This window comes from Hemibagrus wyckioides, linkage group LG12, assembly GCF_019097595.1.
Source record: "Hemibagrus wyckioides isolate EC202008001 linkage group LG12, SWU_Hwy_1.0, whole genome shotgun sequence".
In the NCBI taxonomy this organism is placed as follows: domain Eukaryota; kingdom Metazoa; phylum Chordata; class Actinopteri; order Siluriformes; family Bagridae; genus Hemibagrus; species Hemibagrus wyckioides.
Genome location: NC_080721.1, coordinates 11665144 through 11809322, shown reverse-complemented (window position 1 = coordinate 11809322; position 144179 = coordinate 11665144). Strand labels below are relative to the sequence as shown.

At 40.1% G+C, this 144179-nt stretch overlaps 7 protein-coding genes across 8 annotated transcripts; all 7 read right to left on the bottom strand.

The window, feature by feature from the left end:
- Window positions 1-3099: 3099 nt before the first annotated feature.
- On the bottom strand, window positions 3100-12744 carry LOC131362825 (CD209 antigen-like protein C). The gene is made up of 5 exons (XM_058405119.1): window positions 9492-12744; window positions 5995-6204; window positions 5068-5189; window positions 4597-4700; window positions 3100-4494 (listed from the first exon to the last, which is right to left on the bottom strand). The coding sequence occupies exons 1-5, from the start codon at window positions 9598-9600 to the stop codon at window positions 4341-4343; spliced, it is 699 nt and encodes a 232-aa protein (XP_058261102.1). The 5' UTR covers window positions 9601-12744; the 3' UTR covers window positions 3100-4340.
- Window positions 12745-15230: 2486 nt separating this feature from the next.
- On the bottom strand, window positions 15231-20985 carry LOC131362830 (hepatic lectin-like). 2 transcript variants are annotated; one of them, XM_058405124.1, is made up of 5 exons: window positions 20685-20985; window positions 19113-19295; window positions 16258-16379; window positions 16072-16175; window positions 15231-15983 (listed from the first exon to the last, which is right to left on the bottom strand). In XM_058405124.1, the coding sequence occupies exons 1-5, from the start codon at window positions 20767-20769 to the stop codon at window positions 15830-15832; spliced, it is 648 nt and encodes a 215-aa protein (XP_058261107.1). In that variant the 5' UTR covers window positions 20770-20985; the 3' UTR covers window positions 15231-15829. The 2 variants fall into 2 exon arrangements, with proteins under 2 accessions (XP_058261107.1, XP_058261108.1); XM_058405125.1 differs by having other exon boundaries at window positions 15233-15983; window positions 19113-19196; window positions 20685-20983.
- A 2599-nt stretch (window positions 20986-23584) lies between these two features.
- On the bottom strand, window positions 23585-42627 carry LOC131362453 (uncharacterized). Its single transcript, XM_058404459.1, has 10 exons — window positions 42349-42627; window positions 38398-39027; window positions 33670-33791; window positions 33485-33588; window positions 33258-33399; window positions 29004-29151; window positions 25869-26120; window positions 24950-25071; window positions 24107-24210; window positions 23585-24012 (listed from the first exon to the last, which is right to left on the bottom strand). The coding sequence occupies exons 1-10, from the start codon at window positions 42455-42457 to the stop codon at window positions 23859-23861; spliced, it is 1887 nt and encodes a 628-aa protein (XP_058260442.1). The 5' UTR covers window positions 42458-42627; the 3' UTR covers window positions 23585-23858.
- Window positions 42628-47558: 4931 nt separating this feature from the next.
- LOC131362828 (CD209 antigen-like protein C) lies at window positions 47559-52879 on the bottom strand. The gene is made up of 5 exons (XM_058405121.1): window positions 52651-52879; window positions 50757-50945; window positions 48494-48615; window positions 48308-48411; window positions 47559-48223 (listed from the first exon to the last, which is right to left on the bottom strand). Exons 1-5 carry the CDS (start codon window positions 52751-52753, stop codon window positions 48073-48075), a joined length of 669 nt encoding a protein of 222 aa, XP_058261104.1. The 5' UTR covers window positions 52754-52879; the 3' UTR covers window positions 47559-48072.
- Window positions 52880-56102: 3223 nt separating this feature from the next.
- On the bottom strand, window positions 56103-61816 carry LOC131362829 (CD209 antigen-like protein C). Its single transcript, XM_058405122.1, has 5 exons — window positions 61525-61816; window positions 60235-60414; window positions 57127-57248; window positions 56939-57042; window positions 56103-56854 (listed from the first exon to the last, which is right to left on the bottom strand). The coding sequence occupies exons 1-5, from the start codon at window positions 61628-61630 to the stop codon at window positions 56701-56703; spliced, it is 666 nt and encodes a 221-aa protein (XP_058261105.1). The 5' UTR covers window positions 61631-61816; the 3' UTR covers window positions 56103-56700.
- Window positions 61817-69469: 7653 nt separating this feature from the next.
- Window positions 69470-79064, bottom strand: LOC131362501 (CD209 antigen-like protein C). Its single transcript, XM_058404516.1, has 5 exons — window positions 78784-79064; window positions 74697-74915; window positions 71348-71469; window positions 71162-71265; window positions 69470-71061 (listed from the first exon to the last, which is right to left on the bottom strand). Exons 1-5 carry the CDS (start codon window positions 78887-78889, stop codon window positions 70911-70913), a joined length of 702 nt encoding a protein of 233 aa, XP_058260499.1. The 5' UTR covers window positions 78890-79064; the 3' UTR covers window positions 69470-70910.
- A 1648-nt stretch (window positions 79065-80712) lies between these two features.
- Window positions 80713-122816, bottom strand: zfpm2b (zinc finger protein, FOG family member 2b). Its single transcript, XM_058404531.1, has 8 exons — window positions 122583-122816; window positions 113879-114031; window positions 110050-110151; window positions 103757-103881; window positions 101454-101550; window positions 85385-85537; window positions 84777-85001; window positions 80713-84033 (listed from the first exon to the last, which is right to left on the bottom strand). The coding sequence occupies exons 1-8, from the start codon at window positions 122644-122646 to the stop codon at window positions 81848-81850; spliced, it is 3105 nt and encodes a 1034-aa protein (XP_058260514.1). The 5' UTR covers window positions 122647-122816; the 3' UTR covers window positions 80713-81847.
- Window positions 122817-144179: the final 21363 nt, after the last annotated feature.

Sequence of the window (144179 nt, the reverse complement as noted above, 5' to 3'; positions counted from 1 at the left end):
ACCAGGACCTCCCTCAGGTGGTAAAGGTCTATCCAGTTGGAGGAGTGCACAATGACATTATCAAAGTTGATGACTGTATAGAGGGTATGGGGACATAACACAAAGTCTATTCGCTGCTAGCCATGCTGAAGGTGGCCTTTTCTCTAGCATCAGGAGTGAGGGCCCCTTGCCAGTAACCTTTTGTGAGGTCCAGGTTGGAGATAAAACAGGCTCTCCTGAGCTGCTCTACTAAATCATCCACCCAGGGGAAAGGGGTAGCTGTCGAATACTGAAACCTGGTTAAGACTCCGGAAGTCATTTAAAGGCGAAGCCTCCCAACAGGCTTTGGTGAAACCACGATGGAGCTAGACCAGTGGCTTGATGACTCCTCGATTACACCATCTTGGAGCATTCAACTAACTTCTGCCTCAATAGCCTGACAGTGTGCTTCAGATACCCTGTACGGCTACTGTTTGACCACCACTCCTGGGGGGAGGGTTGGGCTTGATCTCATGGTGGACAAAGTGGGCAAGGCCAGGCGAATTGGGCAGATTATACGTCTGTTGTTGGTCCCATTGAGCTGCCTTCATGTGTGGCCAAACGACATGGGTGACTGTCAATCCGCTCCTGCGTTTCTTGGATGTAGCCCACCAGGGAGTGGTATAGTGAGGGCTGTTCCTTCCATGCTTCACGGGCCATGTACAGCAGCCCTAGAGGTCAGAAGAGTAAGTGTCAGTAGAGTCAGAAGAGTAAGTGAGCAGGAGAGACTGCACCTGCTGTGCCCAGTTCAGCATCAATGTACTTATGCCCATTGCTAGAGCACATGGTGTAAGACCTCTTCCCTTTTCATCTGCTTTGGCAGTCACAACAAATGCAACCTGGTCTCCAAGCAGCACCTTGTGCTGGTAATCTTCTACAAGGCAAAATGTGTGGCTTTGCCTCTAAGGATTAAGGCTTACTCTTCTAGGCGTATCACCTTGTCCAGCACTCTGGCTTGGGGTTTTTCTCCTCCAGGGTATTTGTGCTTCAGTGGGTTGGTTCTCTCCGCACATCCATATCCGGTTTTATAACCTGGACCTGGACTAATTGATAGCAAAGTTATAATGTAGCATTACTGCCTGACAGCTTCAGACACCCTGCTTCAATCTGTGTGGTGTTTCTGTGCAGGTTCTCCCTTTGTGGGATCCCTCTGGGTTCTTCGGTTTCCTCCTGCCTTCCCAAACATGCGGATTTGCGACACCAGACATGGATGTGGACGAATGTAGCTTTCATTTAGTTGAATTTAACTTAATTTAATTAAAAACTTGTTTCTTGTTAGAGAAAAGCCTCCTGGAAGTTAAGTGTCTCATCTCAAGAAGCTGATTGGCCCGATGTCAGGAACTTTAAAAAGTTTATTAGAAATATTGTTAAGAATTTTTAAAAGTTGATCAGTTTAAATACTTTTTCGTAAAGGGTTTCCACTTTCCACTCTCAATATAATACAAACACATTAGGTCCACATGTTTTCTAGCTTTGGGTGAATTTAATTTAATTCTTAAGTAATCAAAAGAAGCTCAAGAATAACTTGGCTTACTTGGTAGATTGAGATTTCTAGAAAATTAACTACATTTTTATCAGTGATGATTTGAGAACACATGAGATTTTTCATGTTTTCTCACCTTCAGGCTTTTGAGTTTACTTATTTATTTATTTATTTATTTTAGAAAACTAGTACTTGCTTTAGGGAATTCAACTGAACTTGTGAATACAACATCTTAATCAACTCTTTTCCCCAGTATGCTGGTGTTCCAGTCTGCTGGTGGAACAAAAATGGACTTAAAAATAAAAATGAATCAGGACTCAGGACTGGATTTCAGTGTGAGACATGTGTTTTTCCCATCTGTTGGATAGCCTTACACAGAATTTTAGTGGTTAAAGATAACTGCTTAAAATTTTAGCTGCTTATTAACGAGCACTTGGGGTGTCACAGAGACCAGAAATGGGTTTGATCTACTTTGATAATAGAAACATTCACATGAAAAAACAAATTCTTTTTGTGCTAATTTTCTATGAATATATTGCCCCTAGTACGCTAGGGAAAAACTAGCACACTGTTTTAGAGATGGGAATAGAGTATTTTCTAGTGCCAAATTTGACCAGAGATTTCTTTCTTTTCTTTTTTTTAGGTTTAAGCTAAGCAAAACTAAACATGCAGGCTATACTCTTAGAACAATATTTGCTTTTATGGTTTATGAGATCATCAGTAGTAGGACTGTAATATATAATTATTATAAGTATATATTATTGAATGTGTTTATTTCATATTGCAGAGCAACTAGATGTGCAGAGTGTGTGTGAGAGAGAGATTCAGGGAAAGATAAAAAAAGACACTGAAAGCCTTGATAATCCATTTGATTATTTTGCCCATCCTCAGTCCAAGGATTATGATTTATTTACTAGTGCTAATCACTTATATTATATAATATTTATTCTTACTGGTCTCTACATATGCCATTGAATGAACATTGTTATCCGTTATTTACACTGCTTTTGTTAAATTTGTGTTTGTGATACGTTTGATTTACTGTACTTGATCATTGGAAATACATACAATTTATATTTCAACATTTGAATGTGTATCTGTGTAAAACTATAAGCCAATTTTATATTTGTCTGTGGTGTAGTAGTATAGATGGTGTATTCCTAGTGAGTTTCTGAGGGTTCATTTAAGCCTATTTATTCATTTATAATTGGTCTGGTAGTCTACCTGTTTCATCAGCTAATAGGGTTAGCCTACAAGATTAGCAGTCTGGTGGATTACATGAATAGGGTGGCAGTGACGACAGCAGCAAAGGTGGAGTCAAATTCCCGGCCTGAATTATTGTCCCAGTCCGCCACTGGCTGAGTGTCTACTTTCATATGAGCTTCATATTAACTACCACTGTGGAGTGGGACATGACAAAGACATGCAATGCTGAACACGTAACAATAACTCTGAGAACAATAACTCTGGCCTCGAGAAAGAGTTTAAAAGCAAATGATCTAGTTAGAGCCAATGTCGTAACTCAGTAATATCAATTCATCATTTATTGAGAAAACCAAACAAAATTAGATAGATAGATAGATAGATAGATAGATAGATAGATAGATAGATAGATAGATAGATATGACTTGTCACTGCATAATACAGTAATACCTTGACTTACAAGTTTAATTGGTTCTGTGACCAAGCTCGTAACTCAGTTTGCTTGTATATCAAATTAAATTTCTCCATTAAAATGAATTGAAATGCTATTAATCCATTCCAGCCCCCCAAAAACCACACCAATTTTTTTTGTTACGTGTTTTTAAATAAGAAAAAATGTACTTTATAAATAACAAATAATGTATAAACAAATAATAATACATAATAAAAGAGAATGTAAAGAAATAAACTGGTTTTATTAAGTGTATTTATGTTGAAGATCAGACGAAGATGCTAGCGGAGGTGAAGGAAATTGGTGGAGGAGGTTGGCGGAGTTTTTAATTTTGTGCTGTATCGCTTAACTTACTCGCTACATACTTAATGCTACAATTAATTGCTAAGTTTAACTTACACACTATGCTACACTTTATCGCTAAACTTAATTGCTACTTTTTACATTTTTTTTACTTCACTTAATCTTCTTATTCACTGACTTTTGCCTTTTTCGCCACACTTTCCTCGCTTTCACTTGCAGGGCGTTTCAATAAAAACCTGTCCAAGGAGGTTTGTTTCTTCCTCCCTTTCAGATTGTTTGGAAAATGAGTGAGGAAGTGTCGTTACACAGTGCCAACACACGACCTGGAGAGATAACCACGTGAACTGACCGCTCGCTGGGCTACCTACTGACTCAGATCTCAGCTCGCATCTTAAAGCAAAAAATCGACTGAGCGACGGCTCGTATCTCGGAAAATTCGTAAGTTGATTCACTCGTAAGTCAAGGTTTCACTGTACATAGCAACAAGTGCAAATAGTTGAAACTAAAAAAGCACTGAAATTTAAAGTTATGCATGATGATGACACAGGATATAGCTGGGGAATAATTTTGACGTTAAAATTAAAAATTGTAGTTGGATTTGCAGTGTGTTTGAAAAACATGGTTGCCAGGTCTCAGAGAAACGTCCATCCCAACTACATCTGGCACAATTACATAGGTCTTGTGCAAAAAGGCCTGAAGCTAGCCTAATACGTAAAAAGAGAGACTGACTTTTTCAATTTCAGATTATTTCCTTTAAAAAAACATCACTGCTTTGCAACATTTTTACAAAACTAGCTGATTTTGGTTTAAAACCATGGCCTTGACCCTGGATAAGATTAACAAAATACATATGATATTTTTTAGTTAAAAGAGATTTCTGCTCTAATCATTTGCCTTCTTTTCACAAATTGCATTTAATTCAGTTTCACAGGGATAATCAGCCCATGTCGTAACTTCAGCTTTAGCATAGTTGCTGCCAGTTGCAGCGCAGTCCTCCTTTTGCTCATAGTTATTTGGTTCTCCTTGCCACCAGAACCTGGAAACATGCAGAACATCAGAACATCATTTTTACTTTAAAGGTACAGTAGAGCTGAGAATAAGATCTGATAAAGAATAAAACAAGATGGTGAGCATTTACCCCGTGGTTATATTTGTACCATCCACCCACGTCCACTTCCCCTCTTCAGCACTGTCACTGAGACCAATCCAAGCCTCACCAATAACCATCTGACTGAGGTACTCCTGTAACAGCAACAGTACGAAAATCTTTTCTTGTTTGCACATTCCATTTTGTTTGGTTGCACATGTTTTTTTGGCTCTATGTGTCCTGTCTTGTGTTTTTTGTACTTTCTGTTTCTGCACTGTCTTGTCTTTGCACTGTTTGCACTTAGTTGCACTTTATGTAGCTTGGACAAACTTCTGTCCTTAGCTCTGCGTTGTTTCTGTTTTGTAATTATATGTTGCATGTAGTCTATGTAGCACCAGGGTCCTGGAGAAATGTTGTTTCATTTAACTATGTACTGTGTCAGATGTGGTTGACTGGATGATACGTAAGGAATTAAACTGATGACAAAAAGTTGGAATATCACTAAAAGACAAGAATAATGACCTGTTCTTTTTGGTTGTTGATGATCACAAGGTCGGCTCCTCTTGATCTGCATTCCCGTCTTGCCTCGTTCCAGCCCATGCGCTTTGTGGTGAAGTATCTCAGACGCTGCTGGATGGTATAATCTGCAGAGGGCAATAGTACAATTATAGACAGAAACAAGGCTCATTTTTTCATTTTCCCTGTTGTCTAGGGGTGTTTTTAGAGAGCTTTGCATCTGTCATTTGTTTTAAAAAGGGGAACTTAATTGTTACAACATTGCATTTTTTTCTTGGCTCAGTTCACATTAAATGGGCAGTTAAATGCGTTATTTTCACTCAAGTCACAGGTCAGTAAACTGGCCTCTCACTGGTCAGAGTTCTGCTCATAGTGATCCTCCATCATCCATCAGCCAGTGTGCTGTGGCAATGATAGATGATTAATGCTAGCCCAGTCATCGACTGAACGGAATGAATTCAGCTAGATTTCCTGGTCTATTTTGGTGCTTCACATGCTGTTTAGATTGAAGTCCACTCACAGTGATCCATTTTGTCATCAGTCTCTGTAAAGCTCAATGTGTCACTCAAAATAGATACTGAATTTGTTTTCTGGACAGAGCCTAACGAGCCAACAATAAACTAATTTAAAACATTATGAAACGTTACGAAAAATGTTCCTTTGGCTGCTGTTTGGTCAACATTTGCAAGGTTAGGACGAAAAGATCAACTTTGTATCCAGAGTTCCAACACAGATACAGAAAAATCTGCTTCCTGGCTAAATCAGGAAATGCATCAAAAAATGTACAAACAAATGGGAGGCAAGACTGGGTAAAACTCCTGAACAAAAAGAGTAAAAATCACACAGTAATCAAGAGAAAACAAGGAACAGATCAGGAAAACAAACCAAAGACATGACCAGGGTGTAGACTTGGGTGAACATGTGACTACTTACTCAACATCTTCTGCAGTTTATCTCTCTCAGCATGAAGCTGGTCTCTCCTTGAGGTCATGCTGTCATAACTGAACTGCAACCGGTCTCTTTCCTCGGTCATGTTGTTGAGTTTTATTGATTGCAGTATAGCGACGATCAGCAGGAGAACACACAGCAGCGCTGCACACACTGCCATCAACCTGGAACATCTGCTCCATGCTGTATCACCTCCTACAGTAATATTTGACACAGAAACAGCACTTTTAGACACGTGACCACATATAAAATGTCCCAGAGAAGACAGGAGGTCCCGGGTGAGATGAGAATTAAATCACTAATGAGACCCTGTACAAGCTTTTATATTTCCTCAACATCTCTCTTTAAGTGTAACAATTTTATTTCTATAGAGCTTTTAACAATGGATGTCACAAAGCAGCTTTACAGAAATATTAAAATTCAGAATAAAACTTTACAAGTTTACAATTTTTATTTTTAAATTTATCCCTAATTAATGATGGTGGTGAAGGAAAAACTCCCTGAGATGATATGAGGAAAAACCTTCAGAAGAACCAGACCCAAAAAGGAACCCAACCTCATCTGGGTGACACTGATTCTACAATGATAAGAAGAAGATGAAGGACGAGTCACAGACTTTGGTGTCACTCAGATGACCAGAGCAGTTTTTGTGCTCAAACCACAAAAGACGGCTCACCACCCTCGAACACCTCTGTCAGCCCTGTCTCACAACCACCCCCTCACCCATCACCCCCTCACCCATCACCCCGTCACCCATCACCCCGTCACCCATCACCCCGTCACCCATCACCTCGTCACCCATCACCTCGTCACCCATCACCCCATCACCCATCACCTCGTCACCCATCACCCTGTCACCCATCACCCTGTCACCCATCACCTCGTCACCCATCACCCATCACCTCGTCACCCATCACCCCTTCACCCATCACCTCGTCACCCAGCACCTCGTCACCCATCACCTCCTCACCCATCCCCCGTTCACCCATCACCCCATCACCTCGTCACCCATCACCTCGTCACCCATCACCCCGTCACCCATCACCCCGTCACCCATCACCTCGTCACCCATCACCCCGTCACCCATCACCCCGTCACCCGTCACCCCGTCACCCATCACCCGTCACCCATCACCCATCACCTCGTCACCCATCACCCATCACCCCGTCACCCATCACCCCGTCACCCATCACCCATCACCCCGTCACCCGTCACCCCGTCACCCATCACCCCGTCACCCATCACCCCGTCACCCATCACCTCGTCACCCATCACCTCGTCACCCATCACCCCATCACCTCGTCACCCATCACCTCGTCACCCGTCGCCCTGTCACCCGTCACCCTGTCACCCATCACCCCGTCACCCGTCACCCCGTCACCCATCACCCCGTCACCCATCACCCATCACCCTGTCACCCATCACCCCGTCACCCATCACCCCGTCACCCATCACCCCGTCACCCATCACCTCGTCACCCATCACCTCGTCACCCATCACCCCTTCACCCATCACCCCATCACCTCGTCACCCATCACCTCGTCACCCATCACCCCTTCACCCATCACCCCATCACCTCGTCACCCATCACCTCGTCACCCATCACCCCGTCACCCATCACCCTGTCACCCATCACCTCGTCACCCATCACCTCGTCACCCATCACCCCGTCACCCGTCACCCCGTCACCCCGTCACCCATCACCCCGTCACCCATCACCCATCACCCTGTCACCCATCACCCCGTCACCCATCACCCCGTCACCCATCACCCTGTCACCCATCACCCCGTCACCCATCACCCCGTCACCCATCACCTCGTCACCCATCACCCCTTCACCCATCACCCCATCACCTCGTCACCCATCACCTCGTCACCCATCACCCCGTCACCCATCACCCATCACCCATCACCTCGTCACCCATCACCTCGTCACCCGTCACCCATCACCCTGTCACCCATCACCCATCACCTCGTCACCCATCACCCATCACCCCGTCACCCATCACCCCGTCACCCATCACCCCGTCACCCATCACCCCGTCACCCATCACCCCGTCACCCTGTCACCCATCACCCCGTCACCCTCATTTTACCTCTCACACATATGCACACTCTGTGCTTATATGATAAAAGTATATAATAATTTAACATTATATGACAGCATTAATCTTCAACTTAAACTATACTTGTAGTTTTAAACATTTAATAACTGCTGGCAATAGTATGTTATTTTTTTATTTATTTTATTTATTCTATTATATTTATTTTGTATTTTCCACAGAGCTGAATGTCATATGATGACTGCTGTATGAAATAAAGTAGACATCAATTCTATTTGTTTGTGTTGAAGTTGTCTGTTTTTTCATGTTTATTTTAAACAGGAAGCACACACTGACACTTTAATTCAGTGTGTTAAAATCCATGCTGCCTTTACTGTCCAGTGTTAAACAGCCTTTAACTGCCCTTGGACCTGACGTAGACCCAAACTTCTCATATGAATTGAGAGTGAATTTTGGGGCATGCTGTTACAGGAAACTGATCCACACTGAGGTGGTATACCACAGCGGATTTGACCGATTAATTCCAGATTAAAACTACAGAAGAAACGACTTTCTCTTTTTGGTTTGTTGTGACTGATGTGGAACACGTTACAAATTGTATTGCAGATGCTCCAAATAATCGAATTGCAGATGCTCCATGTAATCGAAGACTACTCTCCCTTTATGGGTGTCTGAGTTCAGAATTAATGTGTTAGGTTTTGGTCTGCCTTTTTGTTTTATTTTCAGTCTATCTTCATAACTACAAGCAAAAACACTTGAGGAGAGTGGTAGCAGTGTGTTGGCCATCCTGTGCCAAAAAAGATGACCACATGAATGGTACAAAGAAGGGAAATGGTTTAGAACCACAGTATCTGTCATGCAGATGAGGCTGAAGCTGATTTTCTTCCTTATATGAAGGTGAAGGTTAAGCATAATAAAAAAAACACTTTGTTTTCCTGTTATAGCATCTCTCTCTCTTTTCTTTAAGATCTCAATTGAAGCAAATAAAACCAAAAAAAGGAGCTTTTGAGACTTTGTAATAAAATCATGCATTTTTACTGTGAACAATCATGTTTCATATCGTCTTTCATCATAACACTATGAAAAATGGCATTGAGGAGTGATCAAGTCACCTGCACATGATGATTATGAAATTTCTTTTCTAAACTCCAAAACCTGGAAAACACTAAAACTGAAGTTTTGTGTTGAGGTCTTTAACCTGACACTCCTTCAATAAATGTTAACTAAACATCTCCTTACAAACAACTTCACCACATAAATGATGATTAGGTTTTTCTATAGTATACAAATCCACATCTTCTGACCAATCAGGATGGAGAATTCAACAGTGCCGTGCTGTATATGTAATAAAACCTATCATCATTTCATGACATTCATAAGCACAGCCGTGTCATATATATGTGTGTGTGTATACTGCACCTGAGCATTGAGGATCCTGCTTGTCTACGTTCCTGGTATTCCGGGGTTTCTCCCAATTTGCGTATTCGCATTCTGGTGAACCATCATCTCTTGAACGCATATTACGCATATCTAAACTCCTGTCTGTTCTGATCTCTGAGGTAATCCTGGGTTACAAGTGTGTGTTCTCCTATATATAAATATTCTCCTATAGACCTGGTAGAATTTAAAATTACAGCAGTCTTGAAGTCTACACTACATTATACAACTATCATGTAGATAGCATGAGTATGTGTGTGTGTGTGTGTGTGTGTGTGTGCGTGTGTGTGTGTCTGTGTGTGTGTGTGTGCGTCAGTGATATATTTAAGCGGATGGAGGAAGTGCAACTTGGGTGTAGATATCACACTAATCTAACACTGTGGTGTGTGTCATGTTGTCTCTGCTGGCTGCACAGGTGTCATTATTGAGGTTATTAGTGTGCAGACTGCAGGATGTCTGGAAAATTCTCCAGACATAGAGGAAATTAACACTTTCTTTTGAGCAAAATGCAGCTTGATTTACTAACTAAACTTCCTCTAGAGGATTAGCATTTCTTTGTAAATGCACACAGAGTCGTCTCTTCCAACTTTGGCAAACCTTAGTTGCATGTGTGTGATGTATGTGTGATGTATTTGTAATGTGTGTGATGTATTTGTAATGTATGTGATGTATGTGTGATGTATGTGATGTATGTGTGATGTGCTCGATTCATTTCCTTGATTTGCTACTGTTTATATTTTTGAGCGATTTCAAATATTCCATTTATATCTAAAATATTAGAAAAGGTGGTGTCAGCTAAAATATGATCCTTCTAACAGGAAAACAACATCTTTGAAGAATTTCAGTCAGGTTTTAGGCCCCATCATAGTACAGAAACTGCACTAGTTAAAATCACAAATTACTTGTTTTTAGCTTCGGCCCAAGGCTGCATCTCCATTTTAGTCCTGCTTGATCTTATGGTTTATGGATCTTATGAATGGTTTAGAGCCTACCTGTCTGATCGATACTATTTTGTAGATGTAAATGGAGAACTGTCCAGTGTAATGCATGCTTCGCTTGGATAACATCATTAGAAGACATGGGATTAGTTTCCATTGTTATGCCGATGATACCCAGTTATATGTCTCATCAAAACCAGAGGAAATCTAAATTGTCCAGATTAACTGAGTGTGTCAAAGATATAAAAGATTGGATGACCGATAATTTTCTATTACTAAATTCTGGTAAGACAGAGTTATTACTTATTGGTCCAAAAACCAGTACACAGAAGCTCTCACAATTCAGCTTGCATTTAGAAGGATGTACTATTACTACTAGCTCAACAGTGAAAGACCTGGATGTAATATTAGACAGCAACTTGTGCTTTGATAATCATATTTCCAATATCACAAAAACAGCCTTCTTCCACCTTAGAAATATTGCCAAGCTTAGGAACATTTTATCTGTATCTGATGCAGAAAAGCTAGTTCATGCATTCCTGACCTCCAGACTGGACTATTGTAATGCATTACTAGGTGGTTGTCCTGCATCTTCAATAAACAAGCTACAGTTGGTCCAGAATGCAGCCGCCAGAGTTCTTACCAGATCAAGAAAATTTGATCATATAACGTCAATATTATCATCCCTGCACTGGCTACCTGTTAAACTTAGAATTGATTATAAACTAGCACTACTCACATACAAGGCTCTAAATGGTTTAGCTCCCACGTATCTAGCCAATCCAAATTGATTATATGCAATTTATATAAACTTTAATTATTTTTAGATTGACCTTACGCTCTCTCTCGAACATGTCAGATAAACCTGTTATGGTGTTCTCGTCCCTAAGCCCAAGGATTCTGGATCTTCATCAACATGTTTTTTCGGTCTCAGTGGAGCCAGCGCCATAATATGCTATATTATGCGAGCTTGTGCCCTTATGTTGTTTACGCCAAAGCCAGACCATAGGCGCCAGAAAGTTCAAATAATTCTAACTAACGATGACTCAGATGGTTTTGCTCATCTCTCTTTTTTGCATCTATTTGCTATAAGTTTAGCTGTTGACTAATGATTATGAAAGGTGCTTAATACTGAAAGCATTATTAGATAATCAGATAACCCGTAGATTAGATACGATAATTAGACAGACAACATTGTTTATGGAAATGATCGAAGCAACTTAGTTATATTACCTTAAAATCATCACTTGATTAAGCATACCTGAGTAAGTTTAATGATTAAACACTTTGTCTCGATTTACCTAGCAATGTCTCTTTGTTAGTTTTAATGATTAAAACTGAATTAGATTTGTCTTAAAGACTAAAGGAAAGAAATCAAGTTGATAAGTTGATTAAGGTAAATTTTAACCTACCCTTACTGATTCAGATGTACTTAATGATTAGACGCATGGAAAGCAAATGTTTCAAAAAATTTTCCCACACATGTCCAACTTCGCCTATGTTAAAAAAGAAAGTGGCAACGGAGGAGAGCAGCGAGCTTTTATGAGAGAAAGACTTTGAGATGTTCTATAAGACCTGGGAGAAGTTCGATCCAGAGGCTTTGCAGTTCATGCTGTCCGATTCTTCAGACACACTAAAAGATCCACTGAAGATCCCCAAGCCCAACATGGTTAATCTGATCGCCATGGACCTGCCAGTTGTACTTGAAGGAGTCCATTGTCTAGCGAGAACTTGCCAGTTTTCTGGTTACATGTTCATCAGAGTGTTTTCATTTCCAATGTTTGGTCATTTCTTCCAAATGATCATGTCCTGGATACAAAGGGCATGTGAGCGTGACACATTTTATAGCTCACTACAAAGAAGTTAAGAACTGAAATCAGTGAAGAAGCCAGTTGCATGAATACTTTAAAAAGGTAGCATAAAAAAGTATGAATGTAGCATGGGACTTTTAGATACTTTTGATACAAGACTAAATTAATTTTTAGCTAACATAGTGCAGAAGGGGATGAACATGTTTCTTTCCTCCTGCTTCCCTTAAAATGCTTCCAGTCTCTTTATTCTAATCTCTCCTTTCTGTTGTTTTTATAATACCAGGCTACAGAGCAGCAGGATTTCTGATAGCTATATTCCTTCCTAGTCAAGCAAGAGACTCGGTTTTCCTCCTTCCTCCTGTCTTCCATCAAGGCTATCATTTCCCCAGTAAGCTCTGAATGAACAGACAGAAGCCAATAAGTACAAAAAGACAACACAAAAACAGGACACTTAGCGCCGAAAAAGAAAAAGAACATGTGCAATGACATGTGAAATGGAATGAAATAAAATGAAATGATGTACAGCTTTCAGAAACAGTAGAAAAACCAGGTAACTAATGACATATATGATTGTAAAATATATATATATATACTGTATATATAGCGCCCTGACAACACGTAGTGTGCAAAAATACAGTAGCAGTGGTTGAGTTAGTGCAAATAGAAATAAACATAAATAAACATAAATATAGCAGCGGAATGAAATGTTAACAGGGTTGAGGTAGTGCAATAAGCAGTGAACAATAAAGTTATGTGTGTGTGTCCACACAGGTGAGAGAGTGTGTGTGTGTGTGTGTGTGTGTATGTGTGTGTGAGAGAGAGAGACAGAGAGTTTTGTACAATTCAGTCCTGGGTGTGTGTGTGTGTGTGTGTGTGAGAGAGAGAGAGAGAGAGAGAGAGAGAGAGAGAGAGTTTAGTACAGTTCAGTCCTGGGTGTGTGTGTGTGTGTGTGTGAGAGAGAGAGAGAGAGAGTTTAGTACAGTTCAGTCCTGGGTGTGTGTGTGTGTGTGTGAGAGAGAGAGAGAGAGAGAGAAAGTTTAGTACAGTTCAGTCCTGGGTGTTGAGGAGCCTGATGGCTTGAGGAAAGAAACTGTTACACAGACTGGTTGTGAGGGCCCGAATGCTCCGGTATCTCTTTCCAGATGGCAGAAGGGTGAAGAGTGTGTGTGAGGGGTGTGTGGGATCATCCACAATGCTGTTTGCAGCATGTAGTGTAAATGTCTGTGATAGAGGAGAGAGAGACTCTTTTCAGCTGTCCTCACTATCCACTGAAGGGTCTTGCGGTCCTAGATGGCGCAATTCCCAAACCAGGCAGTGATGCAGCTGCTCAGGACGCTTTCGATGGACCCTCTGCAGAACACAGTCAGGATGTGGGGAGGGAGATGGCTTTTCCTCAGCTTCCTCAGGAAGTAGAGGTGCTGCTGGGCTTTCTTGGTGATGGAGCTGGTGTTGAGTGACCAGGTGAAGTTCTCCTCCATATGGACACCAAGGAATTTGGTGCTCTTGATGATCTCCACTGAGGATCAGTCAATGAACAGCGGAGAATGGTCACTCTGTGCTCTCCTGAAGTCAGCAACCATCTCTTTAGTCTTGTCAATGTTCAGGGACAGGTTGTCGGCTTGCACCAGGCTGTTAGATGTTGCACCTCCTCTCTGTATGCTGACTCGTCGTTCTTGCTGATGAGACCCACCACGGTCGTGTCATCGGCGAACTTGACGATGTGGTTGGAGCTGTGCATTGCTGCACAGTCGTGAGTCAGCAGAGTGAACAGCAATGGACTGAGCAAACATCCATGAGGAGCTCCAGTGTTCAGAGTGGTGGTGCTGCAGATGCTGTTCCTGATCCGGACTGACTGAGGTCTCCCAGTCAGGAAATCCAGGATCCAGTTGCAGAGGTAGGTGTTCAGGCCCAGCAGACTCAGCTTCTCAATCAGCTGCTGAGGGATGATTGTGTTGAATGCTGAACTGAAGTCTATGAACAGCATTCGTACATACGAGTCCCTACAGCTTACAGTCCAGGTGTGTGAGGGCCAGATGGAGGGTTGTGGTGATGGCATTGTCTGTGGAGCGGTTAGGATGATACGCAAACTGCAAGGGGTCCAGTGAGGGTGGTAGCTGTGACTTGATGTGCCTCATGACAAGCCTCTTGAAACATTTCATCACGATTGGTGCGAGTGCGACGGGACGATAATCATTGAGGCAGGAAACCGTAGACTTCTTAGGTACAGGGACGATGGTCGCTATCTTGAGGGACATCAGGACGATGGAGCTGATCAGGGAGATGTTGAAGATGTCAGTGAAGATCTGCTAGCTGCTCTGCACACTGCCTGAGCACTTTGCCAGGAATGTTGTCTGGTCCAGCAGGCTTCTGTGGGTTAACTCTGCATAGAGTTCTCTTCACGTCAGCCGTGGTGAGACAGAGCACCTGGTCCTCTGGAAGAGGGGTGGTCTTCCTCGCTGTTCCTCGCGATCCAGCGTGTTCGCCCCTCTCGTCGCAAAGTCCACATGCTGATGGAATTTAGGGAGCACTGTTCTGAGATTTGCATGATTGAAATCTCTGGCGATAATAAACAGTCCGTTGGGGTGAGCATTCTGCAGCTCGCTAATAGCTCCGTAGAGCTCACATAGAGCCTTAGAGAGCATTAGTGCTGATGGGAATGTACACTCCGATAATGAAAGCGGTAGTGAATTCCCGGGGTAAAAAATTCTCTGTGTAAAAAAAGAAGTCTGTCTACTTCTCTCTTTTTTTTTTATCTTTACCATTCTTAACTCACATAAGAGAGCTCCCTCTAAAGGCGTACTCAAAACACCACATTCACCTTCAGGCTTTTGAGTTAAACTGCTGTAGACTTCATTTTCTTCCTTACAGAGAATTTGAATGGTTAAAGATGACACGAATTTGAACTGCTTATGAACAAGCACTTGGAGCATCAGAGAGAGCAGAAAAGGGTTTGATATCAACATTTACTTTGAAAACAGAAACGTGGGGGAAAAACACAAACTGTTTTTGTTCAAGTTTTCTATGAATATATTGCCCCTAGTAGGCTAGGAAAAACATAAATACTTATGAAACACTATTATGAACACTATAAATTTCAAAGTGCTGAGTGTATACTTTCAAATAAGCTTCATATTAACCACCACTGTGGAGGGGGACATGACAAAGACATTCAATGCTGAACATAGAGACAACCAAACAGGAGCAAGCTCAATTTTTTGGCTCCTGGGAAAAAGTTTTTAAGCAGATTATCCAATTAAAGCCAATGTCTCAATTTACATGAGCCTAACCTGTGAAAAGAGAGACTGGCTTTTCCTTTTTCTTTTTCTTTTTTTTTACAGCAATATACCATTTTATGTTTTACTGGTATGGGCATTATCCCTTTTTTCTTTTCCTTTCTTTTCCTTTTGTTTGCAGAATTTAATTATACTGATTTCAGATTATTTCCTTTTAAAAAAATCATCACTCCCCTGCAACATTTTTACAAAACTAGCTGAATTTGGCTTAAAGCCATGGCTTTGTTGAAACAGATTCACAAAATACAGATTTTTTCAAGTTAAAACAGATTTCTGCTCTAATCATTTGCCTTCTTTTCACAAATCGCACGCAATTCAGTTTCACAGGAATAATCAGCCCATGTCGAAATTATAGCTCTAGCAAATTTGCTGCCAGTTGCAGCGCAGTCCTCATTTCCATCGAAGTCATTAGGTTCTCCTTCCCACCAAAACCTGGAAAAATGCAGAGTCAGAACATCCTGTTTACTTCATATAGACATATAGTAAAGCTGAGAATAGGATCTGCATGGTGAGCATTTACCCTGTGGTCACTTCTGTACCATCCACCCACATCCACTTCCCCTCTTCAGCACTGTCACTCAGACCAATCCAAGCCTCACCAATAAACATCTGACTGATGGACTCCTGTAACAGCAACAGTACGATATGAATAGAATTAAACTGACATGGAAAAGTCTGTATATCAACAAAAGGCGAGAATGATGACCTGTTCTTCTCGGCTGTTGATGATCACAAGGTCGGCTCCTCTCAATCTGCATTCCTGTCTAGCCTTGTTCCAGCTCATGCGCTTTGTGACGAAATATCCCACATGATGCTGGATGGTATCATCTGCAGAGGGGTATATTTGCAGAGTCAGTGCATTTTTAGACAGAAACAAGCCACATTTGTCATTTCTCTTACAATACTTCTCACTTCTCTGTTGTCTAAGGGTATTTTTTACAGACCTGTAGATACTTTGTAAAGAAATTGGGAACTCAAATTGTTATAACATTGCATTTTCTCCTCAGCTCAGTTTGGTTTTATGCAGCAAAATGTGTTTATTTTTGCGTGTCACGGGACATGTCAGTCTTTTCAGCTTTCATAGTTTCGCTCATAATGCTCGTCTGTCATCAGTCAGCCAGCTTATTGTGGTTTTCTTTTTAGTCATTATAATTTATCAGTTTGAGCAAAAAACCAAAGTTTTCATCAAAACAACATTGTTTAAAATTGTAAAACTTGTTTAAAATTGAAAATTGTAAAAATTTGGGCAGATTATTTTTTTTTAACAATTATTTTGTGCAGATCTGAACACAATATTTATATAAATCTATACAAAACAAAACAAATCAATAGAGAGAATCCACCAGGTTCTGAAACAAACAAACACCCTAAATGAGCCATGTGTGTGAAAAGCTATGCATTTTTTTTCTTGTATTGTGTCCTTTACCTTATGGTTAAGGTTAAGGTAAAGGGCTTAAACTAGGACCACAAAACCATGAACAAACACAAGAAAACACAAGAAGTCTTGTACTTTACATTTAACAACACAAGTTCCCAAGAAGACTGTAGGGCAAAACTAAAAATGAGGGAGACAAAGCAATGATAGGTGATTAATGCTAGCCCAGTCATCGACTGAACAGATCAAATTCAGCTAGATTTCTTGGTCTATTTTTGTGCTGTTCTGATTTGAGTCCACTCACAGTGATCCATTTTGCCATCAGACTCGGTAAAGCTCACAGAATGACCCTGACTTTTTATGCTAAATTAGATTCATCTAGCTGTACAAACTATTGACACTCTATAATAAGAGGAGGCTGTTGGTGCGACATATGATTCATGTTTTGTTTAAACCATCAAGAATCATGCCAGTTTTTCTGCCATGTTTTTCATCTCCATTGGTCTTTACATGCTACATAATGTTATTGAAGCTACAGCTGTGTGTCTGAGGATGGAAAAGCCCTGGACTGCAGTGTGGAAATTGAGGATAAGCATCCATTTGACTTCATTTGACTCCATTTGACTTTATCTAACTCAATTTGACTCCATCTACCTCCATCTACCCCCAGCTAAAGAATCTACCTCCATCTACCCTCATCTACTCCTAGCTAAAACTCTCTACCTCCAACTACCCACAAATCTACCCAATATTACACCATCTAATTCCACATAATGCCATATAACACCATCTATACCAATGTACCATGATCTACAACTATCTACCTCTATCCGAAAAAGCATGCCGAGAATGATTCTACTAATTTGCTCACATTAACTGTATATAACAAACTTACATGACATGAACTAAAATTAACATACTCCGTTATTTATAACTTTTGTTTTTTTTACTTATAATTTTAAGCACAATATTGGCTCAGTACTTCCTCATTTAATTGGATAAGACTTTGACACATTAACGGTACTTTTCTCACAGACTCAGCAATGGTTTCTCATGATTAGTTCCTCATGATTAGTGTCTGTTTGTGTAAAATTCTTCTTCCTGGTCTTAGAAGTCAGAAGTGAATCTCTGCATTTCGCGGTTTCACTGCAACACTTGCAGACTATTTTAGCTCCTTATTAGTTGGCATTGGTGCTAGATTGCTATAACAGTGTGTTTCTCTTCATTGCGCCATAAACCCCTTGCACAAATGTGCTTATGCGGGTGTCTGTGGGGAACATGGGTATGAAGAAAGATGTAAGGTTCTTCAAAAAGAGCTACAACAAGATCTGATCTGAAAAATACCACTGATTTGTTAACAGATTAAATTTTCCTGTTTCTAGGAAATACTCTAGACTTTCAGTTCTGTACAGCATAAGTCATGTGAAACACAAGAGTGTGTGATCAGCATGGTTTTTTTAATGTAATGTATATAGGTATATATTTTAAGGTGTAGCATGTATATTTTAGGGGGTCACAACCCATACAGAAGAGACATAAAGAAAACTGAAACAGTGGGGTGACTGGGGCAGCAGTCTGATCACCATTTGTTCACCATTAAGTCAGCGGTGATTCAATTTACTCACAACTAAGTCAGCAATGGTTATATAAATAAAATATTAACTTCAGCTAGGGTGAGCTGACACTGACACAGTGTCAAATAAAGAGGGAACTAAACTCATTTCAGCAGCAACATACTAAACCTATTCCACTTTTAGAATAAACTTAATTTAAAATGGCATCAGCATTTGCAAGTTTATGAAAGACAATATCACCCCCACCAAATCTGGGCCAAAGTTGATGTGCCATTGTATAAAGAAGGAGCTTGAAGCATCACCCAAATTAGACACTGGATTTGTTATTTGGAGAGAGTCTAAACTAGCCAATGAACAAATTTAATACCTCATGAAAAGTGATGCTTTAGCTGCTGTTAGTTCAACATTTGCAAGGTTGGGAAGAAAAGATCAACCTTGTGTCCTGAGGTCCAACACAAACACAGAGAAATTTGTTTCTTGGGTAAGAATCTAAATCAGGGAAACTTTCTTTTTTTTTTTTAAGAAAGAAAATGAAATGCAATAGAAATTCTATGGATTACTGTCAGATTATTGTGTAATGGATTATCTTGGTATGGACATGTGACTACTTACCAAATATTTTCTGCATTTCATCTCTCTTAGCTTGAAGCTGGTCTCTTTCTTTGGTCATGTTGTTGAGTTTCACTGATAGCTGCACTATAACAATGATCAACAGGAGAACACATAGCAGCGATGCACACAATGCTATCAACTTGGAAACTCTGCAGCATGACATGTTGCATCCTACAGAGGGGTCTGACACAGACACAGCACTTTTAGACACATGAGCACATTTAATACGTTCCAGAGAAGACAGTAGGTCCGAGGTGAGATGAGACTAAAATCCCTAAGAAGATCCTGCACAAGCTTTGACGCTTTTAAACTTCCTCAACCTCTCCCTTTAAGTGTCTTATTTTTTATTTAATTCAACAAGCAGCTTTACAGAAATATAAAAATTCAGAATAAAAATAGCAAAGTTTCAAATTTTAATTTGTAAATTTAACATTTTGAACACGTCACCATTTTTTTTCTAGTAAATATATTTATAAAGGTGCTATTGACATGAAATTTTCACCAGATGTTGCTAACAACCCATACGATCCACGCATGCAAAGAAATCAAACCACCTCATTTTCAGCCTGTCCTAATTATTAAGAGCATCGAAAAAAGACTTGAGACACGTGTGTTGGCCATCTTGTGCCAAAAACAGCTAAGCTGCTGAAGATGGCCTCACATGAACAATTTAAAAAAAAACTACTGAAGATTATGGTACAGTTTACTGCAGAAACTATGATGGTGGCTTCTTGTTTCAAAGGGAAAGATTTCGAGAAGGGAAATGGTTTAGAACCACACTATTTGGTGTCACCCGGATGAGGCTGAGATCTTTGTACTAGCACTGCTTGACTGGTCCCACCATCTTTCAGGACAAGAGGTAGGTATATATCAAGATTTTGGCACTGAGAAGTCAATGACTCTCTTCAAACAACCGATGAAGACCTTCCTCTTCCTGAAGCACTTAAACTAGCTCTTATATAAAAATGTTACTTTTATGTATTTAGCAAAAAGCAAAAAAGTCTCTCCTCCCAACACAGTTTTTAGGTTGATGGTATCCTAGGTCTGTGATCTAGTGAACCAATATGGATGTATTCATTGATAAAGACTTTATAGCACTTTTGTACATCGCTCTGGATAAGTGTGTGAGCAAAATGGCAAAAATGTAAATGCAAATATTTTGAGTCTGTTTCCTTTGGTGAGACATAATTAAAGAATGACACTCTAGTTCCTGTTCTCACCTGTTATAGCATCTTTCTCTTTCTATTTAAATCTCAACTGAAGCTAATAAGGCCAAAAAAGAGCTTTTTACATTTTGTGATCAAATCATGCATTTTTACTGTGATCGATCATATTCATAAATTCTGGAAACAATCATATTTCGTATCATCTTCCATAATAAAGATGTGACAAATGGTATTGAGAAGTACTGCAGTTTTCCAAGCTCCAAAACCTGGAAAGCACTGAAACTCTTCTGAAGTTCTAATTGCTACAGAGCGCTTTAACTTCAGACTCCTTCCATGAATGTTGAACATGTCCTCACAAACAACTTCACCATATCAACGGTAATTATATTAAGTGTGTATACTGTACCTGATAGTTGAGGTTCCTGCTCGTTTACGTTAAAATTTGTGTGCTGGCATTCCGGGGAAACAGCATCTCTGGAACTGTCATGCATATTTATACTCCCGTCTGTTCTAATCTCTGCAGTAATCCTGTGTGTGAAATATTCTCCTAAAGATCTGGTAGGATTTGAAATTACAGTGGTATTTAAGTCTACAGTACATTATCCAGTTGTCACATTGCAGTGTGTGTGTGTGTGTGTGTGTGTGTGTGAGTTTTATATTTAAGCAGCTGATGGAGGAAGTGCAAATTGGGTGTTAGATATCAGACTAGTCTAACACTGTGTGGTGTGTTGTGTTGAGTCTGCCGGCTGAGTGTAATTAATGAGGATATGAGAGTCTCCATGAGGATGTCTCCAAAATTCTCCAGACACAGAGAAAAGTAGCACTTTCTTTTGAGCAAAATGCAGCTTGATTTACTTAGTGGCCTGGTATTGTGTTTGCATGCTTGCTTGCAGTGTCTGATGTACACTAATGCTCACAAATGTTATTTTGATATTCCTGCATCCGCAAAGCAAACAGCACTGTTAATGACCCCACACACCCCTCACACACACTCTTCACCCTTCTGCCATCCGGAAAAAAGGTACCGAAGCATTCAGACCGACACAGCAACAAGTTGTACAGTTTCTTCCCTGAGGCAATTAGGTGTCTCAAGGTGTCTGACCTAGGATGGACACACACACACACACGCACACACACACACACACACACACACACACCTGATCTTGTTTACATGCACACGTCACTTTAAATATTTTGAACTACAATTTATCTATTATAGCTTAAATAACTATTTCTGCTACTATCACTCACTGTCCCTACCCCTGTTTCTTTTCGCACTCACTGTCTAAAACGTTTTGCAGACAGTTGGCGTTATGTACTGTATCTCGTCATCCTCTGCACTTATGTTTTATATTTAGTTTAAAAAATTCTGCACCATAGAATTATAGTTTAGTTCTATGTTTGTCTGTGTAACCCTGTATTTTTGTTTTTTTCTGTGTAGCACCTCTGGTCCAGGAGGAACTTTCATTTTACCATGTACTACATCAGCTATATATGGTTGAAGTGACAATAAAGCTTCTTTGTCTTTGACTTTGACCTGGAGTAATGTGATGTAGATGCGCTTTTATGGTCCTGCTGGCGCACTCCACTTCCTCACATCTCCTACGGGAGCCGATAAATCGCAGTGATTTCACCAGCTTCAGACACACCTTCCACAAAAAAGCGTTTTCATAGCATCAGCCATGATGCAGCATTTCATTCCCTTCTCCAGGAAGCAAGTTACTTACATAACCTAGTGTAGCTTAATGTGTTAGGACAACCTCAGCACAGAGTGGATAAAGATCTGATGCTGTGACAAAAAAGAGCATGTATAAGTAACATAGTGTTTTTGGTTAAATGATAGAACAGTTATCATGTGGCATTACTGCCTCACAGCTCCAGACTCCCTGCTTCAATCTGTGTGGTGTTAATGTGCAGGTTCTACCTCTGTGGGTTCCGTCTAAGTTCTTTGGTTTCCTCCCTGCTTCCACAAACGTGTGGATTTGCTACACCAGACATGAACAAATGTAGCTTTCATTTATTTAACTTAATTTAATTAGGAACTTCTTGCTTGTTTGAGAAGTTTGAGAAAAGCTTCAAGAGCTTCAAAAGTCTCATGACACTGATTGAGTAGATGCCAGGAACATTCAAATCTTTGTTAGGAAAACTTTTTCAAATTTTTAAAAGTTTAGATTTTTCTTTGTCATTGCACATGTGTTATTTCATAGCGCTGTAAAATGGCTGTTATTAAGATTTATTTATTCTAAAATAAAATGGTGCAAATTAAGGCTTTCTAGAAGCAGGGGTGTACAATCTGGACATGATCAATGCAGATTTATTTATTTATTTATTTATTTATTTATTTATTTATTTATTTATTTATTTATTTACTATTATTTTCTATTTATTTTAGTTATATAGGTTTTTTTTATTATTATTTATTATTATTATTTACTCTTGAACTTTCCACTCTCAAAAACACATTAAATGAATTTATTTTAATTCAAAAAGTGATCAAAAGAAGCTCAAGAATAATTTGTTACTGGTAGATTGTGATTTCTACTAATTTAATTACATTTAATCAATGACAGACCCGCTGGTTATGCTACGCAGCTTCCATCGGTGAAGGATGTTCGGTCGCGATCTAATATAAAATAAAATCAGCAAAAAATCTTCATCATAATGTCTCTTTCAAAAAGAGGGACACTTGGTGCCCTTCGTGTGGCTGAAGAGTTAAACATGAGATTTTTAATGTTTTCTCACCTTCCGGCTTTTGAGTTCATTCATTCATTCATTCATTATAGACAACTAGTACTTGTTTTAGGGAATTCAACTGAACTTGAAGTCAATACAACATCTAAATTAACTCCTTTTCCCCAGTCTGCCAGTGAAACAAAAATGGACTTATATAAAATGAATCAGGACTCTGTTGGCTTTCAGTGTGAGACGTGTTTTTCTCTCTGTTGGATAAAACCTTACACAGATTTTAGTGGTTAAAGATAACGGCTTAAAATTTTAGCTGCTTATGAAAAAGCACTTGAGGTATCACAAAGAGCAGAAATTCGATTTGTGTGGAAAAACAAACTCTTTTTGTTCTAATTTTCTATGAATATATTGCCCCTAGTAGGCTAGGGAAACAGGACTACTTATGAAACACTACAAAAGTGCTGAGTGTCTACTTTCATATGAGCTTTATACCACTGTGGAGTGGGACATGACAAAAGACATACAATGTTGAACATGGACACAACAAAAACTCAACTTTTTGGCTTCTGAGAAAAAGAGTTTAAAAGCAGAATATCTAGATAGAGCCAATGTCGCAACTCATTAATATCAATTCATCATTTATTGAGAAAACCAAGCAAAATTAGGTAGGTAGACCAGAATGGTAGGTAGGCCATTATCTCCCTTTTCTTTCCCTTTCCTTTCATTTTGTTTGCAGTATTTGATTATATTGATTTCAGATTATTTCCTTTAAAAAAATCATCACTGCTCTGCAACATTTTTACTTTTTATGTTTTTACTAGCTGATTTTGGTTAAAATGAATAAGAAACAGATGAACAAAATACAGGTATTTTTGAGTTAAAAGAGATTTCTGCTCTAATCATTTGCCTTCTTTTCACAAATTGCATGTATTTCAGTTTCACAGGAATAATCAGCCCATGTCGTAACTTCAGCTTTAGCATATTTGCTGCCAGTTGCAGCGCAGTCCTCCCTTCTATCGTAGTCATTTGGTTCTCCTTGCCACCAGAACCTGGAAACATGCAGAGTCAGAACATCATGTTTACTTTAAACATACAGTAAAGCTGAGATCTGATAAAGAATAAAATAAGATGGTGAGCATTTACCCTGTGGTTATTTTTGTACCATCCACCCACGTCCACTTCCCCTCTTCAGCACTGTCACTGAGACCAATCCAAGCCTCACCAATAAACATCTTACTGAGGTTCTCCTGTAACAGCAACAGTACGAAAACCTTTTTTGGAGTTTGCACATTCCATTTTGTTTTGTTGCACATGTTTTTCGGTTCTATGTGTCCTGTCTTGCGTTGTTTTTTGTACTTCCTGTTTCTGCACTGTCTTGTCTTTGCACTTAGTTGAACTTCTGCACTTCCAACAACCACTGCCTTGCTAACGAAGCTGAGGGTAAAGGTGATGGACTGGTCAAGCATGTCTCCAGACCTAAACCCTATTGAGCATCTGTGGGGCATCCTCAAATGGAAGGTGGGGGAGCGCAAGGTCTCTAACATCCACCAGCTCTGTGATGTCATCATGGAGGAGTGGAAGAGGACTCCAGTGGCAACCTGTGAAGCTCTGGTGAACTCCATGCCCAAGAGGGTTAAGGCAGTGCTGGAGAATAATGGTGGCCACTTAGGGGTGTACTCACTTTTGTTGCCATCAGTTTAGACATTAATGGCTGTGTGTTGAGTTATTTTGAGGGGACAGCATATTTACACTGTTATACAGGCTGTAAACTCACTACTTTACATTGTAGCAGAGGGTCATTTCTTCAGTGTTGTCACATGAAAAGATATAATAAAATATTTACAAAAATGTCAGGGGTGTACTCACTTTTGTGAGATACTGTATATGTGGTTGAAATGACAATAAAAGCTTTTTGACTGGATGATACATAAGGAATTAAACTGATGACAAAAAGTTGGAATATCACTAAAAGACAAGAATAATGACCTGTTCTTTTTGGTTGTTGATGATCACAAGGTCGGCTCCTCTTGATCTGCATTCCCGTCTTGCCTCGTTCCAGCCCATGCGCTTTGTGGTGAAGTATCTCAGACGCTGCTGGATGGTATAATCTGCAGAGGGCAATAGTGCAATTATAGACAGCAACAAGACTCATTTTTTCATTTTCCCTGTTGTCTAGGGGTGTTTTTAGAGAGCTTTGCATCTGTCCTTTGTATAAAAAAGGGGAACTTAATTGTTACAACATTGCATTTTTTCTTGGCTCAGTTCACATTAAATGGGCAGTTAAATGCGTTATTTTCACTCAAGTCACAGGTCAGTAAACTGGCCTCTCACTGGTCAGAGTTCTGCTCATAGTGATCCTCCATCATCCATCAGCCAGTGTGCTGTGGCAATGATAGATGATTAATGCTAGCCCAGTCATCGACTGAACGGAATGAATTCAGCTAGATTTCCTGGTCTATTTTGGTGCTTCACATGCTGTTTAGATTGAAGTCCACTCACAGTGATCCATTTTGTCATCAGTCTCTGTAAAGCTCAATGTGTCACTCAAAATAGATACTGAATTTGTTTTCTGGACAGAGCCTAACGAGCCAACAATAAACTAATTTAAAACATTATGAAACGTTACGAAAAATGTTCCTTTGGCTGCTGTTTGGTCAACATTTGCAAGGTTAGGACGAAAAGATCAACTTTGTATCCAGAGTTCCAACACAGATACAGAAAAATCTGCTTCCTGGCTAAATCAGGAAATGCATCAAAAAAACAGATGGGAGGCAAGACTGGGTAAAACTCCTGAACAAAAAGAGTAAAAATCACACAGTAATCAAGAGAAAACAAGGAACAGATCAGGAAAACAAACCAAAGACATGAGCAGAGTGTGGACTTGGGTGGACATGTGACTACTTACTCAACATGTTTTCAAATTCATCTCTCTCAGCATGAAGCTGGTCTCTCTCCGAGGTCATGTTGTCATAACTGAACTGCAACCGGTCTCTTTCTCCGGTCATGTTGTCATAACTGATCTGCAACCGGTCTCTTTCCTCGGTCATGTTGTTGAGTTTTATTGATTGCAGTATAGCGACGCTCAGCAGGAGAACACACAGCAGCGCTGCACACACTGCCATCAACCTGGAACATCTGCTCCATGCTGTATCGCCTCCTACAGTAGGATTTGACACAGAAACAGCACTTTTAGACACATGAGCACATATAAAATGTCCCAGAGAAGACAGGAGGTCCCGGGTGAGATGAGAATTAAATCACTAATGAGACCCTGTACAAGCTTTTATATTTCCTCAACATCTCTCTTTAAGTATAACAATTTTATTTCTATAGAGCTTTTAACAATGGATGTCACAAAGCAGCTTTACAGAAATATTAAAATTCAGAATAAAACTTTTTAAAAGTTTACAATTTTTATTTTTAAATTTATCCCTAATTAATGATGGTGGTGAAGGAAAAACTCCCTGAGATGATATGAGGAAAAACCTTCAGAAGAACCAGACCCAAAAAGGAACCCAACCTCATCTGGGTGACACTGATTCTACAATGATAAGAAGAAGATGAAGGACGAGTCGCAGACTTTGGTGTCACTCAGATGACCAGAGCAGTTTTTGTGCTCAAACCACAAAAGACGGCTCACCACCCTCGAACACCTCTGTCAGCCCTGTCTCACAACCACCCCTTCACCCATCACCCCATCACCCATCACCTCGTCACCCATCACCTCGTCACCCATCACCTCGTCACCCATCACCCATCACCCATCACCCCGTCACCCATCACCCATCACCCATCACCTCGTCACCCATCACCCCGTCACCCATCACCCCGTCACCCATCACCCCGTCACCCATCACCCCGTCACCCATCACCTCGTCACCCATCACCCCGTCACCCATCACCCCGTCACCCATCACCCATCACCCCGTCACCCATCACCTCGTCACCCATCACCTCGTCACCCATCACCTCGTCACCCATCACCCCGTCACCCATCACCTCGTCACCCATCACACCGTCACCCATCACACCGTCACCCATCACCCTGTCACCCATCACCTCGTCACCCATCACCCTGTCACCCATCACCCTGTCACCCATCACCTCGTCACCCATCACCTCGTCACCCATCACCCCGTCACCCATCACCCCGTCACCCATCACCTCGTCACCCATCACCCTGTCACCCATCACCCCGTCACCCATCACCCCGTCACCCATCACCTCGTCACCCATCACCTCGTCACCCTGTCACCCTGTCACCCCGTCACCCATCACCCCGTCACCCATCACCCATCACCCCGTCACCCATCACCCCGTCACCCATCACCCTGTCACCCTCATTTTACCTCCCACACATATGCACTCTGTTAAAGATAAAAGTATATAATAATTTAACATTATATGACAGCATTAATCTTCAACTTAAACTATACTTGTAGTTTTAAACATTTAATAACTGCTGGCAATAGTATGTTATTTTTTAATTCATTTTATTTATTCTATTATATTTATGTATTTATTTTGTATTTTCCACTATGGTGGCTCAAGTGGTTAAGGCTCTGGGTCATTTACCAGAGGATTGGGGGTTCAAGCCCCAGTATCACCAAGTTGCCATGGTTGGGCCCTTGAGCAAGGCCATTAACCCTCTCTGCTCCAGGGGTGCTGTTTCATGGCTAACCCTGTGTTCTGACTCCAACCTCCAAGGATGGGATATGTGAAGAAAGAATTTCACTGTGCAGTAATGTATATGTGACAACTAAAGGCTGTTTCTTTTCTTTCTGTATGAAATAAAGTAGACATCAATTCTATTTGTTTGTGTTGAAGTTGTCTGTTTTTTCATGTTTATTTTAAACAGGAAGCACACACTGACACTTTAATTCAGTGTGTTAAAATCCATGCTGCCTTTACTGTCCAGTGTTAAACAGCCTTTAACTGCCCTTGGACCTGACGTAGACCCAAACTTCTCATATGAATTGAGAGTGAATTTTGGGGCATGCTGTTACAGGAAACTGATCCACACTGAGGTGGTATACCACAGCGGATTTGACCGATTAATTCCAGATTAAAACTACAGAAGAAACGACTTTCTCTTTTTGGTTTGTTGTGACTGATGTGGAACACGTTACAAATTGTATTGCAGATGCTCCAAATAATCGAATTGCAGATGCTCCATGTAATCGAAGACTACTCTCCCTTTATGGGTGTCTGAGTTCAGAATTAATGTGTTAGGTTTTGGTCTGCCTTTTTGTTTTATTTTCAGTCTATCTTCATAACTACAAGCAAAAACACTTGAGGAGAGTGGTAGCAGTGTGTTGGCCATCCTGTGCCAAAAAAAGATGACCACATGAATGGTACAAAGAAGGGAAATGGTTTAGAACCACAGTATCTGTCATGCAGATGAGGCTGAAGCTGATTTTCTTCCTTATATGAAGGTGAAGGTTAAGCATAATAAAAAAAACACTTTGTTTTCCTGTTATAGCATCTCTCTCTCTTTTCTTTAAGATCTCAATTGAAGCAAATAAAACCAAAAAAGGAGCTTTTGAGACTTTGTAATAAAATCATGCATTTTTACTGTGAACAATCATGTTTCATATCGTCTTTCATCATAACACTATGAAAAATGGCATTGAGGAGTGATCAAGTCACCTGCACATGATGATTATGAAATTTCTTTTCTAAACTCCAAAACCTGGAAAACACTAAAACTGAAGTTTTGTGTTGAGGTCTTTAACCTGACACTCCTTCAATAAATGTTTCTTTTCTTTCTGTAAGAAATAAAGTAGACATCAATTCTATTTGTTTGTGTTGAAGTTGTCTGTTTTTCCATGTTTATTTTAAAGAGGAATTCAATAAATGTTCAATAAATGTTAACTATTCTGATGATTAGGTTTTTCTATATAATACAAATCCACATCTTCTGACCAATCAGGATGGAGAATTCAACAGTGCCGTGCTGTATATGTAATAAAACCTATCATCATTTCATGACATTCATAAGCACAGCCGTATCATATATGTGTGTGTGTGTATACTGCACCTGAGCATTGAGGATCCTGCTTGTCTACGTTCCTGGTATTCCGGGGTTTCTCCCAATTTACGTATTCGCATTCTGTTGAACCATCATCTCTTGAACGCATATTACGCATATCTAAACTCCTGTCTGTTCTGATCTCTGAGGTAATCCTGGGTTACAAGTGTGTGTTCTCCTATATATAAATATTCTCCTATAGACCTGGTAGAATTTAAAATTACAGCGGTCTTGAAGTCTACACTACATTATACAACTATCATGTAGATAGCATGAGTGTGTGTGTGAGTGTGTGTGTGTGTGTGTGTGTGTGCGTCAGTGATATATTTAAGCGGAAGTGCAACTTGGGTGTAGATATCACACTAATCTAACACTGTGGTGTGTGTCATGTTGTCTCTGCTGGCTGTACAGGTATCATCAGTGAGGTTATTAGTGTGCAGACTGCAGGATGTCTGGAAAATTTTCCAGGCATAGAGGAAATTAACACTTTCTTTTGAGCAAAATGCAGCTTGATTTACTAACTAAACTTCCTCTAGAGGATTAGCATTTCTTTGTAAATGCTCTCTTCCAGCTTTGGCGAACTTTTGTTGCATGTGTGTGATGTATTTGTAATGTGTGTGATGTATTTGTAATGTGTGTGATGTATGTGTCATGTGTGTGATGTATGTGTCACGTGCTCAACACATTTCCTGTTCAGTTCCATCGCTACCTTGTACCAGCTTCCTGTTCCAGCCACAATTAATTGGCTGGTAAAGTACGAGTGGTGTGAAACCTCAAACTACACAACCCAGGAGTCCCTTTACCCAATGTTTACTAGGACCCATGGGAACTATTTCTAGTGTGAAAAGCCCTTAATCGTATCATTTTCTCATGCTGAACACTTTTCCCTGATTTGCGTTCTGATTAGCTGAGATGCTAAATCACTGACCAAATATTATATAAGATTAAATAAAGTGAATGTGAAAAAAACATATTATTTACATAAATGACAATTTTTGAAATTGTTAATTGCAAAACAAACAAACACAAATTTAACACCTGCCCTTCTGTTGTTTGGTTTTGCACATATATGTCACTGTGTACGTTTATTTTGCACTTTTAGATAGAAACGCCCCAACCCACATACTTCCTTTAACAGAAGAGAGAGTTTCATGTTTCCCCCAGCGATTTTTACACATTAAAGCTTTCATTAAATCAGGTTCATTAATATTGTTTGCATTTAAATATATAACACTTAAAGTCTTAAAGATTAAAGTCACTTTTCTTTCCTTCCTTCCTTCCTTCCCTTCATTCATTTCCTCCCCCCCGCCCCTAAACAAACAGAACAAATAACAAACATGAATCATACACTGAGTTACATATAACACAAAAACGACCTTAAACTCGTGCATGAACAAAAACACATTTAAATACCACTTTTGCCTGCTTGTGAACTAAGAGGGGGGTTTATGTCTTAAAGTTCCTTTCTTGGATGGCTTAGATACATAAAGAAACCCAACTTAATCCCTGTGATAACACCATCGCATCCTTTGCATGTTGATGGCAAATAGGAAGTGACATACATAACAAGGAGGAAATGAAATAAAACAAACAAAACTCTTTAGGAAGAATCAATCTTCTCAAATAAACAACAGTTGAGTGTAGAAGTCACAATAAGCATTATAAAAATCATCAGAATATAAAATTATACAAATTAAACTAATCAAAAGTTAGCAAAATGAGCGAGTGCTTATATACATGAGTGCCCTCTAGTGGGAATAGTTACAATTTACACTCATTAACAATGATCTGTGTTAATGAGTGAGTTTGTATTTAGTTAAACAAAGACGTCCTGTTTTCCAGATCTAAATCATTTGGCACAGATTTAACCAAAACATTAGCTTGATAACTTCTATAAAAGTACTAAAATGTCATGTAAACAGAGTTTTTTACTTATTTATCCTTTTAATATTTTTATACTAATAGCATGAGCATAGAGCTCACAAGAGTTGAGGTTCTGGGGTGCAGGGTTATGAGCCTCTACACGGCGACTCAGCTGATCCCATAGGTTTTCTATGGGATTCAGGTCTGGAGAAAGTGCAGGCCACTCCATCTGAGGTACCCCAGCCTCCAGCAGCCGTTCCCTAATGATGCGACCTCGATGAGCTGGAGCATTGTCGTCCATGAAGATGAAATTAGGTCTGTGTTGTTCATGCAGGGGCACAATGACTGGATTAATGATGTTATTCAGGTAGTATTGGCTTGTCAGTGTACCATTCACAAGATGTAGGGCAGTTCTGTATTGAGTAGACACACCTGCCCAGACTGTAACACCACAACAGTGGCTGATGCATAGCGCTCTCCTTGACGTCTCCAACATCGTCGGTGGTCATCATTTCTGCTCAACGTGAATCGACTTTCATCAGAGAACAGCACTGAGGCCCACTGGTCCCTCGTCCAGTGCAAATGCTCCCTGTGCCTGGTGGTGTGGTCAGGTACCCTTGCAGGTCTTCTAGCATGCAGACCACGCTGATGTAAACGGTTTCGAATGGTCTGACGTGACACTTGGGTGCCTCTCACCTCCCTTAAATGTGCCTGGAGTTGAGTGGCATTCATCATCCGGTTCCGCAGGGCACTGTTCACAATGAAGCGGTCATCAACGTGGGATGTGGCCAAAGGACATCAAAGTTATAGTGCATTTTAGGTGCATCCTGAAATTTCACCCGAAAGCCGAATATACCATTTTGTGAGTAGTGTATATTAAAAAATATTTTGTATTATTACCATTTATTTTGGTCATAGAGTTTTTTATTATTATTTGCTCATGAACTTTCCACTCTCAAAAACACATTAGGTCCACATGTATTTGAGTTGTCAGTTCTTGAGCTTTGGATGAATTTAAGTCAATTCAAGTGACCAGAAGAGGCTCAAGAATAACTTGGCTTACTGGTGGATTGTGATTTGGAGGATTTGGGCTTCACGGCTCCACAGATCCATCAGTGTAGGATGTTCAGTCACGATCTAATACGAAACAAAATCTTAATTCTAGTGTCACCTTTACAAAGAATTCATTTAGAAGTCTGGATCTGTGTGCTGAGAGGGATAGTGGATAAGTGCAGCTGCTTGACTGGAACTTGGAGAATTCATTTTAGAGAAGCAGAATGAACAGATCAGTAACAGGACACTTGGTGCCATCGTCTGGCTGAAGATTTAAACACAGGAGATTTTTCATGTTTTCCCACCTACAGGGTTTTGAGTTAATTATTGAGATTTATTTATTTATTTATTTATTTATTTATTTATGTGTTTAAGAAAACTAGTACCTGCTTTAGGGAATTCAACTAAACTTGTAGTCAATACAACATTTTAATTATCCCCCCCGTTCCCCAGTACACTGGTGTTCCAGTCTTTTGGTGGAATGAAAATGGACTTATATAAAAATTCATCAGGACTCTGTTGGCTTTCAGTGTGAGACATGTGTTTTTCCCTCTGTTGGATAACCTTACACAAAATTTTGAAACACTACAAATTGCTGAACTGTCTACTTTCATATGAGCTTCATATTAACCACCTCTGTGAAGGGGGACATGACAAAAACATACAGAGTTGAACATGGACACATTAAAAACTCAATTTTCTGGCTTCTGGGAAAAAGAGTTTAAAAGCAGATGATCCAGTTTGAGTCAATGACATAACTCAGTAATGTCAATTCATAATCTAGTGAGAAAACCAAGCAACAATGCACCTTTATTGTCATTGCAAAGTACAGGTGCATAGCAACAAATGTCTACCAGAAGTGCAAAAAGTAGAAATTAAAAAAGCACAGAAATGAAAAAAGTAATGCATGATGATGACACAGGAAATAGCTGGGGAATAAATTTGACTTGAATTGAATTTTGATTTTCAGTTTGGAGAACAGGGTTGACAAATCTCAGAGAAACGTCCATCCCAACTACATCTGGTACATTTACATAGCTCTATTTACAGACCTGAAGCTAGCCTAACGTGAAAAGAGAGACTAGCTTAATCAATTCACCATTTTACCATTTCATGTTATGGCCATTATCCCCTTTTTCTTCTTTTTTCGTTTCATTAGGTTTGCAGAATTTAACTTTATTGATTTTAGATTATTTCCTTTAAATAAATCATCACTGCCCTGCAACATGTTTACAAAACTAACTGAATTTATCTTAAAACCATGGCTTTGACCCTGGATAACAAACAGATGAACAAAATACAGATATTGTTTGAGTTAGAGGAAATTTCTGCTCTAATTCATTCTGCCTTCATTTCACAAATAGCACGCAATTCCATTTCACAGGGATAATCAGCCCATGCTGTAATTTTATCTTGAGTAAATTTGCTGCCAGTTGCAGCGCAGTCCTCCTTTTGCTCGTAGTTATTAGGTTCTCCTTGCCACCAGAATCTGGAAACATTTCAGAGTCAGAAAATCATGTTTACTTCAAATGTACAGTAAAGCTGAGAATAAGATCTGCATGGTGAGCATTTACCCTGTGGTCATGTTTGTATTGTCCACCCACATCCACTTCCCTTCTTCAGCACTGTCACTCAGACCAATCCAAGCCTCACCGGGAACTGTCAGACTGAGGAACTCCTGTAACAGCAACAGTGCAATATGTAGGGAACTAAATTGACATGGAAAATTCAGTATATCGCTAAAGACGAGAATGATGACCTGTTCTTCTCGGCTGTTGATGATCACAAGGTCGGCTCCTTTCGATCTGCATTCCTGTCTAGTCTTATTCCAGTCCATGCGCTTTGTGATGAAATATCTCAGACACTGCTGGAAGCCATAATCTGCAGAGGGGAATATTTGCAGATTCAGTGCATTTACAGACAGAAACAAGCCACATTTGTCATTCCTTTCACAAGGTTTCTGTTTTTTTATTAATATTTTGATGTTCTCTATTGTCTAAGGGTCTTTTACAGACCTGTAGGTCTGTATTTTGTAAAGAAATGGGGAACTCAAATTGTTATGACCTTGCATTTTCTCCTCAGCTCAGTTTGTTTCCATTTATTTTTTTCCATTTATCAATTTTTGCATGTCATAGTTCCTCTCATAGTGCTTGTTCATCATCAGTCAGCTTATTGTGGCTTTCTTTTTATTCATTATAATTTATTAGTTTGTAATCTAGCCATGGGGGTCACAGTCCAGTGACTTCTGTGCCGGTCCCAAGCCCGGATAAACAGAGAGTGCATCCGGCGTAAAACATTGCCAAATTTAACCATGTGAATCGTCAGTACTCTGAATTTCATACCGGATCGGTCGTGGCCCGGGTTAACAACGACCGCCATCGGCACCGTTGACCTACAGGGCGCTGGTGGAAATTGGGCTACTGTTGGTCGAAGAAGTACAGGAGGGAGGAGAGTGTGCAGACAGAGAGAGAAGAGGAAAGGTAAGAGTGTAGGACTGAGAATAGGAACTCTGAATGTTGGTATTAAGACAGGAAAAGGTAGAGAACTGACTGATATGATGGAGAGAAGGAAGGTGGATATACTGTGTGTACAGGAGACCAGGTGGAAGGGTAGCAACGCTCGTAGTATAGGAGCAGGATTCAAGCTGTTTTATTATGGTGTGGATAGTAAGAGAAACGGGGTAGGTGTAGTCCTGAAGGAGGAGTTTGTGAGGAATGTTCTGGAGGTGATGAGAGTGTCGGACAGGGTGATGAGTCTGAAGTTAGAGGTTGAAGGGGTGATGTTGAATGTTGTTAGTGGTTATGCCCCACAGGTAGGTTGTGAGTTAGAGGAGAAAGAGAGATTCTGGAGTGAATTAGATGAGGTGATAGAGAGTATTCCCAAGAGTCAGAGAGTGGTGATAGGAGCAGATTTTAATGGACATGTTGGTGAGGGGAACACAGGTGATGAGGAGGTGATGGGCAAGTTTGGAGTTAAGGAAAGGAACCTTGAAGGACAGATGGTAGTGGACTTTGCGAAGAGGATGGACATGGCTGTGGTTAACACTTATTTTCAGAAGAGGGAGGAGCATAGAGTGACTTACAAGAGTGGAGGTAGGAGCACACAGGTAGACTACATCCTATGTAGAAGAGGCAATCTGAAAGAGATTAGTGACTGTAAAGTGGTATTGGGAGAGAGTGTAGCCAGACAGCATAGGATGGTGGTGTGTAGGATGACTCTGATGGTCTGTAAGAAGAAGTCAAAGATAGAGATAGAGAAGAAAACCAAGTGGTGGAAGCTGAAAAAGGAGGAATGTTGTGAGGAATTTAGACAGAAGTTGAGGCAGGCTCTGGGTGGTCAGGTAGTGCTGCCAGATGACTGGGAAACTACAGCAGAAGTGATCAGGGAGACAGGAAGAAAAGTGCTGGGTGTGTCATCTGGAAGCAGGAAAGAAGATAAGGAGACTTGGTGGTGGAATGAGGAAGTTCACGCTAGTATTCAGAGGAAGAGGTTAGCCAAGAAGAAGTGGGACATGGACAGGACAGAAGAGAATAGACAGGAATACAAGGAGTTACAGTGCAGAGTGAAGAAGGAGGTGTCTAAGGCCAAGCAGAAGGCGCATGATGAGTTGTACACTAGGTTAGACACTAGAGATGGAGAGAAAGACTTGTACAGGTTAGACAGGCAGAGGGATCGAGATGGGAAGGATGTGCGGCAAGTTAGAGTTATTAAGGATAGAGATGGAAAGGTGCTCACAAGTGAGGAGAGTGTACAGAGGAGATGGAAGGAGTACTTTGAAGAGCTGATGAATGAGGAAAATGAGAGGGAAGAAAGAGTTGAAGGGGTAAACTCTGTGGAACAGAAAGTAGATAAGATTAGAAATGATGAAGTCATGAAGGCTTTGAAGAGGATGAAAAGTGGAAAGGCAGTTGGTCCTGACGACATCCCGGTGGAGGTCTGGAAGTGTCTAGGAGAGGCAGCAGTGGAGTTTTTAACTAGTCTGTTTAACAGGGTTTTAGAGAGTGAGAAGATGCCTGAGGAATGGAGATGTGTATTACTGCTGATCTTTAAGAATAAGGGTGATGTGCAGAGTTGCAGCAACTATAGGGGGATAAAGTTGATGAACCATACAATGAAGCTATGGGAAAGAGTGGTGGAAGCTAGGTTAAGGAAGGTAGTGGAAATTTGTGAGCAGCAGTATGACTTCATGCCCAGAAAGAGCACAACAGATGCAATTTTTGCTCTGAGAATGTTGATGGAGAAGTATAGGGATGGTCAGAGAGAGTTACACTGTGTGTTTGTAGACTTGGAGAAAGCGTATGACAGGGTGCCAAGAGAAGAGCTGTGGTACTGTATGAGGAAGTCAGGAGTAGCAGAGAAGTATGTCAGAGTGGTGCAGGACATGTATGAGAGGAGCAGGACAGTGGGGAGGTGTGCTGTAGGTCAGACAGCGGAGTTCAAAGTGGAGGTGGGACTGCATCAGGGATCGGCTCTGAGCCCCTTCCTGTTTGCTATAGTGATGTACCAGTTGTCAGAGGAGGTCAGACAGGAGTCTCCTTGGACAATGATGTTTGCAGATATCATTGTGATCTGTAGTGGGAGCAGGGAGCAGGTGGAGGAAAACCTGGAGAGGTGGAGGTTTGCACTGGAGAGAAGAGGAATGAAAGTCAGTCGTAGTAAGACTGAGTAGATGTGTGTGAATGAAAGGGAGGGAAGTGGAACAGTAAGATTACAGGGTGAAGAGGTGAAGAAGGTACAGGAGTTTAAGTACTTGGAGTCAACAGTCCAGAGTAATGGAGAGTGTGGGAAAGAGGTAAAGAAGTGATTGCAGGCAGGTTGGAATGGGTGGAGAAAGGTGTCAGGAGTTCTGTGTAGAAAAATTTCAGCAAGAATCAAGAGGAAGGTGTACAGGACAGTGGTGAGACCGGCCATGCTGTATGGTTTAGAGGCAGTGTCACTGAGGGAGAGACAGGAGTCAGAGCTGGAGGTAGCAGAGCTGAAGATGTTGAGGTTCTCTTTGGGAGTGACGAGGTTGGACAGGATTAGGAACGAGTACATCAGAGGGACAGCTCATGTTGGACGTTTGTGGGACAAAGTTAGGGAGGACAGATTAAGATGGTTTGGACATGTCCAGAGGAGGGAGAGTGAGTATATTGGTAGGAGAATGTTGGACATGGAGCTGCCAGGAAGGAGGCAAAGAGGAAGGCCAAAGAGGAGGTATATGGATGTAATAAATGAGGATATGAAGCTAGTGGGTGCAAGTGTTGAGGATGCAGAAGATAGGGATAGGTGGAGAGAGCTGATTCGCCGTGGCCACCCCTGAAGGGAAAAGCCCAAAGAAGAAGAAGATAATTTATTAATTTATGCAGGAACCAAAGTTTCATCAGAACATTGTTTAAACATTGTTTAAATCGACCTGTATTATAGAAATGTCATTATACATCATTTTAAAGATTTCTTCCTCAGCACAAGCAAACCGCTCCAGAGTTTGTTTGCAATTATTTTGTGCAGATCTGAGCATGACTGCTGTGTTCAGGTACATCTAAACAAACCAAACCAATGGAGAAAACCCACCAGCTTCTGAAGCAAACAAACACTCCAAAGAAGTCAAGTGTTTTTTTTAACTAAGAATCATGACAGTTTTTTTTATCTGTGATCTTTTAATGCTACAAAATGTAATTAACGCTACAGCTATGTGTCTGAAGATGGGAAATCCCTGGACTGGAGTGTGAAAACTCCATCTGATTCCATCTGACTCCATCTGACTCAATTTGACTCCATTTACCTCCATATACTCTATTGTCCAGTTTGGTCTGTGTTTATTGAGCAGAATATCAACTTTGCCAAGATTGGGAGAGTTTGTACAAAACATGCTCCTTTGTCACCAATAGGAGATTGTAGGGTCAAGCTGAGATAGGTTATGAATAAAATATTAACCTCAGCTAGGGTGAGCCGGCGTTGTCACAGTGGTCACAACTAAACTCATTTCAGCAGCATCATACTAACCAATTCTTCTATTACAATGAACTTAATTAAAAATGTGTTTGTCAGGGTTGGTCCAAAGTCATCATGGGTGTAATGGAAATGACTGGTGTTGTATCAGCATTTGCAAGTTTATACAAAAAAAAAATCACCCCCACCAAATCTTGGCCAAAGTTGATGTGCCATTGTATAAGGAAGGACCTCAAAGTGTCACCCAAAATAGACACATGAAACGTTACGAAAAATGTTCCTTTGGCTGCTGTTTGGTCAACATTTGCAAGGTTAGGAAGAAAAGATCAACTTTGTATCCAGAGTTCCAACACAGATACAGAAAAATCTGCTTCCTGGCTAAATCAGGAAATGCACCAAAAAAATGTACAAACAGATGGGAGGCAAGACTGGGTAAAACTCCTGAACAAAAAGAGTAAAAATCACCCAGTAATCAAGAGAAAACAAGGAACAGATCAGGAAAACAAACCAAAGACATGAGCAGGGTGTGGACTTGGGTGAACATGTGACTACTTACTCAACATCTTCTGCAGTTTATCTCTCTCAGCATGAAGCTGGTCTCTCTCCGAGGTCATGTTGTCATAACTGAACTGCAACCGGTCTCTTTCTCCGGTCATGTTGTCATAACTGATCTGCAACCGGTCTCTTTCTCCGGTCATGTTGTCATAACTGATCTGCAACCGGTCTCTTTCTCCGGTCATGTTGTCATAACTGATCTGCAACCGGTCTCTTTCTCCGGTCATGTTGTCATAACTGATCTGCAACCGGTCTCTTTCTCCGGTCATGTTGTCATAACTGATCTGCAACCGGTCTCTTTCTCCGGTCATGTTGTCATAACTGATCTGCAACCGGTCTCTTTCTCCGGTCATGTTGTCATAACTGATCTGCAACCGGTCTCTTTCTCCGGTCATGTTGTCATAACTGATCTGCAACCGGTCTCTTTCTCCGGTCATGTTGTCATAACTGATCTGCAACCGGTCTCTTTCTCCGGTCATGTTGTCATAACTGATCTGCAACCGGTCTCTTTCCTCGGTCATGTTGTTGAGTTTTATTGATTGCAGTATAGCGATGCTCAGCAGGAGAACACACAGCAGCGCTGCACACACTGCCATCAACCTGGAACATCTGCTCCATGCTGTATCGCCTCCTACAGTAGGATTTGACACAGAAACAGCACTTTTAGACACATGACCACATATAAAATGTCCCAGAGAAGACAGGAGGTCCCGGGTGAGATGAGAATTAAATCACTAATGAGACCCTGTACAAGCTTTTATGTTTCCTCAACATCTCTCTTTAAAAGTGTAACAATTTTATTTCTATAGAGCTTTTAACAATGGATGTCACAAAGCAGCTTTACAGAAATATTAAATTTCAGAATAAAACTTTTTAAAAGTTTACAATTTTTATTTTAAAATTTATCCCTAATTAATGATGGTGGTGAAGGAAAAACTCCCTGAGATGATATGAGGAAAAACCTTCAGAAGAACCAGACCCAAAAAGGAACCCAACCTCATCTGGGTGACACTGATTCTACAATGATAAGAAGAAGATGAAGGACGAGTCGCAGACTTTGGTGTCACTCAGATGACCAGAGCAGTTTTTGTGCTCAAACCACAAAAGACGGCTCACCACCCTCGAACACCTCTGTCAGCCCTGTCTCACAACCACCCCCTCACCCATCACCCCCTCACCCATCACCTCGTCACCCATCACCCCGTCACCCATCACCTCGTCACCCATCACCCCCTCACCCATCACCCCGTCACCCATCATCCCCTCACCCTTCACCCCGTCACCCATCACCCCGTCACCCATCACCCCGTCACCCATCACCCATCACCCATCACCCCGTCACCCATCACCCATCACCCCGTCACCCATCACCTCGTCACCCATCACCCATCACCCATCACCCCGTCACCCATCACCTCGTCACCCATCACCCAGCACCTCATCACCCATCACCCCGTCACCCATCACCCCGTCACCCATCACCCATCACCCCGTCACCCATCACCCATCACCTCGTCACCCATCACCCTGTCACCCATCACCTCGTCACCCATCACCCCATCACCCATCACCCCGTCACCCTGTCACCCATCACCCTGTCACCCATCACCCTGTCACCCATCACCCCGTCACCCATCACCCCGTCACCCATCACCCTGTCACCCATCACCCTGTCACCCATCACCTCATCACCCATCACCCCGTCACCCATCACCCCGTCACCCATCACCCCGTCACCCATCACACCGTCACCCATCACCCCGTCACCCATCACCTCGTCACCCATCACCCTGTCACCCATCACCCATCACCCCGTCACCCATCACCCCGTCACCCATCACACCGTCACCCATCACCCTGTCACCCATCACCCATCACCCTGTCACCCATCACCCCGTCACCCATCACCCCGTCACCCATCACACCGTCACCCATCACCCATCACCCCATCACCTCGTCACCCATCACCCCGTCACCCATCACCCCGTCACCCATCACCCCATCACCCCGTCACCCATCACCCATCACCCATCACCCCGTCACCCATCACCCTGTCACCCATCACCTCGTCACCCATCACCCCGTCACCCATCACCCTGTCACCCATCACCTCGTCACCCATCACCCATCACCCCGTCACCCATCACCCCGTCACCCATCACCCTGTCACCCATCACCTCGTCACCCATCACCCCGTCACCCATCACCCTGTCACCCATCACCCCGTCACCCTGTCACCCATCACCCATCACCCTGTCACCCATCACCCATCACCCTGTCACCCATCACCCTGTCACCCATCACCCATCACCCCGTCACCCATCACCCTGTCACCCATCACCCCGTCACCCATCACCCCATCACCCATCACCCCGTCACCCATCACCCCGTCACCCATCACCCCGTCACCCATCACCCTGTCACCCATCACCCATCACCCTGTCACCCATCACCCCGTCACCCATCACCCTGTCACCCATCACCCTGTCACCCATCACCTCGTCACCCATCACCCTGTCACCCATCACCTCGTCACCCATCACCCTGTCACCCTCATTTTACCTCTCACACATATGCACACTCTGTGCTTATATGATAAAAGTATATAATAATTTAACATTATATGACAGCATTAATCTTCAACTTAAACTATACTTGTAGTTTTAAGCATTTAATAACTGCTGGCAATAGTGTGTTTTTTTTAAAATTTATTTTATTTATTCTATTATATTTATGTATTTATTTTGTATTTTCCACAGAGCTGAATGTCATATGATGACTGCTGTATGAAATAAAGTAGACATCAATTCTATTTGTTTGTGTTGAAGTTGTCTGTTTTTTCATGTTTATTTTAAACAGGAAGCACACACTGACACTTTAATTCAGTGTGTTAAAATCCATGCTGCCTTTACTGTCCAGTGTTAAACAGCCTTTAACTGCCCTTGGACCTGACGTAGACCCAAACTTCTCATATGAATTGAGAGTGAATTTTGGGGCATGCTGTTACAGGAAACTGATCCACACTGAGGTGGTATACCACAGCGGATTTGACCGATTAATTCCAGATTAAAACTACAGAAGAAACGACTTTCTCTTTTTGGTTTGTTGTGACTGATGTGGAACACGTTACAAATTGTATTGCAGATGCTCCAAATAATCGAATTGCAGATGCTCCATGTAATCGAAGACTACTCTCCCTTTATGGGTGTCTGAGTTCAGAATTAATGTGTTAGGTTTTGGTCTGCCTTTTTGTTTTATTTTCAGTCTATCTTCATAACTACAAGCAAAAAAACTTGAGGAGAGTGGTAGCAGTGTGTTGGCCATCCTGTGCCAAAAAAAGATGACCACATGAATGGTACAAAGAAGGGAAATGGTTTAGAACCACAGTATCTGTCATGCAGATGAGGCTGAAGCTGATTTTCTTCCTTATATGAAGGTTAAGCATAATAAAAAAAACACTTTGTTTTCCTGTTATAGCATCTCTCTCTCTTTTCTTTAAGATCTCAATTGAAGCAAATAAAACCAAAAAAAGGAGCTTTTGAGACTTTGTAATAAAATCATGCATTTTTACTGTGAACAATCATGTTTCATATCGTCTTTCATCATAACACTATGAAAAATGGCATTGAGGAGTGATCAAGTCACCTGCACATGATGATTATGAAATTTCTTTTCTAAACTCCAAAACCTGGAAAACACTAAAACTGAAGTTTTGTGTTGAGGTCTTTAACCTGACACTCCTTCAATAAATGTTAACTAAACATCTCCTTACAAACAACTTCACCACATAAATGATGATTAGGTTTTTCTATAGTATACAAATCCACATCTTCTGACCAATCAGGATGGAGAATTCAACAGTGCCGTGCTGTATATGTAATAAAACCTATCATCATTTCATGACATTCATAAGCACAGCCGTGTCATATATGTGTGTGTGTGTATACTGCACCTGAGCATTGAGGATCCTGCTTGTCTACGTTCCTGGTATTCCGGGGTTTCTCCCAATTTACGTATTCGCATTCTGGTGAACCATCATCTCTTGAACGCATATTACGCATATCTAAACTCCTGTCTGTTCTGATCTCTGAGGTAATCCTGGGTTACAAGTGTGTTCTCCTATATATAAATATTCTCCTATAGACCTGGTAGAATTTAAAATTACAGCAGTCTTGAAGTCTACACTACATTATACAACTATCATGTAGATAGCATGAGTGTGTGTGTGTGTGAGTGTGTGTGTGTGTGTGTGTGTGTGTGTCTGTGTGTGTACATCAGTGATACATTTAAGCGGATGGAGGAAGTGCAACTTGGGTGTAGATATCACACTAATCTAACACTGTGGTGTGTGTCATGTTGTCTCTGCTGGCTGTACAGGTATCATCAGTGAGGTTATTAGTGTGCAGACTGCAGGATGTCTGCAGACATAGAGGAAATTAACACTTTCTTTTGAGCAAAATGCAGCTTGATTTACTAAACTTCCTCTAGAGGATTAGCATTTCTTTGTAAATGCTCTCTTTCAGCTTTGGCGAACTTTTGTTGCATGTGTGTGATGTATTTGTAATGTGTGTGATGTATTTGTAATGTGTGTGATGTATGTGTCATGTGTGTGATGTATGTGTCACGTGCTCAACACATTTCCTGTTCAGTTCCATCGCTACCTTGTACCAGCTTCCTGTTCCAGCCACAATTAATTGGCTGGTAAAGTACGAGTGGTGTGAAACCTCAAACTACACAACCCAGGAGTCCCTTTACCCAATGTTTACTAGGACCCATGGGAACTATTTCTTTAATCGTATCATATTCTCAACACTTTTCCCTGATTTGCGTTCTGATTAGCTGAGATGCTAAATCACTGACCAAATATTATATAAGATTAAATAAAGTGAATGTGAAAAAAACATATTATTTACATAAATGACATCATTTTTGAAATTGTTAATTGCAAAACAAACAAACACAAATTTAACACCTGCCCTTCTGTTGTTTGGTTTTGCACATATATGTCACTGTGTACGTTTATTTTGCACTTTTAGATAGAAACGCCCCAACCCACATACTTCCTTTAACAGAAGAGAGAGTTTCATGTTTTCCCCCAGCGATTTTTACACATTAAAGCTTTCATTAAATCAGGTTCATTAATATTGTTTGCATTTAAATATATAACACTATTAAGAAAATGCACATACACAATCACTTCTCAGCCACTGATCTGTTCTTAACAACTTGTGTACAGGTTTAGTTCTGGCAGATATCATCTAAAACTATCTGAATGCTGCTGTTTCCCCTGATGATGTCACTCCCTGCCCTCTTCAACATCGGCCTCCTTCTCTTTTTAATCATGTTTCTCTTCTCCATCTTCGGCATGTCCGACTTCGCCTACGTGAAAAAAGAACGTGGCAACGGAGGAGAGCAGCGAGCTTTTATGAGAGAAAGACTTTGAGATGTTCTATAAGACCTGGGAGAAGTTGGATCCAGGGGCTTTGCAGTTCATGCTGTCCGATTCTTCAGACACACTGAAAGATCCACTGAAGATCTCCAAGCCCAACATGGTCAAGCTGATCGCCATGGACCTGCCAATGGTACTTGAAGGAGTCTTAATCTAGCGAGAACTTGCCAGCTTTTCTGGTTACATGTTCATCAGAGTGACACTTTTCACTTCCACTGCTTGCTCACTTCTTCCAAGTTATCATGTCCCGGATACAAAGGGCATGTGAGCGTGACACATTTTATAGCTCATAACAAAGAAGTTAAGAATTAAAATTGTTGAAGAAGCCAGTTGCATGAATTCTTTAACAACAAAAAAGGTCGCGTAAAAAAGTATGAATGTAGCATGGTACTTTTAGATACTTTTGATACAAGACTGAATAAATAAATAAATAAATTGTTAGCTAACATGGTGCAGAAGGAGATGGAGGTTTTCTTTACTGTGAAAATTTGCTATGAAAGAAAGAAAACATGCTGGATTGATTTCCCTGTCACTGATAACCCAAATCTGACATCAGATAAGTTAAATCTACACAACTCTTTGTCGGAGAAAAAAATAATATACCCAGTTTTGAATTATATACCTAGCTTTAAAAGTAGCTTAAGTAATAATGTACTCAATGCTCTAAGCTCTGACTTAGCAATATTCTGCCTAAGAGTAGTGTGTATCTATCAAGAATTATTTAGCCATTGATTAAGTAGTTAACTTTGATTAATAATAGCTATAATAATCAGATATAGCCTCATAGTCTTTACAATAATCATGCAGAATTATTAATGGCAGCATGCTAGCGTAATAACCACACTGGGACTGAAGAAACAGAAAAGAGGAGAGATTTATTGAAACATTAGGAGTTACAACTCAGTCAGCCAGCCTATCCAATGGGATCATTGGGACCGAGGGGGTCAGTTGTAGAAGATGGAATCTCGGGATCCTGAGGAGAAGTTGGAGAGTAATCAGTGGGAGAAGTTGGGGGCGAATAGTCAGGAGAAGACTGAGGAATATCATGAACACTGTAAGGCATAGGCACAAATTCAGGAGAAAGTTGGGGAATGTCAGGGGAATTAGGAGATGAAGAAGAGGAAGAATCATTAGAGGAGATCTCAACAGGGAAATCCTCAGTCTGGACGCCTTGAGAGGTGGTGCGTGTCCAATGCCAGTAGAAGGTCTGAGTAGACTGATCACAGGTTGTGGGGTGAAATTGGGTGCTCTGATCAAGACAGACGGTATCTCTCATGATATGGTGAGCGAGGTAAGAAGACTCAGGAATAGAGGATTCAGATAGGTGCTCCAGGAAACCAGTAAGTTCAATGGCCAGACAGGATAGCTGATACTGGCGATAGCGTCGCAGAGCACCCCTGGGACTTCTCCGGAAGATAGCGCGGGCTGACTGAGCTAGGAAAAATAATGGGAAATGGGAAGAGATGAGTGAAGATGAGTGAAGTGCATATTGCGTGACTATGTAGTCAGCAAAAGAGAGCATGTACTAAGGCAAAAGGAACACAGTGTGGGAAGCAGGCCAGGTCACTGTGACATGACAGTGATAGGCAGGTAGAGGAGACAATAGCATTGGAATACTAGCAACCAACAGTGATGAAAAGAGAAAAGGGTATGAGGCAGCTTAATGGCACAGCTCATTTTAAAAATAGTAAATAAAACTTAGATCAAGTAGGTAGAGGGAAAAGTCATCATGACAGAGGAAGAGAGCAAGGTACTTACACATTGTTGTGGAGGGCAACGCGCGAGGTCAGGATGAGCCGAGGAAGCACCTTTAAGAGGTGACGGTCAAATGAAGTGAATAAGGAAGTGGCGCCTATAAGTAAGCGCCAATTTTTTCTAAAAATTGTTGACTTAGCCTAAAAATAAGGGGAACTGGAGAGGAGGAAAATTGACGTCATTGAGGGGAGGATGGTATCAATTTAGGGGCGGTATCGGGACAAATGCGAAAATAATGGGAACTGGGAAACGTATGTAAACTAAGGAAGGAGGGACTAAAGTAGCCATACACTGAATATAATGGGAAATTGCTGGAAATATTTAAATTAGAGAAAAGGAGGCGCCCCGGGGCACCGGGGGTATAAGTAGAGGGGACTTTTTCAGGGTTTGGGAGACCAGCTGCTCTCTTCAGATATGCATGTTGTTGACTGCATGGCTGAATAAAGAAACCCGCTTCTTCTCATCTGTTGACTGAGATCTCTTTTATTTCGGCTAAGTTTTATAGATTGTGGAGGTCATTGGGAAAGCTAAGAGAAATAGATACAAACAAAAATTCCACCCTGTGATATGTCCACTCGGAGGGAGCTCTGAGTTCCGACATCTTGTAGCCACTTGACTAAGAATAATGCAAATGACTTGATTCCGCTCTTATATTACCATTCAGTATGTTTTTAGTATGGAGTAGTTAGCCTGGTAAAACTTTCTTTGTGAGAGTCATAGGGGCAGGGCTGCTGTACCTTAGTCTGTTATGCAAATCATCCCATCCCATAACAAACTAGACATGACGCTAATAAAACAAAACAAGGAACATAGAATAGCCAACAAGGACAGGCACAAAAGGATCCCTATTTATAGGGCTAAACATTAAGACTAATAGGGAACAGGTAAAACAGCGGGAATGAGAACAAAAGGACAGGTGTGGCACAAAATACTCACAATAAAGCAGGCTTCATAGAATCACCTGCCAGTACCCTCTCCAGGCCTGGCAGAGAACTGTCCAGTGGTTCCTGACAGTCCCCCCTCTAAGGTGCGGTTCCTGAAGCGCCTCCAGCATAGCTGAAGGATGCCCCAGGCATAGGCGGCAGGTGTAGTCCAAGAGGGGAGATGAAAGGCATGACATAGTTCATATCTGCAGTCCACAGCGGTGCCCCGGATCCTGGGGATACAGTGGCATCCGACATACAGTATACATGAGACGGGAGGGTAGCGTCTTCCACCCGAGATGCTGAGCAACGTCCTCCACGGAAACTCCATCGTGGAGCGGCGTCCTCGACTGAAGGACTGAAGGAAGTGGCCCTGGAACTTACTCATGATGTCCTCGGAATATATAATATAAAACAAAATCTTCAAACTAGTTTCATCTTTAAAAAGAATTCATTTAGAAGTCTGGATCTGTGTGCTGAGAGGGATAGTGGATAAGTGCAGCTGCTTGACTGGAACTTGGAGAATTCATTTTAGAGAAGCAGAATGAACAGATCAGTAACAGGACACTTGGTGCCATCGTCTGGCTGAAGATTTAAACACAGGAGTGTTTTCTCACTTTCAGACTGTTGAGTTAAACTGCTCGACAGATTGCGTGTATTAATTCATTTATTTGTTTGTTTATTTATTTATTCGTTCATTTACTTTGAAAAAAAAACTAAAAACTAGTACTTGTTTTAGGGAATTCAACTAAACTTCTAGTCAATACAACATTTTAATTAACCCCCCTTTCCCCAGTACACTGGTGTTCCAGTCTGTCGGTGGAATGAAAATGGACTTATATAAAAGACATACAGTGTTGAACATGGACATAACAATAGCTACATTTTTGGCTTCTGGGAAAAGGAGTTTAAAAGTAGATGATCCAGTTTGAGCCAATGTAATATCTCATAACTCAGTAATATCAGTTCATCATTTAGTGAGAAAACCAAGCAAAAATACACATTTATTGTCATTGCAAAGTACAGGTGCATAGCAACAAATCTACCAGAAGTGCAAACAGTAGAAATTAAAAAAGCACAGAAATAAAAAGAAATGAATGATGATGACACAGGAAATCTAATTGGTCAGAATAGCAGGGGAATAATTTTAACTCTTTTGAATTGTAGTTGGATTTGCAATGTGTTTGAACAACATGGTTGCCAGGTCTTAGAGAAATGCCCATCCCAACTACATCTGGCACATTTATATAGGTCTTGTGCAAAAAGACTAAACTAAGTGAAAAGAGAGACTGACTTTTTCAATTCACCATTTTATCATTTCATATTATAGCTATTATCCACTTTTTCTTCTCCTTTCTTTTAATTTTTTTTTTTGGAGAATTTAAATTTTTTTTTATTTTAGATTATTTCCTTTAAAAAATCATCACTTCCCTGCAACATTTTTACAAAACTAGCTGAATTTGGCTTAAACTCATGGATTTCACCCTGGAATAGAAACAGATGAACAAAATACACATATTTTTTAAGTTAAAAGAAATTTTTGCTCTAATCATTTTGCCTTCATTTCACAAATCGCACGCAATTTGGTTTCACAGCGAGAATCAGCCCATGTTGTCATTTTAGCTTTAGCAAATTTGCTGCCAGTTAAAGCGCAGTCCTCATTCCCTTCATGGTTATTAGGTTCTCCTTGCCACCAGAACCTGGAAACATGCAGAGTCAGAAAATCATGTTTACTTCAAATGTACAGTAAAGCTGAGAATAAGATCTGCATGGTGAGCATTTACCCTGTGGTCGCGGTGGTATTGTCCACCCACATCCACTTCCCCTCTTCAGCGCTGTCACTCAGACCAATCCAAGCCTCACCGGTAACCATCTGACTGAGGTACTCCTGTAACAGCAACAGTGCAATATGTAAAGAATAAAACTGTTGTGGAAAAGTCAATATATCGCTAAGTAATGAGAATGATGACCTGTTCTTCTCGGCTGTTGATGATCACAAGGTCGGCTCCTCTTGATCTGCATTCCTGTCTAGCCTTATTCCAGTCCATGCGCTTTGTGATGAAATATCTCAGACACTGCTGGACTGTATTATCTGCAGAGGGGAATATTTGCAGATTCAGTGCATTTACAGACATTACATTCCTTTCACAAGGTTTCTGCTTTTTTTAATTAATATTTTGATGTTCTCTATTGTCTAAGGGTCTTTTACAGACCTGTAGATCTGTATTTTGCAAAAAAAAAAAATTGGGAACTCAGTATGCATTTTCTCCTCAGCTCAGTTTGTTTTCACACAGTAAAATAAACTGTCTTTTCATCTTTCATAGTTCCTCTCATAGTGCTTGTCCATCATCAGTCAGTCAGCTTATGGCGGCTTTCTTTTTATTCATTATAATTTATTAGTTTGTGCAGGAAAGTTTCATCAGAACATTGTTTAAATTTTTTCATTAAATATTGTCATTTTTAGTTTAAACATTGTTTATATCGACTTGCTTGATAGTAAAGTCATTATACATCAATTTAAAACAGTTGGTCTGTTGGATCAGATGTCTTTCTCAGCAGTCTTTCTCAGCATTCTCAGACTCCATCTACCTCCATTTACCCCAGCTAAAGCCATCTACCTCCATCTACCCACATCTGCCCCCAGTTAAAGACATCTACCAGCGTCTAAATCTAAATCCGTCTACCCCATCTAACTCCATATTATACTCCATCTAACTCCATAATATCTAACACCGTCTACCCCAATCTACCCTAACTCTATATACCTTTTCCTACCTCCATCTTTCTCATTCTACCTCCATCTGAATAAGCATGATGCAGATGATTCTACTAATTTGCACACATGACACTAACATTAACATAATGATTGTACTTTTTAATCAAGTACAATGTCGCCTTGATACTTCCTCATTTAATTTGACACATTAACGTTAATTTCACACAGACTAAGAATTGTTACTCAGTTTTTTGTCTTCCCCGTCACGATTAGTGTCTGTGTAAAATTCTTCTTCCTGGTCTTAGAAGTCAGAAGACAATCTCTGCATTTCGCAATTTCACTTAAACACTTGCAGACTATTTTAGTTCCTCTTTAGTTGGCATTGTCATGCTGCTGGATTGCTTTAACAGCATATTTCTCTTCATCGTTCCTAAACCCTCACACGAATATGCCCATGTGGGTGTCTGTGTGTGATGTGGGCATGAAGAAAGACATGGGACAAGGTTCCTCCAAAAAAAATACTGCAACAAGTTCTGATTAAAAACACCACTGATCCTTTAAAATATTTTACATTTCCCTGTTTCTACGAAATACCAGACTTTTATTTCTGCACAACAAATGTAACACAAGTATGTGCAATCAGCGTTTGCAAGATTTGAAATGAAATATCATCAAGGTCAATGCAGCAATGTAAAATTAGGACCAAAACAAGCACCAAAGTAGACACCAGAACAGAAATAACTTTACTCAATTTAACATTTACTTTAATAATTAATTCACATTAATAATTTGCCGACATTATCGCTTTTGGTCAAAGTGTATTGAGCAGAACATCAACTTTGCCAAGATTAGGAGAGTTTATATAAAACATGCTCCTTTGTCATCACTGGGAGAGCGTAGGGTTGACCTCTTATAGGTTATGAATAAAGTATTAACCTCAGCTAGGGTGAGCCGGCGTTGTCACAGTGGCAAATAAAGAGGGAACTAAACTCATTTCAGCAGCATCATACTAACCAATTCTTCTATTACAATGAACTTAATAAAAAAATGTATTTGTCAGGGTTGGTCCAAAGTTGGTCTGGGTGTAATGGAAATGACTGGTGTTGATGTGAAGTTGATGTGCCGTTGTATAAGAAAGGACCTCAAAGTATCACCCAAATTGGATTTGTTTTCTGGACGGAGCCTAATGAACCAATATTAAACAAATTTAAAACCTTATGAAACGTTATGAAAAATGTTCCTTTGGCTGCTGTTAGGTCAACATTTGCAAGTTTAGGAATAAAAGATCAACCTTGTATCAAGAGTTCCAACATAGACACAGAGATATTTGCTTCCTGGGTAAGAATCTAAATCTGGAAATGCACCAAAAAATGTACAAACAGATGATAGCAACATGTGGATAAAACACAAAGAGCAACAAAAGCACAAAGTAATCAAGAGAAAACAAGGAACAGATCAGGAAAACAAACCAAAGACATGACCAGGGTGTAGACTTGGGTGGACATGGGACTACTTACTCAACATCTTCTGCAGTTTATCTCTCTCTGAGGTCATGCTGTCATACCTGATCTGCAACCGGTCTCTTTCTCTAGTCATGTTGTTGAGTTTTATTGATTGCAGTATAGCGACGCTCAGCAGGAGAACACACAGCAGCGCTGCACACACTGCCATCAACCTGGAACATCTGCTCCATGCTGTATCGCCTCCTACAGTAGGATTTGACACAGAAACAGCACTTTTAGTTGTGTGAGCACATTTAATACATTCCGGAGAAGACAGGAGTTCCAGGGTGAGATGAGAATAAAATCCCTAACAAGCTCAACCTCTCTCTGGATTTTAATTCAATTCAGTTTCATTTCATCTTTACAGAAATATAAAAATTCATAATAAAAAAAACACAACCTTTACAATTTTTCTTTTTATATTTTATCCCTACAAGTCAAGCTTTCAGTCTTAGGGTGAAGATACATTTTGTCATAGCATAATGAATTATTATATAATTTTATCACATAAACTACATATTCACTGTGTGTACATACAACTCACCACTCTGGAACCTCTGTCACCCCATCACCCCCTGTCACCCCACCACCCCCTGTCACCCCATCACCCCCTGTCACCCCATCACATAATTTTATTATATGTATGTGATGTGTTAGACTTGACTGTGTTTTACCTCCCACGCATGTGCACACTGTGTGCTTATATGATAAAATTATATAATAATTAATTGTTATATGACAAAATTAATTTTCAACTTCAGCTAGACTTGTAGTTTTAATCATTTAATCAACTGCTGGCAGTAGTATGGTTTTTTTTTTTAATTTAATTTTTATTGATTTATGTGTTTATTTTGTATTATATCAATGTATTTATTTTTCGATTTTCCATAGTGCTGAAAGTCATATGTTAACTGCTTTATGAAATACAGTAATCATCAATTCCATTTGTTTGTGCTGAAATTGCTCATTTTTCATGATTATTTTGACCAGAGGAACGACACACTGACACTTTATTAATGTCTTAGGTTTTGGTCTGCCTTTTTGTTTCACTTTCAGTCTATCATCATAATCACAAAGAAGACATGGGGGCAGTGTTAGCAGTGTGTTGGCCATCTTGGACAGCTATTGGACAGCTATTCTGCTAAAGATGGCCTCACATGAACAGTGTAAAGAGATTAAAGAAGATTATGGTAAATTGTAGATTATGTAGATTAAGATTATGGTAAATTCTAGAAAGCACAAGGGTGGCTTTTTGATACAAAGGAAAAGAAAAGGAAATGGTTTAGAACCACACTGTCTGGGGTCATCAAAAATAGGCTGAGATCTTTCGAGTCTGTTTCTTCTCAAGGTTTCTTCCTTATATGGAGGTGAAGGTGAAGCATAATTAAAGAATAACACTTTGGTTTCCTGTTTGTTGCATCTCTCTCTCTCTCTCTCTCTCTCTCTCTCTTTGAAAACTCACTTGAAACCCAAAAAAGAAGCCTTTTAGACTTTCTAATCAAATCATGCATTTTTAATGTGAACGATCATATTTCATATCATCTTCCATCATAAAGATGTGAAAAATTTCATACTACAGTTACCTACAAATATGGGCTTCTTAGAAATTTTTTTTTTTTCATCTGAAGTTTTGATTGTTCCAAAGCACTTTGAGACTTCTTCTATAAATGTTAAATAAACATCTCCTTACAAACATCGCATTAATGATAATTCATTTTTATTGACTATAGAATTAAATTCTGTAGAGGACAAATCCACACCTTCTGTTCAATCAGGATAGACAATTCAAGGCACTGTGATAGAATCTTCCAAGTTCTTATATGTGAAAAGTTATCCTTGTATCACGGCACTTATAAACACAGCCATGTGTGTGTGTGTGTGCGTGTATGTTGAAGTATGTATACTGCACCTGAGTGTTGAGGTTCCTGCCTGTTTATGTTCCCGGAATTTCGGGGTTTCTCCCAGTTTACATATTCACATGCCGGTAAAACATCTCTGGAATTGTCCTGCATATCCAAACTCCTGTCTGTTCTGATCTCTGAGGTAATCCTGTGTTACACTCGAGTGTGTGTGAAATATTCTCCTAAAGACCTGGTAGAATTTGGTCTTAAAGTCTACACTACATTATCCAGTTGTCACGTTATAGATGGCATGAGTGTGTGTGTGTGTGTGTGTGTGATATTTAAACACCTGATGGAGGAAGTGCAACTTGGGTGCAGATATCTCTGTGGGCTGTACAGGTGTCATTAATGAGGTTATGAGTGTGCAGACTGCTGGATGTCCCTAAAATTTACTAACAAAACTTTCCTTTGTAAACGCACACAGACTCGTCTCTTCCAACTTTGGCAAACGTTTGTTGGATGTGTGTGATGTATTTGTAATGTGTGTGATATATGTGTGATGTGCTCATATTTTCCCTCACCAATGTTTACACATTCAAGCCATCATTAAATCAGGATCATGGATATTTTTTGCATTTAAATATATAACACTATTCGGCTGTGTTCTGCGCCTGATCTGAGGTGCTAAAGGCATCTGAACGCTGCTGTTTGCCCTGATAATGTCACTCCCTGCTTTTCTTTTTGTTTTAAACATGTTCATCTTCTCCATCTTTGGCATGTCCAACTTTGGCTACGTGAATAAAAAAGCGGGCATCGACAATATTACAGTTGATACATAACAGTATCATATGTCTGTTTATGATCATGATATACGCCAGCTGCAATGGGCCTCTGTCCCCAAATCTCAGCAAACCGACCGTAAAATGGATGTTGAAAATCCGGGCATCGGTGTGAAGGGAAACTCTGGGAATGGTCTTCTTTTGCAGCTACATTGTGATGTCATTCCTGGTGGTGGTGAACATCTACATCGCCATCATTCTGGAGAACTTCACTGTGGGAACAGAGGAGAGCAGCAAGTCTTTATGCAAAAAAAGAGTTCAAGGTGTTGTACAAGACCTGGGAGAAGTTCGATCCGGACGCTTCAAAGTTCATTGAATACAGCATGCTGTCCAATTTCTGTGGAATACTGAAAGATCTGATGAAGATCCCTAAGCCCAACACAGTCAAGCTGATCATCATGGACCTGCTGATGGTCCCTGGGGAAACCATCCCCGGGGACCACTGTCTGGACATCCTGCTAGCTCTTATAACGGAGGAGCAGTCTGTGCTCAAATCGAGTATGGAGGAGAAATTCATGGCGAACAACCCATCTAAAGTGTCATACAAGCCCATAACCAGCTCTCTCGGAAGCAGGAGGAAGTGGCCGCTAATGTCATACAGAGAGCCTACTGCAAATACAAACTCAAGCATTCTCGCAAAACAGGAGCCCACAGTTTTAGACAAAAGTCTGACAAATGTACCTCTGCAGAACAAGGTTGTCTTACACTCTGCTCTTACACATGTGCTCCTTGGCTGTCTAAAACATAGGAATGTGAGGAGCAGAAAATGTATGGGCTGGATGATATGGTGCAAATATACCTAAGGCTCAGTCAGGGGTACAAGCCAGGGTACGCCATGAGTCCACAAGTATCCTTGGGAGATTCCCATCAGGAGGAACCTGTCTATTAGGTGCAGGGGATGATTCTCCACACCTGCCCAGAGATTTGGAACCTCTTGGTCTGACCCCTGAGGGGGAAAAGCTCCTAGACTCTGGTCTCCAAACTAAGGTTGTGGAGACTACGTTGAACGTTCACCTCTGGTGTAATTGGCATTGTCAGGCTCTATTGTCTAATTGTCATTGTTCACTGCCCTGTTAGTACAGTGCTAGTGTTATTGCAGACACACCTCTTTGAAGGCTTATCATCTGCTACATTGTGGTATACATGGTAGCCATTGCTGCGAGTCACATGCCTGTTCTTTGGTCTCACTTTCTGCGTGGTTCCAGGCGGCTAAGGCTTTCCTGCAGACCACATCTCCTCTCCTGGAACCTTTCAGCTGTCCTAGAGGGGCTGTCAATGGAGTCAACCTCTGACAAGTTTCTGACCCTGGAATTCCTGGGGGATGTGGTAGCTTAGTGGTTAAGGTGGTGGACTACTGATCAGAAAGTTGTGAATTTGAATCCTAGTTCCACAAAGCTGCCTCTGCTGGGCCCCTGAGCAAGGCCCTTAACCCTCAATTGCACAGTTGTGTAAAATGAGAAAAATTGTAAGTTGCTTGCATCTGCTTGCGTTGCAGATGCAACCCGGGCTCCAAGCAGCAACTTGTGCTGGTAATCGTCTATGAGGCACAATATGTGGCTTTGTGTCTAGGGATTAAGGCTTACTATTCTAGGTGTATCACCTTGTCCAGCTCTGGCTTGGGGTTTTTCTGCTCCAGGATATTTGTGCTTCAGCAGGTTGGTTCTCTCCGCACATCCATATCCAGTTTTATAACCTGGTCCTGGACTAATTGATCAAAGTTATAATGTAGCATTAACACCTGACAGCTTCAGACTCCCTGCTACAATCTGTGTGGTGTTTCTCTGCAGGTTCTCCTCTGGGTTCTTCGGTTTCCTCCCAGCTTTCCAAACATGCGGATTTGCGACACCAGACATGAACGAAAGTAGCTTTCATTCAGTTGAATTTAATTTTATTTAATTAAGATCTTGTTTCTTGTTTGAGAATGTTAAAAAGCTTCCTGGAGGTTAAGTGTCTCATCTCATTAAGCTGATTGAGTCGATGTCAGGAACTTTAAAAAGTTTATTAGAAGTATTGTTAAGAATTTTTAAAAGTTGGACATGATCAATGCAGATTTATTTAAATATTTTATCATAGAGGAGTTTTTTTTACTATTTGGTCCTGAACTTTCCACTCTCAAAAACACATTAGGTCCACGAGTTTTCTAGCTTTGGATGAATATAATTTAATTCAAGTAATCAAAAGAAGCTCAAGAATAACTTGGCTTACATGGTGGATTGTAATTTCTAATAATTTAACTACATTTTATCAATGAGACCCCCTGGTTAAGCTTCACAGCTTTACAGATCCATTGGTGTAGGATGTTCAGTTGCGATCTAATATAAAACAAAATCTTCATCATAGTGTCGCCTTTGAAAAGTGCAGCTGCTTCACTTGAACTTGGAGAATTCATTTTGAAGAAGCAGAATGAACAGATCAGTAACAGTTCAGTACCTTGGGATCAGAAACTTGATGCCATCGTGTGGCTGAAGATTTAAATTTTTCATGTTTTCTCACCTTCAGGCTTTTGAGTTTTTTTATTTATTTATTTACAAACTAGTGCTTGTTTTAGGGAATTCAGTTGAACTTGAAGTCAATACAGCATCTAAAAGATCCCCTTTCCCCAGTACACTGGTGTTCCAGTTTGACGGTGGAACGAAAATGGACTTCTATAAAATGAATAAGGACTCTGTTGGTTTGAGACATGTGTTTTTCCCTCTGTTGGATAACCTTACACAGAATTTTAGTGGTTAAAGATAACAAAAAGATAACAAAGACATACATGGCTGAATATGGACACAACAAAAATAGCAACAAGTGCAAATCGTTGAAACGGAAAAAGCACAGAAATAAAAAGTAATGCATGATGATGACACAGGATATATTTGGGGAATAATTTTGATTTAATTAAAAATTGTAGTTGGATTTGCAGTGTGTTTGAAGAACATGGTTGCCAGGTCTTAGAGAAATGTCGATCTCAACTACATCTGGTACATTTACATAGGTCTTGTGCAAAAAGGCCTGAAGCTAGCCTAACATGTGAAAAGAGAGACTGACTTTATCAGTTCACCATTTTATCATTTCATGTTATGGCCATTATCCCCCTTTTCTTCTTCTTTCCTTTCATTAGGTTTGCAGAATTTAATTTTATTGATTTTAGATTATTTCCTTTAAATAAATCAGCACTGCCCTGCAACATGTTTACAAAACTAGCTGAATTTATCTTAAAACCATGGCTTTGGATAGGAAAACAAACAGATGAACAAAATACAGATATTGTTTGAGTTAGAGGAAATTTCTGCTCTAATCATTTGCCTTTATTTCACAAATAGCAGGCAATTTCATTTCACAGGGATAATCGGCCCATGTTGTAATTTTATCTTGAGCAAATTTGCTGCCAATTAAAGCGCAGTCCTCCTTTTGCTCGTAGTCATTAGGTTCTCCTTGCCACCAGAACCTGGAAACATGCAGAGTCAGAACATTATGTTTACCTTACAGGTACAGTAAAGCTGAGAATAAGATCTGCATGGTGAGCATTTACCCTGTGGTCAAGTTTGTATTGTCCACCCACGTCCACTTCCCTTCTTCAGCGCTGTCACTTAGACCAATCCAAGCCTCACCGGTAACCATCTGACTGATGGACTCCTGTAACAGCAACAGTACGATACGAAAGGAACTAAACTGACATATAAAAGTCAGTATATATCACTAAAAGACGAGAATGATGACCTGTTCTTCTCGGCTGTTGATGATCACAAGGTCGGCTCCTCTTGATCTGCATTCCTGTCTAGCCTCGTTCCAGCCCATGCGCTTTGTGACGAAATATCTCAGACACTGCTGGACTGTATTATCTGCAGAGGGGAATAGTGCAATTATAGACAGAAACAAGTCCCATTTTTTTTTTTTCTTTGCATTTTCTTTACATTGCATTTTCACCTCCCCTGGGTTCCCATTCACACAGTAAAATGCATTATATTCACGAAAGTCACAGGTCAGTAAACTGTTCTTGGTCAGAGTTCTGCTCATAGTGATCCTCCATCATCTGTCATCCAGTTTACTGTGGCAATGATAGATGATTAATGCTAGCCCAGTCACCGACTGAACGCACCAAATTCAGCAAGATTTTTTTGGTCTTTTCCGGTGCTTCAGTGTTCAGATTGAAGTCCACTCATAGTGATTCATATTCTGTAAAACACACAGCCTTATCCTGACTTTTCTACTAAATTAGATTCAAACTACTGACACTCTATAATAAGAGGATGCTATTGGTGTTACAAATGATTCATGTTTTGTTTAAACCATCAAGAATCATTGCAGTTTTTCATCTGCATTGGTCTTCTCATGCTACATAATATAATTATCCCTACAGCTGTGTGTATGAAGATAGAAAAGCCCTGGACTGCGGTGTGGAAATTAAGGATCAGAGTCCATCTGACTCCCTCTGACTCCATTTACCTCAGTCTAAAGAAGAAGAAGGCTTTATTATCATCACACATACATTACAGCACAATGAAATCCTTTCCCTCACATATCCAAGCTAAGGAAGTTGGGGTCAAACTGCAGGGGCAGCTATGATGCAGAGAGTGCTAAGGGCATTGATCAACTTGCAACAGCTTGGTGGTTCTAGGGCTTGACACTTGAACAACCCAAAGCCTTAAACATTAACCATTACCCACTTGAACCACTACTGCCCCATCTACCTCCATATGACTCAATTTGACTCCATCTACCTTAATCTATCCCCAGCTAAAACTGTCTACCTCCATCTACCCCTTCTAACACCAACTCCACAGAATGCCATCTAACACCATCTACCCCAATCTACCATTATCTATTCCATCTTACTCCATCCATCTGTTTTCCTCTAACTCCATTTACCTCTATCTACCTCCATCTTTCTCCATCTCCTTCCATTGGAAAAAGCATTGGTTTCACCAATTTGCACACATTAACTGTCTATAACAGGGTTGTCCAATCTTATCCAGAAAGGGCCGTTGTGGCTGCAGGTTTTCCACATCTGATTCCACGTGTTTAATTAACTTATACTGGCTTTCAGTAAACTCAGGTGTGACTTCTGTTCAGCTGGAGTAAAATTCTGTCAGCACACCAGCCCTTTGCAGGTACGATTGAACATCCCTGGTTTATAATGAACTAACATGACTAACATTAACATAATCAGTTAATAAAAACTTTTTTTTAAAACTTTTTACTTAAAAGTTTATTTTTTAAGTAAAATATTGGCTTGATACTTCTTCATTTAACTGGATAAGACTTTATCACATCAACGGCACTTTCACACAGGCTCAGTGCTGGTTCTCAGTATGTTGTTTATTTGTGTAAAGTTCTTCTTGCTTGTCTTAGAGGTCAGAAGTGAATCTCTGCATTTCACAGTTTCAGTTCAACATTTGCAGACTATTTTAGTTCCTCTTTAGTTGCCATTGTTTTGCTGCTGGATTGCTTTAACAGTGCCTATACCCTTACCCATGAAGGTGTCTGTGGGGGACATGGGCATGAAAAAAAGCTGTAAAACGTTCCTCAAAAAGAACTGCAACAGGGACTGATCAAAAATACCACTGACCTTTTAACAGATTAAATTTTCCTGTTTCTATGAAATAGTAGATTTTCATTTCTGTATAACAAATGTCAAGTCACACGATGATGTGAAACACAAGTGTGTGATCAGCATGAAGGGTTTTTTTTATGGTATTATACCATAGTGTGTAGCATGTATATACTGGGGGTCAAAACCCATACAGAAGATTATGAACAACAGACATTTGCACTAAATCAAAACTGAAACAGTGGGGTGATTAATGCAGGAGACAGGTCACTATTTGCCCACCATTAAATCAGTGATAGTTCAACGTTTCCGCGGTTTCAAATGAAATATCAAGGTCGATACAGCATTGTAAAATTAGGACCAGCAAAACCAATAAAGTAGACATCAGAACAGAAACAACTTTCATCAATTTAACATTTACTTCATTAATAATTTGCCAACATTGTTGAGTCTGGTCAATGTTTATTGAACAGAACATCAACTATTTTTATGTAGGGTTTGTATGAATCATGCTCCTTTGTCACCACTGGGAGAGCGTAGGGTCGAGCTTGGATAGGTTATAAATAAAATATTAACCTCAGCTAGGGTGAGCTGATGTCATCAAAGTGGCAAATAAAGAGGGAACTAAACTCATTTCAGCAGCATCATATTAACCAATTCTTCTATTAGAAAGAACTTAATTAAAAAATGTATTTGTCAGGGTTGGTCCAAAGTTGGCCTGGGTGTAATGGAAATGACTGGTGTTGTATCAGCATTTGCAAGTCTATAAAAATAAAAGAAGCAAAATCTGGGCCAAAGTTGGTGTTCTGTTGTATAAGAAAGGAGCTCAATGCGTCACTCAAAACAGATACTGAATTTGTTTTCTGGACAGAGCCTAACAAGCCAATTATAAACAAATTTAATACATTATGTAATGGTAAGAAAAGTGTTCCTTTGGCTGCTGTTAGGTCAACGTTTACAAGTTTAAGAAGAAAAGATCAACCTTGTATCCAGAGGTCCAACATAGAGATACAGAGATATTTGCTTCCTGGGTAAGAATTTAAATCTGGAAAATGTACAAACAGATGATAGCAAAGACTGGATAAAACACATGGACAAAACAGATTGGATAGGATTGGATTGGATAACAGACTGGATTGGATAAAACACATGGACAAAAAGACAACACAAAGGGCAACAAATGCACAAAGTAATCAAGAGAAAACAAAGAACAGATCAGGAAAACAAACCAAAGACATGACCAGGGTGTGGACTTGGGTGGACATGCGACTACTTACTCAACATCTTCTGCAGTTCATCTCTCTCAGCATGAAGCTGGTCTCTCTCTGAGGTCATATTGTTGAGTTTCACTGATTGTACTATAGCGATGCTCAGCAGGAGAACACACAGCAGTGCTGCACACACTGCAGTCAACCTGGAACAACTGCTCCATGCTGTATCACCTCCTACAGCGGGGTCTGACACAGACACGACACTTTAAGAAGTGTGAGCACATGTAAAATGTCCCAGAGAAGACAGAAGGTCCCGGGTGAGATGAGAATAAAATCTGTATTGAGACCCTGTACAAGCTTTATATTTCCTCAACATCTCTCTTTAAGTGTAACAATTTTATTTATACAAAGCTTTTAACAATGTCACAAAGTTTTAAATTTTCATTTTTTTTTTATTTATTTCCTAATGAATGATGGTGGTGAAGGATAAACCCCCTGAGATGATATAAGTAAGAACATTGAGAAGAACCAGACCCAAAAGGGAACCTAATCTCCTCTGGGCGACACCGAATAGTGTGTCACAATGCTGAAAGTCATCTGATGACTGCTGAATGAAATAAAGTTGAAGTTGTTCGTTTTCTTTCCCTTACAAAGGGAAAGATTCAGAAAGAAGGGAAATGGTTTAGAACCACAATATCTGACGTCACCCAGATGAGTCTGAAATATGGAGGTGAAGGTGAAGCATAATAATAAAAAACACTTTGTTTTCCTGTTATAGCATCTGTCTCTCTTTTCTTTAAAATCTCAAGTGAAACTAATAAAACCAAAAAAGGAGCTTTTTAGACTTGCATGCATTTTTACTGTGAACAATCATGTTTCATATCGTCTTTCATCATAACACTATGAAAAATGGCATTGAGGAGTGATCAAGTCACCTGCACATATGGGTTTCTTAGAAAAAAAAATGATTTTCTAAACTCCAAAACCTGGAAAGCACTAAAACTAAAAAACGAAGAAAGTTTTGCGTTGAGCTCGATAAATGTTAACTAAACATCAAGCAACTTCACCACATAAATCAGGATGGAGAATTCAACAACGCTGTGATAGAATTTCCACATTCTACATTGTAGCTTATATGTAATAAAACCTATACTCATATTTCAATTTAATTCAGTTCAGTTTATTTGTATAGCACCGTTTACCATTGACATTGTCTCAAAGCAGCTTTACAAAAGAAGAGAAACAGAGAAAGGAGAAAAAAAATTATTAAATTAAATTATTAAACTCTTTTATCTCTATTTTATAAGCACAGCCATGTCATGTGTGTGTGTGTGTGTGTGTGTGTATATACTGCACCTGAGCATTGACGATCCTGCTTGTCTACGTTCCTGGAATTCCGGGGTTTCTCCCAGTTTACATATTCACATTCCGATGAACCACCACCTCTGGAACTGTCATACATATCTAAACTCCTGTCTGTTCTGATCTCTGAGGTAATCCTGTGTTACACTCGAGTGTGTGTGAAATATTCTCCTAAAGACCTGGTAGAATTTAAACTACAGCGGTCTTAAAGTCTACACTACATTATCCAACTATTATGTTGTAGATAGCATGAGTGTGTGTGTGTGTGTGTGTGTACATCAGAGATATATTTAAGCAGCGGATAGAGGAAGTGCAACTTGAGTGTAGATATCAAACTCGTCTGACACTGTGGTGTGTGTCGTGTTGTCTCTGCTGGTTGCAGAAGTGTCATTAATGAGGTTATGAGTGTGCAGACTGCAGGATGTCTCCAAAATTTCTCTCTCTTCACTTTCATTAACCAGACAGAACCGCAGCTGTGTCTGTGTATCACTGTATTCTGTATAATTTGTGCATAAAATATATATATATATATTTTTTTTTTTACGATACAAATGAATAAAGTAGAAAAACTTTCATTAAATGCTGTGTGCTGCTACGGTTTGGGGTTTGTGTTTATTTCTATAAGTGAAGGTGCGGGATTATATTATTGCTAGTTTTTTCTCTCATTTGATTGGCTTCTGTAAGGTTATTTTGGGATGAGGCTGTTTGAGGAGATGTCCAGGGAAATGTGTACACCCTTTACTGAGCTGGACTCACCTGGGGTGTGAATATATACGGATTCATGAGTTGGATTAAACAGATCTAAAACCAATACAAACGTAAAGTAGGTGCAGGTTTCTTCCCTTCCCTTCCCTTCCCTTCCCTTCCCTTCCCTAAAATGTCATGTGAACAGTGTTTTTACTTATTTATCCTTTTAATACTGATCAGATCAGTAACTCTTCCACTCCAAGCTGCCACTGCTGGACCCTTTAACAAGTCCCTTAAACATTCTCCACTCCAGCGCTGTATTTCAACCTCCTAACAACCTGGGATATTTTGAGAAAAGAAAATAACTTCACTGTGTGAGACACAAAGGCTTTTATTATTTGTCAGCTGTAAAGAAATTTTTTCTAAAGTTACTGTCATTCAAAACAATAGAAACAATAGAAATCCTGAAAGTTCCACGGTACTTCTAGTTGAGACTGATAATGAACCTGAGAGGCATTGCTGAGGTTGACATTCAAGAGAACTTTTAATCGAAACTTACCGTGAGAACGTGAGAACACGTTGCTACATGGACGGATCTGAAAAGTCTCTTTCTGTCATCAAGAAGAGGCTTCAAAAAAAACTTACCATTGCTGAGACGAAACATGAGAGGACACATGTTTTGTGATGGACTTGACGGTGACCGGAGTCAAAGGACATTGCTTTTCAAACTCTGATAGTCAGCGTGGCTCACTCTGAAATGGGAGTGAAGAGAAAGGCATGTTCAACACAGAGGAATTTTAGTGTAAGGATATGCGTAGAGTGTCGGAAGATACCTGATCTGAGATCTACAGCTAGGAACAGTTCTTTCCTCTGCTCTGTTATTCTTTTCTCTATCTTGGGGTTTAATAAGACACAAACTGTCATGTCAGAAAATTTGTTAACAAATGCTGACAGAGGAGGGTTCCCCTGGGTCCCAGCAGAACTCCTGGGTTCCCCAGGATTCCCGGGTAAAGGGAATCCTGGGTTTCTGTAGTTAGAGGTTTTACACTGTCGTACTTTACCCGGGGTTAACACTGAATCCAGGCTCTTCACAATCTGACGTTTCACACTGTACATTCCTAAATCCTGGTTTAACCATCGTATTTGCATATTTCCACATCAGCAACCCTGATTGGATAAATCCAGTGTGATCACTTTAAATAACGGCTTGTCTTAAGCTTTCACATAAGTGAGGTCCGTGGTTCTGAACCCGGGCAGGTTTTGTTATCTTTCACAGCTTTCTCATCTATTTTGATCTAGATCATCTAGTCAACCAGACGTTCATTTGATATCCAATTTGCCACCCGACTCTATCTACCAAGCTGGTTTGTTCAGTGTTGTGTCCTGGTTTTCACCTGATATGAGGCTGAAGCTCTGTTCATTTTCCGTTTGGGTGTCTATTGCTAAGCAACTAGCCGTAACATTCTATTAGCACTAACATAGTTTCACACTGTACATGTTCAGCACCGCAATGTGGAGTTTACTCTGTAAAAGGCGAGCTGATCCTGATTCAGAGCAGAGTTTCATAACCCCTGGGAAAAAGCTGTTTTTTTGCTGCTGTTACTTAAGCTGTTCATTACCCCGCTTCTGAATTGCATGTGTGAAACTTTCCTCTACCCAAAAGCGGGGTTTAGAGAGACAAGAACCTGGGGTTAAGTGCAGTGTGGAAAGCTCTACTAAATAAATGTTAGATTATGTTTCATGTCTGTCAAATGCATTAGAATGAGTGCGTTGATGAATTGTTTAAATCCACAATATCCTGGTGTATATGCTGTACATATATGAAGATGGTTCATTTAAATGCAGGTCAGATAAAAACATTTGATGGTCTTAGTGTTCTGCGTTCTTAGATGCCTTTGAGCAAACTGAGTAATGAATACATACAACCCTTAAAAAGTCTACTCCGTGTATATTTTGAGGGTCAGTGCCGTTCCCTTTTGAGGAAGAAGAGGAAGACGCGTGCAAGTTAACGGAGGCAGATCACCCATGACCTCAAGTTCAGTCTATGTTTTCACTCCAAGATGTCAAAAATAATAGTTTCATTATGCGATGCATGCTGTGTTCACCAAAACCAACTGACGTACAAGAATTCCAGCTCCAACCTGAAAAAACACGGAGCAGTAAGTGTCACAGTTAGGCCTATTTCAACCCAATTAATGGTCATTTGGTAACTATGGGCACACTGACCTTATTTTAATACCACATTTCTCACACTGTCCGAACGTTTTTCCTCATATGCCCTCTCGTGCAAGCAATATCTTGTGAACCCTACAAACAACACAGGATCATGAACAAACGTTCATTCTAAAAGCACAATTTCACACCCATTTTCCACAAAACTACATCAATTGAACAGCATACTGTGACGTCATGCATTTATACACAAATACGGACACCTCAACAAAGTGTGGAACATACATACACAATAAAAACGGGATTGTATTTGATTTTATTCCTACCTAAAGAATGCATGTACTTATAAAATGTAATATATGCATATATTATTATTTCATCAGAGGATTCACCAAACAAGCTTAAGTTTTATGCAGAACTAATCAAGTCAAGAAAACGAGGATCAGTCCACAGTAAAACTCTGTAAAACCGATTGTTCAAGAAAGAACATATGACCAAATAAACACTGGACTGAGATGCTATGTTCAACCTATATTTAACCTATGTTTTATATAAGCAGAACAAGGAGACTTTTAAGGAGAGGTGTGTGAAAGCTCTCCAAGTAGTTTGAAATTCTGGTTCAGTCAGATCAATCAGATCAGAAGTAACTAGTAACTAGCTACTTGAGTAGTTTTTTCATCTGATACTTTTTAAGATAACTATTAAGATTGTTACTTTTACTTGAGTAAATATTTCTATAAGTACTTGTACTTTTACTTGAGTACAGATTTTGGATACTCTACCCACCTCTGCTTGTTACATACATAACCTGTTATAGTTTAACGTGTTAGGAAATATGTGTGTGTGTGTATGTGTGTGTGTGTGTGTGTGTGTGTGTGTGTGCAGCTCCAAACTTCCTGCTTCAACCTGTGTGCTGTTTCCCTGCAGGATCTTCCTCTGTGGGTTCCCTCCAGGTTCCTCGGGTTCTTCCCTGCTTTCACAAACATGTTGATTTGTTACACCAGACATGAAACCAAGTAGTTTTCATTTAGTTTCATTTAATTTGATTTAATTTAATTAAGAACTTGTTGCATGTTTGAGAAGGTTAAGAAAAGCCTCCTGGAGATGAAATGTTTCTTATGAAGCTGATTGAGTAGATGTCAGGAACGTTCAAAACCTTTATTGGTAATACCGTTAATTTTTATGTTTGGATTTTTCTTTTGCATTTCACTTTAAAGTGTCTGTTTTTATTTATTTGTTCAAGATTTATTTATATAAGATTAATTTATTTTAAAATAAATTAATCTTATATAAGATTAACATAGGCATGATCAATGCAGATTTATTTGAATATTTTGTCTATTTATTTAAGTAATAGAGACTTTTTTTTAATTATTTTCTCATGTACTTTCTACTCTCAGAAACACATTAGGTCCACATGCTTTTGAGATTTTAGTTCTTGAGCTTTGGATGAATTTAATTTGATTCCAGTGACCAAAAGAAGCTCAAAAATAACATGGCTTACTGGTGAATTGTGATTTCTAGTAATGTAACTACATTTAATCAATGACAGACCCCCTGGTTAAGCTTCACAGTTTCACGGATCCATCAGTGTAGGATGTTCAGTTGCGATCTAATATAAAACAAAATCAGTGAAAATCTTCATCATAGTGTCTCCTTTAAAGAGACTTCAACTGAAAGTCTGAATGTCTGTGCTGAGAGGGATTGTGAATAAGTGCAGCTGCTTCACTTGAACTTATTATGAAGAAGCAGAATGTACAGATCAGTAACAGTGCCATCGTGTGACTGAAGATTTAAACACAGGAGATTTTTTCACTTTTTCTCACTGACAGGCTATTGAGTTAAACTGTGTTACCGATCTCACTTATTTATTTATTTTAGAAAAGTACCTGAAAAGTACTTGTTTTAATGAATTAAGCTAAACTTAAATTCAATACAACATTTTAATTAACCCTTATTTCCCAGTACAGTTCCAGTCTGCCAGTGGAACGGAAATGGACTTATGTGACATTTTTATCCAGCCAATATCTCAACATGAATTTCTTGCTGTGAGTCTGATATTAAATGAGTCCCCAACCACAAATCCCCCTCTCCCCGACTGCCAGAGGGAGCCATTGGCCAAGTATTGAACCGTTTCCAGGTTGAGTTCACTTCCGGGTTCTGGGACTTTAAATGCTATGCTGAGCATAAAATATTGTTATTCATGTGTTCTGACCCTTGCATTGTTTTCTGTTTTTCTGCATTTTGTATATTATTTTGGTTTCATTTACTCTTCTGACTGTCTGTTTTGGTTTCTAGGTTTGTTCCCATTTTCTGACCACACCTTTGTCTTCTGATTTGGATTTATTGCTGTGCCTTCTATTAAACTCTGCATATGAATTTGCTGAGGGATTATTACAGAATACTTTGCCTGCAATGAATCCAGCAGGCCAGCACTACCCACCACAGATACTTGTTAGTGGCCTGCCAGGAGCAGCTCTCCATGTTTCAGGCCACAAACACCCACCTCATTGAGGCCCTATGTGAATCCACTAGGACTGAGGTTTCCGTCTGGATGGCATGGCCCGAAAAATTCAACAGTACAGCAGACTGCTGCTGGGGCTTCTTAAGACAGTGTGATGTTTTCCTCTCCCACCAGCCACAGCTGTACAGGGAGGAGACCTCCAAATATACCGTCATCATGACACTGCTGTCAATACAGGATGCATTTGAATATCCGGCAGGAGGAAGGGGCATTTCCATTCAGATGCTGCAGCTACGACAGGGCGCTGACTCTGCAGCTGACTATGCCATCAAGTTCAGGACGCTGGTGGCACAAAGCAGCTGGAATGATGCCACCTTACATTTTTTGTGAGGGTATACACCCGTATCTTCACAAAGCTCAACTTGAAGAGTGCTAACAACCTCATCCGAATAAGGGAGAGGGATACATGAAGAACCACCTTCCACGCCACCAGGGGGCACTATGAGAGGCCTTTGTAAATTTTAAGGACTTAGTCAGCCACTGTGTGATCATCTACACTGATGATATCTTAATCTACTCTGAGACCTTTGAGGACCATGTGAAGTACAGACTGTGCCCTTCCATCTATTGCAGCACCAACTGTACATCCAATGGGAGAAATGCAAATTCTGATAACCTTTTGGGGTATGTGATTAGTCAACAGGAGGTAGAGATGGACAATAGTAAGGTATGTGTTGGAGCGGCCAGCCTCCTCCATGAGTTACAACAGTTTATAGGTTTCACAAACTTTTACCAATGCTTTATAAGAAACTACAGTTCCATGGCCTCTTCCTTCATTGCACTTCAAATGGAAACCCAAGAAGTAATCTGAAGCCTCTCAAGCCTCTTTCAACAAGCTCAAGCAGAGCCTCGCCACAGCACCTGTACTGAAACACCTTGAATCCAACTGCCCATATGTTATGGCACACCAGACAAGCTTTTCCCATGCTCCTTCTTTTCCCGCACACTGACACCCGCTGAAGCCAACTATGTTGTGGGAAACTGGGAGCTATTAAGAACACATTGGAGAAATGACATCCGCAGGCGAACGGGCAGGTTAAAAGACTGAATCAGGAACTAGGCCATTACCTGTGCTCATACTGTAGCCATAAACAACATCTCTGGAGCGAGTTCCTCCCATGATCAGAATATGCCCAAAACTCATACACCCACACTTTCATGGGCATCACTGCTTTCCAATGTGTCTTGGCTATCAGTCACCCTTGTTCCCCTGGTCCAGGGACCCATCTGATGTTTATCCAAAGACGACATGATGGCGTAGTCAAACTGTCTGGGAGAGTGCCCACATATGCCTCCAGAGGGCCATCAGGCACCAGCTTTTACAAGCCGACCACCAGAGATGTCCACACCCTCCGTTCAAACCTGGGCAAATGGTATGGCTTTCCACCAGAAATCTAAAACTCAAGTTACCATGCTGGAAGCTCAACCCAAGACTCATCATTTATCAACACTTTCACTTATTGCCTTCAACTTCCTCCCACCTACTGTATTTCCCTGTCATTTCCCTGTCATTTCATTTCGTATCCCTCCTCAAGCCAGCACGCACAGCCCCTGCCCTATTACATCAAAATGGCCCCCACCTCCACTAGATATCGAGGGAGCCCCATTGTACCTGGTGCACAAGATTTTGGATTCTCAGTGGAGGAGAGGCCACCTCCAATATCTGGCGGACTAGGAGGGGTACGGTCATGGGAAAACGGTAATGACATTCTGGATCAATCACTCACCACTCACTGAGAACTTCCTGACCACCCCAGACCAATACCATGTGGACAGCCCTGTAGAAGAACACTGGGAGGGGTACCTAGGAGGGGGAGTTCTGTAATAATGCTGCCTGCAGTTTACTCCCACACTCCACACTCCCGGACGCCTGAGGGAGCCGTCACCAGAATATTAAACCAGTTCCTGCTTGAAGTCACTTTCACGTACTGGGACTTTATATGCTACGCTAACACTATGCTAAGCAATTTTGATGTGTTCTGACACTTGCATGGTTTTCGGTGTTTTGTATAGTGTTTGTTGTATAGTGACTGTTGTTTTCTCGATTTGTGCCGTTTTCTGACCATGGCTTTGTCTCCTGATTTGGATGTATTGCTCCACCTTCTTTTAAACTCTGCATATGGATTCTCTACTTCCTGTCTCTGACAGATTATAACATTGGCTTTTAATGTGAGATGTGTGTTTTTCCCTCTGTTGGATAACCTTACACAGAATTTTAGTAGTTGAAGATACTGATACCTTCAAAATTCTTACGAACAAGCAATTGGGGCATCACAAGGAGCAGAAATGGTTTAATATAACCATTTACATTGAAGAAAAAACATTTGTGTGGAAAAAACATTTTTGTTCTAAATTTCAATTCATATATTGCCCGTAGCATATGGCGTAAAATTCGCACCATAAGTATCGTACTCGTAAAAATACACGCAAATCACAGAATTTAACACAAAATTTAAAAATAAAACGAACAAACAAACAAAAAGAACTTGAAATACTAGGAATTACTCGGATGCTTGTTCTTTCTGCGACTTTTTGCTCGTTATTTAATTTTCTCTTTATTCGTGGTTCACTTTTCTGTGTTCTTCTTTCCAAGTTGCTAGTTTGTTATTCCAAAAATCACAACTGGAGTTTAATGCAGATTAGGGGGCAGGGATAAAAGTCTCCATTGGTCCACTGCTTCTCAACCTACTGCCCTTCTCTAGCCAATCAGCAAAGTGACGTCACTGACATGCGACACTGTTACTGTTTGAACCTGTCTTGAGCAAGTGAGAAGATCTGTGATTCCGCACTACTACATGTAATCGATATCAATGTATACGTTAGTATTAACTGTCCAATGAATCAGTTGTAATACAGTATGTCTAAAATGGTTCTGAAATGTCCCAGGTGTTTTGTTCAGGTGTGGATGACATTGCTTTCTTCCTCGAGGAGCAGTGGACCAATGGAGACTTTTACTGGAATGGAAACTAGCAACTTGGAAAGAAGAACAAAAGTGAACGGTGAATAAACAGAAAATTAAATAACGAGCAAAAAGTAGCAGAGACAACAAGCAGTAAAGTAAGAACAGTAAATAGAAGTTTGTTTTTAATTTTTTTTTTGTTTGTTTGTTTGTTTGTATTATTTTTTAAAATTTTGTGTTCAATTCTGTGATTCACGTGTATTTTTTTCTTACGAGTATGATACTTATGGTGCGAATTTGACGCCATATACTAGTAGGATAGGGAAAAACAGAAATACTTCTGAAACACTACAAATTCTTAAAGTCCTGAGTGTCTACTTTTATATGAGCTTCATATTAACCTCCACTGTGGAGTGGGACATGACAAAGACATTCAATCATCAACATGAACATAACCAAACAACTGCAAATTCCATTTTTTTTTGGCTTCTGCGAAAAAGTTTAAAATCAGATGATATACAGTAGTTAGACCAGATCTCTCTATTGAGTAATATCAGTTCATCATTTAGTAAGATAACCAAGCAAAAAGCATATAAATAATAAGGTAATGCATGATGATGATACAGGAAACCTGACTGGTCAGAATACCTGTGGAATAATTTTGACTCTTTAAAATTATAATTGATGTTGGATTAAACAGGGTTTAATCCAAGGGATTTAAGGGACACACCCCAACCACAGGGTTTAATCCAGGGAAAAACAGGGTTTCCAGGTCTCAAAGAAATATCCATCTCACCTACATCTTGCACATTTACTTAATCTGTCCTAACATGTGAAACAGTTTTCTAATTTCCTGGCATTGCCATTATTCCCCTTTTCTTCTTCTTTCCTTTCATTTTTTTGCAGATTATACTGCATTTGACTACATTTGATTATATTGATTTCAGATTATTTCCTTTAAAAAAAATCATCACTGCCCTGCAACATTTTTACAAAACTATCTGAATATGGCATAAACCATGACTTTGACCCTGGATAAGAAACAGATTAACAAAATACACATATTTTTTTTTTAGTTAAAACAGATTTCTGCTCTAATCATTTTGCCTCCATTTCACAAATTGCATTTAATTCAGTTTCACAGGAATAATCAGCCCATGTCGTAACTTTGGCTTTAGCATGTCTGCTGCCAGTTGCAGCGCAGTCCTCCTTTTGCTCGTAGTCATTAGGTTCTCCTTGCCACCAGAACCTGGAAACATGCAGAGTCAGAACATCATATTTACTTTAAACATAAAGTAAAGCTGAAAATAAGATCAGATGAAGAATAAAACAAGATGGTGAGCATTTACCCTGTGGTCATTTTTGTGCCATCCACCCACATCCACTTCCCCTCTTCAGCACTGTCACTGAGACCAATCCAAGCCTCACCACTAAACATCTGACTGAGGAACTCCTGTAACAGCAACAGGATGATACATAAGGAATTAAACTGACGTGGAAAAGTTTGAATATCACTAAAAGACGAGAATGATGACCTGTTCTTCTTGGCTGTTGATGATCACAAGGTCGGCTCCTTTCGATCTGCATTCCTGTCTAGCCTCGTTCCAGCGCGTGTGCTTTGTGACAAAATATCTCAGATGCTGCTGGATGGTATAATCTGCAGAGGGCAATTATAGACAGAAACAAGCCTCATTTTTGATTTTCTCTATTGTCTTGGGTGTTTTAGAGACCTTTAAATTTGTGCTTTGTAAAGAAATGGGGAACTTAAATTGTTACAACATTGCATTTTCTGCTCAGCTTGATTCCCATTCACACAGTAAAATTGTTTCACACATGTCACAGGTCAGTAATCTGTCCTCTCATTAGTCAGATTTCCGCTCATAACGATCCTTCATTATTTGTCAGCCAGCTTACTGTGTCAATGACAGGTGATTAATGCTATCCCAGTCATCGACTGAACAGATGAAATTCAGTTAGAATTTCTGGTCTATTTTTCGGAACCAGGTTGTCATCAGATTCTGTAAAGCTCACAGCCTGATCATAAGTTTTATGCTAAATTAGATTCATCCGCGTGTACAAACTACTGACTCTCTGCAATAAGATTCTGCTGCTGGGGCTACACATGATTAATGTTTTGTTTAAACCATCAAGAATCATGGCAGTTTTTCATCTGAGTTCTTCTCATGCTACATAACGTTATTAAAGCTACAGCTGTGTGTGTCTGTAGATGGAAAAGTCCTGGACTGCAGTCTGAAAATTGAGGATAAGCGTCCATTTGACTCTGACTCTAGTCTGACTACATCTATCCCTGTCTGTCTTCATCTATCTCCATCTACCGCCATCTGACTTAGTTTGACTCCATCTACGTTCGTTCATCTATCCTCAGCTAAAGCTATCTCCCTCGATCTACACCACTTAACCCCATATAATGCCATTTACAACCATCTACCCCAATGTACCATAATGTACTCCATCTACCTAACTACATTTACCTCTATTCCTCGATCTATCTTCATCTACCTCCATCTTTCTCCATCTCCCTCCATCTGAAAAAGCATTGGTTTCACTAATTTGTCTGTAATGAACTAAAAATAAACTAATAAACTTTTTTTTTTTTTTTACTTTTTACTTGAGTACAATATTGGCTTGATACGTCCTCATTTAACACATTAGGGCTTTTCACACTGCGCTTAACCCCGGGTTATCGTCGTTCTAAACACCGCTTTTAACTGCGGGTAAAGAAACATTTCACACCTGTAATTTGAAATTTGTAATTTGCTTTTCATCTGGGGTTATGAAACCCTACTCCAGAGCAGGGTTAGCGCAGCATTTGCAGGGTTAACCCAGCATTGCTGTACTAAGTTTGTTCAGTGTAAAACTGAGCGGTGTTTGCTTGTTGCTGCTGGACGCTTGGCAACAGACAGCCAATCAGAAATTGAGCAGCGAGGCTCATTGCACATCAGTAACAGGAAATGCGTGTTGTGTAAACAGCAGCCGGTGAGAGAAAAGTACGAAAATGTCAAAAGACGGAAAAAAAAAACAATAAACGGAATCCTGGGTTATCTGTAATCAGGTTTCACACTGCTCATACTATACTGTTAATCCTGGGTATTCATTAACAGATGTTTCACACTGTACATTCCTAAACCCTGGGTTAACATTCTTAATTTGTATTTATTTGTCAAATATACATTACAGCACAGTGAAATTCTTTCTTCACATATACCATCCTTGGAGGGTTGGGGTCAGAGCGCAGGGTCAGTCATGATACAGTGCCCCTGGAACATGGTGGGTTAGAGGCCTTGGGCCTTTGGCCTTTGCCCAAGGGCCAAACAGTGGCAGCTTGGTGGTGCTGGGACTTGAATGCTGATCTTCCGGTCAGTGACCCAGAGCCTTAACCACTTGAGCTACCACCGCTTATTCGCTTATCTGCATATTTGCAGTGTCACTGCCACTGATTGGACGAACTGCAGGCAACCTGTTTACACGACTGCGTTTCCTGTTACTGACGTGACATGAGCCTCACTGCTCAAATTCTGATTGGCTGTCTGTTTCCAAGCGTCCAGGAGCAACAAGCAAACACCGCTCCATTTCACACTGAACAAACTTAGCACCGCAATGCGGGGTTAACCCTGTGCTAACACCACTTTTAATTTACAGGTGTGAAAAGTTTCTTTACCCAGGGTTAAAAACGGTGATTAGAACGACGATAAAGCCTACAGGATTCCGTTTATCCGGGGTTTAGGATGACCCAGGGTTAACAATTCAAGTGTGAAAAGCCCTGTTAAGTTTAATTTCACACAGACTGAGTATTCATTCCCAGCATTTTGTCTAGCACTTCATAATTAGTGTCTATTTGTCTAAAGTTCTTCTTTCTGGTCTTAGAAGTCAGAAGTGAATCATTTCACAGTTTCACTTCAACACTTGCAGATTATTTTAGTCCCTATGTAATTGCCATTGTCACGCTGCTAGATTGCTTTAACAGCATGTTTTTATGTCTTCACCATGAATAAACCCTCGCACGCATGGCCATGCAGGTGTCAGTGTGTGTTGTGGGCATGAAGAAAGAAGATGTAAAGTTCCTCAAAAACCAGTGTCACATTGTGCATCGACGAGTGTGTGTTATCAGCGTGTAGGTTTTTTTTTTTATTGTAATAAACTAAGTGTAGCATGTATAAATTGGGGGTCGAAACCTATACAGAAGATTAGAAACAACAGACAGACTTAAGCAAAACTGAAACAGTGGGGTGACCGGGGCAGCAGACTAATCACCATTTGCTTACCACTAAGTCAGCTATGGATCGATGTTTCTGAGAATTTAAAGAAAATATCAACTTCATCAAGGTTGATGCAGCATTGTAAAATTAGGGCCAACACAACCACCAAAGTAGACACCAGAACAAAAACAACTTTACTCATCAATTTAACATTTCCTTCATTAAAAACTTTGCTGACATTGTCAAGTTTGGTCGATGTTTATTGAACAGAACATCAACTTTAGCAAGATTGGGAGCGTTTGTATAAAACATGCTCCTTTGTCACCAATGGGAGATTGTAGGTTCAACTTTGGATAGGTTATAAATAAAATATTGACCTCAGCTAGGGGGAGCCGACATTGTCACAGTGGCAAATGAAGAGGGAGCTTATTTCAGCAGCATCATACTAATTACACTATTAGAATGAACTAATAAACAAATTTAATATCTTATGAAACATTATGAAAAGCGATCCTTCCTTTGCTGTTGGGTCAACATTTGCAAAGTTAAAAAGAAAAGACTTTGGAGAACTTTTCCCATAGGAAGAAAATGAAATACAAGAAAAAGTCTACAGATTACTGTGAGATTATTGTGTAAGGGATCTTGATGAGGATGTGTGACTACTTACTCAACTTCTTCTGTATCTTCTGCAGTTCATCTCTCTCAGCATGAAGCTGGTCTCTCTCTGAGGTCATGTTGTCATACCTGATCTGCAACTGGTCTCTTTCTCCGGTCATGTTGTTGAGTTTCACTGATTGCAGTATAGTGACGCTCAGCAGGAGAACACACAGCAGCGCTGCACACACTGCCATCAACCTGGAACATCTGCTCCATGCTGTATCACCTCCTACAGGGGGTTTGCAACAGACACTTTTAGACATGGTAGCACATATAAAATGTCCCAAAGAAGACAGGAGGTCCCGGGTGAGAAGAAAATAAAACCCCCGAACAAGACCCTGTACAAGCTTTAACGCTTTTATATTTCCTCAACCTCTCTCTTTAAGGGTAACTTCTTAACTGGATTTTCTATTCAATTTTAGAGTTTTTAACAATAGACATTGTCATAAAGCAGCTTACAGACCTATTAAAAATTCGGGAAAAAAATAAAAAGGTTTAAAATTAAAAATGTATAATTTATCCCTGATGAGTGATGGTGGTGAAGGAAAAATGCCCTTAGATGATATGAGGAAGAACCTTGAAATGAACCAGAACCAAAAGGGAAGTGTGATTCTACAAGGCTAAAGAAGGATGAGATGCAGATTTGGGGTCACTCAAATGACCAGGGCAGTTTTTTTTTTTTTGCTCAAATCACAAAAGCGTGTTTAAAACTAGTTTAAGTTGAAGATTAATTTTGTCATATAATAATCAATTATTATATAATTTTATCATATAAACTACTGTCATAGCGGAACAGTACACATGAGCACTTGAATGCAAGACTAAACTTCTCATATGAATCGAGAATGAATTTCAGGCCATGCTGTTACAGGAAAATGATCACCACTGAGGCGGTGATGTGTGTTATGGCTCAACATAAAGCAAACCAACAGCGATAGTTTTCTTCCTCTGATACCACAGCGGATCAATTCCTGATTAAAACTACAGAAGAAACCACTTACTGTATTTGGTTTGTTTCTGACTGACATGGAACACGTTACAAATTGTATTGCAGATGCTCTACATAATTTAATTGCAGATGCTCCACATAATCGAAGACTACCAAAGCAGCTAAAAGACCGACCTTTATTGGTGTCTGAGTTCGGAATTAATGTGTTAGATTTTGGTCTGCCTTGGTAGCAGTGGTAGCAGTGTGTTGGCCATCTTGAATGAAGGGAAATGGTTTAGAACCACAATATCTGGTGTCACCCAGATGAAGCTACACTATATTGCCAAAAGTATTTGCTGACCCATCCAAATAATCAGAATCAGGTGTTCCAATCACTTCCATGGCCACAGGTGTATAAAATCAAGCACCTAGGCATGCAGACTGTTTTTACAAACATTTGTGAAAGAATGGGTCGCTCTCAGGAGCTCAGTGAATTCCAGAGTGGAACTGTGATAGGATGCCACCTGTGCAACAAATCCAGTCGTGAAATTTCCTCGCTCCTAAATATTCCACAGTCAACTGTCAGCTGTATTATAAGAACGTGGAAGTGTTTGGGAATGACAGCAACTCAGCCACGAAGTGGTAGGCCACGTAAACTGACGGAGCGGGGTCAGCGGATGCTGAGGCGCATAGTGCAAAGAGGTCGCCAACTTTCTGCAGAGTCAATCGCTACAGACCTCCAAACTTCATGTGGCCTTCAGATTAGCTCAAGAACAGTGCGCAGAGAGCTTCATGGAATGGGTTTCCATGGCCGAGCAGCTGCATCCAAGCCATACATCACCAAGTGCAATGCAAAGCGTCGGATGCAGTGGTGTAAAGCACGCCGCCACTGGACTCTAGAGCAGTGGAGACGCGTTCTCTGGAGTGACGAATCGCGCTTCTCCATCTGGCAATCTGATGGACGAGTCTGGGTTTGGCGGTTGCCAGGAGAACAGTACTTGTCTGACTGCATTGTGCCAAGTGTAAAGTTTGGTGGAGGGGGGATTATGGTGTGGGGTTGTTTTTCAGGAGCTGGGCTTGGCCCCTTAGTTCCAGTGAAAGGAACTCTGAATGCTTCAGCATACCAAGACATTTTGGACAATTCCATGCTCCCAACTTTGTGGGAACAGTTTGGAGCTGGCCCCTTCCTCTTCCAACATGACTGTGCACCAGTGCACAAAGCAAGGTCCATAAAGACATGGATGACAGAGTCTGGTGTGGATGAACTTGACTGGTCTGCACAGAGTCCTAAGGAGGAGCTAAGGAGGAGCTTTTTAGACTTAATAAAATCATGCATTTTTACTGTGAACTATCATGTTTCATATCGTCTTTCAGCATAACACTATAAAAAGTGGCACTGAGGAGTACTCCAGTCACCTGCACATATGGGTTTCTTAGGGAAAAAAAACTTTTTTCTGAACTCCAAAACCTGAAAAGCATGAAAACACATCTAAACTCATCTGCTGTAACTTGACACTTCTTCCATAAATGTTAAATAAACATCTTACAAACAACTTCACCTTATGAACAATGATTACATTTTTCTGTAGAATACTAATCTACAGCTTCTGACCAATCAGGATGGAGAATTCTACAACGCTGTAATAGAATTTCCCAAATGCTACACTGTAGCTTATATGTAATAAAACCTAACAGAACAGCACTGAGGCCCACTGGTCCCTCATCCAGCGTAATGATGATGCCTGTGCCTGGTGGTGTGGTCAGGTACCCTTGCAGGTCGTCTAGCATGCAGACCACGCTGATGTAAACGGTTTTGAATGGTCTGATGTGACACTTGGGTGCCTCTCACCTCCCTTAAATGTGCCTGGAGTTGAGTGGCATTCATCATTCGGTTCCGCAAGGCACTGTTCACAATGAAGCGGTCACTAACGTGGGATGTGGCCAAAGGACGTCCACTTCTATGCCTTTCTGTGACTCTTCCAGTCTCTCTGTATATCTGTTGCAACCTGCTGATAACACTCTGTGACACTCTAAGCTCACCGACCACTTCCCTCTGAGAACATCCTGTTTGAAGCCTCACAATGGCGAGGTTCTGTTGATCAGTTGTTAGGTGTGGTCTTGGTCTCATAATGTCAAAATGTGAACAGCATGATGAAGAGGACTGTTTAAATACCAATTCTAATGGAACCAGAAGATTTATTGGTCGATTCATGGATCAAGCACCAGTGAACAGTTGGACATGTGCATTCAAAAGTGTAGAGAAGGTCAAATTAAGTTCACCTGTAAAAGTTATAGTGCATTTTAGGTGCATCCTGAAATTTCACCCGAAAGCCGAATATCCTTAACTTTTTGTGAGTAGTGTATATATATATATATGTGTGTGTGTGTGTGTGTGTGTGTGTGTATACATACAGCTCTGGAAAAAAATAAGAGACCACTGCCCAATCTCCAGATGTGAACCCTATTGAAAACCTCTGGAATGTCATCAAGAGGAAGATGGATGGTCACAAACCATCAAGTAAAGCTGAACTGTTTGCTTTTTTGAGTGGTATAAAGTTCCCCAACAGCAATGTGAGAAACTGGTGGAGATCATGGAGCTAAAACACATGCAGATCAGGGTTATTCCACCAAATACTGATTTCTTAATGTTATTTAGCCAAAGCATTTACACAATTTGTTCACAAATGATTTGCATTTTGTTTTATTTGAGTTATTAAAGCTCTGCAAATACTGCATGATCTTGGGTTATTTTTGATGTGTTGTCATTTCCTTTAAATATACACTCTAAATAACAATAGTTATATTCTGAATTTAGGAGAAATATTGTCAGCAGTTCACAAAAAAAATGAAACAAAACTGTTCATCTCACCAATACATGAACCTGGAAGAAAAAAAAAACTCATCTGCTGTAACTTGACACTTCTTCCATAAATGTTAAATAAACATCTTACAAACAACTTCACCTTATGAACAATGATTACATTTTTCTGTAGAATACTAATCTACAGCTTCTGACCAATCAGGATGGAGAATTCTACAACGCTGTAATAGAATTTCCCAAATGCTACACTGTAGCTTATATGTAATAAAACCTATCCTCATATCATTTGTAAGCACAGCTGTGTCGTGTGTGTGTGTATGTGTGAGTGTGTGTGTGTGTATACTGCACCTGAGCATTGAGGATCCTGCTTGTTTTTGTTCCAGGAATTTCGGGGTTTCTCCCAATTTGCATATTCGCATTCCGATGAACCACCACCTCTGGAACTGTTCTGCATATCTAATGTCCTGTCTGTTCTGATCTCTGCAGTAATCGTGTTACACTCGAGTGTGTGTGAAATATTCTCCTAAAGACCTGGTAGAATTTAAAATTACAGCGGTCTTAAAGTCTACACTACATTATTCAGCTGTCATGTCTTAGATTACATGAGTGTGTATGTGTGTGTACATCAGTGATACATATAAGCAGCGGATGGAGGAAGTGCAACTTAGGTGTAGATATCACACTAATCTAACACTGTGGTGTGTGTTGTGTTGTCTCTGCTGGCTGCACAAGTGTCATTATTGAGGTTATGAGTGTGCAGAAGGCAGGACTCTAGACATAGAGGAAATTTACACTTTCTTTTGAGCAAAATGCAGCTTGATTTACTAACTAAACTTCCTTTAGAGGATTGGTATTTCCTTATAAACACACACAGAATCATCTCTACCAACTTTGGCTCCAGGTTTGTTGCAGGTGTGTGAAGTACGTGTGATGTGCTCGCCATGTTTCCTGTTCATCTCACCAATACATGACCTGTAAGAAAAAAACAGAAGAAACTGAATATTTTGCAGTGGTCTCTTATTTTTTTCCAGAGCTAATATATATATATATATATGTATATATGTATAGCACTTAAACTGTACCTGAAAGAAGACATGACAGTGAGTTTTGTTATGATATTCTGCTGCCTTTGTAAACTACAGCATCTTAACACACTAATGTTTTTTTATCTGAATGACTCTTCAGTATCTTCAGACAATTCATCAGCTGTGGTTTGAATGAAAAACTGAAAGTGTATGTGGTTCAGTAGAAAGTGCTAAAAAGTAAACAATTAAAAAGCAACATTCTAAAAAGGTTAAATTACTGAACGTAAGTGAAGAAGAGCAAGATGTATGGTTTTATAGACTATGGTAGATTATGATATCTTCATAGTACTCTATGTCCCACAGGCCTAAAAATGTAAGCAAGTTTTCCAGTGTTTTTGTTGTGTCCATGTTGAGCATTGTATGTCTTTGTCATGTCACACTCCACAGTGGTGGTTAATATGAAGCTCATATGAAAGTAGACACTCAGGGCTTTTGGAATTTGTAGTGCGCTTTTGAAGGAACTCAATGCTGATGCTATGGGGACGCTCCTTGCGGAAACGGTGGTGAAAAACCCTGCTCCTAAGCCAGAGTTGAAATGGTCTCATGTGTAGCAGACCCAAAGGAATAGCTTCGGCTGCTACCACCATGAGCCGAGCACCCTCTGAGCCTGGGTGGCAGACTTGCCTGCATCGTGGCTGAATACCAAAGTATCCCCAATAAGGTGGTTCTCCGAGAGGGAGAAAGCACACACTTCCTATGGTTGAGCCTGAGGCCTAGGGACTGAGACAAATATCATCTTGGCTCAGTTGAGAGATGTGGCAGCCAGAAATTCAGATGCTATGCTTGCCATGAGGTCCCTTGCCTCACTTAATGGTGATATCAAACCCATTTCAGCTCTCCGAGATGCCCTCAAGCACTAAAAGTCTGTGTAAGGTTATACAACAGAGGAAAAAAACACAGCAGTTTATATCAGACTGATGACAGGAAAATCATTCATCTCTTAGACCGATTGAAAAGGTCTAATTCTGAGCACCAGTGTACAGGTGAAAAGCTTTAAGAGAACCACCAGGGGGAGCTAATGTCACTAGTGGTATGTGATCATGACCACACACAAACACTTGCTGTCTTACAAACATTACAAAAAAAAGTTATGCATTTGCCCAGTCCTGAGATTAGAAATTTAATCGATATACCACATAAAATCAGAAGTTCAAACATCTGGAATTTCATTCCATTACAGGTACATGCATAGCAACACTTTTTTTTTTCTGAGACAACATTATTTTCCTAATTTAAAGATGAAATAAACGAATAAATAAATAACATTCAGTCTAATGTTTCAAGTGTAAATCCTCTTCACATCATCTTCAGTGAGACGAGGAAATATTTCAGATGACAGATGATTCCTGGGGGCCAGGGTAACAAACAAGCAGTTTTGTAATACTGCTAATGATCCAGTCTCTAAAAAGTATTGCATCCGGATCCAAGTTTCAAAAAAGAGAGAACAATCACGTACAAGTCGTTTTTTCCCCCCCGCATAAACAAGACGTAATCTGGAAAAACTGGACATTCTGAAGTGTAAATAATTGTAAAAACATTGAAGACAAACTAGAATCTATTGAATGTCTATAATTATGCCATTCTTTGTTCGGAAAACATCTTTAACAATTAATTACAAAAAAAAATCCCAAACTGGTTAAATGAGGAGCCTTGCTGTGAGGTTTATGATCTTGTCAAAATGAATTTTTCTTATCTTAAATCTGTATAAAGCCAGTTTTACACTGCGTGCCGTCTTTTAAGATTATAAGTTGTCACATGGTACAAGATGATCCCAATACAATCTTTGCTAAGATTAAAGAAGATTACTACGTTCTGCCTGCACCATCAATTAGTCAATTTTTCTTCAGAGTGAGACTGAGGTAATAAGGATATATTTTCTGTTCATTAGCATGATTTAGTGTATGTTTTGTCACTGGCACTAGCAAATACACATAGCTGTTGTGTTAGTTAGCTGTCCTTCTACTGGTGGCTTTGAGACGAGCGTCGTCGCAGTGCTCACTCAGACATTTTAATCAGGAATTTCTCACACTTTGTTGTCTTTGGTCTCGGACTCTGAACGCCGCCGCGTTGTGCATTCGAAGATCTGAGTTTACAACCAAAGCAACAAAAATTGTAGAGTGTAAAGTTTAGTTCAGTGCATGAATTGTTTTTCTGTTTGTTTAAATAAATGAATAAATAAGTAAATAATAAAAAAAAATAAATATGTCACAAAGATCCAAAAGTAACACACGCACAACAATTATATTTACTATTAAACCACTAGGGGAGAAAAATCTCCTGATTTGATTGTCCACTTGCTGTCGTAAACGGCCGAGATACAACAGTTCTCATTTGACGTGCTCAGTAGCGTGTGCTGAGCAATAAAACTTTTTGTGTGTTATAAAGTTCGACAGGTTGTTAAACTGGATGTCGCAGGGACGGCAGTATTTGCCATTAACTGCCGGCGAGACCGATCCATTCATACTCCTTTTCAAGCTGGAGATCTCCTCCATGTTGGAGGCTGGTGAAGAAGAGAAGCTCTCTTTAGGTTTCATGGAGATCTCTTGATCCAGGGTACAAGCTGTCATGCTGCAAGGCTCCTTTCCCTGCTTGTCATCACCCCGGAGACTCGATTTTAGAGACTTTATTTTGGGGTTGTCCGTATTTTCCGAGCCAACATGGCTGCCATCTGGCATAGGTTGCTCTTTTTCACCTTCAGTCCCCTCATTTGGGCTTTGCCTCCTCTCATTTTGTGGAGCAAAAATCCCTGTGGCGTAGTCAGCAGGTTTAATCTCGTAGTATGGCCAGATCTGCTCATCTGCTCTGATTTTCTTGCCACCACCTGGATAGCTATCGGAATTCATCACGTCATGTTCATCCTTTAGGGCCAGTTGGTTTTCAGCGGGTGCAGAAGTATTGACACTTTGAACTGCATGCTTGAGACTGAAACTAAAACCATCAGGGGCAGATGCATTTCTGGAAACTTCTTCCATTAGGTTCGGCGCTTTGTTCTCCAGGACAGCACCTGGGCAGAAGTTCTGTTTGTGGCTCAGGTAGTCCTCAACTTTGTTGAAACTAATTTTACACATTGCGCATTCGTGATAGTCCATGAGTCCTGAAACTTTACCAAACTGCATTGTGCATTTTTTACTCAGATCTATCGGGGCATCACCTTCCTCTTGAGCTACTGCGTTACACTTTGAGACAAGAGCTGATTTTGTTACGGTCAAGGAAGCTTCAGGATGCTTCGGAACCAAACCATGCATCACGTTGTAGCGTTGATTAAGCATATCCTTGAGGCTCTCTACTGTATCCTGGGATGTATAGGAGCTACTGATAGGGTAGGACTGAGATGCCACTGGGTCAGGACTTGCCATTTTTCTTCTTTTTCGGGTACGAAATGATTTCTGAACATGTTTGTTGGTCGCTGCTCGTTTTGCAGGCGGCTCATGACGGGAAGCGCAGTAGTACTGCTTGTGCACAATGTAGTTCTCATGTCGACTAAATGTGATCTTGCACGCCTCACATGTCGTCCGATTGTGGTCTGGCTCGTTCTCTGACGTTTTCAGACTCTTCGGGTCTAAAGTGTTGCCGTTTGGACTTTCCTCCGCATCGCCTGGAGTCAATGATTTTTTACCGTTCACTTGAAATTCCTCAGATGCTTTTCCTCCTGCACCAAAAGCCTCAACTAAAGAAGTGGTGAACTGACTAGGTCCTTTAACCTCAAAAGTGTGGCCAGCATTCAGCATGTTTGCTAAACCACCCCCAGTTTTAGGACTGACTGGAGATTTGTCCAGAATGCTGTACTCGTGAGATTTGCTCATGTGCTGCCAGCGGCCGTTACAGTAATGCTTCTTGTGCACTAAGTAATTATCCAGGTTACTAAACGTAATGTTGCATTCAAAGCATGTTGCTCCTTTTGGAACCAGTGCACCGTACATGACCGGGGGGAAACTGGTGCCTCCATGACGAAGCCTGCGATGGACCAGCTCTGACATTTTAGCCAATATTTCAGAAGCCTGTGGGACTGCAGGAAAATCCTGTGAGAATGGCACATGAGGCAGAAAGGGTGGCATGGGAAACGCTGGGGTCATATGATTCTGGATTGGAGAAGAAGCCAAACGAGGGCTGGAAGGCTCTGACTTGACTCTACCGTAAGAAAAGCCAGCTTTGACTCCAGATCCTCCTTCAGCCTTGCTAGCTCCCTGCACCTGTTCTTCTCTATCTTGCTCAGTGTTTTGATGAACTGGACTTCCTTCAATGCTTTTATTATCTGCCGGACTTGCGGCACTGTGGGACTCAGTTTGATTCTCGTTAGTAGATCTGCTATCCAAACCTCCATGTCTGTGCAGCTCCTGGTGTTTTGCTAGATCTCGAGGAGTTTGGAAGGTGAAGTGGCATTGACTGCACCGGAGTCCTGTTTGGGACAGGTGAGTAAGGATGTGGGGTTGCAGGACCATCAGAGTGTCCGCCGTGTAGTCACAAATTGTGCATTTTAAACTGCTTCCAGGGGATGTCTCCTCAGTCTTGAAAGCTGGACAGGCAGAAAAAGGACAAACAATAAATGTGATAGAAGATACATAATCTAGAACTACTGTCTGTCTTCACACAACTGAACGCAAATTAGGTCACAAACTCTACATGAGGCTAAAATGTGGAAAAGCAAATACTTCAGTGTTTGAACATTTAAATCTGGAGTGACAGGACCAAATTTACACTCATCAGTCTTTCCTTATGAACTGAATCACATTGGAACTGACATTTATGGAATTTTTGCACACGCCCTTGTCCAGGGAAACTTGGTTGCATTTATCTCATTTATACACCTCAGCAGCCATACAAAAGCACAACACACTTTAAGTAAAGCATAAAACTTTAGGTTGTTCAGTTATGGCATTTGGAAGGCACCATTATTCAGAACAGTTTGCCTTTATTTAATTTATTTTTTATAAACCTGAGCAGTTGAGGTTTAAGGGCTTTGCCGAGGGGCCCAGCAGTAGCAGCGTGGTGGTGTTGGGATTTTAATGCATAGCTTTCCAATTGGTAGCCCAATGTCTTTAATACTGAGCCACTACTGTCCATAAACTCTATCTGTTGAAGAGCAGCTGTTATTTAAACTTAACCAACACATTATAATCGGAATCGAGAATGTATCCTTGCCTTTCTCACAGATTCTCCCGTTCATCTATCCCATTCCCAGTAGGAACAGAAATGAGAAAACCTGACCTGTCAGTTTAAAGGATCTAACAGAATTGATGCCAACAACACTGATCTCACCAGAGTGTGTGGACAGGTGCATCTTTAGAGCCTGTGGACCCAGGAAGCTCATGTTGCATTGTGGGTAAGTGCAGGTGCGGGACATCTGATGATTGGTGTTGGTCTGTTTCTCTGAAGCCAACTCGCTTTCCCTCGGCCGTCCACTGCAGTAGTACATGAGGTGAGCTTGGAGGTTCCTCTCACTCTTGAACCAGATCCCACACATCTTACAGGGGAAAATGTCTTCTACAAACAATAACAATAACAAATACTGCTCAGATCCTAAGTCCTCTTTCGCAAGAAGACATTGATTAAAAGTTGGTCTGTGCCGATTTGAGACAAAAATGTTCTGCTGTGCTGACAACGTGTTATCTTATTATTCTCACTAAGTCAGAGGTGTCACTCTTCTCCACTAGGGGACCAGTGTGGGTGCAGTTGATCAGAAGCCACACCTCATTCCACCTGTTTATTCAGCTGAGCTTTCAGTAGACTCAGGTGTGGTTCTACTAGGTTGGAATGAAAACCTGCAGCCACACCGGCTCCTTCCGGACACGACTGTACACCAAATTTTTAAAAAAATTTTTTAATTTGCTTGTTTATTTGCCTGACCCTGATAAGGCCACACTCACTGTTGACGATGGCGTTGGGGAGAACTGATGCCATGGCGCCTGGTTGAGGAAGGAGTTGGATGGATGAGAGTTTTGAAGAAACGTCCACCGCACACACTGCGAGTTCTTCTCCCTCAGTAACGCTTCTCGTGGTCGAGCACCACACGTGTCCTCCTAGGAAAATCACAAATATACACAATGCACATAAACACACTAAGCAATCAAACCGAACAACATACACATAACATGATTATACAAAACTACACCGGGACTGGATGAGTGTCGTACATCAGTGTGTAACACATACAGAATATATGAGTACATTGATACTTAAATATGACCATTAATATTATAAGATAATCTAGAGTATCTCAAGGATGTCAATTTTTTTGGGACAGATTAAAGACAGCACTTAAAGTGAGCAGGTGATTGCTAGGTCAGCTTATCTTCCAAACCATAGATATGTTTTGTCCATAGGAGAACACGATGACATTACCCACAAAATTCTGCTACTTTATTTATTTGACAAATCAACATTAAAATATTGCTTAAATATTTATTAAACCATTTCAATTAAGTACATTAACAGAATGTCTGAATATTCTATCGTGAAAATAAAAGCAATTGCAAATAGTTTTTAAAATTTTACTGACTTTTATTGTAAAGAATCTAAAAATCATGTATTGAAGTGGATGGAACATATTAGATTAGTAGTATTAGTGTAGCTGGAATTACTCACATGAAGTAAACTACTTGACACAATGAAGCTAATAAAAAACGAGATATAAATAAAATAAGTACATTTTATACAAGTATCCATCTACGTGTGGAGAAATTAAATTTGTGCAACCACTTGACAGAAAAAAAATTATTCAATTCAATAAGATATTTTGCAGCGTATTAAACAAAACCCAAAATTAAAGGAGAGACAACACAGAAAACAAACAACAAAGATCCTCCTCAGGGCAGAGAGTTTATACGGCAAAAAGTCAAATCTGATAAATACCCAAATTAAAGTAGAAATAAGCAAGTGTCATGCATAATCTGCTTTCTTTTTAATCATATTGCACATAATCGAGATTATTGTGGAGTACACAGTTGTCATAAAAAAATTAGGAAGAGGTCTCGTCTCTCACCCAAAGTTACTGAGGTAAATTATAAGTGTGGTGAATGAAAATCGCGGCATATTTAGCGAAGACACACACAGTGCGGTGCAGTGCAGCGCTCCCAGCTCATAGCTCGCTTGTCTCTGAAGTGATGAGAAAACAAGCGAGGGGACGATACAGCGTGTGTTGTTTTTGTCCATCCTCCAGAAAAAAGGGAAACGGACATCTTGGATAGAAGCGCGGCGTTATCTAATTGAGGTGCCGAAGGATGAAACGTTCCACGGGAGTCCTTAAGAACAAACTCATTAGCGTGGCGAAAAAGGGAAGAAGAGCGCTTTGTGGCTGAGATAACATTTATCTCAGTAAATGACGGGCTCTCTGTCTGCCTTCATCTTCCATTAAGGGGATTAAAGTTTTAAAATATGACTATTTACAAAAGTCTGGAGGGAGAGATAACGAGCCCAAGCATGATACGACGCCTCTAAACGCTGGAATTAGGACACGTGCTAATTAGGCTGTTGGACAATGGAAATGAAGCTCGCGTGCTGCTGCTGTTCAAAGACGCGTTTGTGTTCCGACAACGTGTCAAACAATTATAAATGTAAAAAAAAAAAAAAAAAAAGTGACCCAGACTGGGTTTGTGTTCTGGTTTAGTTAAAAATGTTCAGATTTGGAATTGTCAGCTGTGTAGCGATGCAACTTTAACATCTGTTTATGAAGTCCAGGCTTCTTGTTATCTCGCTGAGGAATTTAAATTGGTCAACACGCGGAGTTGTGCAAAACGAGCAACTTGTTACTGAGAAACCAAAAAGTTTTGCCATCATGAAGACAGATATGGGGTCTGAGAAGATCAAGAAGAGGCACTGAAGGGTCACAGGCACCCTACTGTTATTCTGCCATTTCTCCCTGTTCCTCTTCTATGGCTTGGGTGTCTATGGCAGTCCATAGAACCTTCTGGAAAATGTTATGAACTTTGGCTCACTGATTGAGGAGAGTCTAGGGAACATTCAGACCACAGTAGGGCAAAGTGCTGCCAATGCTCTAGCGCCACCATGGGGTAAAATTTCAGAGAGATCTTAAAGAAAGCATTTGAAGCTTCTCTGAGATTTTTTTTGAGATGAGATGAGAGCGACAGATAGATAGAGCGAGAGAGATGAGATTTGATGAGAGATTTGAGATATGAAATGAGGGATGAGATGAGAAATAGATGATGAAGATTATGATGATGATGATGATGATGATGTTTTGTTGTCTCTGATGCATTTAAGCACATGACAGCCACCTCCCTGCTATGGAAATATGACGAAACAACACAATAACAATCAGGACAATTTATCCCTTAATCACAAAAATGTTTCATTTCTTGATAAATGATAAAATATAAAAATGTTAAAAAGGCCCGAACGAACTGTTGCATTTTAGAGACTTTGTTATCTCGTCTTGTAGCGTAATGATTAGCTCTCAGAGCACTCGCGCGCTTGTCTCCTCCTCATCGACCCAGCTCTGGGCTCAGTCTTACACCCAAAGGCTTTATGGGTAATCAAACTGAACTTTAAACTTCAGATCTGCTAAGATCAGTGCGAAAAAAAGTATAAAACCAAAACATATTGAGCATTTTTCCTCCCTCCCTCACACACACACACACACACACACACACACTGAACCAGGATCGTTCACTAATTTATTCTCACCTCTGCATTTTATTCCTGTGAATCAACAGAAAAGAGGGAAATTTTCTGACGCATCAGAAACCCTTTAATTCTCCACACTAAAAAAAAAAACCCAACTAAAACCAATTACGGCTTTTCAGAAATAATTACTTCTAACCCTTTTCCTTTTCATTTCCATTTTCAGGAACATAATTGTACTCCTTGATGTCGGCATCCGGTGCTACTAAAGCCGCTAAAACCTTTTTCCTTTATGGAAACGTTTGCTGTTTTTAATCCGCTGAACACACCTCCGTCACTGGCACGGGATCAAGACACGCTTTTAACCAACCGCAAATCACTTCACCTTTCTGTATCCTACAACAAAACACAGTGTGCTTTTCTATAATTCATTAATCAAATAAAAAATATCTCATACCATTAGAGGTTTTATTTATTACAGAATGACACATCATTTTGAAATGAAAAAGTTCTCACTTAATTTACAGCAGCAATAAACATTCTTTCCTTCATAAACCTTTCTTTTTTCTTTTTCCTGAAATGAAAACTCTGATGAAAAGTTTTTTACCACTGCAGACTCTTTCAATTAACATCTCCACTCCACATTCTGTCAATTATCAGACCTGGGGTAAGTAACACATCAAGGATGCTGTCATAACACCCCAGATAAAGAGCTTAAACTTTTGCCTTCAGCTGGAAGTGTGAGTGTATAAATATATAAACTAACTCTACACATCCGTCCGTCTGTCTGTCCATCACACTACAGGGTGTGTGAGTAAGATTCTCAACACGGCAAACACACAGCGGCTTGAGCCTCTAAATCAAAGAGCCACACCATCTGCCCCATCTGCCCCGTCTGCCCCTCACACCTGTGTCCTATTGATGCACACTACATCAAACACACTCTCTCTTTCTCTCCCTCTCTTTCTCTCTCTCTCTCTCTCTCTCTCTCTCTCTCTGAGGCTCGGCCAGTCGTCTGTCGGAGACAGGAAGTTGATGAAGGGCAGATGCTGTGATGTGTAAATCTGAATCCACATCCTCGCTCTCTAATTTCACATTTTTTGCATTTTTATAGCTTTGAAGTTTTTTATTTACTTAAATAAATTTTATTTACTTATTTATATATTTTCTTAACTTCTTCTCTTTCTGAAATCAGACTCTTCCACTTTTTTGTTCTTTTCTGCTTTTTATCAGTTCTTCATTGTCTTTTTTGTTCATTCATTTTCTCCGTTTTATCTTCCCTCCCTCTGTTCTCTTTTTTCTCATGTTTCTCTCTGCCCCTACATATTTTTTTATTTCTCTCTCTCTCTCTCTCTCTAAGCCATTTGACCGCTATAGTGATGACCTTCGACCTTGATCTGAGTTCGCCGATAAGCTTTTTTGATTGATATGTCAGCACATCAGAGGCTCCACTAGAAAGAATGGAAGAAATAAGGAAGGATGCTCTCTCTCTCTGTCTCTCTCTCTCTTTCTCTCTCACACACACACACCGCTGCTACTTGGCCAAGTTACCCCCCCCCTTTCCTCCTCCCCTTCCTCCTCCTCCTCCTCCCCCTGAGCTGGTCTTAATGAATCGAGTCTCGAGCTGTTTATTAAACGATGGAATTTGGCGTTTGTGCGCGTGAGGAATGTTATCAGGCCAAAAACAATCCTGCCTGTGGTTTCACCCACATTAGCCACAGCTTTTTAAAAATCCAGAAGTTTTCTTATCGAGCGTGACACCTGCATCTCCGAATGGCACTTCCCTCGTTCATTGGCATGTATTTGGGTGAACAGACTCCAAGGTGCTTTGTGGAGATTAAGAGAGAGAGAGAGAGAGAGACAGAGAGAAAGAAAGGGGGGAGAGAGAATGAAGGCTTATTTTATCATTTAGTGAGTCTGGACTGCATCCAGAAGTTTTTTTTGTCTTGTTGTTGTAATTAGAAAGCCTTTTAAGTGATAACAGCTGCTGGAGAATATGAATATGGAGAGAAGTGAGCCAGTTTTGCTGAAGATAGACAGACTCACCCCCTCCTCCCTCCATCTCTCACACCATCCCCACCGCTGTATTGTGTTTATTACACCCAGGCCGTCTCTTCAGATTTTATTACAACACAACCGCAGTGTTTGTGTATTAAACAATACTAATAATACACAAACTGCTGCTGTGATCATATAGACGTTCCTCTGCTCACCTCATTACCATGTACATAGACATACACCACTCATCACCGTGTACATAGACATACACCACTCATCACCTTATACATAGACATACACCACTCATCACCTTATACATAGACATACACCACTCATCACCGTGTACATAGACATACACCACTCATCACCTTATACATAGACATACACCACTCATCACCGTGTACATAGACATACACCACTCATCACCTTATACATAGACATACACCACTCATCACCTTATACATAGACATACACCACTCATCACCGTGTACATAGACATACAACACTCATCACCGTGTACATAGACATACACCACTCATCACCTTATACATAGACATACACCACTCATCACCTTATACATAGACATACACCACTCATCACCGTGTACATAGACATACAACACTCATCACCGTGTACATAGACATACACCACTCATCACCTTATACATAGACATACACCACTCATCACCGTGTACATAGACAAACACCACTCATCACCTTATACATAGACATACACCACTCATCACCTTATACATAGACATACACCACTCATCACCTTATACATAGACATACACCACTCATCACCGTGTACATAGACATACAACACTCATCACCGTGTACATAGACATACAACACTCATCACCGTGTACATAGACATACACCACTCATCACCTTATACATAGACATACACCACTCATCACCTTATACATAGACATACACCACTCATCACCTTATACATAGACATACACCACTCATCACCTTATACATAGACATACACCACTCATCACCTTATACATAGACATACACCACTCATCACCGTGTACATAGACATACACCACTCATCACCTTATACATAGACATACACCACTCATCACCTTATACATAGACATACACCACTCATCACCGTGTACATAGACATACACCACTCATCACCTTATACATAGACATACACCACTCATCACCTTATACATAGACATACACCACTCATCACCGTGTACATAGACATACAACACTCATCACCTTATACATAGACATACACCACTCATCACCTTATACATAGACATACACCACTCATCACCATGTACATAGACATACACCACTCATCACCGTGTACATAGACATACACCACTCATCACCTTATACATAGACATACACCACTCATCACCTTATACATAGACATACACCACTCATCACCTTATACATAGACATACACCACTCATCACCGTGTACATAGACATACAACACTCATCACCTTATACATAGACATACACCACTCATCACCTTATACATAGACATACACCACTCATCACCTTATACATAGACATACACCACTCATCACCTTATACATAGACATACACCACTCATCACCGTGTACATAGACATACACCACTCATCACCTTATACATAGACATACACCACTCATCACCGTGTACATAGACATACACCACTCATCACCTTATACATAGACATACACCACTCATCACCTTATACACAGACATACACCACTCATCACCTTATACACAGACATACACCACTCATCACCTTATACATAGACATACACCACTCATCACCGTGTACATAGACATACACCACTCATCACCTTATACATAGACATACACCACTCATCACCGTGTACATAGACATACAACACTCATCACCTTATACATAGACATACACCACTCATCACCTTATACATAGACATACACCACTCATCACCTTATACATAGACATACACCACTCATCACCTTATACATAGACATACACCACTCATCACCGTGTACATAGACATACAACACTCATCACCTTATACATAGACATACACCACTCATCACCTTATACATAGACATACACCACTCATCACCTTATACATAGACATACACCACTCATCACCGTGTACATAGACATACACCACTCATCACCTTATACATAGACATACACCACTCATCACCGTGTACATAGACATACACCACTCATCACCGTGTACATAGACATACACCACTCATCACCTTATACATAGACATACACCACTCATCACCGTGTACATAGACATACACCACTCATCACCTTATACATAGACATACACCACTCATCACCGTGTACATAGACATACACCACTCATCACCTTATACATAGACATACACCACTCATCACCTTATACATAGACATACACCACTCATCACCTTATACATAGACATACACCACTCATCACCTTATACATAGACATACACCACTCATCACCTTATACATAGACATACACCACTCATCACCGTGTACATAGACATACACCACTCATCACCGTGTACATAGACATACACCACTCATCACCGTGTACATAGACATACACCACTCATCACCGTGTACATAGACATACACCACTCATCACCTTATACATAGACATACACCACTCATCACCTTATACATAGACATACACCACTCATCACCGTGTACATAGACATACACCACTCATCACCTTATACATAGACATACACCACTCATCACCTTATACATAGACATACACCACTCATCACCTTATACATAGACATACACCACTCATCACCTTGTACATAGACAAACAACACACATCCCCGGGTACAAAGACATACACCAATCATCACCTTATACATAGACATACACCACTCATCACCTTATACATAGACATACACCACTCATCACCTTTATACATAGACATACACCACTCATCACCGTGTACATAGACATACACCACTCATCACCTTATACATAGACATCCACCACTCATCACCTTATACATAGACATACACCACTCATCACCTTATTCATAGACATACAACACTCATCACCTTATACATAGACATACACCTCTCATCACCTTATACATAGACATACACCACTCATCACCGTGTACATAGACAAACACCACTCATCACCTTATACATAGACATACACCACTCATCACCTTATACATAGACATACACCACTCATCACCTTATACATAGACATACACCACTCATCACCTTATACATAGACATACACCACTCATCACCGTGTACATAGACATACACCACTCATCACCGTGTACATAGACATACACCACTCATCACCGTGTACATAGACATACACCACTCATCACCTTATACATAGACATACACCACTCATCACCTTATACATAGACATACACCACTCATCACCGTGTACATAGACATACACCACTCATCACCTTATACATAGACATACACCACTCATCACCGTGTACATAGACATACACCACTCATCACCTTATACATAGACATACACCACTCATCACCTTATACATAGACATACACCACTCATCACCTTATACATAGACATACACCACTCATCACCGTGTACATAGACATACACCACTCATCACCTTATACATAGACATACACCACTCATCACCGTGTACATAGACATACACCACTCATCACCTTATACATAGACATACACCACTCATCACCTTATACATAGACATACACCACTCATCACCTTATACATAGACATACACCACTCATCACCGTGTACATAGACATACACCACTCATCACCGTGTACATAGACATACACCACTCATCACCTTATACATAGACATACACCACTCATCACCGTGTACATAGACATACACCACTCATCACCTTATACATAGACATACACCACTCATCACCTTATACATAGACATACACCACTCATCACCTTATACATAGACATACACCACTCATCACCTTATACATAGACATACACCACTCATCACCTTATACATAGACATACACCACTCATCACCGTGTACATAGACATACACCACTCATCACCTTATACATAGACATACACCACTCATCACCGTGTACATAGACATACACCACTCATCACCTTATACATAGACATACACCACTCATCACCGTGTACATAGACATACACCACTCATCACCTTATACATAGACATACACCACTCATCACCTTATACATAGACATACACCACTCATCACCTTATACATAGACATACAACACTCATCACCTTATACATAGACATACACCACTCATCACCTTATACATAGACATACAACACTCATCACCTTATACATAGACATACACCACTCATCACCTTATACATAGACATACACCACTCATCACCTTATACATAGACATACACCACTCATCACCGTGTACATAGACATACACCACTCATCACCTTATACATAGACATACACCACTCATCACCTTATACATAGACATACACCACTCATCACCTTATACATAGACATACACCACTCATCACCTTATACATAGACATACACCACTCATCACCTTATACATAGACATACACCACTCATCACCTTATACATAGACATACACCACTCATCACCTTATACATAGACATACACCACTCATCACCGTGTACATAGACATACACCACTCATCACCTTATACATAGACATACACCACTCATCACCTTATACATAGACATACACCACTCATCACCGTGTACATAGACATACACCACTCATCACCGTGTACATAGACATACACCACTCATCACCGTGTACATAGACATACACCACTCATCACCTTATACATAGACATACACCACTCATCACCTTATACATAGACATACACCACTCATCACCTTATACATAGACATACACCACTCATCACCTTATACATAGACATACACCACTCATCACCGTGTACATAGACATACACCACTCATCACCTTATACATAGACATACACCACTCATCACCTTATACATAGACATACACCACTCATCACCTTATACATAGACATACACCACTCATCACCGTGTACATAGACATACACCACTCATCACCTTATACATAGACATACACCACTCATCACCTTATACATAGACATACACCACTCATCACTTTATACATAGACATACACCACTCATCACCATGTACATAGACATACACCACTCATCACCGTGTACATAGACATACACCACTCATCACCGTGTACATAGACATACACCACTCATCACCTTATACATAGACATACACCACTCATCACCGTGTACATAGACATACACCACTCATCACCGTGTACATAGACAAACACCACTCATCACCGTGTACATAGACAAACACCACTCATCACCTTATACATAGACATACACCACTCATCACCTTATACATAGACATACACCACTCATCACCTTATACATAGACATACACCACTCATCACCGTGTACATAGACATACACCACTCATCACCGTGTACATAGACATACACCACTCATCACCTTATACATAGACATACACCACTCATCACCTTATACATAGACATACACCACTCATCACCTTATACATAGACATACACCACTCATCACCGTGTACATAGACATACACCACTCATCACCTTATACATAGACATACACCACTCATCACCGTTGTACATAGACATACACCACTCATCACCTTATACATAGACATACACCACTCATCACCTTATACATAGACATACACCACTCATCACCGTGTACATAGACATACACCACTCATCACCTTATACATAGACATACACCACTCATCACCTTATACATAGACATACACCACTCATCACCGTGTACATAGACATACACCACTCATCACCTTATACATAGACATACACCACTCATCACCTTATACATAGACATACACCACTCATCACTTTATACATAGACATACACCACTCATCACCGTGTACATAGACATACACCACTCATCACCGTGTACATAGACATACACCACTCATCACCTTATACATAGACATACACCACTCATCACCTTATACATAGACATACACCACTCATCACTTTATACATAGACATACACCACTCATCACCTTATACATAGACATACACCACTCATCACCTTATACATAGACATACACCACTCATCACCTTATACATAGACATACACCACTCATCACCTTATACATAGACATACACCACTCATCACTTTATACATAGACATACACCACTCATCACCGTGTACATAGACATACACCACTCATCACCGTGTACATAGACATACACCACTCATCACCGTGTACATAGACATACACCACTCATCACCGTGTACATAGACATACACCACTCATCACCTTATACATAGACATACACCACTCATCACCTTATACATAGACATACACCACTCATCACCGTGTACATAGACATACAACACTCATCACCTTATACATAGACATACACCACTCATCACCTTATACATAGACATACACCACTCATCACCTTATACATAGACATACACCACTCATCACCTTATACATAGACATACACCACTCATCACCTTATACATAGACATACACCACTCATCACCGTGTACATAGACATACACCACTCATCACCTTATACATAGACATACACCACTCATCACCTTATACATAGACATACACCACTCATCACCGTGTACATAGACATACACCACTCATCACCGTGTACATAGACATACACCACTCATCACCTTATACATAGACATACACCACTCATCACCTTATACATAGACATACACCACTCATCACCTTATACATAGACATACACCACTCATCACTTTATACATAGACATACACCACTCATCACCTTATACATAGACATACACCACTCATCACCGTGTACATAGACATACACCACTCATCACCTTATACATAGACATACACCACTCATCACCTTATACATAGACATACACCACTCATCACCTTATACATAGACATACACCACTCATCACCTTATACATAGACATACACCACTCATCACCGTGTACATAGACATACACCACTCATCACCGTGTACATAGACATACACCACTCATCACCTTATACATAGACATACACCACTCATCACCTTATACATAGACATACACCACTCATCACCTTATACATAGACATACACCACTCATCACCTTATACATAGACATACACCACTCATCACCTTATACATAGACATACACCACTCATCACCTTATACATAGACATACACCACTCATCACCGTGTACATAGACATACACCACTCATCACCGTGTACATAGACATACACCACTCATCACCTTATACATAGACATACACCACTCATCACCTTATACATAGACATACACCACTCATCACCTTATACATAGACATACACCACTCATCACCGTGTACATAGACATACACCACTCATCACCGTGTACATAGACATACACCACTCATCACCGTGTACATAGACATACACCACTCATCACCGTGTACATAGACATACACCACTCATCACCGTGTACATAGACATACACCACTCATCACCGTGTACATAGACATACACCACTCATCACCGTGTACATAGACATACACCACTCATCACCGTGTACATACAGCACTACACAGCTGTAGCTAGTCTTAATGACCTGCACCTCCAAAAAATACTTTGGAAAATTAAGATGACAAATCTGGCAAGAGAAGAAAATGATAAAACATGCGGATAGAAGGATCATGATAGTGATAGTGATGATGATGATGATGATGATGATGATGAGTGTGTGTGAGAGGGACTTCATCTTTTCCAAACATTCATTTAGTAAATAGCGGCAGTGTCTCCGTGAAGGATTTGACTCGGTGACTGACACTCCATGCAAATCAGCTTATTATCTCAGCTAACAGATCGTCCCTCAGCTCACTGCCTCACGTTTCTATCCATTCGATTATTCTCCTACAAAACCTTAGCGTTTTCATCCCGTTAGTTCGTCAGTGACGTCAATCCCAAACAATTTCTTTCGTTTTTTTTTCTTTAATCTCGGCATATACAGCATCACGGCTCAGGATGCTCTCTTTTTTCCAGGTAATGGGATAGACGACGAGAGCGAGGAAGAAGGAAGGAGGAAGGGAGCGATGCCCCCTCGAGCGGGCGGTTCTGCAGGGACAGGATTATACGCTAGCTTCCAGCACTGCTCTCGATTGGTTTCAGGGGAAAAAAAAAAAACTCAATTAAACTTCTCCAGCAAATTTGTCTATCGAACAGAAGTTCCTCCAGCATGAGCATTATATTCCAATCGCATTCGCCCTTTAAAATGTTTTTATTTTCTTAAGCTAAAAAAAATGTTCCAAAGAAAAGCAAAGTGTGACTTTATAAACATGACACCTCGCTGCCTTGTAGCTCCGCCCCTATTCTGCTATGTAAACAAAGCTGCAAGTGTCTTCATTCACACCTCGGGTAAATAAGTTAATCATCCAGGTTCTTGAAGTGCACTATTACTTCTTTTTATTGTTGGAGTAAACACACGACTATTTACAATAACGTAAGAACAAAATTTGGACCGCAGCTCATTCTCACATCCTACATTCGTTATCTTCTGACTGTCCAACCAAAATCCAGCAGGAAACAACGCCACAAAATGCTGCTTTTCTGGTTAGTTTCTATACTGGAACATAGTATACTAAATAATTAACACCTTTTAAACGCTAGAATACATGGAACCCCATCAGGTTTTACACCTCGTATTCTAGAGAAGGTTTAGGTGAAATCACCAGAGCAAGCCTAATCTTTGCTTACAGGTTTAGTGTCTTAACCACTAATCACTTCTTTAGCAAGCGACTAAACATCCAACAGCAGAATATGATCTCTTTTTGTAGCTCAGTATCTGTGCCTGCTACAGGAAAACACTGCTCCTTGCTAGACGAAACTCTGTTTGCACAAAATCAAGTAAACTCCATCACATTCGTAGGAGCTGAAAATGTTTCAAAACACCAGGTGAGGGGTGTCATGTTCTTGTGATTTCACCAATTCAGGATTTAAAAAACTTAGCAAGTCTAATAAATAAAAAAAAAGCAGAAATCCTGGAGAGACTGATCAAACTTTCTTCCAATCACACAGCATGAGTCTCATACAAGACCCCGGGTTAACCACAGCATCGTCCCTTTTCACTCCACTTACAAACCACTCGATCTAGACACACAGGAAGTGAGAGTATGATCAGGTTCGGAGGAGCGACAGCCAGAGCGAAAGGCGATAAATCCGAGCCCAGATGATGAGGTCTACTCTATCTAATGACCGGAATGAAGTGAAGCTTCAGCCCTTTAATCCTCGTCACCTCCTCATCCCTTCATCCGGCGTGATCAAACCCGGGATTTACGACACCTCGTGGCATCCGGCAGCTCCGTAATCTCACGCATTCCCTCCTCCCTGCGTCCTGACACTTCCAGCGTGACAGTCACTCGAGATAAGGAGGAACGGCTCGGGTTGGAGTGAGAACACACGCTTAACCGTTTTACCTCTTTCTGCTTCCACCAGTCAGGAGTTTTCTAGTGTCTCTGTGTCAACCGAATCGTCAGAGACAACACAAATGTCCTAGAAAGTTATTAGGTTGCACCATTAATTCTAAATATATTACTGTACAGTTCTTTTCTGTTATCTGCTACTGATGCTCACATTGCATTATGGGTAATTCCCTTGATTAGGGTATCTGATTATAAATATCATATCCATACAGAGATAAATGATGTCACAGTACACTATAATGAGCTCTAAGGAAGGAGTCTCCAGTGTCAGCTCTCTGCGTCTGGTTCGATTATCTGACGCCTTCAGGATGTTGCCTTTCTCTGTAACATGACAAGTTCCTCAAGCTTCCTTTCAGTCCTTCGCTTATTCGTTAACGTCTCCCCGTTTGGCTCACTGCGATGTCTTTAATTAAAAGAGGATCAGGGCGCTGCTCGCCGCCTCCTCGCGGGCATGCTGCTGTTAGACTGCACTGATAATGAAGTATGACATTGCTGGAGATGTTTGGCTATTATTATCCCCCGCCGTCTCTCTCTGTTCTCCGATCAAGAGCGATAACAGCTCTTGAATCTTTTATTTCCTCTGGTTCTTTTGCTCTGCACTGGAGATGTTCTCTCTCTGTAAACGTACGCATACTCCGTGAAGAGATTAATCCATTAGGCCACTGGAGATGAATGAAAGAGTCAGGGAGTTTAGGAGAAATATCTGTTTTACAGTTGGGGGGGGGGGGAGATGCTGATAGAGTTATCTTCGTGCTCAATGAAACCATGAGTAGAGCTGGGAGGAGTCAGATAATCAAGCTGTGTTTAAATTTGTTCTCAGAAATTGGCTTTAAAAAACAGATTTAAATACGTTTGTTCCTTAAAAGCATTTGTGGCTTCTCAAAAAAAAACACCTCCACCTCCTTCATTGTGACTGACAGGAACTAAGGCCACACCTTCTTCATTGGGACTGACATGTTTAGAGGCCACACCTCCTTCACTGAGACTGACAGGTTTAGAGGCCACACCTCCTTCATTGGGACTGACAGGTTTAGAGGCCACATCTTCACTGTGACTGAAAGCTACAGAGGCCACACCTCCTTCATTGTGACTGACAGGTTTAGAGGCCACACCTCCTTCATTGAGACTGACAGGTTTAGAGGCCACACCTCCTTCATTGTGACTGACAGGTTTAGAGGCCACACCTCCTTCACTGGGACTGACAGGATTAGAGGCCACACCTCCTTCAATGGGACTGACAGGTTTAGAGGCCACATCTCCTTCACTGTGACTGAAAGCTACAGAGGCCACACCTCCTTCATTGTGACTGAAACGTACAGAGGCCACACCTCCTTCACTGTGACTGAAAGCTACAGAGGCCACACCTCCTTCACTGTGACTGACAGGTTTAGAGGCCACACCTCCTACATTGGGACTGATAGGTTTAGAGGCCACACCTCCTTCACTATGACTGACAGGTACAGAGGTCACACCTCCTTCACTGTGACTGACAGGTTTAGAGGCCACACCTCCTACATTGGGACTGATAAGTTTAGAGGCCACACCTCCTTCACTGTGACTGACAGGTACAGAGGTCACACCTCCTTCACTGTGACTGACAGCTACAGAGGCCACACATTCTTCACTGTGACTGACAAGAAAGTCAGGCCACACCTCCTTCATACTGTCTGACAGGTACAGAAGCCACACCTCCTTTGCTGTGAGTGACAGGTACATACGGTTCCTTGCTTCATCAGATTTATACACTCAAACGTGAGCATCACAGGGACTAAATGAAACACCACATCATTTTTTTCTTATTGTTGACTTCTTTTTTGGAAATATCTGCTAATATCAGCGGTTATGTAAGCAGCCAGGAAGGAAACAATTCAGGAAATGACTTTTACCTTTACTGTAAACCACACAGTTATTCTTCAAGTCCTCTGAGCTCACCCACGTCACGTCCGTCAGCCACTGCGGACCTCCGGTCAGAACCAGCGGTACCTGAAACCAGAGCAGGGAACATGTGCGTGAGCCATGACGAAAGTCAGACGAGTCTCAAGCCCTGGACGTGCAGCAATGTAAGTTTTATACACATTCCACGGGCGCTGCTGGATTCTAGATCCTGACTGGTCAGGATAGTTTATGGAAGGAGTCTCCAGTGCCAAAGCTTTAAACCTATAACCTTCTAACTTGGGTAAGTCTTTAAACCTATAACCTTCTAACTTGGGTAAGTCTTTAAACCTATAACCTTCTAACTTGGGTAAGTCTTTAAACCTATAACCTTCTAACTCGGTCAGTAACACAACAGGCTGCGTCTTTCTCGGCCACGATTTCTTTACCTTCACGATATGGTGAGGAAGCGACTGTTTACAGCTACTACAACGTAAGCGATAGCAGGAACTTGTCTATAAAAATTAACTGGGGCTAAACAGTTGTAACAGTTATGTGTCGGGAAACTGCTGTATAATCAGTGGAATAAATAGTGTTGGAAAGTATCTTACTCTGGGGCTTCATTACATCACACCACCACGGAACTGATGAATTTCTTACAGCAGCATGACACAGTGTGTTTTACTCCTTAAATAAAGAATGAATGAATGTTTATTACTTTTCGAAAGTTTTTTTTAAATGATAAAACGTATTAGTCATTGGTAAATGCTAAAAATCCTTTCTGTCTGTCTCTCTCTCTATCTTTCTCTCTGTCTCTCTCTCTCTCACTCTGAATGAGCACATTGTTAGCGAGCTCTCTCATCCCGTCTCGTTCCTCTGGGGATTTTCGAGACCCTGTGAGAGAGCAGAAGGTGAAGTGTGAGCTCTGATCTTTAGACACATTGTACCTTCACTATCAGCATCATCACACCCCTTCCTCCGACAGACAGAGAAAGAATTTGAAGAATCCGTGTGTGGTGTAAAAACCCCAGTCTGAAGCTCTGCCCGGGTTTTTTTCCTGTCTCTGTGTAATGCACAGTGATTTTCTTTTAAATGTTATGCAGCTTCACTGAGGGGGAACAAACACAAAAGGTTTCAAGCTGCAGGTGAATCTCAGCATTCAGCTCCACTTTAAATCTCTAATAATCTCCTTTACAGTCTCTTCTGTCCTCAGCAGGTGTGTGTGTGTGTGTGTGTGTGTGTGAGATTTAAAAAAAAAACCAATAAAACATAAAAAATGAAATATGAAAAGTCTGAAAAATCAAAATGGGTCATTTGACCTGAGCAAAGTGTGTGTGTGTGTGTGTGTGTCGTACAGTATGGTATAGACACAGTATAAAGAGAGATAGAGAGAGAGAGCAAGAGAGAGAGAGAGAGAGAGAGAACACTCTCTCCCTGCTTCCTCTTCTTCTTCTCTCTCTCTCTCTCTCTCTCTCTCTTTCACTCTTTCTCCTGCTGAATCCTCTTTTTCCTTATCAGGTCTGCGCAGGCCTCCATCGGCCTCTCCCCACTCTGACAGGAGCAACAACAAAAGCTCAGCGATACAGAGAGAGGAACCTGCCACAGGCACAGATTACCCGTGACACACACACACACACACACACACGCTTTCACTCATCTCTTTCTGTGACACTCGATGCACTCTGCATGCTCTATTTCTCCAAAACCTTCAACTTCCTAACTGGACACTAAAACACTGTACTCACTGTACACATCTCTCTCTCTCTCTCTCTCTCTGTATCTCACTCACTCACTCTCTGTCTCTCTTTTTGTCGCTCACTTTGTCTCTCCCTCACTCCCTCCCTCACTTCCTCTGTCACTCCCTCACTCAGTCACTCCCCCACTCCATCCCTCCCTTTGTCACTCCCTCACTCCCTCTTTTCTTCACTCCTTCCATCCCTCACTCAGCACACAGCTTTACTGTGAGTGACTCCCTTAACTGATGATTATTTTTCCAGTAGAAACAAACCCTGTAGTGTTTTATTCCTCTTTTACCACAACAACCTATTTAATGAATACATAATATACATTTATAATGTTGTGGACGGAGTTGTGAAGCAGTTCCTGTTCTCACGTACATTATAACAGCTATAAACAGTCTCAGCCTCATCAAGCATAAACTCCACCCTCCTGCACTTCACCTCTGTTAGAAAGCTCTGAAACCAGAGACTCCTTCCGAAAAACTTTCCACTCGCACAGATGGTCCGCTCTACGTGTTATTTGTTATTATATAAACAAGAATAATAGCCAGCTAGCTTATCATCAGAAAGAGTCTTACGATGTTATTGCCTCCTGAAGGTGGTTCTATTTTCCCAGTGAACGGCCCCCATGTGGTTCCTGGAGGAAGCACCTGATGAGAACGAACGCCTTTCTCCGCTCCGATGCTGATCATCTCCAGCTCTCCTGCAAAATAAAAAAAATGTATTTATAATAAAATAGCAGCTATTTTAAACTTTACACAAGAAATAGTGTTTCTGATAATCAAAAAAAAAAAATATATATATATATACATATTTTGGATTATATATTGATAGATTTTTTTTAGCATATATATATATATATATATATAGAATAATTTTGCACAAGCAAAACACAATAATCTAGTTGAAAAACTAGTCAGAATTAGTTTTTTTGATTTATTTTTTAAATCCAGCTATCTGATTTCTGTAACCCTACACAGGGTCCTGGAGAACCTGTCTTAGGGAACTTACACACCGTGAACGAGGTAACAACCATCACAGGCACACACACACACACACACACTATGGACAATTTATATAACATGTTAATAAAGTGCTGTATATTTGTAGTCCAACCAGGAAGTGAGCATCACTCCGGTTCCCTCGACTAAAAGTCAGAAGGCTTTCTCCTTTATCTTTATAAGCTCAACAAAGGTTTATGATTCTTTCGATCTTCAAGAAAATCTTCACACCTGAACAGAACTTTTAAGAATTTTGATGCAATCAGCAGGAAGTAATAAGCTAAATGCGATAATGCTATAGTTATAAATGCTATAAACGAACTCCACCACCGTGGCTACTGAGCTTCAACTCTTTCAGTCTAGATTTAAAATCATGATGTTCCCTGATCAGATCCTTTGAGCTCTTTCCGTGGATGAATGAATGAATGAAATGTTGGAGTTGGAGTTAGATAAGATCGTGTTATTAGTATAAAGACAACAAGGCTGCTGTAGATAAGTTTCCTGTTTGGTGTAATGGCGTTTAAAGTCCCAGGCATCCTATGTAATCCTGTTTAGCCACCGGTTCACATTACAACCGCCTTTTTCAAGACGTGTAAAAGCTTAAAAATGATGAGTGGAGTTTTACTGACGTGTTTTATGTCATAGAACGAAGGGGGAATATCTCTCGTTTGTGTTAAACACAGACCTGATTTCAGGCATTTAACCCAGAACCCATTAAAAAACCCTGACTGACTGCAGGACCATGGGAGCAGAAGTGCGACAATGTGAACTCATTTCCGGGTTTTAGGACTCGTCCCTGCAGCACTTGAATTTTTCCTATTAACCCGATTATTTCAGATCTACACCAACCCCCCTGTCAAACTTCCAAAACATTCAGATTGAGGTGTTTACATGAAGAGGCTGTTCAATCCGATTACTAACAGATTACTGGGTTGAATGTAAATGCAACTGCCGAAGCAAAACTTCATACTTTCATAGTTAGTTCAGTCATCATGAAGTTCACTGTCATCCTCTCTCTCTCTCTCTCTCTCTCTCTCTCTCTCCATCCAAACATCTGACTGTACCTCTTTTCCTTTACACGCTAAATTAACAGTCTCTATCTTTTACTTTCTTCTGTCCTCATTCTCACTTTTTCTCCGCTCTCTCTCTCTCTCTCTCTCTCTCTCTCCAACCCCCTGACCACTACTCACTACTTACCCGCTCTCTCTCTCTTTCTCTCTCTCTCTCTCTCTTGCGCTCTCTCTCTCTCTCAGAGGTCTAATCTGTGGTGAAGGACTTAAAGGAACCTTATCTCCAGGCTCTCCTGCTTCATTTCATGCTTGATTTACTTTAATTTGTCTGATAGGGCGCAAGGATTTGGGAGACGGCCCATCTTTGGCGTAAAAAAAAAAAAAAAAAAAACGCCACTCTGATATTTCTCAGGCTCATTGTGGTGGGGTTTTACTTCTCTCGCTCGCCTTTCCGCTGTGATTTCTTCGAGAGTGAGGGAAGGAGGGATGGAGAGAAAAGGAAAGAGAGAGAGAGAGAGAGAGATGGAGGTCTAGCGTGGCTGGGTGAGTGTGTTTGGACTCAAGCAGGCGGAGAAGAAAAGGATTGTGGGAGTGTGGAGTGACTTCCCGATGGACTCATCCGACAAAATCAGGCAGGGCCCGAGTGCACTACAGAGCCTTCGATTCAGCGTCTGTCAAAATGAAATACATTTTACTCCACGATTTCCAGCTGTGAACTCCTGCGCTGACTGTGTGGGAAATGCGACTTGACTGAAATTCTAATTTGTCTGAATATCCAGTTCAGGAAAGGAAATAATACATAGAATTTACATTCGGTCCTGCTCAGAAAGTCAGTGTGTCCTCAACCCCAAGCTGAACACAACTCAAGGCTTCTAACACCCCACACACCGGGTTCTCGTCTCTCTAAACCCCGCTTTTACCCCCTGGGGTAGAGGAAGGTTTCACACGTGTAATTCAGAAGCGGTGTTAGGAAGCACGTCCTTTCCCACGCGGTTATGAAACGCTGCTCTGGATCAGGATCAGCTCGACTTTTACAGTGTTAACTCTACATCACGGTGCCGATCGTGTACAGTGTGAAACCATTATAGTAGTATGGCTAGTTGCTTAGCAACAGACAACCAATCAGAAACTGAACAGCTCTTCAGCCTCGTATCAGGTAAAAACCAGGATGTAGATGAACAACCCTGAACAAATACGGCTCGGTAGATAGGGTCAGGCGGCAAAAACACTGAACATCACGGAAGTGTGCGCCGGAGTGAGGGAGAAATACGACATGCTAAAAAATTAGCAGAAGTTCGAATATCGATGAATGAATGTTTGAACAAACGTGCTGACAAAAATGCTAATAAAGCTGCGAAACTTTTTTCGTCACTGATGTGAAAGCGCGGGATTATTTAAAGCGTCACATGATAGATTTATCCAGTCAGGGTTGTTGATGTGTGAATATGCAGCGAGTTTGCAGCAGGGTTTAGGAATGTACAGTGTGAAACGTCAGATTACGAAGAGCCAGGACTCATGATTCAAATTAGGAAGTTGATTATTTTCCCATAACAGCATGTCATGGAGTGTTTTATTTCTCTTATACCACAGCAAATCTCACAATTAAGGAATATTACATATATATTTTTTATGTTCACATTGAAAAAAGACAGTTCCTGCTCTCAGCTCGTGGAACGGACATCGCCTAAATGTCCTGCAGCACGTAAACTAGCACTTAGCCCGTCTTGTTAAGGAGAAAGCGTAAATTGCTCCGATTGCTAAGATATTTGAAAAGTGTTTGTCACGACCTGTAACAAAGCAGTGACGGAGACACCTTCCATAATCGCAACCTCATACAAACGTTTCTTCTAACGTGTTTTCATGAATAACTTGCAAATTCCTTGTGCCGTGTTGTTACGATGGAAACAATAACGTGGATGACGTGGTCAAGCATTTTATGAAAGACCCTGAAGTAAATAAAAGAGCGTTGCGATTCACCGCGATTCCAGCAAACACGTTCGGTACATCAATTGGTGTCTACTTTCTTTCTTTTTTTCTTCTTTCTCTACTGATTTGCTTTCCAAACCCTTTCAGCCAAAAAAAAAAGACAAATTCCTGTGTTTGTTTTTGGCACGCTTTCGAATAGCTCAAAAACTCCTACAAGCAAAGAGGCAGCGGTGTGTGTGTGTGTGTGTGTGTGTGTGTGTGGCTGATAAACAGAACGATGATCCAGCAACATGTCTTTATCCGGCGGCTCGGCTTTAATTAATGCCGACTTGTTTGCTGAAAAGATGATTAATACGGCAGCGAGAGCGGCTTAATTGAATACGGCGACAACGCGAGCAATCAGCGAGCAACACGCCGCTTTGTTCGGTGTAGATTAGCCTCTTTATCTGTGTCATTATCTATATTATTATTAGCACTTTTATTCTTATGAGGTGGTGTTTTAATTCAGCCGACGGGCCTCTGCACTGCGGGCTGCTGTTAACTCCGACTCCGAGAGGAAGTGAGAGAGAAAACCGCACAACTAAACCCCGAACATCTGCTTCCTCCTCATCCTTCTGTTATTCCTCTTATTCACCATGTGATGATTTCTACATCAGGAATCAGATCAGCACTTTATTGGCGTATTCTTTTCTTTTTCTCTCTTCACCAGCATGTGTTGAAACGGATCGTGTTCAGACGTCAGGAGAAAATCCCCCAAACTGAGCGTAACCTCAATCAGAGCTCAGTAACGTCACTCAGGACGCTGAGCAGAAATTAGGTGGAGTTACACGCAAGGGCGGAGTTTGTCACTGTCTGTCTCTCTTTTTCTGTCTATGTGTCTTTCTTTGTGTCTCTGGGTTTGTCTTCATCTCTCTGTCTGTCTGTCTCTCCTTTTCTATGTGTGTCTCTCTGCGACTCTCTGTCTGTCTCTCTCTCTCACTCTTTTTTGTCTATGTCTCTTTTTCTTTTTCTGTCTCTCTGCAGCTCTCTGTCTGTCTCTCTCTCTTTGTCTGTCTGTCTCTCTTGGTTTGTCTTTCTCTGTCTCTTTTTCTATCTGTGTGTCTCTCTGCAGCTCTCTGTCTGTCTGTCTCTCTCTCTCTCTTTTCTGTCTATGCATCTTTCTCTGTCTCTCTTTTCTATCTATCTCTCTGCAGCTCTCTGTCTGTCTGTCTCTCTCTTTGTCTGTCTGTCTCTCTTGTTTTGTCTTTGTCTGTCTCTCTTTTTCTATCCATGTGTCTCTCTGCAGCTCTCTGTCTGTCTCTCTCTCTGTCAGTTTGGCTCTCTTCTTCTATCTGCCTTTGAGTCCCTCTGTATTTCTCTTTTCATCTGCCTGTGTGTATGTCTCTCTCTGTCAATGTCCCTCTGTCTTTCTCTTTGCCCTTTGTCTGTCTCTTTCTCTCTCTCTCTTTCTTTGTGTGTCTCTCATTCACTTTTTTGTCTCTGTCTTTCTTTCTGTCTCGGTGTTTCTCTACACTATTCTACCCATCCTCCCATGTCTTGCTCTCTGTCTGTCTGTCTGTCTGTCTGTCTCTCTCTCTCTCTCTCTCTCTCTCCACTGTTGGTTGTGTTTAATCCTGATCTGCTTCCTGTTTCTCTCACACAGTAGCAGAGTTCTCCTTCAGTACAATCGCTTTACAGATCCTGCAGGTCAAGAACCAATCACTAACCCCGACAGGAACTCGGAGAACGAGCCGTTTCATCGCCGTGACAACAACTCTAGTACCTTGAGTTATTTTAATGACCTCAAACAACCATATTGGTGTAAAAGCTGCAATTCTGAATTCATGCTCCATGTGTCTGCATGACTAATAACAACAACAACAACAACAACAAAAATGATACTGTTTAATCAGCTACACACTCAGAACACTGTGTGTCTCTTATCTTGTGTCGTTAAGTGTACACGCACACACACACACACACACACACAAAGAACACACAAGACGCATAATTACAGCTCTGAGCTCACATTTCACCCAGGAACAAGAACAAAAAACATCATCAGATAAAAACTGCGACTTGTTACTGTTAAAAAAAATCTCTATCTCACTCGGATAATTGTGTTTCGCTGGAAGGGAGAGAGAGAGAGAGAGAGAGAGAGAGAGAGATAAAGCTGCTCTATATCTCATAATCATCATCATCATCATCATCATCATGGTGTATAGATATGAAGCAGACAAGAGTGATATCTCTAATGGGGGCGTTTACTTCTGGCTCTGGAGCCGATCAGTTTAATCGTAGAACAATGTCAGATTTCACGTGGTTAAAAAGCTGAACTAAAAGCCACGAAAAAAAACAAAAAACAAAGAAAGATTCAGGTTAGTCCTAAATGATGTGCACAAATTCACAAGAACACTGAAAATTCACATGAACACTAAATCTCCTGAATTCTGAATTCTGAATGCTGAAGCTGGTCATATTTTTACTGTCACTTCACTTCACTTCATTAACAAAGACAGAAACTTCTCACACTGGTAAAGGTGTCTAAATGTGAAGTCTTCAGCAGGTGAGACTCTGATGACTTAATTCTTAGAGAAGTCTTCTTGTTGCGAATGTTTTTATTTACTCTGACTCTTTAATGTGTTTTTATTTTTGTAATTTTTGAACTGAAAATATAAAGCAATCAATCCATTCAATCAGTGAATCCATTCTTTTATTCTTTTCATTCATCCAATAATTTAATTTTATTTTACTGGTTAAAGCATAAGTTCATAGTACAGAAGCCCATTTGTGTTATTAGTGTGTGTGTGTGTATGTGTGTGTGTGTGTGTTAGTGATCATTTCGACTTGCCTAAGTTAAATGAATTTTACTCATGTAGTGTTTCGACAAAAGTCAGAAATGATTCTGATTAACAGAAACATCTACAGTGCAGCGAAACATCAGCAGAGACTTACTCGGGCCATCCCACTCCTCCGACGCAGTCGGGCTGCTCGGGTTCTTCCCCTTATGTCCGTCACTGGCTTCTTTCGGTGCTTCCTGACCTCCAGATGCAGCCCCTGTTCGGCAGAAAGGTCAAAGCTTAAACTGCATGTTTGATGACTGATGATTTGCAGAAACAAATCAGCATATATGAAGCTGTGTGAAAAATGCTGCATGACAACAAAAGGGAACCTAAAACAGCCCTAAAAGATCCCTAAAGGAGACCTAAAGATACCCAAAAGGTACCCTAAAGATGCACTAGAAGATCCATAAATATATATTTCAAAGGACCCCTAAAGGAGATCCAAGGAGATCCTAAAAGAACCCTAAAGGAATGCTAAAGACAGCTATAAAAACCAGAAGATACACCAAAAGGAGGCCTAAAGCAGCCCCTAGAGCAACTCAAAGCAGCCATTATGCACAAAGGAGCCCCAAAGGAATCTGAAATTAGTTCTAAAGAACCCTAAAGCAGCCTGAGAGGAGTTCCAAAGGAACCCTAAGGAAGCCCTAAAGGAAATGTAATATTGTTCTAAAGTAGCATTAAATGATCTCTAATGGAGTAAAAACAGCTCTAAAGCAGGTCTAAGAGCAGAACTGGGGCAAAGTTTCTGAGGTTTCCTGAGGGGAAAAACAGAGAGAGAGAGAGAGAGAGAGAGAGACAGACAAAATGACAAACAGACAGACAGTGAGAGACATCTGTGTCTTCCTCTCTCTCTCTCTCTCTCTCTCTCTCTCTCACTCTGTTAAGCTCTGTGACTAAACTTATTGGAAATGTTTAATTACAGCCCAGGAACGAAATGAAGCTATAGGACGATTCCTTAATTAAACAGTGATTAAGGATTTTCTGCCTCTGGTGCTCTCTCTCTCTCTCTCTCTCTCTCTCTCTCCTTCTCTCACACACACACACACACACACACACACTAAAAATACAAGTTAGACAGTGACAGTTGCTGTTACTATTACTAAAGGACACCTCATACTGTACATTTTATCCATTTATAGTTACATTTAATGTTACATTAGTTAATTACATCAAAACGGTGCAGCCCTGATGATGCTGTAATGATATAGAAAATATATCTAACTATAGAATAGAAACCATACGATTAATATGAACCTGCGATTTTGCAGATGCACTTCTGTCAGAACTGCTGACAGAACTCTGACCAATCAGAATGCAGCATTCAACAATACAGTGTTCTTCTCACACTGCACTTAAACCCCAGGTTCTCGTCTCTCTAAACCCTGTTTTTACCCCCGGGGTAGAGGAAGGTTTCACAAGTGTAATTCAGAAGTGGTGTTATAAAGCACATCTTTTCCCCCAGGGTTTATAAAACTCTGCTCTGGATCAGGATCAGCTCGACTTTTACAGTGGTAACTTCACATCACGGTGCTGATCGTGTACAGTGTGAAACCATTATAAGGTTATGGCTAGTTGTTTAGCAACAGACACCCAATCAGAATCTGTACAGCTCTTCAGCCTCGTATCAGGTGAAAACCATAGACGTAGATGAACAACCCTGAACAAAAACGGCTCGGTAGATAGAGTCAGGAGGCAAAAACACTGAACATCACGGAAGTGCATGCTTTTGTGAGGGGGAAATACAACATATGACAAACTTAAAAAGATGAGAATGCTGTGAAAGATAACAGAAACTGCTCTGGTGCAGAACCACAGACCCACAGTTTTTTCCTCACTGATGTGAAAGCGTGAGACGAGCCATTATTTAAAGCATCACATGCTAGATTTATCCAGTCAGGGTTGTTGAGGCGCGAATTAGAAGAAGGTTGCAGCAGGGCTTACGAATGTAGAGTGAGAAACGACAGATTATGAAGAGCAAGGATTCAGTGTTAACCCCGGGTAAAGTAAGAAAAGTGTGAAACCTCTAACTACAGAACCCAGGATTCCATGTACACAGGTTGTACTAGGACCCAGGGGAACTATTTCACATTTGAAAAGCCCTTGAGGGTGGAAAAGGTTCGAGGAGGCTGTCTGGGAGCTGTCTTTAATAATCCCATGATTATGTTCACGGTTCGAGACCGAAGTAAAAGTTTAGGAAGAAAAGTTTGCTTTGTGGTAAGTAAAAAGTCTGAATTCCAAAACTTTTGGAGATTTCACAAACCATGGTAATTCTCATGATATGTAATTATAACATGTGTGCACGTCTCCTACACATAAATATTCTAATCTCCGGATAATAAATATTCATTTTTTCTTTAGAGAGCTCACCTCTTTGCTCTTGTTTACCATAAAAAAAAAACCAAACTAAACCCGCACAGCAGCCTGAAAGGAGAAGCAGCACACGGAGAAGTAAATGACGATCTGCGTGCAGACTGGAACGAGCTCTCCGCCTGGATTCCTTTCAGAAAGAACAAAAGACGCAGACGTACGTCTTTCCGCCAATTCCAGACAAATAAAAAAAAAAAAAGAAGCGTAAGATTGCTGGCTCTTTTGAAAACTCCTCGCTGAGAGGCGAGACAGGTGTACGCACTCCAATTTCCACATGCCAAACTTTTAAGAGGAAGCGCAGAGGCGTTTCAAAGAGCAGATCCATCGTCTGCTGAGTGAGAATTAAAACGCAGCACAGAGAGTTAAATTATGAACGCTTCTGCGGATCGGGCAAGAAAAAATTGAATTTCAGTTCAAAGAGCTGATGATTTTCTCTGGGGGCAAACGACAAACACTCTCTGTGGGAATGTTTACTGGGAGCAGTAACTCTGCCTGGGATTTGTTAGTGAGTGGAGGAGGTACAGATCCGACGCTGCTTCAGATCCAGAAGGTTGTGAGGTCAAATCTCAGAACTGAGTGACGACCAGCTTTAACCTTCATCCTGTGACTTCTCAGATCTGAGAAGTCTGTTTGAATCAAATCAATATAAAGATGCAGGGGTTTTAATCCCGGCGTATAAACTTTCATTTATTTCAAAGATATCTGATTTGCTTTGGTCACCTTTTGGAAAAAAAATAAACAATCCTTGAATAGAAAATATTCATGTTAATCTTCTTCTTTGGGCTTTTCCCTTCAGGGGTCTCCACAGCGAATCATCTCTCTCCACCTATCCCTATCTTCTGCATCCTCAACACTTACACCCACTAGCTTCATATCCTCATTTATTACATCCATATACCTCCTCTTTGTCCTTCCTCTTTTCCTCCTTCCTGGCAGCTCCATGTCCAACATTCTCCTACCAATATACTCACTCTCCCTCCTCTGAACATGTCCAAACCATCTTAATCTGTCCTCCCTAACTCTGTCCCCCAAACGTCCAACATGAGCTGATGTACTCGTTCCTAATCCTGTCCAACTGTGTCACTCCCAAAGAGAACCTCACATCTTCAGCTCTGCTACCTCCAGCTCTGACTCCTGTCTCTTCCTCAATGACACTGTCTCTAAACCATACAGCACTCACCTCTCACCACTGTCTTGAAAATATTCATGTTAATAATATAACAATATAAAACACTCGCACAATCCGTTGTGTCACCCAGATGAATCTGGATCCTCAGAAAGTTTCTTCCTCGTGTCGTCTCAGGAATTTTTTCCCCACACCTCTGTATTTGTGACGATGTGAATTGTTTAAAACTTTTTTTTTTGTGATTGTTGATGCCAAAAATGCTTGAATTGGTCAATTCATTATGGTTTCTATAGTAACAGCTTGTTCACAGGAATACGTATGACTGACCCTCACATTAAACTATCATTAGTATAATTAAAGTGAATGAAGGTAAGGAGATAAAGGGTAAGGAAATAACAGTTTTGAGAAACACACTCTTGAGACACAGATTTCAAAATGGCCGCCTCACCTGCGCCGCAATCGCCCTCGTCTTTAACGTGAATGTTCTCTGGGGCTAAAGGGAACCGCGTTTCCTGGTCAATAGTCGCTTCTGCATCTTTCAGGATCTCTTTATCTTCGCGCTCTCTGTCCTCCAGTTCTGTTTGTCCATCTTCATACACTCCTGCAGGACAAAAAGAGGAAAAAAAACACATCACATTGGCTCTTTACTTCCTGTTTTCTCTTAAGCTAAGTTTAGTGAGTGAAACAAATTTCAAAATAAAATAAACAGGACTTATATATGTACTATATGTTTTTTTTTCACATTTAGAAATACAAACACACTCAATATAATCAAACTTGGTGAATAGCAACATGGCTAGCTAGCAAACAAGCTTTCTCACTGAAAGCTAAATTGCTCATAGCTTCATCTAATCTCTAATCTCTGAAGGCTTTAGTATATTCTAAATAATAAATTGTTTAGTTTTCATCAGAAATTAGCAGGATATGATCATTTTTTTCTCACAGAAACAATTCCTACACTAACGAACTGTTAGAGTCGCTAATTTGCGAGGTAAAAGTAAAGCGTGGGGATTTTCTGCCAGTGTGATTTCTACACCATATGTGAGTGTGTGTGTGTGTGTGTGTGTATGTATGAAATCTGGACTCCGCACGCTTCCCTGTAGACACTAACACACACTGCATCAATCACACACTGGGGCTCTTTGGCACAGGAAGTGGACGTCTCAGCCTCTGTGGCACGATGCCTAGATCTCTCTAACACACAAACACACACACACGGAGACAGAGAGAGAGAGAGAGAGAGAGAGAGAGAGGGGGAGAGAGAGAGAGAGCGAGAGAGAGAGAGAGAGAGAGAGAGAGGGGGAGAGAGAGAGAGAGCGAGAGAGAGAGAGAGAGAGAGATTCTTCTACTGAGGAATGAATCTGGAATATTGTTTTTTTACCTTTATGATTTTTCTCTGATTCCTCGAATGAAACTCAAATGATTTATCTGTTATATGTATAAGTATCACCACAGACCTGAAAATAATATGCCTCTGTCTATCCTAACGGTTTATGTTCATGTCCTTTATCAATTTAAAAAATACTAATTTGCACTTATTTCACTGCTTGCCTGTACAAAAATGAGTTAGCAATAACAAATAAGCTAGCTAGATACAAACTAGCTATCTGAGCCATAAAGTACAATATTATGTATGTAGACAGCTGACTAGTCCAGCATCCATGTGAATTGTAGTGAATGAGTGTGTACTCAAGTGTGTGTGTGTGCGTGTGCGTGTGTGTGTGTGAGAGAGAGAGAGAGAGAGAGAGAGAGAGCATTCCCATGACCTCCAGATCCATCACAACACTGACCAGGATAAAGTGAATACTGCAACATGACTGAAAAACACTCAAACTGACCAGTTTCTAACACAAGCACTAATAACATGTTGATGATTGAGTGTCTTTGTCCTGTCTCACTCCACAGTGGAGGTTTATATGAAGCTCATATGAAAGTCAACACTCAGGACTTGAAGAATTTGTAGTGTTTTATAAGGATTTCTGTTTTTCCCTCACCTACCAGAGGCAATACATTCATAGAAAAGTTCCAAAATATCAAAACAGTTCTTTTTTTCCACACAAATGTTTGTATCTTCAAAGTAAATGTTGATCTCAAACCCATTTCTGCTCTCTGAGACGCTCCGAGTGTTTGTTCATGTAAAAAGCAGCTCAGATCTGATCTTTAACCAGTAAAATTCTGTGTAAGGTTCACCAACAGAGGGAAAAACACACGTCTAAAACACACTGAAAGCCTGAAAGACTCGTTTTAGATCAGACTCACAACCAGAACATCAATCATTTCTTTACACTGATAGAAAATGTCCCATAAGTCCATTTCAAGAATGCTCTTGTACTGATAAAAGGGTTAAAATGCATGTTACTGATTAATGTTTTTAATATTCCCATTCAAAGCATGTTAAAACTTCTGCAAATCTTCTTCTCAAAAGACGCTTATAAGCTCTGAGAGATGTGATTCTTCTCATCAGTGATCTCTGGGTCCCCTAATCCCTGCTCACACACACACACACACACACACACATTGTTTTGCTGTATCTGTAAATGAGATTAGGAGGAATGATTACACAGCAGTGAGACATGAATAGGAGCTGAAATGCTGCTGCACAATAAAGCTTTTTTTTCTTATTCTCTCTCTCTCTCTCTCTCTCTCTCTCTCTCCCTCTCTCTCAGTCCGCTGTATCAGCACAACGACTCCTCATCTGTGGCTCTTCTACGTGAGCTGGAGGGTCGAGTGAGTGCAATACGATTACAGAGGAAATCTTTGCTAACAGCTAGCTGCGTTTCAAAGATCAGAGTTATTTGTCTTGAAATTTGCTTGGTGTGTGAATTGCCTGAAGATAGGAAATCTCACAATACCGGCCTCCTCACATCCAACATCTACGTATACCGTTTATAAAAGCTCTCGCAGGACAAAGGAAGCCATTTTTCAACTTTTTCAAGAACAATGTAGCTGGAGCAGTTACATCAGATTGTACACAGAATCAGAGCTGCTTGCTAAAATGCCAAAAACCTAGCTTGCTAACTACCTCACGCTAATCAACTACACAATGCAAATTTGTAAAGTTACATGGAAAGTTATTCTAGCTTTATCCTGGCTTGCTAACAACTATATTGTTGTAGTTGCTTAGCACAAGTTATTTAGCTAAGTTGTCTGCCATTTATAGGCAATATATAAAGAGTCATAGTTGCTTACTAACCAACTAGCTTAAACCTGACTTGCTAAGTAGCTCACGTGCTAATTTTGGGGTGTTAGCATGATTTGTCCCCAGATAAAGAAGAAGAAGAAGAAGAAGCAGCAAAGACTAACTTAATAAATTTTGTCACATTTAAATTGATGAGGGACGTGAACTTGTAAGCTGACATGAATGTTTAATTAGCAAAAAGGAAAGGTTAGCCAAGGCTTCATTTGTGTTACATGACTTTGATTTAGATTCAAATAAAAAAGAAAGTGAAAATGCGAAGACTTTAACTTTATTTTTTTCTCCTAGCCGATGTTAAGACCCGATCCTCGTCATCGTGACCCTGACGAGCTTCTGAAGAACGTGAAAAGGCTTCGATTTGAAAATCCATGCTTCACCTAGCACTTTCAAAGACATGGGGGAGTGAAAGACAGGTCTTTTAGCGCAAACGATTGCATCATTGTTTCTTCAAAAGCCCTGATAATCGATCGGCATCGAGCTTCCCGGTGCAATGATGGAGTGAGTGATAAACGTCTGTGCGCTGGACATCGCTGATAGTAATTAAAGGCTGTCCAATAAACACAATAAACACCCTTTCTTCTATTTTTTCCCCCTCAACATGTGTAGAGCGATGTTAATCCAAGACATTGTTCCAAGAGTCTTTGTCTCTATTAAAGCCACGATGTGAGCGATAAACATCTCGACATCACTGATCATGTGATCAAGCTAAGCATCGACGATGTAACATGTAAATCCAATCTTATCTTCTTTTTTTTCTTCCTTGTAACATATCAGGATCAAGAGTCCAGGACACAAAACAGCTTGAATTTCTTCTATGAAATTTTGTCTTCAACTGACTCTTAAACACCTAACTCTTGTGATGGTTTAAGGAATTAAACAACTCTGTATGTAGTTATAGAAAAATAATCAACAACACAGAAGATATTCCTGCTTCAGCATTTACAATATCTGTTTAAAGCTAAAGAAGAACACGTCCTATTTTTTATCCGTTTATTGTTACATCACGTCATTTCATTCACCATCTGTTTACATCGCATCTGTTTACGTTATTGCTATAGAAGCCCTAATGTATTAGAGAAGTGCATGAACACAGTACACACTACTCACAGAGCTGTTGGGATAAAAAAAATTAAATATAATCAACACCTTCTGACCAACCAGAAGCAAGCATTCAGCAACACAAGTGACATCAGGAAGCGACTTGTTTCACAGGCATCATGTGCAACTATAAATGACGCATATAGTTTAGTTGAATACAAAAATGTATAAAAGGAATAAAATATTTAGAAATAGAAAATACTTTCTGTGGACAGCAAGAAACAACAAAATACTCCAGAATCACTAAGGTGAAAGAATTTAGTTATTCTTGATCCTTACTGAATAACAACATGGCTATTATTCGGCTGCAGGTACGAGGCAGGTGCTGATATTAGGTACACCTTTTGTACACCAGTTTTATAGAAATAAATAATAAAACAAATAATATTGTGACATCACAGTATGGTCAATCTAACTTGTTTGTTTTTGCTCACTGAACGAAAACAGATCCCGAAGAAGCCACACCCACTTTATAGTATGTCGGCTAACTCGCTAGCCAGCTAACACCGATCTGTACGTTCCTGAAACCCAGTGAAACTGGCTCCCTTCGACTTTTTCTTCTTCATCTGACGAGCTTTTATATTTCAAATATTCATCAGTCTCTACAGGAGGTTTTTTATGAATCTTCCAGCCAAAAATGCTCCAATTTGCATCTTTTTTTTTTTTGCAATTCGACTCGCAGAGTAGTTTGTGCTTTTGTTTATTTATTTGTGGAAGACTGCTTAGATTGGTGAGATCACACACACAGGATTCTTCCTAGCAGTGACGAAACATCTGTAATGACTTTCTCTGAGAGAAGAAAGTTGGATTTGGCTGAACGTCTGTTGTGATGATGTCACATGACACATCGAGACCACAATCTGTAGGAAATCTGAAAAATTCCAAGCTCCTTTCAAAGAGATCACTTGATTTTCACGATCTCAGAAATCCAGAAATCCTGGAGGAAGTGATTCATTGAAAGTGTATCGTTTGCCATGTCTGCTGCCGACGTCGCTATTTATGTGGTAGTAACCGTTACATTGCACCCCCCACACACACACACATACTGTACATACACACACACACTCAAACAAAATACAATAACTCATGGACACGCCATCGTCCAGTCAAATAGGGGAACTGTTGTAGAATATAATCGAAACACACCGAAAGTGTTTCAGTGTTAAAGTTTGATTCCGTGTCTTACACTTCCTAAACATCTCAGTTATGAATGGTAACAACAACAACAACAAAAAAAAAAGATGCTGGAGCGCTTATAAAAGCTTGGAGAAACAGTTGGCTCCTCTCGCTCTCGTCTCCGTCTCCTTCCTGCTTGGTAGGCCAGCGAGCCACAGCACTTCATAGCTCATTAGTGCTGAACAGATGCTGCTGAGAAAGCTGGCACACAATAACCCCGCTTTATATTACGCCGATCTCACGGAGACGGAGCGCTGACAGTTGGCAGATGAAGATAATCAAAATGGCTTTGAAAAAAAAAAAAAACAGAATAAAGATGAGCTGACAAACCTTGACGTCTCGGAAAAGGATATAATAATGAAAGAAACTTATCATATTCTGACAGCCGTATGTCAGCGAAGTGACAGAAAAGATTCACAAATAAAAAGGGAAGAGGGAGGGGCGGGGTTGTTGCTACGAGCTTGAGGCGAGAATCGGTTTGACGATAAATCGTAATATTCAGCGATCCTGAGGAAATATCCGTCTTAGGTAGCAGTGTAAAGACATTCAGCTCATAGAGATCGAAAAACAAAAGCTTTTGTGTTTCTCGAAACAATCCTTTACAAAATGTCCCAAAACACAAATCTCAGTTACACTGTACACCAAATATCACTGTATGATTAACAATAACAACAACAACAACAACAAAAGCACTGTCTGAATAGATTTTACCACAGAAAATGTGTGTTAGCGCTGCGGTGCTAAATCTCTAGGTGTTTACATTAAAAGGTGAAATGTCTAGGGTTACAAAGAAAACATTTTCTCCTTTTTCTTTGTCTCGCTAAGCTAACAGTCTGAGATTCACAACGAAACGTCACACTTTCTCCATCTCCGTAGTAGTTTCAGCCGAAGTTTCGGATATTTTTATCGGTCTCAGTTTCCGAAATGAAACTTTCTAATGCTAAACTCAACACACGCTCTATTATTTTCTAAAATCTTGCTGCACTGGTGGCTTAATTGGTGTGTGTTTTTTTAATTATTATTTATTAAATGTTAATCTTTAATCCAGTTTTTGTATTTCTAACACCATTTACTCTGTCTCGCTGTTGGAAACCTGACCACGGGACAATTCAGTATTTTGTCAGCGTCATGTAGAGAATCACAGCTGACTGGAATTTTGCCCGATTAAGTGTCAAATACGTAAATACGATCAGGAATATTTGAACAATCTTATCTGCTGGCTTCATAGCACTTATAGAGGCATGACGGACGGGTTATAAGCATCTAGCATGCGTCTGTAATGCTTTATGGATTTTAATTGTAATTGTTTATTTGTTTGCTCTTTATATCGATTGATTCCAATCATAATGAAACAAAAAACGTGTTACGTCAATTCGCAAAAGTAAGTCGAACAAAACCGAAGAGCAAAATGTGCCAGAGGATGAACCACTGTTCGAAACTTTCCACTGTTATGGAGAACAAATCCTCACTTTCTGGTCAATCAAAATGGAGAATGGAGATGGATGAAGGTCCATCAGAATCATTATATCATATATTTAAATGGAAACTGTGTATGGAAATTAAATTGTAAAATATCTAAAATATTTTTTAAGTAAGATTATAGTAATTTGAGAGACAAAAATTTTCATTTCTTCAATAAATTAATTTTTTTTTTTCTTGTGATGTTAATCAGCACACCACAGCAAAGTTTCTATATCTTTAAACAAGCAGCTATTTTTATGTACTTATTTCTTGTACAGTATTCGGATAAAAATCATAATCCATAATAATCCACGATAAAATCTTAAACGATACATTCTGCCTTTGTTTTTTGTTTTTTTGTGTCCTGTACCTCATCAGCAGGGACATAAAAAAGGGCAGAGATTCTCATCTACTCCTTCTTTCAGGAAGACGTCGCAATGCTTTCCCCCTCATCACACTCTTTTAATCCACTGTCATAGATTTATCCCACCAAAGGGGGCAAATTTACTGCCCCGCCGGTCACGAACGGGGTGATAAGGGGGGAAATAACAGCTGGTTCGGCTCAATGGAGTGAAGAAGAACCGATAACGGATGATAATATGCTCCTGCCTCACTATCTCCCTTTCAGATCTAACTCTTATTACAATAAAAACCTCACTGCTGGGAGGGTTAAGGGGGGTGGAGGCAGGAGTAAAGCAGAAAAGATGACCCTATCACTTCATAAGAGGACGAGACGGAGGGGAAAAAGGGAAAAAAGAAAGTAAGATCTCTCTCTCTCTCTCTCTCTCTCTCTCCAAAAAAAAGGAGGGTCAGGAGAAATACAAAATTTATCACTATATTATCAGAATATCCAGAAGACTAATAAAGGGAGAAGATTTTCTTTGTCTTATCGTCCGGAGAGGATTATCAGTGCGACGCAGATTGCAGAGCTGGAATTTTAATGGCAATAATCGTGTGTGTGATGATATCTCTGCTCCCACACACACACACACACACACACTCTCTCTCCCTCTCTCTCTCTCTCTCACACACACACACTTTATCAAGTCCATTATCTGCCCTTATCACTGCAGTCATCAGGGCAAATTAATGGAGCTCTTTCAACACCCGCTCTTTATCTGTGCACCAGAGGGACGCTACAGAGAATGGAATAGGCAAAATATGAAAATAGTGGGGCAATCGCTGAGGTTTAGATAACGGGGCAATATGTTGGAGGGAGATTTAAAAAAGAAAAAGAAAAAAGAAGAAAAAAAAACCTACATAATGACCTTTTTGTCCTTTGTAATATCGGTGATGGAGCTGACTCCTGAAGAGTCTCCACATGGTTTATATAAAACGAACTAGAAAACAAACTATAATCAAATGAACTATGATAAATTAGTAGTGTTTCCAAACAAACAAAACAAACAAACTGCAGCAGGATGAGCTCACGTAAATGATCCGGAATTAAAATTCTAATCTAACAAAATGTATTATACCATAGGTCCTATATTAACTTATTTACAGTACATGTACTGAAAGTTTTTTTTTGTTGTTGTTTTTTTTTTTTTACATTACTTTATACTAGTTATATACACGAATATAGAGGTGTTTGTTTGAAGATGAGTAAAAAATATAATTAAACCATTGGCCATAAATATATATAGTAAAGATAGAGAAGATGTGATACTGACCGTAACCCTAGTGACGCTACCTTCATATACCTTCTGAGTGCATTCAAAACCTTTTTCTTATTCTTTATTACTAAATAATTTGTAGTGGAAAAAAAATAGCAAAATTGATTTAGTTGTCAGATGAAACTAATACATAAATTGTTATTTGGTATAAAATTAATTTAAATTTAATATAAGATTGGGTGCATTATTATTATTATTATTATTATTATTATTATTATTATTATTCGTTGGATCTGACATTTTTGGATGTAAAACTTTGCTTTAAAAGATTTGCATGTCTTAAAGTGGTGTATAAAGCTTTTAAGGAAGCAAACAAACCATGAAATCATAACTCAGGATAAAAAAAAAAACATGTTAAAAATAATAATTTTGATATTTTGAACTTAGAAAGTTTCTCTCACTGCCTGAGGCTTTTTCAAAAGTAATACACACACCCAAACACACATCTAAAGCAAAGACAGATCTTTAAGTGCATGCATAAAGAGATAAGGATGCTGTGGAAATAAAGAAGTGATAAATGTAGGATGTAGGAATAAAGAGGTGACCTGTGTTCCCAGTGCTGCTGTGGCGTTTGAACTGGCGCGGGTTACTCTGTTTCCTCCGGGACATGGCTGCTCAATCCAGATAATCTCACTTCCCTCTCAGAATAAACAAAATCTCCGCGTCAAATACAAGCTGCAAAAAATAAAATAAAATAAAATAAACATAGACAAAACAGGGCGAGTTGAAATCTTCTGCTCCTTCAGTGCGCGGTTCGAATCTGTGCGCCGCTTCGCCGAGCTGCGATCTGCACACTGACAGCGGAGACCAAAACGCGTTGCGCTTTTTGTTTCACGCTCGAGGTTTTGAGCCTGGCGGCGTGCCGTAGAGAGCTGACAGGTGCACCGTAACCGAGCCCCTCCCCCCACCTTACAATAGTTGCACGTGTGATCACAATTTTTTTGTGTCGGGATTCTGAAAATAATGATAATATAAATATATACCCAGATCAGGCATAACATTATAATGCCTAATATTGTGTTGGTGCTGCCCAAACAGCCCTGACCCGTCCTGCACTGTGTATCCTGACCCCGTTCTATCAGAACCAGCATTAACTTCTTCAGCATTCTGAGCAACAGTAGCTCGTCTGTTGGATCGGATCACACGGGCCAGCCTTCGATGAGCCTTGACCGTCCCATGACCCTGTCACCGGTTCACCACTGTTCCTTCCTTGGACCACTTTTGATAGATCACTGCAGACCGGGCACACCCCACAAGAGCTGCAGTTTTGGAGATGTTCTGATCCAGTGGTCTAGCCATCACAATTGGTCCCTTCGTCAAACTCACACAAATGAGTCCATTTTTCCTGCTTCTAACACATCAACTTTGAGGACAAAATGTTGACTTGCTGCCTCTAATATATCCCACCCACTAACAGGTGCCATGATGAGGAGATCATCAGTCTTATTCACTTCACCTCGCACTGGTCATACACACACTACAGCTCAAAAGTTTAGGATCACTCAAAAATTTTTTTTGTTTGCAGACTTTTATTTCATCATAAATCAATAACTGAGGTCATTTACAAGCATGTAAGCAGTATTAACTGGACTGGATACTGCTATAACCTACAAACTGACAGTATGGATGAGAAGTAGCACAGGAATACTGTGATTACTGTAGTCAGTAATCAAGAATGCTTGTTTTCAAAAGCCATCACGGCAAAAAAAAATAAAAATCCACATGGAATTACCTTTATTTTATACTGTGTGTAAACTCGGAAAGGTTCAATTATAAAGCGACAATAACAGATTATGGACAGTTAGGATGTGGATATTGGAATCGAGGGATTTGAAGCCGGGTGTGAGAGACGGGGAAGATGATGCTTTATTAGTTATGAGACATTTTAACTAAGCAAACGTTCATTAAGTAGGCGCATTGTATTGTGATTTTATCAAAAACAGAGAATGATAAATATTTATTGATTAATACACACTTTTTCTTCATTCACCCAGTAGTGTAATGAAGCCCTTATCCACAGACAGCGTTCTCAGCTTGTTATCTGTTACCTGGGGATCTGTAGAACCAGTGGCCTCTTGCTTGGTTTGCTCGCCTGTGTATGATGAGCTGCATGTGGAATAAAGACGATAAACCAGATGAGATAGATTAATTAAAGGTGAGGGCATGGAAATGATTGAGTGTTATCACTTAAGCATGACAGAAGCAAGATAAAAACATGAACAATGCCATGCCAACTTGCAACCGGGCCGTGTGTAATTAAAAAAGTAACAGTTATGCAATTATGCTTGTATCTGTATGCTCCTGAACTGGTATGAAGTCAATAAATGCAACTGTAAATTAAAACAGATTAGCATTCATAATGTGAATAGCTAGGATTCACTCGCCCCAGGGTGAGATTTTTGTTTTTTATGTACAAATGGTTCATAAATTTGGACATAAAAGCACGCTGGAATGCACTCAGGGCATGAAGCGGGAGATACTCTGGACAACCCATCCACAGGGTTAAATCAGACGGACACACACTACAGATAATTTAGAGATGCCAATCAGTCTATAGTGCATGTCTGGACTGGTGGAGGAGACCAGAGAACCTGGGGGAAACCTCTGAAGCATGGGAGAACATGCAAAATTCCACACACACAGGATGGAATCGAAACTCCATCCCTGGACAAACAAGACGAACCCTGAATTGGAAGCGAACATGTACAGCATATTACAGTTCAGTGGTATGATATGATTGTAAAATCCTGTTACAGTATAATATCATGATTCTGAGCTGCTGCATGTCACTCTGATGGTCCTGTGATCAACACTGGTGGTGCACATAAATCATACTCATCACGCTTCAGCTTCAGATCACATGGTGACTGGCCGAGGCTTGCAGCTGCTAATCATGATGTTGTTGCTATTTAGGCATCCTTTAGTGTTTAGTGTACATAATGTGGTTTGGGACACAGCCCCGAATTCATATTACATGTGTATGATTGCTGTTCTAAATCCTATTTATACATTTTTGCTATAAATGATTTAGAAATAAATTAAAAAAAAATCTTGAATTGGTTGACACAACATACAGCATTTTAAAGGGTTTGTGCTAAGGCAGCAAACGCTGAAAAATATGAATAACTGAGTCATTCTTCTCATTACTGTAACTGCAGCATTTTCCACATGACTGCTGTAAGTGTGAGTTTCCGTTATACTGAGAGACTACAACACCATATGCTAGTAAGGAAATGCTCCAGCTCTGTCACAGTGCTGTAGTGAATGCCCTCCGTGTGTCTGAGCAGACTGGCACGAGCAGCTAAATTAAAACAGACTCATTCAGTTCCACGGCGCTGCTCGTTTGAGGCTGGCCACCTTTCCAACATCACCTTCTCCCGTTGGTGAAGACCCTGGAAAAAAAAAAATATCAGATGCAATTATGCCATGAAATGGGATGTGATGAGGCGCATGTAATATGTTTTTTTTTTTTTCCTTCGCCATGCGTTTTCGCCTCGGGGATGACAGGGGGATGTATTTGAAGTTCATTTTTAGTTCCTTTGATAAAAATAAATTGGCAAAATATGATCTCGGACACCTTTCTGCTATAAAAACACACACACACACAAAAATCAGCTCCGTTAATCATGTGACAACTTTAATCTTTTATTGTGCTTTTAATATTCAGACCTGCAGAAGATCCTCAGCGAAGGGCTTCAGTCTGAGCTGCTCGGATGCTACGTTCGTTTCAGATTTGTCATTTGTGAAATGTTTATGTTTCCTGTGAGAGGAATGACTGTTATATAATGTTGTAAAAGGTTGGGTTGGGTTTTACATTTTTAAATGTATCTGTAAGAAGAAAACCTAAACTGATCTCATAATTGTATTATTATTATTATTATTATTATTATTATTAACAACAACAACATCCATGGTCCAGATGTTTTACTGCATTTAAGAATCTTGCACATCAGATAATTCATTATAAATGTATCAGTAGCCCCTACACCCTACACCCAGTGTACTGTACAAGATGAAGGTTAGATCTGATCTTTACTGTTATTTATGTAATAACTCTACAGTAGGCTCCTACTTACACATGTTTTGGGAATGCCCAGTGGTGGTTCCTTTTTGGAAATTTTATTTTGAATATACCATAAGATCCTCAACTTCTTCTACTGTTAGATGATTCCACTCTCCAGCTGAACGCCCATCAACAAAGGACCTTATCGGCAGCAGGTACTGTTACGGATAGAGCCGTCCACTCCTGCATCTTTCACTTGGCTATCATATTTTAGAGACATTGTCTTGCTAGAAGGCACCACTGCCAGGCTCAGCGGCACAAAGGACAACGCTATTCAGAGCTGGTCAAATATTGCTGCTAAAAAAAGATGACACCCTTACTATACTTATCTGACTTTATTTTTAGTTTTCTTCTCCCCTTCCTTTTTATAAGTGGACAGCTTCGTGGCATCTATTTGTATATAGCTCATTTGGTGATAGATGATATATGTTCCTGATGTGAATTAACCTGAATAAATAAAAAATCTTGATCACAAAAAATAATAATATTAATAATCATCATTATGGGAATAAAATGAATTGGTTTAAATTAATTCATTCATTGTGTTACTCGAGTAAATTCCACTGTGCTCTGGTTTTGGATCGCTATACAAAATACATATTCTGTATTTCCCCCCATTTTTCCTGTCAAAATGCTAACATGCACAACATATTAGAATCTGTTCGAAAAATCCAACAGCAAGATTTTGAACAGAAAGCATTCATTTCACAACGGAGCCAAACTCAATCATCCTGACAGCCCCACTGAGGCTGTCACTGAAGTGCTTGGGCCCCTTAATCATCGCTTGCATATGAAGACACACGAGCCTCAGTCCAATCCACCGTTGATAAAAATCAACAAACCAAACGGCAGAAATCTGGTGTCTAATCAGTTGTCCAAGCTCCTGTGATGTTTGCTTGTGTAATCTACACTCATCCGTGTTTACGGTGATTGCACAGCAAATCCAGAGGAAGTGAAAGCACTGGGAGAAACCAGACACTCGATTCTGTCTATGCCTTACAGGTCACACTCGCTAAAGTCCTGGGTTTAAAAAAAGAAAAAGAAAAACAAGAAATTTGTCATTACACGGTTTGTTGTGGCACGGCTGCGTGAATTATGCACCTCGGCGTTACAGAGAGGAGAGAGTTTTCTGTTTGCTGGATTAATAACTTCATTAAAAGGCTTGGGGCGAAGTGGAAGTGAACAGTGAGGTTTTGCTCGCTCTCAACGAGCCATGAAATTACTGCACGCCCCCTGAAAATAGTGGCTGATGGAAAGGGAAAGAGCAAGTCCCAGGGGTGTAAAGAAAGTCACACACATACACACAAGTCACGCTTACTTTTACTCCACACTCACTACCTACTGTATCTCTCTTTCTCTCAGACACAACCAGCGCAGTCGCTCTGCTGCAGAGGTAAAACAGCTAGCCGTCTAATATCAGGCAATATGGATATTTATGGCAATACGGATATACAGGCATGTGAACGCAAATAAACCCCAGACAGTGTTCAAATAATTACTATTAACCTCAGAAAATCCCCCCAAAGATTAATTACATGTGTTATCATGTGAAAAGAATGAATGTTTATGAAAAAACAAAAATAATGTGTTAATTCTATGTGGAAATAATTTGTTTAAAAATTAATAGAAAATTAGAAAAAGTAACAAATGAAGAAACCACGTAGACAGAAGGACATGTAAATAATCTGATAAGGTAATATTTGAAAATAAAGGTAGATGTGAAAAAAATCATGTATAAATAATAAAAATAAATTAATAAAATTATATTAAAAAACAAAATAAGTGAATAATTTTTTCAAAAATGGTATGTGGTAAATGAATCCAGGAAATCACATGTAAACAGCAAGTCATTTGTATGAAATTAATATGGAAAAATAAATTATTTGTGTTTTTATTAAGAATCACTTGGTATAATAAATGACTTTTAAAACAATAGAATTGTAAAAAATAAAAATAAAATAGCAACCACATGTGAAAGTGAACAAATTGTGTGGAAAAATTAAATGAAATGAAAGTAAAAATGTGTAAATAATCACAAGATGAATTACTAAATAAACAATTTCTAAACAGTCACATGTGAAAATAAAGGAGTTTAAAAACAAATAGGTGAAAATAAATTAATCATGTGTAAAGAATCACATGAAAAGAAATGAATCTTTATTAAAGGATAACACATGAAAATAAATAACTCGTGTGTAAAGAGTCACATTCAAATAATTCAGCAATTTCGGAAGGATGGCAAGTCAAAAGAAATGAATCAAGTGAAAGAATCACGTGTAAATGAATGAGTCATTCCTAAAGAATCAAATGTGGAAATAAATAAATTATGTAGAAGAATCACAAGTGAAAATAAATGAGTCGTGTGTAAAGAATCACATGTAAATAGATGAATCAATTTTAAAAAATAAATCACAAAGGAAAACAAATGAGTCATGTATAAAGAATCACATGAGACTCACATCAGGTCCAGAAAGGTCTACTTGGGTTGATCTAGAAATCCTTTTATGACCCTGAAATCTTCATGTTCGCTCACCAGAAGTGAAACACTGAATTAATACTGAACTGAGACGCTAAGACTGTTAATGCACCGTGTTCATTAACGTTGCCCAACACCGGATACTTGCTCAGTGCATGTCTTTGTGTAACGGATGCTACATCATTCTGTCATTATTTATTAAGTGCTGCCATTATTTGAATTTTATATCAGTGAACAATGATGGAATGACATTTGATTAGCATTAGCATTTGGTAACTGATTAAATAAAAAGAATTAAAATAGGAAACACACACACTTTCTGGGAGCTGATGTAGCAGCGAAGTACTGCAGCCTTTATTGAGACATCACCTTCCTTTTGAAAAGTGCTCCATTTATCAGCCTATTAATGGGAGTTAATTACACGTGTAAGCGCTAAACCTGAAAAGAATCATTAGCGCACTTCTCGCTAGGTCATACGCAGACGAGGGAGCCTCCCGCGTCTCTGACTGAGAGCTTAATTAATTCAGACGCCGCATTAAAATTTGTTATGAATTGTTAACTCGGTGTGTAGCCTCATTAATGAAAGCCTCGAGGGGTTGGCCTGCTAATCATCGCAAACATGGCCGCTTCCCTCTCAGGGAGATTTGGCACTCGGTTTTTAATCGCTGAGGACCAGCGACGGCGTCATGCTTTAACCTTTACACACAAACATGTCCGCTTCTTTGTGTCTTTACCTCCCTGTTATTTATTTCAGTCCGAGGGTGGGGGGTAATCATTTATTTAATGATGAACGGCGATTATACAAGTTTCAACGTCACTATCTATCTGAGAGCAGGATCTCGGTTATATACGATATCACTGTCACTTATTTTCTCTCACTGTCTGTCTTTCGCTGTAAATCACTAAAATTGGACATTTCTTCCCAAGCAAAAATCCATTTCCTCAACATGTCTGCTGTCAAATTAGCAAATCGCAAATGAAAAAAAACCAACAACAACACAATAAACAAACAGCCGCTTGTTATCGTACTAACATATGCACCGCTCTTTAAATTTTATAATCTTTTTAAACAAATGAATGTCAAATTGTCATGCTGGAAAACTTTCTCATCATGTGTAAAAATTTAAAACAGACTCTGTGTGGAAGAAAACGATGAGGAGCGCTGTTTTGCAAAAAATAATGAATTTCCTGACGCTAACAACTTTTACATATTAAACACCAACATGTCATACTGTTTATCCATTCGGAGTTATGTGTTTGTGAAACGATAGAATTTTGAAAAGATGTTGAAGCTTAGTAAGTTCGTAAAGAGAAAGCGAGCAGTGAAATAGTCTGGATAGTTTAGGTTTAGTTAGAGGTAATGCTCTGAAGTCTGGATATTTATTAATTCATTCATTCATTTATTTATTATTTATATGTTTGTTTATTTGATTGTTTGTTTACGTCATACATTTTCCTAAAAAGAGACTTAAGTTAAACAGTGACACTGTGTATGAAAGGGTTAAATTGAGGTGCTCATAAGGGTGAAGTGGGATGGGGAATGTGTCAGGATCATGTAATGTTTAGGGACTGATGGGTAATGTAACAGTTTCCACTGATTTCAGCTTATTCAGGACAATATCGCTAAAGTTACAGCAGCTATAAACTCTTTTTCTCGCCACTTATCTTACAGTAATGGAGTATTCAGTCCAATCTAAACAGCACAGAACGGTAGAGTAGAAATGATGTGTAGAACTATATAGGAAAATTATAGTGTAGTACTGTATTGCAGAGCTGTAGGCTAGAAATGCGGTGTAGAACTGTGGTGTAGGATTGCAGAACTTTAGATAGAAGTGGTGTGTAGAACTGTGTAGAACCCAACGCATCATCGGCACCCAACTACCTGCCATTGAGTCTCTTCACTACAGTAGATGTCTGCGCAGAGCACACAAAATCATCAAGGACTCCTCCCACCCTGGTCATAAACTGTTCACCTTCCATCCAGGAGGAGATACAGGTCCATCCGCACCAGAACCAGCAGGTTTAGGGCCAGTATTTTTCCTTCAACCATAAATCTACTGAACTCAGGACTCTCACGTCTCACTGCACTCGCCACCTTGCAGTTCTGCTCCACCCTGTACATTCTGTTATAATGCAATATTTTCTCTGTGTAATATAATTAATGTACATATTGTCCACTTCATAGATTACACCTAGTTTACCTATCTGTCTATATATTTATATACATTTATATATACCATATTTATATATATACTATATACTCTCTGTATAAACATCTCTGTTACTGTTGTACATACAATGTACATAATGCACACATTTTTGCACAATAGATAATTATACTTTACACTTTATCTGCTGAAAATTCAACTTGCACATACCTCTCTATACACACTCCGACATAGCCTTATTTATTGTTGTACATATTTACATATTTATCTGCACTTGTTCATTTGCACAATTTCTACTATTTACACTTCTGGTAGATGCTAAACAGCATTTCGTTGCTATGTACCTGTACTTTGCAATGACAATAAAGTTGTATCTAAAACTGTAAAGTAGAATTCTAGTGTAGAACTGTAGTGCAGAACTGTGAAGTAGAATTCTAGTGTACAACAGTACTGTAGAACTCAAGTGTAGAACTGTAGTGTAGAACTGTAAAGTAGAACTCTAGTGTACAACAGTACTGTAGAACTCAAGTGTAGAACTGTAGTGTAGAACTGTAAAGTAGAACTCTAGTGCAGAATTGTAGTGCAGAACTATAGTGTAGAACTCTAGTGCAGAACTGTAGTGTAGAACTGTAGTGCATAACTGTAGTGTAGAACTGTAAAGTAGAACTCTAGTGCATAACTGTAGTGTAGAACTGTAAAGTAGAACTCTAGTGCAGAATTATAAAGTAGAACTGTAAAGTAGAACTCTAGTGCAGAACTGTAGTGTAGAACTGTAGCACATAACTGTAGTGTAGAACTGTAAAGTAGAACTCTAGTGCATAACTGTAGTGTAGAACTGTAGTGCATAACTGTAGTGTAGAACTGTAAAGTAGAACTCTAGTGCATAACTGTAGTGTAGAACTTTAAAGTAGAACTCTAGTGCAGAATTGTAAAGTAGAACTGTAAAGTAGAACTCTAGTGCAGAACTGTAGTGTAGAACTGTAAAGTAGAACTCTAGTGCAGAACTGTAGTGTAGAACTGTAGCGCATAACTGTAGTGTAGAACTGTAAAGTAGAACTCTAGTGCATAACTGTAGTGCAGAACTGTAAAGTAGAACTCTAGTGCAGAACTGTAGTGTAGAACTGTAAAGTAGAACTGTGGTGTAGAACTGTAAAGGATAACTCTAGTGCAGAATTGTAGTGTAGAACTGTAAAGTAGAACTGTAGTGTAGAACTGTAAAGGATAACTCTAGTGCAGAATTGTAGTGTAGAACTGTAGCGCATAACTGTAGTGTAGAACTGTAAAGTAGAACTCTAGTGCAGAACTGTAGTGTAGAACTGTAAAGTAGAACTCTAGTGCAGAACTGTAGTGTAGAACTGTAGCGGATAACTGTAGTGTAGAACTGTAAAGTAGAACTCTAGTGCAGAACTGTAGTGTAGAACTGTAAAGTAGAACTATAGTGCATAACTGTAGTGTAGAACTGTAAAGTAGAACTATAGTGCAGAACTGTAGTGTAGAACTGTAGCGCATAACTGTAGTGTAGAACTGTAAAGTAGAACTCTAGTGCATAACTGTAGTGTAGAACTGTAGTGCATAACTGTAGTGTAGAACTGTAAAGTAGAACTCTAGTGCATAACTGTAGTGTAGAACTTTAAAGTAGAACTCTAGTGCAGAATTGTAAAGTAGAACTGTAAAGTAGAACTCTAGTGCAGAACTGTAGTGTAGAACTGTAGTGCATAACTGTAGTGTAGAACTGTAAAGTAGAACTCTAGTGCAGAACTGTAGTGTAGAACTGTAGCGCATAACTGTAGTGTAGAACTGTAAAGTAGAACTCTAGTGCATAACTGTAGTGCAGAACTGTAAAGTAGAACTCTAGTGCAGAACTGTAGTGTAGAACTGTAAAGTAGAACTGTAGTGTAGAACTGTAAAGGATAACTCTAGTGCAGAATTGTAGTGTAGAACTGTAAAGTAGAACTGTAGTGTAGAACTGTAAAGGATAACTCTAGTGCAGAATTGTAGTGTAGAACTGTAGCGCATAACTGTAGTGTAGAACTGTAAAGTAGAACTGTTGTGTAAAACTGTAAAGTAGAACTGTAGTGCAGAATTTTAGTGTAGAACTGTAGTGCAGAACTGTAGTGTAGAACTGTAAAGTAGAACTGTTGTGTAAAACTGTAAAGTAGAACTGTAGTGCAGAATTTTAGTGTAGAACTGTAGTGCAGAACTGTTGTGTAGAACTGTAAAGTAGAACTGTTGTGTAAAACTGTAAAGTAGAACTGTAGTGCAGAATTTTAGTGTAGAACTGTAGTGCAGAACTGTAGTGTAGAACTGTAAAGTAGAACTGTTGTGCAGAACTGTTGTGTAGAAAAGTAAAGTAGAACTGTTGTGTAGAAAAGTAAAGTAGAACTGTTGTGTAGAAAAGTAAAGTAGAACTGTTGTGTAGAACAGTAAAGTAGAACTGTTGTGTAGAACAGTAAAGTAGAACTCTAGTGCACCCTCAGTCCACACGTCAGCAGATGGATGAATGGGATACAGCTCCAGTCACCGCAGCACCTGATAAACCCAGGAGAGAAAATTCTAGAGCGTGTGATAAACAATAAGGCTTGCTGATGAATCTGGGCCGTGGTGAGCGTCTGAGCTGGTGGGTGCTGATGGAGACGCTGCTGACATTTTCAGCTCCGGTGAACTTTGTGCACTTCATTATCTTCGTTAGACAGGTGCGCGCTTAATGAATGCCCCTGCTGTTTAATTAGCTCCCTATGGGACAGCAGGCTGGATTATCAAAGGAAAAAGTCCATAATTACCATCCGCCACACACACAAACGTCTCACACTGTCTCAGCCGCATCTCACATCTCTCCCATCAGACGCACATGGGTCAAAGGTCACCAAGGTTTTGGCATGTTCTTAGGTAACAGGACTTATTGCATTTATAACTGTCTTATAACCTTCAGGATATGTTTGCACTAATCAAAAGATCAACCTGTCTGTCTCTCTGTCTGTGTATCTGTTTGTTGGTGTGTTTATCTGGCCAGACATCCATCTGTTTGTCTATACATTAATCCATCCATTCATCCATTCATCCATTGTTGGTGGTAATGGTAGTGTTGATACTGTTGTTGGTGATGGTGGTGGTAATGGTGTTGTTATTGTTGTTGGAGGTGTTGTGTTGTTGGTGGTAATGGTGTTGTTGTTATTTGTGGTGGTGGTAATGGTGTTGTTGTTATTTGTGGTGGTGGTAATAGTGTTGTTGGGGGTGGTGCTGGTGCTGGTAGTGGTGTTGTTATTGTTGTTGGAGATGGTGGTGGTGGTAATGGTGTTGTTGTTGGGGTGGGGGTGAGGGTGGTAGTGGTGTTGTTGTTGGTGGTGGTGCTGGTAGTGGTGTTATTGTTGCTGTTGTTGTTGGTGGTGGTAATGGTGTTGTGGTTTCCTCTGGTGGTGGTGCTGGTAGTGGTGTTATTGTTGCTGTTGTTGTTGGTGGTGGTAATGGTGTTGTGGTTTCTGGTGGTGGTGGTGCTGGTAGTGGTGTTATTGTTGCTGTTGTTGTTGGTGGTGGTAATGGTGTTGTGGTTTCTGGTGGTGGTGGTGCTGGTAGTGGTGTTATTGTTGCTGTTGTTGGTGGTGCTAATGGTGTTATTATTGTTGTTGGTGGTGCTGGTAGTGCTGTTATTGTTGCTGTTGTTGGTGGTGGTAATGGTCTTGTTATTGTTGTTGATGGTGTTGGTGGTAATGGTGTTGGTGGTGTGGTTGGTGTTGGTGTGGTTGGTGTTGGTGGTGTTAATATATTATGAATTGCCTCTGATTGCAGAAACATCTGAAAACGTCCAGTGAAGTCCAGAAAGGTTCAGTTGCCGTGACTCAGTCACACAGCCGTCCAAATTAAACTCGTCTGACTGTTTGTTTTAGTTAAGACACACTCCATGCCACCGTGACAGTTGAGCAGCGTGAAAGCCGACATGTTAATTAGCCGATGTTTGAGCATCACTGCAGGCAGTAATTAACTTCCACTGCAATTAGATCTGTTCAGTTCGGTCTCAATTACATCAGCGTGTCAGGACGAGGAGGAAAGTGACGACACGTCTGTTACCATCATCGCTCTGATTACACACCATTTCAGGAAGAGTGAGTCAGGTGCTCAAGTGTTCACTTTAACACACACACATACACTTTCTGTCAAACATAAGCAACTAACAATAATAATAATAATAATAATAATAATAGTGTGTGTGTGAAAGAGAGAGAGAGAGAGAGAGAGAGAGAGAGAGACAGAGAGAGAGAGAGAAAACGACGTAGTGAGGTCAGACATCCAGAGAAAGGGTGAGACAGGGAAAGAGACAATGTGTCACTCTCTATATCTCTCTTTCACTCTCTTTCCCCTGCCCTACTCTCTCTGTTCCTGTCTCACTCCCCCCCATGTCTCACTCTCTCCCCGTCTCACTCTCCCTTCTCCTGTCTCACTCTCTCCCCGTCTCACTCTCCCTTCTCCTGTCACACTCTCTCAACGTCTCACTCTCTCCCGCATCTCACTCTCTCTTCTCCTGTCTCAATCTCTTCCCCATCTCCCCCACTCTCTCGCCTTGTCTCACTCTCTGTTCCTGTCTCACTCTCTATGACACCTCATTTAAATGAACATCTTGTGCTTTCTTTTGGGTGTCTGCAAGGTTCGAGTTGAGGAGCAATGTTTTATTGTTGAGTGTGTGTGTGTGTGTGTGTCCTCCTAAGCTGTTTGCTAACAGAGGCTAGTAATTAGTGGCAGTAATTACACTGATGCTGTTGGTTTAATAGTTTTTGACAGTGTGTGTGAACATTACAGGGTCTTTAACACAAAATTGTGTGTTTTTTTTCTTGGAGAGAATTCGATTTAGACTGATAGCTGAACTCTTGCTGGATTAGAAACAACATCTGAAGAAATTATTTTAAAACAAACTGACAGAATGTTGCTCACAATGGAAGAGTTGAAAGAGTTTTCTGTGATAAAATGCTGTAAAAAGCAGCGGTGTTGCTACATCGAGGTGTAAACGTAACACCGTTTAACCTTTACAATGCTCGTATTGATTTATTCTGCACTTATCAGGCTTCACATCAGAGCCTGAAGGCAGCTGCAATGGTGGGAGTCCAGCTTAATTGAGCAGCTCTGTGAAGACAAAAGCCTCTGTGCTAAATGCTACGTGTTAGCATTTCAGCTCAAGGAAAGGCTAATTTCCTGATAGCAGCTGAGTTTGCTATGTTCGCCGTAATATTTGGGTTTTTAGCATCGTGCTTCCTCTCAGGATTTAGCTGCTCGTGTTTCTGTACAGTGAAGTAATTAGCCTGCTAGCGAACAGACTACTAGCTGAAAAATAGTGGTACTTTTCTTCATTTGTTTCAAGCAGGTATATTTCAGATTCATCACACCGTGCGAAGAGACTAGCATTAAAAAAAACAACAGCTAATTATGTATACACACAAGCACCTGGTCTCATTGTTTGCCGCTTATCACGCTTCCTGTCTCTACGATATTAGCTAAAAATATGCAGAAAAGTAATGCCATGCTAATTTGCCGTGATAAAGCAGAAGCTGTGGATGAAATTGGAAGCATACGTTTTAATTAAACTCACTTTTTTTTTTTACCTCTCGAATTGCGAATAACAACAACTGACCACTATAAATCATTTGGTATCACCGAAAAACTATTTTTTTCCCCCTTTTCTCTAAGAGTGAAAGGCCTTTTCAGGTCCAGATAAAGTGCTAATAAATTACCCGTGTTTCCTGCGTAATGGATGTCAGCCTGCCGCTGGGAGATATCATTGTGTGTCATGAATATTTCGATGGTGTGATTAGATCAAATAAAAATGCGCTGAATTCCTAAACAGCTCCGCCGAGACGCTGCTGATCAGAAACGGCTATTTTAGACGAAACAGATTCTATTGCTGGGATATAAGCAGATAAGCAGTAATTACTCTGACACTGTGTGTGTGTGTGTGTGTGTGTGTGTGTGTGTAAGTTGCTCAGCTCATACAGGATCAGGTTGTTGTTGGGAAAATGCAGGTTTCTGACAATCGTGACTGATGTGTGCAAGATTAAAATAAACTGTAAGAGAAACTGTATGATGGTTACTTACAGATTTCAGTTTTATTCACAACCTTTGTTTTTTGTTGTTTTTGATAGATAGATAGATAGATAGATAGATAGATAGATAGATAGATAGATAGATAGATAGATAGATAGATAGATAGATAGATAGATAGACAGATGCATGAGCATGCAGACAGACAGATATACATACATATATAGCGAGAAAGAGAGAGAGAGAGAGAGAGAGAGAGAGAGAGATGGGTGGATGGATGGATGGATGGATGGATGGACAGACAGGCAAAGATAGATAGATAGATAGATAGATAGATAGATAGATAGATAGATAGATAGATAGATGATCATGCAGGCAGACTATCTATCTATCTCTTTCTCTCTCTCTCTCTCTCTCTCTATATATATATATATATATAGATAGAGACAGAGAGAGAGAGAGAGAGAGAGAGAGAGAGAGAGATAGATAGATAGATAGATAGATAGATAGATAGATAGATAGATAGATAGATGAGCATGCAGGCAGACAGACAGAATAATACATCTAATATCAGAGAGAGAGAGAGAGAGAGAGAGACAGGAGTCTTTCTGTTAAGCATTTTTATTTATTTATTTATTTATTGGACTTATTAAAACTTGGAGCTCACTTACACTATATTGCCAAAAGTTTTGGGACACCCCTCCAAATCATTGAATTCAGATGTTGTTTTTCAGGGGTTGGGCTCGGTCACTTAGTTCCAGTGAAAGGAACTCTTAATGCTTCAGCTTCATACTGAGACATTTTGGACAATTTCATTCTCCCAACTTTGTGGGAACAGTTTGGGGATGACCGCTTCCTGTTCCAACATGACTGCACAAAGCAAGGTCCATAAAGACATGGATGCGCGAATTTGGTGTGGAGGAACTTGACTGGGCCTGAGAGAGAAAATATGGACAACAAGGATATTTAGATTTTTAGAGCATTGCGTCTGCATTGTACTTCATTCCTTAAATAATAATAAAAGTTGATATTAATAAAATATAACACAGATTAAAGATAAACACAATTCTTTTCAATCATAATTCAAGTCTATTTTGGAATCATCTATTTTTTTATTTACTGAAATTAGAACAAGGCATATTTTTTATTCCACAGTTTAGTAAAAAAAAAAAGTTGCTAAACCTTAGAGGGTAAAAAGGCAGCGGTGTCGCTGAGGGTAAGAGTGTAAAGAGTGTAAACACAGACGAGCAACACTGCATCAACACAGTAAACAGTCATTAGATTAGCGAGACGTGTCTCCGGAGTTGCTGTTGAACTTGGTGAAGTTACTTGGTGTAATTGTTAATTACTTTGTCCATATGTTTCCCATAAAGCACCTCTTCAATCCATATGGCACTTCTGTTGATGAGACTCATCGTGCACGCTGCATGTTTCCAAGAGTGATGCACGAGACTGGGTCTAATGCTAAAACTCCAAAACTCCTAATTGTGCAAAAAAAAAGAAGAAAAAAAAAAAGGAAAAAGGAAAAAGCCAGCTATTCTGCACAGATGGTTGTCAGAAACGGACGCATCATTCGAGATGTTTCGACTACAATGCGGTGCACGCCTCAGACGAAATGTTATTTACCCGAAAACTCCAACAAGATAACGAGTGAGAAGAGACTTGAAAACATCTGGAAAAAGGAAACGTGGCATCTGAGAGATTGCACACTTGTCAGTCATCAGCTGGAGAGAAAAAAAATAATAATAATAAAAAATAAGAGAGTCGCTCTGTGGGTTTGACAAGCTTTCATCAAACATGCTGATGTTTATCGGTCCAGCAGGCTGCAGGATGCCGGATTGTTGGAGCTCACAAAGCCAATCAAATCTGTGACTTTACTGAGATGGTTCTATATGTTTCTACTTCCTTTCGAGGTTGAGAATTGGCTCGTATGATTCTCCTGTCAAGTGCACACTACTCCTCGTTCCTCACTTTACATCATCCGGTGTTTAGTTGGACGTCACCTCTATAGGATTCCTTGTGGCATTTATTTCAAATTGATTAAAATAATAATAATAATAATAATAAACTGAGAAAAAGGAAACAATGAGAAGGGTGTGTGTGTGTGTGTGTGTGTGTGAGGGGAGCAATTTATGTATCTTGCTGGCATATTTTGCCTCAACTTGTCCTCATGTAGTGAAGCATCGCTACAAATCAACACAAAGTTCTGTGTTCTGTGTGTGTGTGTGTGTGTGTGTCCAAAAAAAATTGGTTTTAAAATTTGCAATTTAATTTGTGGATTTTTTTTGTGCATTTTAAAAATTTATTTATTTATTTATTTATTTATTTATTTATTTATTTATTTGTGTAAATCTACTCAGAGCAGTGAAATCACAAGCACAGGATTCTTCTTTTAAACTCCTATCACTGAAAGCAGGTACAGTATGTAATGACTTTCTAGTCATTTGAGAGCTGTGCTCAGGTTCCATACGCGTCAATGTAATGACATCACAGCATGCCTCGACCCGAATCTGCGTTAACTTTCCCGGACCACAGCAAAAAATCACAACATCCCTGCATTTGCTTGATTTGAGATTGATTTCTGTGATCATGTGGGAACTGTATGATGAAACGTTACTATCCTGATGGGCGTGGTTTTATCCAGAGTGACTCCGCCCCCAGCTGCAGGACATATTGATTTACTGTATGGTTTGTTGAGAATGAAAATCGTCGACTCTGGCCTTCACACATCATAACACCTATGAGAGAAGATCTTTAAGAAGATATCCGTCACTTGGGTACAGTTATATTATATATTATAGATATTTAAGGTTCACCTTCTTCAGTCTCTGAGGCACTTTGTTCTGCAGGTTGTGCTACCAGCAAACCACACTGTTCAATCTATTGTCTGTATTTTCTTACTTTGTACAAGGAGAAGAAGAGTTGGTGTGAAAAGGCCACGGAGTGTGAATGCGTCCATCGGCATTGGCGTTTCTGATATGAAAAGATTCAGCGATGTGTGGAACATCCTTCTGGTTTTTTATCTCCATGTGTCACTCTGTACAAAGCAGAAGCCTGGTGGTATTTTACACCAGATGAAAGCGGACAGTCAGATGATTTGTCTCCTGAAAAGGACTTTTCAGCATTATCAGCTAACACTGAAAATGTCCTTGTTGATTTGAAAGAGATACATGTTAATATCAGTATGGCTTTGTCTGCTCCAGCGCATGCTTTGATCACGTGACTTGCTTTCCTCAGGACGATTAAACTACACGATATATCAGTAGAACAACCGTAAAGATTTATCTGCAATATTTTAGAGCAATTCTGCCCTCTAGTGGTACAATGCTGAGAACTGCAAAGGACAGATTTCTAGTTTGTTTGTTTGTTTGTTTTTTAATTATTGGGGGGTTGAATCACAGTCACAAACTCTTCTCTCAGTTGTTCACGTTGCGTCTTTATCTCTGTGGCCTGGCTCTTTTGTCTATTTTCAAGAGTAACTCCGTTTTAAGCACTCTTATCTCACGGAGAATGAGCTCTTGATTAGTTTCCATTCTGCTTCCACTGTCATGCTCTCCGCCATCTTATCTGGTTTGCTGTGCGTACTGGGCATGTTCAATAAGCCTCAATATAGGGCGATTATTTATTCAAACTTGCCTCAAAACAGTCTCTACTCTTTTAGTTATATGAATGCGAACGAGAATGCATTTGTGTTTAAACAAGTACAGCTTGTGTTTAAACAAGTACAGAAAATAATAAGAGACCACTGCCCAATCTCCAGACTTGAACCCTATTGAAAACCTCTGGAATGTCATCAAGAGGAAGATGGATGATCACTTTTTTGCAAAAAGAGTGGTATAAAGTTCCCCAACAGCAGTGTGAAAAACTGGTGGAGATCATGGAGCTAAAACACATGCAGATCAGGGTTATTCCACCAAATACTGATTTCTTAATGTTATTTAGCCAAAGCATTTACACAATTTGTTTACAAATGATTTGCACTTTGTTTTATTCGAGTTATTAAAGCTCTGCAAATACTGCATGATCTTGGGTTATTTTTATGTGTTGTCATTTCCTTTAAATATACACTCTAAATAACAATAGTTATATTCTGAATTTAGGAGAAATACTGTCAGCAGTTCACAAAAAAAATGAAACAAAACTGTTCATCTCAGCAATACATGAACCTGGAAGAAAAAAACATAAGAAACTGATTATTTTGCAGTGGTCTCTTATTTTTTTTCCAGAGCTGCAAATACAGTTCAGTATGGAGACCAGTCAAACAAGTCTTCACATGTTGCTGACCACACCGGAAGCCATATGGTTTGATGACAACAGCCTTAAGAAGAAGCCAGAAATGATCGAGTACTATAATAAACCTAAAGAAGAAGTGGACACAGTGAGTCAGATGGGTCGCACCTACTTATGTAAGCGGAGAACACAGAAGTGGCCCATGGTGCTATGGTACAATGTGCTGGATGTTGAAACCCTCATTACCTACACCAACTTCACTGGACAACACCCTGATTACATGGGTGGTGTGACCAGTGCACGACGGCTATTTATCAAGGAGCAGGTCAAAGATCTTGTCATGCCACATTTGAATAGGTGCTTGAAGGGCACACCCCACCTTCAAAAGCATACTACAGAGGCAATGGTAAGATGTGGGATAAACCCAGCCACCACCCAGCCACAGGAGGACATCAGACAGCAGGGCCAATCAAAGAGAAAGAGGTGCAGGATCTGCCCAGCTCCCAAAGACAGAAAAGTCAGCAGCCAGTGTTCCCAGTGCAAAAGGCCTGTGTGATAAAACAAAGAAATACCTAGCCAAGCAACATAGGAAATGAATATGGGTCATTTAAGACCCATGTTGTGCATTAGAAGGGGTTTGCATAGCTTGTGCATCAAAGGGTTAAATTCATATAATATAATTATATGCCAGTATACTGCCAGTATTGTAAAATTCCCTGGTTTATTTGCTCTTGTCACAGTAGCTGCATAATCGTGTCACTTTCCAGGCGCTCCACACTTTCCAGGCACCTCCAGACTCTTGTGCATCTCCTCTAGTAGAGCTTTGAGTGTCTCTGGGTACTGCTCAACCCCACTGCTGACCTGGGACAAGGGCTCCATGAGATACTTTTGCTAAATAGTCCCTTGGGGTCTGAGAGACATTAGTCTCTCTGTTTGTATCTGAGAACCCGGTGCCAGTGATGCTGTCTTTCAGTCCCTGTATGGAAATGAATCATATATCTACTGTACCATTATGTAATCTCGAAAGGACACGATTCTCTAACTTAGGACTATGTGCAATGCAATCAAGCAACCGAATCAAGCATTTGTTTGCTCAACATCTGGGATGGTATGTTATGATAATTTCATTAAATTATAAGATGCTAACTAGCTAGGTTAGTTTTACTCACAAAGATTGTAACTGCTTGCTGCACAAATAAATAAACATAAAAATCTGCTGCATATTTTGACCCCTTTTCAACAGAACTATATGATTTTTAGATCCTTTTTTTAACACTTAGGACAACTGAGGGACTCACAATGATTTACAAAAGGTGTAACCGCTTACAGATGCTCAAGAAAGCAGCACAAAAAAGTCCCACAAAAGGAAGAAAGTTGCTAGTCAGTCATCAAGTAATAGGGACAAATAAAAAATCATCTCAGTAGGAATCAAACCACGATGTTGTTGTGATCAGGGCAGAGGGTAAATTATATAAATATAGCAAAACATATAAGGAATTCTCATAATTTTCCAAAATCACACGTGACAATGCAGTTGATATATCTGTACAGGGTAAAAAGAAAAACAGCCAGATTGTAGTGCAGCCTAAAGTGTAATGAGAGGGTGATCTGTGAGTTAATTGCACTTCATATGCAATCCCATAAACATTATTTACACACAAACAAATGCAAACACATTCATGCAGTAATTGTAATTTATTTAGTATTTTATTTTTCTCATTGTAGAACTGAACTGTTCTTCAGTTAAAGGTAAAAGCAAAACTGTGATTCCTCAGTCAGAGAAATCAGAAATGGAGGACAATGAAGACAATAAATGTGGAGGATCCTGATTATGTTCCAAGGCAAGCAGGTTGCAATGATGATGATGATGGATAAATAAACTGGACAAACTAATCAGGAGGGCTGGCTCTGTACTTGGCATGGATCTGGACCCAGTTCACGTTGTTGTTGAGAAAAGAATGCTGTCAAAACTCCATTCAATCCTGGACAACCCTTCTCATCCACTACACAGTGTTCTGGTTAATCAGAAGAGCACATTCAGCCAGAGACTGATCACTGCCAAGTGTAGCACTGAGCGCTTTAGGAAATCTTTCATCCCTGTGGCAATAAAACTGTACAATTCCTCCCTTTAAGTGTTGGGACATTTTCATTTTCATGTGCAATTTCATGCGCAATAGTGCTTTAGTAATTATAGGCCTTTATATGCACATTACAATTTCACCATTTTTATTTTTTTTCCAATAATGTACAAACAACTGTACCATTATCACCTAATTACAATCCTTGTGTGCAATATTACAGCTCTACACTAGTATTTGTACAGTATTTGTGTAGTATTTGTTGTATTTGTTTTTTTACAGTTTATAAAACAGTGTATATATTTCTTTCTTTTTCTCTTATATTTTATTTTCATATTTTGTATTTCTTTTTCTCTTATATTTTTATTTTCATTAGAGCAACTGTAACATGGCAAAGGAATTTCCCCCTGGGATTAATAAAGTTCTTTGAATCTTGAATCTTGAATGATGATGATGATGATGGTGACGATGATGATGAACCTGATGATATACAAATGCTTAGTGACACAGATGTTGCTTGTAGCCACAAGCAATTGCTTATAAAAAGACAGGAGGTAAAACACTGCTCATGTATATCCCAGATAATACTCCAGATCCTCTGACCAGCATAATCTATGGCTGAAGGTGGATATTAAACCCTTCACCACTCCTGACATTGTTCCCCCCAGAAGTCAAAGAGCTTGGGTCTCCTCTCAATTACTTTAACAGGCTTTTCAGTGATGAAAAGGAAAATTACACAAGCGAGCAAGCCAATATTTACTATGCTCAAGTCAATGGATATCCAATCTAGACTAATCTAAAAGATATGCAAAAGTGTCTTGCCATACTGCTCGACATGGAGGTATATAGTTGATTACTGGAATTCACAAAGCCAATTAGACTTAATTGCAGATGCTGTAAACAGAAGGAGATTCATGGCCCCAGCACAGATTCATTCATGTCACAGCTAACAATAGCCAGGCAAGTTCTACAACGTTTGCCTATTTTTTTGACATGCAAATTCTGACATTGCTGGAAATGTCATAACACCTGAAGTAAAATGGCTTAAAAACTTGTAATTCATGGTAGAAAAATTAACTTTCCAAATTAACTTTACTTTGTAATTT

Coding starts and splice junctions, on each gene's coding strand:
- LOC131362829 (XM_058405122.1), bottom strand. CDS start 61,630: ATGTATGACAGTTCCAGAGGTGGTGGTTCATCGGAATGTGAATATGTA. Junction 57,249..60,234: donor TGAACTGCAGAAGATGTTGA/GTAAGTAGTCGC, acceptor TCCCCTCTGCAG/ATAATACAGTCCAGCAGTGT. Junction 56,855..56,938: donor AATACAAACTTGACCACAGG/GTAAATGCTCAC, acceptor GCATGTTTCCAG/GTTCTGGTGGCAAGGAGAAC.
- LOC131362825 (XM_058405119.1), bottom strand. CDS start 9,600: ATGCGTAATATGCGTTCAAGAGATGATGGTTCACCAGAATGCGAATAC. Junction 5,190..5,994: donor TAAACTGCAGAAGATGTTGA/GTAAGTAGTCAC, acceptor TGCCCTCTGCAG/ATTATACCATCCAGCAGCGT. Junction 4,701..5,067: donor TCAACAACCAAAAAGAACAG/GTCATTATTCTT, acceptor TTGCTGTTACAG/GAGTACCTCAGTCAGATGGT.
- LOC131362453 (XM_058404459.1), bottom strand. CDS start 42,457: ATGCGTAATATGCGTTCAAGAGATGATGGTTCACCAGAATGCGAATAC. Junction 33,792..38,397: donor TAAACTGCAGAAGATGTTGA/GTAAGTAGTCAC, acceptor TCCCCTCTGCAG/ATTATGGCTTCCAGCAGTGT. Junction 24,013..24,106: donor GGTACAAAAATAACCACAGG/GTAAATGCTCAC, acceptor GCATGTTTCCAG/GTTCTGGTGGCAAGGAGAAC.
- LOC131362828 (XM_058405121.1), bottom strand. CDS start 52,753: ATGCAGGACAATTCCAGAGATGTTTTACCGGCATGTGAATATGTAAAC. Junction 50,946..52,650: donor GCAGGAACCTCAACACTCAG/GTGCAGTATACA, acceptor ATCCTACTGTAG/GAGGCGATACAGCATGGAGC. Junction 48,616..50,756: donor TAAACTGCAGAAGATGTTGA/GTAAGTAGTCCC, acceptor TCCCCTCTGCAG/ATAATACAGTCCAGCAGTGT.
- LOC131362830 (XM_058405124.1), bottom strand. CDS start 20,769: ATGCATGACAGTTCCAGAGATGCTGTTTCCCCGGAATGCCAGCACACA. Junction 16,176..16,257: donor TCAACAGCCGAGAAGAACAG/GTCATCATTCTC, acceptor TTGCTGTTACAG/GAGTCCATCAGTCAGATGTT. Junction 15,984..16,071: donor GGTACAGAAGTGACCACAGG/GTAAATGCTCAC, acceptor GCATTTTTCCAG/GTTTTGGTGGGAAGGAGAAC.
- LOC131362501 (XM_058404516.1), bottom strand. CDS start 78,889: ATGCAGAACAGTTCCAGAGGTGGTGGTTCATCGGAATGCGAATATGCA. Junction 74,916..78,783: donor GCAGGATCCTCAATGCTCAG/GTGCAGTATACA, acceptor AACCCCCTGTAG/GAGGTGATACAGCATGGAGC. Junction 71,062..71,161: donor GGCACAAAAATGACCACAGG/GTAAATGCTCAC, acceptor GCATGTTTCCAG/GTTCTGGTGGCAAGGAGAAC.
- zfpm2b (XM_058404531.1), bottom strand. CDS start 122,646: ATGTCCCGGAGGAAACAGAGTAACCCGCGCCAGTTCAAACGCCACAGC. Junction 110,152..113,878: donor CGAGGGCGATTGCGGCGCAG/GTGAGGCGGCCA, acceptor TCTGCCGAACAG/GGGCTGCATCTGGAGGTCAG. Junction 103,882..110,049: donor GGAGGAGTGGGATGGCCCGA/GTAAGTCTCTGC, acceptor TTTATTTTGCAG/GAGAGCTGGAGATGATCAGC.